Here is a 144,179-nt window from a genome sequence, read left to right as displayed (position 1 = left end):
CTGTCACAATTTGTTCTCTGGCAAATAAATTTCCCTTTCACTCTTCCTCCCATATATAGGGTAAATTCCTCCCACCCCACCCCTGAGAATGTTATCCCAAGTCACTGAATCCAGCTAAAAGCCTTGGATGATGCTCAAGCATCTCCATCTGGTATACATGTGGTTATTTTTGGTTGAGTACTTTAAAGCTAAGAAAAAGAGCTGTCTGTCCCCTGCTGCTTTCTCATCCTCAAATATACAATAGCAAGCAGAGAAAAATAACCTTAGTGCCCATATGGAGAGGGAAAAAATGAAAGACACAAAGTCAACACTGGTCCAAAGCTGTAGAGCAGACGTTCCTTTCTCTGACCAGGAAACATTGTGAAATTCTTTGAATATACTCTATGTCTCCTCTATGATATGAATTACTTCATCCATATTGGATGTTTGCTCTGCCATATAGATGGTGCATTCAAATAAAATTTGTCTCTGCTAATAACTTTTGTTCTAGATAGATTCTAATTTAGATTCTTCTACATGGTTAAAAGAGAGGCAAAAGTTTCTCTTGAGCCCACAAGGTCTTGACTGCCTTCAGCTCAAAACAGTCTGCATGCTAAAGTGGCATTTTAGGGAAGACTTGTCCTTAACCCTTTCATTACAATAATAATTATCATTATCATTATAATAATAGCTATATTTTACTGAGTATTTATTGTGTTCCAAACACTGTGCAAAGTGCTTTATGTTTATTATACTCATTATAAAAACTCTATAAGGTAGGCTCTATAATCTCTATTTTACTAATAAGGGAATTGATGCTCAGAGAAGTTAATTTGCATATAATCACACAGCTAATACCCAGTGGAGCCAATATTTGAGTTTGGGTCAGTCTGACTGCAAAACTCCTGCTCTTAGTCAGTAGGTTATACTCTCAGATTGCAAGATGTTTCTCACCTATTTCTGGAGAGTCTTTCCAAACTTAGTTCTAAAGCTCAAATCTTGACCTCACCATTTGGCCAATACCAAACTAATAATTGCTGTAGGTAAGAATCACCAGCAGGTGGTAAAATTGGTGGGACAAAGTTTGATAAAAAATAGGATATATGCATATTTTCAAATATCTCAAACCAGATATTTATTAATTATAAAGAGAGTAAGAGTAAAATTATAGTGGAGAAACCAGGCACACAGCACTATAATGAAAGTTAACATATTAACATGTGACTCCTGAAATGATGTAGTGAGAAAGGCACAACATCACTTCTGTGGTATTCTTGCCAAAATGTATAACTTGAATTTAATCATGAGGACATTTGGTATACCCAACTTGAAGGACATTCTACAAAACAACTGACCAGTACTCTCCAAAAGTGTCAATGTCATAAAAGACAAATACTGAGGAACCATCTTAGATTGAAGGAGACTAAGAAAATATACATTGTGTGATTCTGGATTGGATGCAGAATCATTAAAAAACAACAACAAAAAAACATTAGTGTGACAATAGTAACACTTAAATAGGATCTGTATATTAGTTAATAGTATGATATCAAAGTTAGTTTCCTGATTTTCATAATTGTACTATCTTTATGTAAGTTGTGAATCTCAGTGGAGGATACATGAGAACTGATTTTTATGTTTTGGTTATGAGTTATTGGTTGGATTTCTGTTTCTTTTTTTTTTTTCCTTTGGGAACTTTTTTGTAAGTCTGAAATTATTTTAAAATAAAAAGTTAAAAAAGCCTTATCTCCTCAGTTTACTTGTTAAAACTTGTTTACCTATCAAAATCATTTCTGAACTAAAAGTAAATGGACTGTAAGTACGTCTCCACCAGCTTTCTCATCTGTTCTGCATTCTGTGTTCTCTCTCTAATAGGCTGTCACGTTCCTTTGTCCAGATGGTGCCATGCTCAATGGTGCCAGATCTAAGAGAGAGCTATTTACACCCTAGATAGCATACACTTGTATATTCATTATGACAATTTTCTGGCAAATGAAAGAAAAATGTTTTGTGCTAACAAAATCACTGTCTTATGACAGTTTACCATCATATGGAAGTAGTATCTTGGGATGCGCATTTCCCCTCCTAATTCACATAATAGAACATTATGAGCCAGCAGTATACCTGCAGGTACTCCCTCCCTCCAAGGCTACCACCAAGTTACAATCTTTCCTCCTCTCCATTAGATCTTGTCACAGGCTATCTCCTGGCAGGAGGGATAACCCCTTTCCTCATGCAACTATCAGCAACAGATTGGAAACCTTCTGTCAGATTTTGAATGTCCTGAGGTGTGATGTCCCCAGGTTGGTTGTGAGACCAGACAATGTATAAAGAGGAATTGCAACAGGAGCAGTTATTAGACCTCAGAGTTGGGAGACAGATAGTTGATTCTCAAAGTTTTTTTCCCCCAAAGGTTGCATAGCAGCAGAGAGTGTTATATTGGGTAGGATGCTGTGGACTGCCAACTACAGAAAAATCCAGTTTGAACTAGCTTAAATATGAAAGAAGTTTATTAACAGGCAGCCTAGAGCTCAGAAGGGTTCCAAGCCAAACACCATGAGGGCTCTACTCCATTTATTTGATATTCTCTTAGCTTAGTCTTCCTTTGTGTATCAGTTTTGTCTCCAGATTAGGGCTCTCATTGTTAATAAATGCCTTACAAGAACCAATGAGGCCATATGTTTCTTTGTTCATATTCCACAGAAGGAAAAGAAAACCTTTCACACAGTCATACTACAGAAACTTTTCCCTTCAATCTGATCCAACTTAGTTCACCTGCCTGCTCCTCTAGCAATAATACTCTTCAAGGGGAAGCTGTACTGTGTATGACTTAAGTCCAAGTTCCTAAGCCATTCAATGGCAAGGTAGTAGGATTATCAAGAGGCGTTTAGAGTAAGCAAGATACACTTCCAAAGCTGAGGATAAGGTCAAGGCCCATTGAATCTTCTGAAGGAAGAGTGAACACCTGATCCATCATGGCTTTGTCAGGAAAAGGAATGGAGACAATGGAAGCTGAAAAAGTGAATTCCTGCCTCTTGTGAATCTAGGGTATTGGTCCAACGTGACCCTCTATAAACAGAATATGTTTTTGCCATTTCTTCTTTTTTTAAAAAAAATGGGTTATGTCCCTGTGGAAAATAGTGCAGAGGCATCTCAAAAAATTAAAATTAGAGCCATCATATGACTCCACAATCTCACTGCTGGGTACATATCCAAAGTAACTGAAAGCAGGATCTCAAAGAGATATTTGCACATCCATGTTCACTATTCACAATACTCAAGAGGTAAAAACAACCCAAATGTCTACCAATGAAGAAATGAATAAACAAAATTTGCTATATATAAGAAAAGGAATATTATTCAGCCTTAAAAAGGAAGGAAATCCTTGTCACAGGTTATAACGTGGATGGACCTTGAGGACATTATGCTAAGTGAAATTAGCTAGTCACAGACAAATGCTGTAGATTTCTATTTATATGAAGTATCTAAAGTCAAATTTATAGAAAAAGAAAGCAGAGGGACACCTGGGTAACTCAGTTGGTTGAGTGTCCGACTCCTGGTTTTGGTTCAGGTTGTCATCACCTTGGATGTGAGATTGAGCCTTGCAGGGGCTGCACACTTAGCAGGGTGTCTGCTTAGATTCTCTCCCTCTGCCCTTCCCCCCACTACATGTACACCTACGCATGCATGCTCAGTCTCTCTGAAATAAATGAACAAATCTTAAAAAAAAAAAAAAAAAAAAGAGGGCAGCCCGGGTGGCTCAGTGGTTTAGCGCCGCCTTCAGCCCAGGGTGTGATCCTGGAGACTCCAGATGGAGTCCCACGTCGGGCTCCCTGCATGGAGCCTGCTTCTGTCTCTGCCTGTGTCTCTGCCTCTCTCTCTGTGCCTCTCATGAATAAATAAATAAAACCTTTAAAAAAAGAAAAAAAAAAAAAGAAAAAAAGCAGAATAGGGATTCCGAGGGGCTGGGGGAGGGGACAGGAAGAGTTTTATGGGTTAAGAGTTTTAGATTTATAAGATAAAAGTGTTCTGGAGATCTATTTCTTTCTTTCTTTCTTTTTTTTTTTAAGATTTTATTTTTTATGAGAGACGCACAGAAAGAGGCAGAGACATAGGCAGAGGGAGAAGCAGGCCCCCTGTGGGGAGCCTGATATGGGACTCAATCCCAGAACTCTGAGATCATACCCTGAGCCAAAGGCAGACACTCAACCACTGAGCCACCCAGGTGTCCCTGGAAATCTATTTCATAACAATGTAAATATACTTAACACTAGTGAATGTACACTTAAAAACAGCTAAGAGAGCATATTTTATGTGTTTTAAAAAATAACAGTACAATCTCTCTCCTTTTTTTTTTTAATTTTGGAAAAGAACAGGTTGTAAAAGTCCTGTCATAAATCTATTTTAAGCATAAACTGTTTCTGATAAAGAAAGCAAAGATACAGAAAAGGAATAAAACTCATTTCAAATAATACAAAAAGAAGAAAATAATGCCAACATGCTTAATGATAAACTCTTTTCTTATTTTATTAAATAAAATACAAGCACAGGATTACACATACTTAAAATGCAGCATGGAAGCAGATACACAGTCCTATTATAATGCAGCCAAATGATAGACTATTAGACATCCATTAAGAAGGCTTGTGAAGCCTCTATTTTTTTAAAATAGGGGAAACACTTATTTTATAACAATAAGCAAAAAAGATGGGGTGACAGGGTAGCTCAGTCTGTTAAGTTTCTGCCTTTAGCTCAGGTCATGGTCACGGGGCCCTGGGATCAAATCCTGCATTGAGCTTCCTGCTCAGCAGGGAGTCTGCTTGTCCCTCTGCCCCTCCCCTCTACTTGCACTTGCCATCTCTCCTATATATAAATAAAATCTTTTTAAAAAATAAGCAAAAAAGAAAAGAGAGAATGCAACAGTTGCCCATGACTACAAAAGAAACAGGCAACAGTAATGATGGTGGAAATGTGAAACATATGTATACAACACTACTCCAAAAGAGAGATGAAAATACGAACAGTGTTATTCTTTGGGTGGTAGATCTTCAGGCGAGTTTTTCTTTGTATTATCACTTTTCTTGAATTTTGTCCATAATTTATATGAATTTATACGTTTAAGATGTTTAGTTTGAGATGTTTAGAAATAAGGTAAACACAAAGAGTGTGGTGGGTCCAACAGTCTCACTTATGAAAACCTGAATGTTACAAACCCTATTTTGGCTGTTCAGAGGACTCACTCCACCTTGCCCATCCCTGCTTTTTCATTTTTAATGTGTTTTTGACTGTTGAGGTCAATATAAAAATACTATATTTTAAATATTTAATTTATTTATTCATGAGAGACACAGACTGAGAGAGAGGCAGAGACACAGGCAGAGGGAGAAGCAGGCTCCATGCAGGGAGCCCGATGTGGGACTCGATCCCGGGACTCCAGGATCACACCCTGGACTGAAGGCAGGTGCTAAACTGCTGAGCCACACAAGGATCCCCTAAAAATACTATTGTAAACACAAAAATAAAGACGGGTCCAAAATTCAGTGGCTGTTTTCTCAGTGATTTAATTCCTTAGCAATTAAAAAATTGATTTCTGGGGCACCTGGGTGGCTCAGTCTGTTGAGCATCTGCCTTCAGCTCAGGTGGTAACCCTGGGGTCTTTGGGATCAAGCCCTGCAACAGGCTCCTAGCTCCATTGGGAGCCTACTTCTCCTTTCCTCTGCCCCCTTCTCTCTCTGTCTTTCACAATTAAATTAATAAAGTCTTTTAAAAAATTGATTTCTTTTTTTTTAAATTGATTTCTGAGTAATAACAAAAAATCACAAATAATTTAGAACAAAATAAAATTCTTGGTTGAAACAGGATTTAAATAAGTCTTCCATCTAGAAATATGAAATTATTGTTCAAAGGAATATAACTCAAAAATCTCCTGAAAGCACATCCATATGTAAAGTCATTTCATTTACTCCTCTTTTTACATAATGCATGTATTACAATTTGATAAGCTGCCTGGGTTTGTTCCATTTAAACGCTCTTTGATAGCGTTGTCACTGTGTTTCTGGCAAGCACAGCTTTACGTAAGCATAAACCATATGGAAATTCCAAGATTAGAATAATTTGGATTCTATCCTTGGGACACACTGTTTATCAGCGTAAGATGATGGAATGTCCCTCTGTAAGGTGAGATGGGTGTGGGTCTGGATTGCAAACCTCTCTCTGTGAAGACTCAACTTGCAGGATCTTGTCCACTGGCGATTTCTGTCACAGAGTAGCCAGGGCTGCTCCCAGCTGGAATCTGCAGCTGGGGCTCTCCTCTGCCCGGGGACCCCTGTATTGCAGCACCTGGAGCACACATGTGTTCTATTTAGGTGGGTTACAGACCTGGGAGAGTGTGGTGAGTCCTAGCTCTGCCTCTTACTGCCATGGGCATCAGATCGTTTGTTTACCCAATTTTTGTGGTAGAAAAGTGTATTGAGAATCAATTTTTCATGTTCTCCATATCCTGTGCTCACCACTCCCTTACTAAGCAGGCTCTTGGTATTTTCTTGCCTCAGAGATTTTTTGTTTGTTTGTTTGCTTGTTTTTTGTACAAGAAAAGCAGACATTTCCATGGAGCAGCTTTTCTTCTATAAAAGTTCAAACTTGCTAGATTCTGCTAGGTGTTTCTAGGAAGAAAGGAGAAACGGGGACTCTTTGAGGACAACAGGAAGGAAGAGGCAAATACTTACTCCCTGTCACTAAAAAAAGGATGTCAGGGGAAGAGAGGTCTCCCCCAGAGGAATCTGTGTGAGCTCGGCGCAGAGGCTGGAGGAGAAAGCCAGTGCTCAGGGGGGATGCTTGTGCAGTGAGGTGTATCTCGAGATACTGAATCCCAGGGAATGGCACTACTGCCCCTCAAAGATCCTCAACATCCTGTGTCACACAGAGCCAAGGTGTGTCCCAACCCAGAGAAAACTTTTCCGGTACAGTAAACAGGCACTAGCAGACTCTTGTGCACATTGAAAAGACGTCTCTATGCTGTTGCCCATGGGGCAAGATCCAGAATCCTTCGAGGAAAGCCCCTGGATGGCTTAGATGTCATTTCCTGCCATTGCAGTGGAATCATGCTAGGAGTTGGTTTGAATTCAATTGAAAAAATAAAATAAATGGACATTTCTTACACATTTGGTGTTGTGCATATCCCTGCTATGTGTGTCTGAGCTTCTATTTCTTCATCAAGTCCTGGAGATCAAAACACTTGCCTCACAGGTCATTGAGGGGATTGAGGTTAACAAGTGAGGCCCAGGAGAATGCTTAGGCATATTTACTAGGTGCTCACTTGCTGCTGATTCTCTAAAAAAAAAAAAAATATATATATATATATATATATTACTTTCTTCCAAGAAAGTAAAATGAGTACAAATGGTAGAAGTTAGTGCTAGGACTTGTGGAAGGTCTTGGGCTGGAGAAGGTTGCGAGGCAAGGTTTTTAATAGTAGCAATAATGATGGTTGCCATTTATTAAGAACCTATTATGGGTCGGACACCCCTGGACTACAAATCATGTCAGTGATTCTTAAACTGTTCTGCAGAGTTGTAAGATGGAACCCATGGAGGGTTCAGAAGCTACAGTGGAGGGCAAGAGGGAGACCAATGAGTTCGTATTCTCTACTTCAACTAGATTGGTTTTGCTTTTACCTGTCCATTATACTGATCCTCTACATATGATTTTATTTGAAATGTAGTGTGTCTGTTTGTCTCCCCACTGAGACTCTCTCTCCCTTCCATTTCATGCCTCTCCCACACAGCTTTAGCTCACTGGCATCCAACAGCAGTGCTCAGTGGAGAACGGGAACCAATCACCAATCAGGTTAGAAATGGGTTTCCATGAGGGTGAGGATTAACTATTTCTTCCAAGAGCATCTAGGAGAGAGCTATGCCATGAGCTAATGGGGAATAAGAGGGGCCGTTCTGATGGGAGAGCAGTGAGGACAAGAGGGAAAGGAAGGCTGATCAGGCAGAGAGGCTGCTGGATACTCACCTGGGACCCAGGTGGAGTCCCAGGTGGAGACTCCCAGCTGGTCTCACCTGGGACCCAGGTGGAGCAAGTCCTAGAAATAAAAAGGATCAACTGAATGCAGTGTAGGAAATCAGATTTGGTGAGATCAAATTGGAGAGGTATGGGAAAATGCTCCCAGTATAGTGTTAATTAAAAATAACATGGCCACAACCCCCCTGTGAATATAGGTTGGTCCTTGAATATGGGAGTGTGTGTTTGCTTTAAATCCATTCTATGCCTGCTGCTGTGAGGTGCAGAGCACACAGTGGAGCACAGGAATGGATGCACATGGTTTCTACCCTCACAAGGTTCACAGTATAGGACAATAGATATCTTTGAAGGGAAACAAACATTCAAAGTGATTATCACTGGTTGTAAGATTAGAAGTGAGTTTATTTTCTTTTTCATAAGTAATATTTTCTCTATATTCTACATAGTTATTTATGCCTTTTGTAATGAAAGAAAAGCACTAAATCTTATAGACACTACACATTTATAAGACAAACTTTAAAAAACAAAAGTAATTTTATTTATTTGGCTATGTTCAAGGTTTTACAATAGCAGCTGAGGGTACACACAGAGGACTTAAATCTGTGCACACAAGGAAGATTAAATCATTGATTATGATTATGGCAGAAGGAACTGAGGAAATGGTTAGCAGACAGATAAGCAATTATGTTTCTTTGTCAAATAAAATAAAGGCTGACTGGAGGTGTATGCATTTTATAAGCCACAGTATAGTTTGTTGTAGTGGAACATTTTTCTATCCTCCAGTTTGGGAAAGGCTTCCATCTCTTAGATGAAGATTTATGATATACTCTAGTCCATATTAGCAGCATATTGCCAAAGGATCTCTTAGGGTGAGAAAATCTGAAGAATGCTTATTATTACCTATTCAAGGTCAACTTATTAACTTCAAAAAGACTATGTCCTACATTTTCCTTTTAAGAATAGGGAAATGGAGCAGTAATAACAGCAATTACATTTTTAAAAAAGACTTTATTTATTTACAATGGAATATTACTCAGCCATTAGAAATGACAAATACCCACCATTTGCTTCAACGTGGATGGAACTGGAGGGTATTATGCTGAGTGAAGTAAGTCAATCGGAGAAGGACAAACATTATATGTTCTCATTCATTTGGGGAATATAAATAATAGTGGAAGGGAGAAGAAATGGGTAGGAAATATCAGAAAGGGAGACAGAACATGAAGACTCCTAACTCTGGGAAACGAACTAGGGGTGGTGGAAGGGGAGGAGGGCGAGAGGTGGGGGTGAATGGGTGACGGGCACTGAGGGGGGCACTTGACGGGATGAGCACTGGGTGTTATTCTGTATGTTGGCAAATTGAACATCAATAAAAATAAATTTATTATTAAAAGACTTTATTTATTCATGAGAGACACAGAGAGACAGGCAGAGACATAGGCAGAGGGAGACGCAGGCTCCCTGCAAGGAGCCTGTTGCAGGACTCCATCCTGGGACTCAGATCACGACCTGAGCCAAAGACAGATGCTCAACTACTGAGCCACCCAGATGTCCCCCAGCAATTACATTTAATGAGCATTTACTCTGTGCCAGGCATTTTACATTAATTATCTTATTGGGTCTTCACAAAAATCTCCAAGGTAGGTATTACAGGTCCACAATGTCTCATCTAAAACCCTGGGGACCAGATATGTTTTGGAAATATGAATTTTTTGGAACTTAAAAAGAAATTTGGAAGATGGTGCATATACTACTAACTTTGTAATATTCCAAATTGTTATGGAGCACAATATTTCTACAGAGAAATGTATGAAAATTTGCACTAAGTGGAAAAAAGACTATAAACAATGTTATAATTTATTTACATAAATAAATTTATTGGAAAATGACATTTGTTAGTAAATAAATTTATTGGTAAATGGAATAGCAAGATAATATAGACCATAAGTCGTTAAACTTCTTGTTTCTTTTGTTGCTTATGTAAATATTTTTTGTAAAATCTTTTTTTTAAAGAACCACTTATTTTTTATTATTTATTTATTTTTAAAGATTTTATTTGTTTATTCATGAGAGACACAGATTGAGAGAGAGAGGCAGAGACACAAGCAGAGGGAGAAGCAGGCTCGATGCAGGGAGCTGGATGTGGGACTCGATCAGGGACTCCAGGGCCATGCCCTGGGCTGAAGGCAGGTGCTAAACCACTGAGCCACCCAGGGATCCCACTTTTTTTTTTTTTTTTTAGGTTTTATTTAGTTATTCATGAGAGACAGAGAGAGAGAGGCAGAGACACAGGCAGAGGGAGAAGCAGGCTCCATGCAGGGAGCCTGATGTGGGACTCATCCCAGGACCCCAGTATCATGCTCTGAGCCAAAGGCAGACACTCAACCACTGAGCAACCCAGATGTCCTATTTTTTTGGTAAAATCTTAAATTTATATTGGTGAAAACTAATCCATAACACATACAATAAATATTCATCACTTCTGGCTGTTTGAGAATCTTGGAGAAGGAGTTAGCATTGTCTGTGAAACCAGGTTGGAGCTGGACATCTGACAATGAGCCATAGATGGGATTCTTAAGCGATGAAGAGGTGTTGTTACTACAAGGGGCCTTTCTAGACTTTCTCCAGTGTAACTGGCTTCCTTAACTTAGGTTTCAGTCTAAGCAGTTTCTCTTTAATTGAATAAACTGCCATTATCTCTTGGTCACTGACAAATGCACATTGTTCAAGGCTAGCCATTCATCGGTCACATGTTTCCACCATGTGCTCTATGGAGATTTTTTCGCACATGCTCATATCATCATCATTATTACCTCTATCTTCATAGTACTTAACACCATCCATACTTAACACCATCTCAGCAATTTTCCCATCACTGAAAGAACATATGATGGGCACATCATTATCAGCATTCAGCATTTCTTCAATGTTAGCTTCTTCCAACTTACTTTCGGCTGATAAAATTTTGGCATAAATAAAGAGTTTTGATAATGTCTTCTTCTCATTACAATCTCTGAATCTTTTAAAATCTTCATTGGCCAGGCCATTTTCAAACATCACTGGAGCCCAAAGCCTGTGCGAAGCAGTAGTTAATGTTGACTTATCAATGTCAATTCCACGCATTAGCAACTGCATCAATGGTGTCTTTTTTTTTTTTTTTAAGATTTTATTTATTTATTCATGAGGATACACAGAAAGGAGAGGGAGAGAGGCAGAGACACAGGCAGAGGGAGAAGCAGGCTCCATGCATGGAGCCTGACATGGGACTCCATTCCGGGGATCACGCCCTGGGCTGAAGGCGGCGCTAAACCGCTGAGCCACCCGGGCTGCTCCAATGGCATCTTTAAGACTAATTTTGAAAGGAGGTCTTGGATTTCCAGGCATCTGTTAGCTGAAGCAAGCATGGTGTTCAGAAAAAAAAGTACTTATACTTGCTCTTCTTAGAGTATAGAGTTCCTTGGTTACAGGCTGTATTTTGGATGTCATGTTGGGGAAAAAGTAAATGCTATTAAATTAATAAATAAATTAATTAATTAATATTTTTATATTACTTTCCATGAGAATTTCAGGAGGGGGATGTGAAGAACAGTTGTCTAGGAACAATAAAATTTTGCATCTGTCTTGCATCCAGCTTGCTTGTAGTACTTTGTGCCATTGACACAAAGTGCTTATTGAATCAATCAGAAAAGATTTCTCTTGTTACCAATGTTTTCTTGTTTGCATAACGATGCACAGGTAAATTGCACACACCTTTTAAACACCTTGGATATAGGTTTTTCCCAATCACTGCTGATCTTATCTTGTGTGTGCCTGTACCCTTAGCACACTTGATAGTAAAACCTTTCTTTGCTTGGCATTCTTGAAATCTGTTGGTGCTCTTTTGTCAGCCATTGTTAAGGTTTTCTAGGAAAATAGTACCAGGACAGAGCTGTTTCATCAGGATCGAAAATTTGCTCAGGACTAAGCTTTTAATCAGATATTATCTTAGCAAAATCATCAATGTAATTTTCAGTGGTTTCATGATCAGTAGGAGCTTTTCCACAAACTTGATACCAAGACACATTTTAAATTTCTGCAGCTAGCCTTCTGAATATTCACACTGACTTCCAATGCTCAGTTCTTCATGGTATATTCTAGTTTGTTTCATGACCAACAAACCAGTCAGTGGCATATCTTTACTTCTTTATTGTTGAATCCATTCAATCAACACATGGACAAGATTTTTGTCTTTGGCTTTATGTTTTTCTATTTTTCATCAGTTCTTGGTTATGACTGTCACTACACAATTTCAACAACTCATCTTTCTGCTTCTTGAAGTCACAGATGGTGGTGGTTTCCACAGCATATTCTTCAGTAAAACATCGCACAGACACACTGGCATCAATCTTCTGTAGTAACTTTCTGAGCTCTGGATAAGGACTGATGCTTCCTTTTCTCCTTTTCACTGTTAGCCATAGGCATGTCTTTAACTCCTTTGGGCATTTTCACAGGAAAATTAATCCCCAAGGCACAAAGTGTCAGCAAACAGCAGAGGATGTGTGTGAACAGGAGTGCTGAGACATAATTGAGGCTTCATGTTTGTCCACAGTGGGCCTTGTTGCCAAATAGTCCTGGTGCCAGACTTACAAAAATACTTGTGGGTTTCAGAGAGTTTTTGCTTTTTTATTTTTATCCTGTTTTGGAATTGTGGAGTAGAGAGTATGGACTTGTATTAAAAAATATCATTTTAGTGATCTTTTCGACTGAGGCTCAATTAGTAAGTTGCCGAAGGTAATGCAGCTATTGTCTTTTCTGCCTCTAGTCAGTCTCCTAAAATTTGGTCACTTCACTGAACTTTTTATTTTGGTATCATTGTCTGCCAAGATGATTTGAGTTGAAATACTTTTTTTAAAAAATAAGTATGATTATTTTTCTCATTTTTTTTCTTTTTTAAGATTTTATTTATTTGAGAGACACAGAGACAGAGACACAGGCAGAGGGAGAAGCAGGCTCCACGCAGGTAGCCTGACGTGGGACTCAATCCCAAGTCTCCAGGATCACACTCTGGGCAGAAGGTGACGCTAAACCGCTGAGCCACCTGGGCTGCCCCGAGTTGAAATACTTTTAACAAAGGAACCTAATACTCTTGGCTGTTTGGCACAGTCAGTAGCTGAGTCCCACTGTTAGATAATGTGAAGATGTCTTGGCAAGAAGTGGTTAGAGATGCTACATTTATAGTCATTGAATACAGAGGTTTCTTTTTGTACCAAATTATCTGTTTGGTACTTATCTGTCTAGTTACTATTGCCCTACAATGAGCAATCAGGAAAAACAAAAGGAAACCATTCATTTCCGATTACCTCCCAAACACTTCCACAAATTTCCTTTAAGTATTCACTCATTTGAAAGGTTTTTGGTTTGTTTTCTAAACTGTTCCACAAATTATATATCCCAAGTGAGACTCAGAATTATTGTTAATCAAGTTCAGAATTAAAACATATTTTAGACATTCTACTAATATATTTCCTTCAATTTAGAATTCATGAGAATTTTGAGTGACTTCTGTGGTTTGGGCCCTATTTCATGTGTTATTTTACAAGTTCTTTTTGGAGAGCCAATTTTTGTTACTCATTCTCATCACCTCCATATTTATCTAGATGTTCATCAAAAGTCTACTATGAACTACAGGTTTCCTCTGCTATCTGAAAGTAGAGCATTCCTATGAAACCTTTCATAAGCCAAATAGCATAAAGCACAGATACAATTATCATTCATTTGTATGGAAAATTTTTTGAGTATGTTCAGACCCCAAAAATAACCTTTCCTAGACTTTTCTGATACCTCAGGATACAGCTAACAAATGCACAAAATAAATCTAGATGAAGCACAAACGCTCACAGACAAGACCATTCAAAGCTATGGTGGCTGGAGCTTGAGATGCTAAGTGTAGTTTCTGGGGGAAGGAGCTTTGTGTTGCCACTCTCAGCACTGGGGCCACTGCTGTCTCTGTAATGACTAGCTCTGAAACAAATGCTGAATGCTATTTTTGCCTTTTCTCATGACAGCAAAAATCCTCTTTGGATTTCTTTTGGTTAGTGCTAGTAAAGATCTTTTGTAAAAGGGAAGCAGCAAAATGTAAACTTTCAGGGGCGCCTGGGTGGCTCAGTTGGTTAAGTGGTTGCCTTGGGCTCAGGTCATGATTTTGGGGTCCTGGGATGGAGTCCCTGCATTGGGCTCCCAGCTCAATGGGGAGTCTGCTTTTCCCTCTTCCTCTGCACCACAATCACTGCCCCCTACCCCACCCCACTCATGCTCTCTCTCTCAAATAAATAAATAAAATCTTTTTAAAAAATGTGAACTTATGAAAAGTGAGGGGTGCCTGTAGAAGATTGAAGACTGTTGATTCAGTCCCAAGTCCTTTTCCAAAATTTTCCCATTAGGTGCAAGAGCAGTCCTTAGGACTGAGGGATTTATGAATAAGTAAAGCACAGGTCTTGTAATCACAGAAAAATTTAAAATCTAGTAAATAAATATGAGAGGTGTATAAAGTCCAATGAGGATCCTCTCCCTTGGGAGAGGAAGAGATCATATTTGCTAGGTGGGGCAAGATCACTGTCATTATTTTTCAACACTAGTTTCTCCTGTAAAATTGTAATAATGACTACCATTTATTGGGTATGTCCTGTGTGCCAGGCTGGCACACAGAGAAGCTGGCATTTTAAGAAGCATCAAATTCAGTAAGGTCTGTTGACCTTACCTAGTATCACAGACTTCTAACTGACAGAGTCTGGAAACTGTCTCTTTGACTCTAACACCCTACCTAGTTTTTCCTTTCACTTCAACATACTCTTTCCTTTTTCTTGAGCCTCTCCCTTCACTATAGTCTAATCTCCTACTCTATGATGCATTGTTCCAAGGAGTGAAAATCTCCTGGTATTTGCCCAACAAAAGAATAATTCAAATGACTGGTTTGGGGGAAGTCTCCTTGAACAATTAATCAAAGCATATAGAAACCGTCCTGATGCTTATCTTTCTTATACACATTTCTATTAAGGGTTGCTTTAGAAGCAGAGTATTTTGGCCAGTGCTGGGATATTCTGAATTAGATTAGAATGGGCAGTAGTGGTGACTGTGTCTCTGGCTCTTTTTGGACTACTATCAAAGAATGAGATGCTCTTGAGAGAGAGTTCTATGATAGCAAAGGAAAGAGCTTTTTTTTTTTTTTTTTTTTTAAAGCCTTTTTAAATGTAAGCAATTCTTTTCAGCTATTTAAAAAATACTCCTCTTGGCACTTGTCTTTCGCTGGAAAGAAAAGCACCTCCAAACAACCTGAACAGTAGTGGTAGCAATGCTGATTATTTCTTAGTGTAACTGAAATGTTTTTTAGAAATACCAACTTTTATTATTACTACTTTTTTAAAAAAAGATTTTTCAAAATTTATTTATTTATTACAGACACAGAGGCAGAGACGGGCAGAGGGAGAAGCAGGCTCCATGCCGGGAGCCCGACGTGGGACTTGATCCAGGGACTCTAGGATCACGCCCTGGGCCAAAGGCAGGTGCCAAACCGCTGAGCCACCTAGGGATCCCCCACAGATAACATTTTTACAAGATTTCTCACAGATTAGTTATGTATCATCCAACAACGAAGTTAAACCTTTTTTTTTTTAATCAAATCAGATCATGGGATATTTATTCTGATTATAGTCAATTTCCATTTTATTTCATCTTCTCAATTATTTAATTTTTACTATCTCTTAATAACAACACGTGAATTTGCTAGCTGCTGGCCCAATTAGTTATTAGCTATATGACAGAATTTGGCTATATGCTCATCATCTGGGTTTCCTCTTCCTGAGCGTGTAGGAAAACCACAGTTCCCATTCTCCCCTGCTGTCAGATTGGGTTCCTTCCAAAGGAACACAAGCAGCAGTAATGTACATTACTTCCAGGCCTAGTTAGAAATCCTTCTGGCACCCTTACTTAAAGTTCTCTCTTTCCCTTCTGCTAGGTCCATGGAGGTCAATACTGCAGATCACCAACTGAAAGGAATGAAGCCAGAATTTTGAAGGCAGTTGCCCGGGACAGTCACCCTACTCACAATGGTGCTATGTATGAAAAAAATGAGAAATAAAACAGTGTGGAGTTTTTACAGTACCTGGTTTTATATACTCTAACAGTATGTACCTTTACCTTTACCTTTTATTAAACACGTAAGAAAAGTTTAGTTGTGATATCTAATGCAATTAATGACTTTATCTCTGATTTTTAAGCATGCTTTCTATGAATGCTAAAAAATTTAATATCAGAATTCAAATTATGCATATGTACATTTTATAAAGACCTACTCTCATAAGTCTTGCTTCATCAATAAGTTCTAGTTTTAGGTGGATACTACAGTGCATTACTGCAAATTAATAAAAATATATTACTTTAATTAATGTAAAATTAATTATATTAGATCTGTATCATTTTGATCTTTTAAAAAATGATTTATTTATTTATTTTTGAGAGAGATGGAGAGAGACAGAGAGAGAGAGAATGAGCATGAGCAGGGGGAGGAGCAGACAGAGAGGGAAAGAGAATCCTCAAGCAGACTCCCTACTGAGCATGGAGCCTGACTTGGGGCTTGATCTCACAACCTGTGATCATGAGCTGAGCCTAAATCAAGAGTCAGCCATTTAACTGATTAAGCCACTCAAGCACCCCAGTGTCCTTTTAAGCTTGACTGCTTTTGAAAATATATTGTATAGCACAGATTCTATAACTTCTCAGTGTTTTTGATATTATACTTTAAAAAGACAGTAACACATTTATTTAAACTGAAAAATAAAATCAGACATTTTCTGACAGAAAATAGGTCTTAGAATGTGTCTTACAAACAGCCTGACAGTAAAGACTCACTTTGTCAATTAGGTTATATGACTTTTTTCCATACATTCAATAAATCTTGGCATAAATATATTTCAAACGTGATGAAAGATATTTTATAAAAATATTGCTTTTGCATATATATTGAAAACAATATTTCCAATTTTTACTGAGTATGTTGGTGTTTTCTTTTTTAGATTTTATTTATTTATTCATGAGAGAGAGAGGCAGAGACATAGGCAGAGGGAGAAGCAGGCTTCCCACAGGGAACGACTTGATCCCAGGACCCCGACCTGAGTCAAAGGCAGATGCTCAACCATTGACCCACGCAGGCACCTTGAGTATTTTGGTTTAAATGCGTGCCACTGAGTAAGAATAAAAGATATAATTAGTAGTTATTTGTTAATTTTTGATAAAGGCTTTTTGGTGTAGTTTAAGAGATTGAGACTTTAATATCTGTGTAAACTCTTTCTAAATTAGAGCTTTCAATAAAATTAAAAAGAGGACCTAATCGAACTGTTACATGTTAAGTCTTTAAAGACAAATTTAGGTAATAAGTCACTATTGTTTTTGGCATCTAATTTGAAAGACATTTTAAAGAATTGGGTAATGTTGTCATAAAATCTTTCTATTCCTACATTATTTTTGTGTGTAAGGCAACATTATGGCTTACATATATAAAAATGAAAAACAGCAATAGAAGTGGTCCCATGTTAGATATAATATTCTTCCATAAACACATGGAACTAACAGAAAAATAAATCTCCATTAATCTCAATAAGAGGTACATTTCCTTTTTTTTTTTTTTTAAGAGGTACATTTCTGAAAATTTCTACTTAAATGTTAGTAATTATAAAAAATGTTTAATATATTTATACTGTTTTAATTACTTATATAGTAATTGTCATGATAACTAAGAACTACTTTTAACTTAGAAGAAATAAAAACATAAAATCTATATAAAGATTTTTGAGAGGCATGATAAGTTGATTAATAAAAGTCTTTTTAAACACAAACACTTCATTAGGGTAAAAAATTTATATTTTTAAAATTCTGGGGGAAATGGGATGAAAGGAGTTCTGGAAGTAAAAAGAAACAATGCTGATTTTCTGATTGTTAAAGAGGAGCTTGTTCATGTATTTTTAAAAACTGTGCCACTTTCAAAATTGCTAACATGAGATCATGCTATACTAATTGGTATTTTTTTCTTGTGTATCTATTTTTGAAAAAATTGGTTTTGTGCTGTGTATTCATATTGTGACTTTGTCATTCACTAATGATGAATATTTGGATATGTCACTTAATTTTTCAGAATGCTGTTTTATTGCCCGCTATAAAATGAAAAAGTTGAACCAGATCCTTTTTCCCTTACATGTCCCTAATATTCTATACCTCTGTGACCAAAGATTCAAAAGTATTCCCTTAGATAACTGAAAACAAAAAGTATGTAAATATGTATTTTTCTTTTTCTTTCTTTCTTATTTTCCTTCTTCTCTCCCTCTCCTTTCTTCCTCCCAATATCACTAAAGACCTGTTGGCATATAGTAAAGATTATATTTTTTGAGGAATTTACTGAAATTGGTCTATTTATCAATCAATCAATCACAGTAATTTAATGGCTTTCATTAACCAAAAATAGCCATACTATGCATGACATCATTATTTTCTCTAGTAATTGAAATCTGAAAAGTGTAATATTTTCTAAAATAAAAAGTTCATTTTGGCATGACCCTACTTCCTCCTTCTGATGAAGCTAGAATCTTAAAATAGGTCATCAGAAATAAAACTCTTTGGAGTAGATAAATGCACCAGAAAGTCTATAATTATTGTTGAATATGCATGTGAGGTCCACTAGCACTGCCTCCTCTGTGCTATTTTCAAAATAATGCAAGATATGATCTATAAATAGTACCACTTTGGTTTTAATTAGTTCCATTTTGGTAATGGAATGTTGTGGGTTTTCTAATTTGCTACATTGTGGGCAGTGACAAAAGGTTTTGAAATGTTAGTGCTGAGGTTTTCTTTCTTGCCCCACACTTCCATGTGGTTAGATCTGTCTCTGTTGACTTGTAGAGAACTAAGAGTGTTATATTAGGAATACAAAGAGAGAGAAACAGTTAATATCCAATTGACTGACTTCCTAAAAAGGGAAGAGTAGAAAAGAGAGCCCATGTGAAGAGATGGTTGCTGGTCAGTGCCTGCAGACTACCCCAACATTTGAATGAGTATGCCACTCTGTGTAGAGGAGCCATAATTGCTGTTGTAATCGCTGGGAGTACCTTATAGCACTTGTACTTGGCTTCTTGGATCATCCAGGTGAAGTCCCCTAAGACTTTGTTAGGCTCCCACTTGAATTGCTCTCTGTGGACTTCACCCTTGTCAACAGGACACACTTTCGAAACAGTATAAGTTCATTCACCACCAGAGGACACTGAAGATGGAGTGGAAGCAGAAGTCCCAGCTTTGGCGCTTGGAAGGGTCTAGACAGTCAGAAACCCATTTTTGGTTAAATGTGTATATATTTTTATTAGGAAATAATAGGGTCTTAAGGCTAATGAGATGGCATATAAGAAAGTACACACATACACACACAAAGAAAGTACACAGCATTAATTCATTTATACCTTCAAATAATAGACTTGCATTGAATATGTAATGAAAACTTATATAATAGCTCATATTTTGAAACAGGCCCTGTGCCTGGATACTAGAGATACAAAAAGAAAAAAAAAAAAGGCTAAACCATCATAGTCTTCAAGGACATTATAGAATGTTAGAGGTGGAGAGAATACCTGTAAGACTTCATTCACTGAACAAATATTTACTGAGCATCTACTATTTACCAGGCAGTGTTGTGGGTACTAGGGATATAGTGGTGAACAAGATGGATGAAGTCCCTGTATTATAAGCTTACATTATGGTGGGGAAGATATAGCATAAACAAATAAATAAGGTAATTTCAGTTACTATAAATGCTATGAAGAAAGTGAAATAGGCCAATGTGATAGAAAGTAACTGGTTGGGGAGTGAGGGGGGCAACTGTAGGTAGGGTGAGCAAGACAGCCTCATTGGGGAAGGTACGTTTGAAATGAACACTGAATAATAAGAAGGAGTGTCACCAAGACATTTGGCAAGAACAGACAGAGGGAACAGAAAGTGCAGGAGCTTCCAGACAAGTGTTAGTCTAGTGTGTTCTAGTAAGATGATCAATGGTATCACCTCTGCAGGCTCAGGAGTGGGGAGCTTCATTCACTTAGGAGATGACATACAGTAAGTACTTAATAAAAGAATGGTATCTTTCCTCTGACGGATTACCTTTAAAAATGTTTATTGCAAATTTAAGAAGAGTTCATAATACCCTTTCCTATTCCATACCTCTTGTCCTGCTTCCCAGAGGCAACCACTTTTACAATTTGTTTTTACTTTTGGCAATTACCATACATATCTTTGAATAGCATGCTCCTAATCTGATTTCTTCTTGTATCAATTAAAGATATCATCTATTCACTTCCTGAAATAAAAGCATTTAGCTCAAGAGTCTTATGGTTGCTTTTTCTTCCTCTACTGGTTATCTCTGCACCTATATGTAATAAACTTCTATGTCCTGACCCTTCATCTTTTGAGTACCTCATTGTAAGCCTGAGATGTTATACACCCAGTTCTCCCCATTGCTTCTCTGCCTCTACTTTTCCCTCCATGTGTCTATAACCTCCTATAGAATATAATTCTATAAAATATAGAATTCCCACTCTCTTTAGCATGTCATACAGGGCCCTTTAGGATCTAGGCATAGCCTACTTTTTTCATCTGTCGTCATTCATGTTATCAACACTGACAGTCATAGTGAACTATATACTCACAGTAGTACATAGTTTTAGAAACATCTGAGTGCTCTTGTCTTTGTTCTCATTGCCTCATATGTTTTCTTTTCTCTCTCTTTTTAAAGATTTTATTTATTTATTTATTTTCGAGAGAGTGTGCATGAGTTGGGGGAGGGGCAGAGGTAGACGCAGGCTCCCCACTGAGCACCAAGCCCTACATGGGGCCCCATCCCAGGACCCTGGGATCTTGACCTGATCTGAAGGCAGAAGCTTAACCGACTGAAACACCCAGGTGCCCACCTCTTGTGTTTTCATTGCCTGAAATGGTCTCCCTTTGCAGTTCCCTGCAAGTCCCATTCATTCATTTTGGCTTACATGGCACTTTAAGAAATCTTCCTTGGTAGATGAACTTTATTAAATTGAAAAATGTGTATTGAGCAGCTGTTTCATGCAAGGCACTGTTCTAGGTGTCAGGGTTTTAGTGGCCCAAGACACATACTCATGAGCTTACATTCTAGTGACTTAAGAGGTAGATTTAATAAAAATAACCATTATTATAAAATCTACTATGTCAAGATTGCACTGAAAACTCTCACATGCTATTTATATCTGTAGAACTTCATGAGACTTGAAGTAAAATATTCTTCCTGAGGAAGTCACTTCCTATTAGTAAGCTTCAGAGCTCTTACTCTTAAGCTACACTCACTCTGCCTCCAATTACTAATTGTGCACTTCTATCACAACATTTGTCATACTGTCTTTAAATTGTGCATGGGGTTCCCCACAGAAGTCACAGGGCATACAACATTATTCTTGTTGATTATTTTCTTAGAAGTGGTACCATTCTAGATGTGCAGGAGAGAAATTAATGCATTACACACATTGGATACCTTAGGAAATTAAAGGTTAATTCTTTCTTGAAATCTCAGACTGAGAAAGGCTTGCTTTAGACCAAAGGCCTCTTAAAGATAGAAATGTTTACTGCATATTGGGTGCTTGACAAATTTTTGTTGAATCTGTCACTCAAACCTTTGTAATCAATATACACTCCGTTTTGGAGCTGGAAAACTATGGTAGTCCTCCTTTTGGAAGTGGCTTTGCACAGAAGCTAGGCACTGGGACTTCTAGTAGAATTATAGGGGTGTTGGGTCTAAACTTTGAGAGGCCGTACACAGACCGTAGTGGTTAACTGTACACACTCTGGAGCCAGGCTATCCAGATTCCAATTCCAATTCCATTATTTGCTATTTATACACATTTAAGAGGTGACTATTTAACATGTGTCAGACACTTTTATAAGTACTTTACAAATACTACCTGACTTAAACTTCTTAATGCTTTCGTGTTAACCTCTGTGGTAACTTTATTATTCTTTAATAGCTCTGTGCCTCAGTTTCTCTCCCATTCAAAGGGGATAATAATAACAAAACACCTCACAGTGTTACTGTTAAGATTGAGTACAAAGTGCTTAGAACAGTATCTGGCACATGGAAAGTTAGTTGTGACTGGTAGCTACTACCCGTAGAGGCTGTGATGAGGAAAGGAAACCAGCTTGAGGTACCATAAAATTTCTTCATCTTGTGCTAATGCTCACTTCAAGGGGACAGATGGAATTATTTGGAATAGGGATGGAATTTGAAGCATCTCTCAGTCAAGTTGGCTCTGTTTCTCAGGGAAAACCCAGGGGCTGGTGCTGAAATGGAAAATACAGGGGAAAAAATACCTCTGAAATCTGTCTAGTTTGCTGTATCTGCTCTGCCATCTCCTGAGTCCATATTGTTATTTTGCTGGGATATGTGCAGTGCGACTCTTCCTTGGCTGCCCCCAGGAGATTAATCTCTTCTTTTTCTTTTTTTTTTTTAAGACTTTATTTATTCATGAGACACACACACACACACACACACACACACACACACACACACAGAGAGAGAGAGAGAGAGAGAGAGAGAGAAGCAGGCTGTATGCAGGGACGCCTGATATGGGACTTGATCCTGGGGCCACAGGACCACACCCTGAGCTGAAGGCAGATGCTTAACTGCTGAGCCACCCAGGCTTCCCAAGATTAATCTTTTCAAAACTTGAAGCAAATTAGATTGTATTGTGTTCATGCTTAAAACAGTCTCCTGGTTTCCTATTGTTCTTAGAATAAGGACCCAAATCGGTGCTTTGTTGACTCAGTCTTACACGATAAAGTCTTGGCTCCTGCCTCCAAACTTGCTTCTGGCCATCCCTCCCCATGGTCTTCCCTCACCAACTCCCATCAGCTTTCATTGTTGTGTGATAAATATCTATTTGATCACCATGGATTTACATTGTCATTGAGGACACATCAGTGAGCAGGAGAAACACAGTTCTTGTACTCAAAGAACTTATATTTGAGAAGGTGTGTGGGGGGTGGACAACAAAAGCCAGACGAAATATATTAACTGCTAGTTGTAGTAAATATGAAAATAGACGAGCTTGCATTGAGATAACGTGGACAGGAAGTCTTAGTACTATTCTAGAGAAATCTAAAGGAGGATAAGCAGGGTGCCATATCATGCATGCGGAGGAGAGAATTAGGTGGAAGGAACAATCTATACAAAGGTTCACATATGCTAGGGAGAACCTGGTGTGTCTGAGGTACCTGGAGCGGATCGCCTTATTGCACAAAGAGAAGAGGGGAAATGAAGTTGGTTGGTGGAGATCCAGGGCCTGGTGGGCCACAGTAAACAATTAGAAATTTTTTCCCTTTTATTTTTTTAGAAAACCTCAAAGTTATTTTTAAAAATTCAAAGTGTGGCACAATGTACACCGTTCTACCTTTCACTTAGATTATTAACCTCATTTCACCTAGATTATTTACCTTCCATCAATTATTAACTTTTTACCACATTTGCTTTTTTGGTCCTATTTTCCCCATTCTTTCTATTCCTATCTTTTGTTCCTCTTCACATCCTGTTTTCTTTTTGTTTCATTTTTTTGCCAAATCTTTTTTTTTTTAAGATTTTATTTATTCATGAGAGACACAGAGAGAGAGAGGCAGAGGGAGAAGCAGGCTCCTCATAGGGAGCCTGGTGTGGCACTCCATCCCTGGACCCGGGATCACACCCTGAGCCCAAGGCAGATGCTCAATCATTGAGACACCCAGGCATCCCTTGCCAATTTTTTTTGAAGGTACGTTGCTGAATATCGAAGCAAATATCTTCCCAAAACAATTTTCTACATAGTCACAAATTACCACATGCCAAAAAATTTAATACCGATTCAGTATCATTTTATAGTCCATATTTAAATTTCTCCAATTGTCTACAATATGTTTTTCTGTAGTTACTTCTTTAAAAAAAACCCAACTATGAAACTATGAAGCGATTAAGATTTATGAATTTCATTTTTAACATTTGTCTCCTGACTAATGCAATCCTCCACCTTGGTTTTTTTTTTTTTTCCCTGATACTGACACTTTTCCCCTGACACTTATTGAAGAACCTAGGTATGCTATCTTGTAAAGTGTTCTATATTCTTTTTGTTTTGTTTCCTCATAATTAGATTTAGGGTAAACATTTATGGCACAGATATTATCAGGTGATATATTGCTTTGTTATTGGTGATGCTAAGTTTCCTCATTTGGTTAAGGTATCTAATAAATAAATCTGTATGTTGTAAAATTACCCTTCCCCTTTATGATTATGAATTACTCTCTAGGACATTCTTAGAGATAATGTTAATGTCCTGTTCCCCAACAACGTTTCAGCCCATGATTTTGGCATCTTTTTTTGTGGTTGTTGTTTTGTTTTGTTTAGACACAGATATATTTCTCAACAAGAAAGGGGTTTAAAATCAATTTCCTGGGACAATTGGTTCCTGTGCACTTCTGACAGGAAGGTGGGAAGTGGAGTGGAGAGCTGGGTCACAGCATTAAGGAACAAGAAGCTCACCAATGAGTAGGAAGAAGAGAAAGAGAGGCCTTAAAGGAGGAAGAGAGAAAGGAAAGGGAAGGGTTCTTCAGGAAGTAAAGAGGAAGAGGAGTCTTTGGGGAAGGAGGAATAGGCAACTTAGGAGGGAGCTGGCCTCAAATTACATACAGGGTTGACGATGCCAGACATCCCTAGGCCTGGGTTGGTTCAGCTGGGCCTGCTCCAGAGGAAGAAGTTACAGTGGGAGGAAGGGTCAGTGGGAGGATCTTGGGGCCTAGCACACATATAGAAGTGGCAGCCCAGTTTGCGTCCCGGCTTCTTCACAGTTTGCATCACACATAGCTCCCTGTGGCCTCCACAGAGGGGCATGGGCAGGGGCATGGGCAGGGGCCCCCCCAAGCAAAGACTTCCAAAAAGAGGTCCATACCTCCTTCTCATCCTTGGCCTCTGAAGCACCGACTTGCCCCTCCACCACTTTGGCCATTACCTCCTCTTCTGGAGTCTTTGGGGTCATGAGGGCACCCACACTAGGAAGCTCCAAGTTAGGAGAAGCTTGGGGATGATTAGAGGATGGCTGGAAATAGCTTGTCACTAGATCCTCTGCTAGAGCCAGTTTGACTTGGTCGAAGCCTGGTTGAACACACATGGGCTTTGTTTTGGTGCATCTGTACCTGGGTTTGTTTGCTGAGTTGCAGCACTGATTGCTTAAACACAGGATCTTGTTTGTGATGAACTAGGAAGCGAAGGATCTTGAGCTGGGTGCCTGCAAACTCAGGGAGGTAGCGAGTGCACAGAGGTGGGCACTGTTTTGCTGGCACAGAGGACACACTCAAGACTGCACCCACAGGGCAATGGTCAGAGCCCATCACCTCAGGCAGCAGGAAGGAGTCCTGGAAGGTGTCAATTACTAGGGTCCTGTCCCCCAGCACATAATCAAGCCGGGAGCCATAATTCAGAGGGTGGGCACCACTGACTGCTGACCAGCAGGTCAATGCCCCCTCCTGCTTTGGCTGGAAGCAGCGGTAGCTATCAATGAAGGGCTGGACATGGGACCCAGCCTGGCATCCCAGGTTACTGAGCAAGCTGTCCATCCACTTGCGCCTTGGGTCCTCTTCAAAGCATTCCAGGTTGACTGCATCTCAATGGTAAATGGGGCAGTGGGCTGTATTCAGGTCACCCAGAATGATCACATGGCTGCCAGCTGCCAGGAGGGCTTCTGCTTGGATCTGCAGCAAGCGATAGAAGCACATTTTAAAGGTCAGCCGCTCAGGTTTCCCAGCATCTGCATGAGAGCAGTACACGTTGATTAGGGTCAAGGTCTTCTCCTTTCCATGTCTGGATTTTTTTTTTTAAAGATTTTATTTATTCATGAGAGACACAGAGAGAGGCAGAGACATAGGCAGAAGAAGGAGAAGCAGGTGCCATGCAGGGAGCCTGATGTGGGACTCAATCCTGGAACTCCGGGATCACATCCTGAGCCAAAGGCAGATGCTCAACCACTGAGCCACCCAGGCATTCCCCCCATGTCTGGATCTTTTGCTGTGTCAGGAGGGCCTGGCCCTCACTATCCAGAGCCCAAAGCTCCTCTTGGGTGAATTCATCCATGTTTCCATAGCAACCCACGTCCCCATTATGAGTGGCAAGTAGGCCACTCAGGCCTTCTTCAGCAGCCATGGGAGTAGTGCTGTCCTTACAGAAGGCAGCTATACCAGAATAGCCACTGCGGTGGCGGCTGAAGCTGAAATAGGAGTTATAGCCCTCAATGACAGCCAGGGGCTCTGTCAGCACTGACCAGTGCTGTCTGACCAGTCTCTGATCACTTTGGTCTCCTGAAGGCAGACGATGTCAGCATCTAGCTTGTCCAAAATGTGCCCCATGGCCATGGCAGCACAGTTGCTGGGCTCCTTATATAGCATCCCTTGCAGGGGGCTCCTGATCCCATTGATGTTCCAACCCACCACATGCAACATCTTGATGGCCAACTTCAAAGCCTCACAGTTTGTGCCCAGTGTAGGGGACACAGGACAGCTAGGTGCCCCCAACCTAACCAGATCACGCCTTCCGCGCGCATTCGGTATCTTTCATCCACTATTCAGCACATATTGATAAGGCTTACCCATATCAATTTTTATTTATTTACTTATTTTTAAAAGATTTTATTTATTTTTTCATGAGAGACACAGAAAGAGACACAGAGAGAGAGGCAGAGACCTAGGCAGAGGGAGAAGCAGGCTCCATGAAAGGAGCTCGATGTGGGACTCGACTCCGGATCCTGGGATCATGCCATGAACCAAAGGCAGACGCTCAACCGCTGAGCCACCCAGGCATCCCCATATCAATTTTTATATTGGGAATTGCAAAATGGGGATTTTCTATTTATTGTTTCATTTGTATTCATGAACTGGAATTCTCATGTAAAGAACTTTTCATTTTTATTTCAGTTCTCCCTCTTTTTTTCATGCAGAGAACTTAAAAAATCTCTCAGGACTTCTTTGTTTTCTGACAAGAACATTCTGGGCTCACTTTGTAATTTCCTGCTGCTCCAGATGTGAATCAGTCTTCTCTCTAAGGGGCACTGATTCCTTTTAGTGATGAATGGTGTTTAGAAACCATGTGGGTAGCTTGATGCTAGGTGTGCTTGTTCTTACTGAGGTGTCAGGCTTTCCATGCCTCAAGGCTCTGTCAATGGATTAATTAGGATTAAAGAAAAAAAATGTAACTTTATTCTATTACACCAGTTCAAATCCAACACTATGGGATTCTTCCTCAGCTTCTATCAGTCCATATTTGTTATCTTCCTTCTCCCACAGTGAGAACCTACGTTCCAAGCAACATGAATATACTTACTAGTTTGCTTCTCCATATAATGCATGCATGGTAGTCTCAAAATTACTACATCAATACCCCTTTCAATGTCAAATCCACTAAGTGAAGTTATTAATTTCTTTGTACTTTTTTTTTGCTCTTACGCTGTATCTCACAACTCCTAACTCCGGTTCAGTGGGTATTGTGCTCAATTAATTGACTGAACATTTTTTTCTCTGTCTGGTTATACTGGCAATTTGATACTCAAGTATGTTCATTTCTCTCTTTGTATTAAATTTTAGGACTTTCTTTCATTTCCATGGCTTTAGATTTAATGTTTTAAAAGGAAAAAATTATATTTAAAAAAAGATTACTCAGAGAAGCCGTTCTGTGATTACTAGTCCTTGCAAACTGTCCCACCTCCATAGGTAACCATTTTAAGCTAATTTTTCTTTCTTTCCTTCTTCCTTTTTTTTTTTTTTTTAAAGATTTTATTTACTTATTTGACATAGAGCACAAGCAGAGGGAGAGGCAGGCAGAGGCAGAGGGAGAAGCAGGCTTCCTGCAGGGAACCCAATGTGGGACTCGATCCCAGGACCCTGGGATCACAACCTGAGCCAAAGGCAGATGCTCAACCACCGAGCCACCCAGGCATCCCAATTATGTGTATTTTTAAACTTGATTGTCTCTCATTAGAATGTAAGCTCCTTGAGGGTTAGTGTCTATTTTGCTTGCTCTCCTTAACTGTTTGCCTAACTTACAGCCTAGTGTTTGGTACATAGCAGGTTTTCAAGAGCTGGAATCAATAACATCTAGTAAAAGCAATAAAGGTAGGGGCCCTTGGGTAGCTCAGTCGTTAAGCATCTGCTTTGGGCTCAGGTCCTGACATCAGGTCCTATTATTGAGCCCTGCCTTTGAACTCCCTGCTCAGTGTGAGGCCTGCTTCTCCCTCTCTCTGCCCCTCCCCACAGTTTGCGCATGTGGGTGCTCTCTCTCCCAAATAAGTAAATAAATACAATCTTAAAAAAAAAAAAAAAAAAAAAAAGTAGGGCAGCCTGGGTGGCTCAGTGATTTAGCACTGCCTTCAGCTCAGGGTGTGATCCTGGGGACCTGAGACCGAGTCCCGCATTGGGCTCCCTGCATCGAGCCTGCTCTCCCTCTGCCTGTGTCTCTGCCTCTTTGTCTCTCTGTCTGTGTCTCTCATGAATAAATAAATAAAATCTTAAAAAAAAAAAAGTAATAACGATATCATGAGGTAGGACAAGAAACACAGATTTAGGGGTAGACTTGCCTGAAAGAACAATGGAGACTTTGACACTGAGCCCGCTAACGACTTGAGTTCCAGCCCGGACAGGAAAATATAGTTTTTATTTTATTTTTCCTCCTTTCTTCCCTTTTACATTGACTTTCTCTGTTCATTTTAACTGCTGGCCCTGCATCCTGTCCTTTGCTCCAAACGGGTTCACTTCAAATGATTATTTTTGTGGGGGAAAGAAGGTGAACTGAATGAGGAGATAGTGGGAACTTGGCTAGGGGAGGGGGAAATTGAGGGCGATATATAAAATGATAAGCTCATTAGAGTAGGTATTTTAAAACTGCTCCTAACCAGGTAAATTAGTAAAAAATAAAACCACATGTAAGAGGCTGAGTCTCTGAAATCATTTTGCTGACTTCAAATCCAAGCTCCTCCATTAACAGCCATATGCTTTTTAATGAATTACTTAACCACATGAACTCAGTTTCCTTGGAATTTATAAAATGCAGACAAAGTACCTATCTCAAAGGGCTGTTCTCAGAATTAGTAAAATGATCCATTTTATATGCTTAATACCATGACTGGCACAAGGTAAACGTTCAATTAACCTTAGCAGTTATTTTTCTTTAAAATCAAGCATAGATGGCCTAAATAATAAATGCTTGTCATGGATATGACAGCACCGCCCTCGAAAGAAGAAGTTCACTTTAAAAGAAGCAGATAAGGCTGTAGTGGCCTTAGATTTTGGGCAAAGACCTTGCATATGCATGGAATTTAGCACTGCGCCTGGCATCGGTAGATGCTTTATATTTTCAGAATGGCAAAAAAGAAAAGGAAAAAAAGGAAAAAGAAAATGCTTGTAAAAGTCTATTCCGGAAGACACTTATGTCGTCTGTCCACGAGGGCCGCTGAGGATGACAGGCGGGGTCGGGCAGGGGGGGAAGCGGCCCTCCGGCCGCGGGCAGCCCTAGTTCTAAGCGGCTCTCGGGACGCGAAGCCTGCTGCTGCCCGCAGGGACCGGGCCGGGGCCGAGGCTGGCTCGCCATTCCTCCGCCGGTCCCCGGGGAAGTCCCGGGGCTAAGCGCAGCGGCAGCGGCAGCGGCCTCACTTCCAGGCTTTTGCTACGTCTCGTCTCCGGGACGGTGCTGAGATTGGCGTCCGTGCCGACCGAGGTGCACCCGCCGCAGCCGCCAGGCAGCGCCCCACTCCGCACTGCACACCTGACTCCGCGGGAGCTCGGCCCCTACTCACACCCGCCGCCACCAGCCTCTCGGCGCGTTCATTGCCGCGGTTCGGAGATCCGCCCCAGATTTGAAAGCTTCTTCCGGGAGCGGGCGGGAAGCCCACTGCGCGAGCTTCTGCGCTCCGGGGCGCCGTTCCGGAAGTCCCGCCCACTCCCAGCGTTCCGTGCGGTGGCTTCGCCGCCATTGTTTGAATTTGAAAACGAAAACATCGCGGCGCTACGCGCAGGGCAGGCAGGCCAGGCAACTTTGCAGGTGAAGGGGTCCGCCCAGTTGAGCGTGCGAGGAAGGAGGTGGGTGACTGTGCACATACGCCGCCTGAGGCTGGGAGACGGCGCTGACATGTGAGTACCTTCCCATGGGGATCGCGGTGCCCCTGAGATTACTCTCAGGACCTGGGTTGTAGAGCTATGGGCGCTTCTGGGGCACCGTGGGCGCCGCCTGCGCATCGTAGGATTGAGCCATACCGAGCCATCCTGCTTGGGTCGGGGCTTAAATCTTGTCTCCACCGCATGTTAGGTGAATGAGACAAAGCAACATATTTAATCTCTTGGGTCGTCTGTTAAAGGGGTAGTAAAGGCTCTTCTAAAGATAAAATAATACGTAGAGTTGCAGAAACCGTGCCAGTATGTAGTAGACACCAAGTGTTTGCAGTCATTAATGTTTCATTATTGCTTTGCTGCTGCTGTTGAGGCCTAGACCTCCCTTAACAAGCTTATTTAATTCTGAATCCCCGAGGTGGCTAGTTTGCTTGGCAGGTGATAAGACCTCATTTTGCGGGGAGCGCCGTTGTGGCGGTCCGTGCGTTTATTCCCAGGCTGCTGCCGCTGCCTGGGGCTTGCCCTTTGGGCTTTGCAGTGCCAAGTGGACGGGTGTGTATGTGGCGAATTTAATGACTGCTCTCATCCCCATGTTTAGAATGTTGCCCCCAACTCGTTCCACTTCCTGAAGCTTCGGTGATTCTTGCCCGACAAACTCTAATATTCTTGCTGAGGGATTAGTTGGCACAAGTTCATGCCTTAAGCAATTCTTGCTTAAAGTTTCAGGTTTGTTTTTGTTTTTAAAACAAGGTAGCATGTTTACTCAGAATCAGAGGTAACAGTATATATCTTTTATCATAAGTCCAAGACCCAAGACTTCCAAGTTATAAAATCATATAAAGGACACATCAGTTAGGTGATAGGCTTCTTTTGAGACCAAAAATTAATTGAAAGAAAAGAGGGAAATTTATCTTCTGATTTCCTGGGCATTTCCATAAAATCTGAGTTAATGTAATGTCAAGCCAGTGCTTAAATGTTTTTGCAAACTCTTTTGGGGGCAAACTTTCCCCCATGTTCTAGATGAGTGGTTACTTTTACTCTAACAGATACCCTTTTCTTAATTTTCACCTATACATGACATGTTTGAAATATTCTATCAAGCAGCATTGAAATAATTATCCCATTTTTATTATGTCATTGATTAATACAGTAAATACAAAAGCAACCAAGACACTTAACTTTGTTTAAGTGTATAGTTGGTTGATACCTGCAGTTTGCTGGACTTTGTTGAAGGTAAATAATTTCCTTTGCCTTTTTGAGATTTAGGAAAAACAGAAAAACAAAAACAACCTTGTTGTATTGAGTTTGTGGGCTTTAGGGCTGATCAAAGAGAAGAGATATCACCAGAGTGTGGCCCTATCACACAAGGAGCTTTATTGGAGTAGCACTTTGATAGGATTGCATGCAGGGGAAATCCCCCACAGCATGGGACCTTCCAGAAGCTAGAGTGAGGACCCACCATCTAGAAGGGGAAAAAGGCAAGGGAACTAGGGAGTTGGGAGAGGAGCGGGGAGGAAGAATTAAGTTTGCGGGTTATGGTCTTAAGTGATTTTGCACAGCTGCACAACGGGGGATCCTGGGGTCAGAAAACTGACATCAGTGGCTTGGTCTTTATAGTCCTGAGTTTGTGATTAGTACAAGTTGTGTGCAGTTTCATGGGATGTGCAAACCAAAAGTTTATTTGGGCTATAGTAAAGGCAAAATGATGTGTAAAAATTTGAGTCTGGCACCTAATAGGCTTTTGAATGAATGTTTCTGGTCTTCAGTGAAGAAGTAAACGACATAGGGAGGGCCAATATACAGGAGCCATCTTTGGCTTTTTTATATAACACATATGGATGCCCATTACTACCTTTCTGAGCCAGGAACTGTAGTTTGGTAGTCACCATTTTGGATATTTCTTAATATTGTCAAAGAACAGCAGGGAGCTCTCTTTCTCCCTGGCATAGACACTTAGTGGATTGTCAATAAGTATTAGAATGTTATTTTTTTTTTAGTTAATGTTACCCTAAGTATACCTTTATTAGTAACTTGATTTTTAATTTAGTTGTAACATTTTGATGCAGTATTCCATATTCACTTTAATTTTTAAGACTTACAGTGTGTTCGGTACTGTTTTGAATGTGTTTACATACACTGTTTCGCTTGCATTATTTGGAAGAATTCAGTTGAAAAAGTTCAATTGTCGAGATAATGGAGTTTAATTCCTAAATGCTAAAACATTACAAAATTTGGAAGTAACATTCTCAGAAGACATTGAATAACCAGAATAACACAAGATTATAATTTACTCTCATTTGATTTTTGAGAGTATTTCAGGCAGAGATTGAATGTTTTATACGGTCTTCATTAATAGACTGCCTTTACTTACGAAATCTCTTTGGATGGATCTACCTGTTTGGATTATGTGAATAGTCATGGGAAGGTGTGTCCGATATTTTTTGTTTCAGAATCTAAATAATTTGATTATTGTCTTTTCCATGGGTCAGCATCTTTTCCATGCTTCATAGATGAAGCAATGTAATGTTTTCCTTCTCTGGAAATCTGGCTGTATGGGGATTAGTAGTGATCTGGACTCAGATTTCTTAGACTATGGGTGGCTTATATGCTAATTTATTAAAGTTATCTAAAATTCTGTCATTCTTGCAGAATGGAATCTAATTTAAATCAAGATGGAGTGCTTAGACCATCTTACGTGTTTAGTGCTGACCCAATTGCAAGACCTTCAGAAATAAATTTTGATGGCATTAAGCTTAATCTCTCTCGTGAATTTTCCTTAGTTGCTTCAAGCACTGAGGTAAGTACTAGAAAAATATTATGTTGATTATCATGATTTAGTGAAAATGTGTGTGGCCCACACATACTTGCAGACATGTATGATCAGAGCTTTCCAGACTTTGTGGGTTTGAGGCAACCTTCTATGTCAGTAATTTTTTTCATGGCACCCTAAATAGGTAACAGTTCTTCCAAGTAGTAGATCCAAACAACTTAATATGTAACTATCTATACCTTAACCAAGAGCCATTTGACAACAATTAATGTAAATATAAAAAAATTATTCTTTAATTACTACAGTTATTTACTGTAATGATAATACCTTTAGGATACTTCATAGCTTTTCAAGCTTTGGAATCAGGTTAGATATTGCCAACCTTGTAACTATTCCTCTTTGTTTTGGGATAGTACTTGTGGTTTTTTTTTTTTTTTTTTTTTTTAATCACAGCACTGAAAAAACTTCACCACGATAAGACAGTAAAAGAAGTAGTGTGATCTAATGTTGAACTTTGAGCTAATAGTTCATGGTGTTCAGCATATGTTAAATACTGCTGTGATTTCCTCAGAAATGTAAAATATTCCACTATGCCTCTAGGAATTTCAGGCCTCGGTTAAAATAACTGAATTGTGTTTAAAAAGTAAAAGTTCTTCCTTCTACACCCTACCTACTTCTACTGTTTGTTGTGTGTCTTTCTAGACTTTATTTATTTATTTATTTAGATTTTATTTATTCATGAGGGACACAGAGAGAGAGGCAGAGACATAGGAAGAGGGAGAAGCAGGTTTCATGCAGGAAGCCTGATGTGGGACTTGATCTTGGGACTCTGGGATCACAACCTGAGCCAAAGGCAAATGCTCAACCGCTGAGCCACCCATGTGTCCCTTATTTATTAATTTTTTATTTAAGAGATGGAGAGAGAGAGAGAGAGCTTGAGCAGGGGGAGGGGCAGAGGAAGAAGAAGAAGAGGGAACTATAAGCAGACTCCCAAGCTGGACCTGGAGCCTGAGATCATGATCTGGGCGGAAATCAAGAATCAGCCACTTAATTGACTGAGCCACCCAGGTGCCTCTAGGCTCTATTTCTTATATATTTATTTTTCAATCCATTTATATTCTGTTCGTTACATTTTTATGTTAATTTTGATGCCTTAGGGAGATGGACTAACCCATTTTATAAAGAATAATGGAAGGGGAAAGAGAACATAAATAAAAAGAATAATTAATATCTATCATATGTGAGGGTTTTTTTTTTTAACGTGAGCTCATTAATCATAAATCAAGAAAGAGGGTTGCCTGGGTGTCTCAGTCAGTTGAGCATCCAAGTCTTGATTTCAGCTCAGGTCATGATCTCAGGGTCATAGGATCAAGCCCTACATGGAGGCTCTGCACTCAGTGGGAGTCTGCTTGGGATTCTCTCTCTCCTCCTCTTTATGCATGCCCCCTCAAATAAATAAATAAATCTTTTTTTTTTTTTTAAGATTTTATTTATTCATGAGAGACACAGAGAGAGAGAGAGAGAGAGAGAGAGAGGCAGAGACACAGGCAGAGGGAGAATTAGCCTCTATGCAGGGAGCCTGACGTGGGACTTGATCCCAGGTCTCCAGGATCATGCCCTGGGCTGAAGGTGGCGCTAAACCGCTGAGCCACCCAGGCTGCCCAAATAAATAAATCTTAAAAAAAAAAAAAAAATCAAGAAAGTAAAGAAGGGAGCAAAGGAGAAGTACCTCTTGGTATATACATGGAACCATGCATTATGTAGTCTTTTATGTCTGCCTTCTTTCACTTAACACGAGGATCCATAAGCAGTGGCCTGATTTTGTATTGCTTACCAGCTAGGAATGCCTTTGATGTTGAATCTAAAAAGTCATTGTCAAACCCAAGGTCATTTGGATTTTCTAGGATTTTAGTAGTTTGTGTTTTAGATTTAGAGTTGTATCCATTTTAAGTTAATTTTTGCAAGGGGTCAAAGATTAATTTTTCTAGGTTGATTATTTTACATGTGGATATTCAGTTGTTACAGCACCATTTGTTGAAAAGACTTGTTTTTGCTCCATTGTATTGGCTTTGCTTTTTCTTTTTAAGATTTTATTTATTTATTCATGAGAGACAGAGAGAAAGAGAGGGAGAGACACTTGAGACTCGATCCTGGAACTCCAGGATCATGCCCTAGGGCGAAGGCAGGCGCTAAACCACTGAGCCACTCAGGGATCCTCCTACTTTGCTTCTTTGTTAAAGATGAGTAGACTGTATTTATGTGAATCTATTTCTGGGCTCTATATTCTGTTTCATTGTTTCTGTTCTTTTGCAAATTCCATGCTCTCTTAATTACTGTAGCTTTATAGTATGTCTTGAAGTTGGATAGAGTCAGTCCTCCAGCTTTGTTTTTCTCCAATTTTATATTGGCTTTTCTGGGCAGTCTTTATTCTTAGTCGTTCTAATAGATGTGTTGGCATCATATTGGTATTTGCATTTACTTATTAATTAAAGATGTTAAATATGTTTTCATGTAATTATTTGTCACTAGTGTATTTTTGGTAAAGTGTCAATTTAAATCTTTGAGTATTTAAAAATATTTGGTTGTTTTTATATTATTATTTAAGTGTTCTTTATATTTTCAGCTGCATCTGTTTATCAGATACGTACTTTGTAAATATTTTTTCCTAGTCTGTGGCATGCCTGTTATCCCATAATAGTGTTTTTTGAAGAACAAAAGTTTTAACTTTATCATTTTTCTTTTATGGATTCTCCTTTTGGTTTCATATTTAAGAAATCTTTGCCTAACTCAAGGTCACAAAGATTTTCTTCTGTGTGTTCTTTTAGAAGTTTTATGGATTTATTTTATGTTTAGGATATGATCCATTTTGAATTAATTTTATATACAATGTGAGGTGTGTATCCAAATTCTTATTTTTTTACGTATAAGTATCCAGTTCTAGCATGATTTGTAGAAAAAGCTGTGCTATCTGTACTGCATTTCCTTTGTATATTTATCATAAATCAGATGTCCTGTGTGGGAGTTTATTTCTGAGTATTCTGTCTCATTGATTTGTCTGTCTTTCTGCCAGTACTCCACCGTTTTGATCACTGTAGTGTTGAAATCAGGTAGTGTTATGTTAGCCCACCAAATTTCTTTTTCATAGCTGTTTGACTATTCCAGATACTTTGCATTTCTATTGGAATTTTTTTTTTTTTAAGTAGGCTCCATTCCAGGCAGGGCTTGAACTCAGGACCCTGAGATCAGGACCTGAGCTGAGATCAGGACCTGAGCTGAAATCAAGAGTTGGATGCTTAACCAACTGAGCCACCCAGGTGCCCCACTATGTGAATTTTAATTAAAAAATTTTTTTGAGGGCAGCCTGGGTGGCTCAGCAGTTTAGTGCTGCTGTCAGCCCCAGGGCATGATCCTGGAGACCCAGGATTGAGTCCCACATCGGGCTCCGTGCATGGAGCCTCCTGTGCTTCTGCCTCTCCGTTTCTCTCTGTGTCTCTCATGAATAAGTAAATAAAAAAAAAAAATCTTAAAAAAATTTTTTTTTGAAACTTTAAAATGTGTATACTTTATTTGTAGTGAGTAGGTTTGCAAGATATGCTGAAAAGAGTGTTATATTTGTTTAATTTTCCTGAAATTAAAACCCATTCCTTTTCTTCCCCTTTCATTGAAAATCTCTCAGCAGAATTATTTTGACAGTTTAGGAGCTGGTATGGACAGAAGAGGCCAATAAGAAATATACTTCTGTGGTTACCAGGTTTCCATAAATGGGCTGGACATTCTGTCATTTTAGAAAAAAGAAAACAAGCTGGGTGTGAAAATATAGCTTTTATCATTAAGTTTTTTTCTGTATGTATTGCGGTTGCTTGGACCTCAGTATCATTTCCATGTTTGTTTTTTTGTTTATTTATTTATTTATAATTTTGTTTCTGTTTTAAAGATTTTATTTATTTAGATTTTTAAAAAATTTAAATTCAGTAAATTAACATATAGTGTATTATTAGTTTCAGAGGTAGAGGTCATCAATGAATGCTATGTGAATTTTTATTTGTTTTATTATTATTATTATTTTTTAAAGATTTTATTTATTCATGAGAGACACGGAGAGAGGCAGAGACACAGACAGAGGGAGAAGCAGGCTCCCTGCAGGGAGTCCTATGTGGGACTTGATCCCAAGGTCTCCAGGATCACGCCCTGGGCTGGAGGCAGTGCCAAACCGCTGAGCCACCCGGGCTGCCCACTATGTGAATTTTTAAATGAGATTGTCAGTTGCCACAACATATACCTCTTGGGATTTTGATTGCAGTTGCATTGAATCCGTAGTTCAGTTTTGGAAGAATTGACAACAATATTGAGTCTACCAAACAGTGAACAAGGTGTATCTCAATTTCTTTTAGTCTCCTTTAATTTCTTTGACCACTGTTTTGCAGTTTCCAGAGCATGGGTCTTTCACATCTTTTGTCAGATTTATCCCTTAGGTATTTCATGATTTTTGATGCTATTCCAAATAGTATTGGTTTTTAAAATCTGTTTCTGACTTTCTTCCCAATATATAAAAGAATAATTGATTTTGCATTTTGATCATGTATTTTGTTATATTGCTAAACTCATTTAATAGTTCTAGTAAAGTTTTTATAGATTCTGGTTGATTTTTAATATATAAATGTTAATGTCTGTGAATGAAGAGAATTTTATTTTTTTCCCAATCTGGATGCCCTTTCCTTTTCTTTCTCTTCTCTTCTCTTCTCTTCTCTTCTCTTCTCTTCTCTTCTCTTCTCTTCTCTCTTCTCTCTCTTCTCTTCTCTTCTCTTCTCTTCTCTTCTCTTCTCTTCTCTTCTCTTCTCTTCTCTTCTCCTCTCTCTCTCTCTCTCTCTCTCTCTCATTTTTCCTGATTACATTCACTAGAACCTCTAGTACAGAGTTGAGTAAAAATGGTGAGAGCAGGGCACCTGGGTGTGTTTCAGTGGTTGAGCATCTGCCTTCGGCTCAGGTCCTGATCTCAGGTCCTGGGATAGAGTCTGTCATCGGGCTCCCCGCGGGGATCCTGCTTCTCTTCTGCCTCTGTCTCTGCCTCTCTCTCTGTGTCTCTCATGAATAAATAAATTAAAAAAAAACAACAGTGAGAGCAGAAATCCTTGTCTTGCTATTCATCCTAGATTCAATCTTTCATCATTAAGGATGATATTAGCTGTAGATTTTTATAAATGCCCTTTGTCTGAAAGAAATTCCTGTCTATTCTACTTTGCTGTGAATTATTATGAATGGATGTTGAATACTTATGTCAATTTCATTTAATCATTCAAATCCCCCCCCCCTTTTTTTACATCTGGTAGGGATAAACATTTCTTTATTTTTTTAAAATACAGTTATTTACCCAAATTGATTTTTTAAAAGATTACTTATTTATTTATTCATGAGAGACAGAGAGAAAGAGTCAGAGACACAGGCAGAGGGAGAAGCAGGCTCCATGCAGGGAGTCCAATGTGGCACTTGATCCCAGGTCCCCAGGATCACGCCCTGGGCTGAAGGTGGTGCTAAACTGCTGAGCCACCCAGGCTGCCCCCAAATTGATTTTTGAATGCTAAACTGACCTTGCATTTCTGAGGTAAAACATTTTTGGTCAGGATATGTTATTCTATTTTATATATTGGTTAATACTTTTTTAGGGAATTTTTGCATGTGTCTTAATTAGGGATATTATTCTGGAATTTTTTCTGGGGAAATCTTTGTCAGATGGTGATGTGAAGTTTATTTCATACTCAAAATTAGTTGAAAAGTGTTCCCTTTATTTTCCTGAAGGCCTCTCTGTGATTTGTACGATTTATCCTAAAGTGTTTGAGAGAAGTTAGGCTAATGAATTACCAAGGCTGGGAGGTTTTTTGGGAATTATTTTGTTTATTTGAATATAAGCTGAATTTCTTTAATAGATATTCAACTATGTTAAGATTTTCTAGTTTTTGTGTGTTTTTTTAGCAAGTTGTATTTAGTAATTGTTTCCTTTTTACTTAGGAAAAAAACCACATTTCTTTAGAATCACTTTTAAAAAATGAGCTAAACTCATTTCTTCCCAAAGTCAGGAATAAAGAGAATGCTGTATAGCAAAAAAAAAAAAAAAAAAAAAAAAAATTTTTTTTTGGATAGAATTGAACATTTGGGATAATAAACTATTCTGGTTGCATGTTATTTATTCTAGAATACTGTGTTTTAGTGACTTAGAGCCCTGTTATTTGTGTTTAGTTTAAAGGTTAGGACCTTATGGAAAAGAGATATATTGTAAACTTCAAGTATAAATATAAAAGGTAGAGGAAACTGAGTCTTTTGTGGTATATTTTTTAAAGCAGATTTACTTCTCTTTAGACGTAGAAAACGGTTACAAACAGAAGAATCACTGTTTGCTTAGAGGTTCTGTATAGTCTCAGCTTGTTATGTAATAGCCACTTTAAAGAAAGGTGATTTCTGAAAAGCCATATTTTGCATTTTAAAAATACAGTTATTTTGTTCTTTTTAAGGCAAATAGTTTGGAATCCAAAGATTATCTCCAGGTTTATCTTCGGATAAGACCATTTACACAGTCAGAAAAAGAACACGAGTCTGAGGTTTGTGTTGACTTTAATTGGATTTTACTTTCATTAAATGGACAAAATACCATTGTTTTTATATATTTATTGTGGGACTTTATGTATGTATGCATGTATGTGTTCTAGGGCTGTGTGTATATGTTGGACTCACAGACTCTTTTGCTGAAAGATCCTCAGAGCATCCTTGGTCGGTTAAGTGAGAAAAGCTCTGGGCAGATGGCACAGAAATTTACTTTCTCCAAGGTAAGTACTTATGTGAAACTGAAGATTTTTCTTTTAAGTAGAAGAAATTTGGCTTAGGCTAAATAGCTACATAATTATATATAATGAACTATATATATATATCATGTGCTTGTGGAACTTAGGTGTTAGGCACTTGTATTTTTTTTCTTAAGAGTAGAACCCAAATTTCAGGTTTGTAAATATGTAATTGGAAGGGAATAAATTCCTGTATAGTGTTTTTTAAACCCTTTTTTTTTTAAGAGATGTTCTTTTAAATTTTCAATGAAAAGTTGATTTACTAGGTTGGATTTCTATCTTGAAAACTTTTTGACAGTAGTTAAACTATTATGTATATTTGTGAGAGTTGGGGCTATGGCACCTATCTTAAGTGTTATCTTATAAAAGAAATCTTTTAAATTTTTGAAACATGAGGGGTGCCTGGCTGGCTTAGTTGCGGGAACATACAACTCTTGATCTCAGGATCATGAGTTTGAGCCCCATGTTGGTTGGCTGTAGAGATACTTAAATAAATAAATAAACCTAAAAAAATAATTTTTGTTAAAACATGAGTTATAGGGTAGAACTGATTGTAAACATTTACTTGAATTTTCTAAAAAGACTTGTTTTAAAAAATGCTTATTAGGTTTTTGGCCCAGAAACTACACAGAAGGAATTCTTCCAGGGTTGCATTATGCAGCCAGTGAAGGACCTCTTGAAAGGACAAAGTCGGCTGATTTTTACTTATGGGCTAACCAATTCAGGAAAAACGTATACATTTCAAGGTAATATGTATTATTTTTGCCAGAAAAGAAAAAAGCACTAATGTTTACTCATTCTCATAATACTTCCATGTAATTATGTTTCCATTACCTCGTACATTTGCTCCATTTTTAATAGTAATAGCATATATATTTCTTTTAAATTTCTTTTTATTGGAGTTCAATTTGCCAACATATAGCATAACACCCAGCGCTCATCCTGTCAAGTGCCCCCCCCTCAGTGCCCGTCACCCAGTCACCCCTACCCCCCGCCCACCTCCTTTTCCACCACCCCTTGTTCGTTTCCCAGAGTTAGGTGTCTCTCATGTTCTGTCACCCTCTCTGATAGTAATAGCATATTGAATGTGTATTGCCAGTGGCTTTTGATTCAGGTTGATTTAATTCATTTGTGAAATTACTTTCCCAGTATGATAGAGAATTATTAGATGATAAAAGTTCAGGAAAAGGATTTATGTGATGCAGTGAATTAAGTATGGATACCCAGGGAAGCATTTTGGCATTTTGTTTACTTTTATACGTTGTGATTATGGGTAATGGCAAATCTTATGGCGTGATCTCAATGTAAAATTTCAGGTTTGCATCAGTATAATAGTTGATAAAATACCCATTATACAATGAATAGCAAAGTGATGGAAAACTGAATAATCCTTCAGCTTCTCTTGCTTTTGTCTTAGTTGTCCATTCTTGCCTGTTGGTGGTATAAAAGGAGCATTGGTAATCCAGGAACATTTGCACTTTCCTACTACTCTAAGAGAGTATAAAACAAAAGTTCTTTTCACAGGCACAGAAGAAAATATTGGTATTCTGCCGCGAACTTTGAATGTATTATTTGATAGTCTCCAGGAAAGACTGTATACAAAGATGAACCTTAAACCACATAGATCTAGAGAATATTTACGGTTATCACCATACCAAGAGAAAGAAGAGGTTGCTAGCAAAAGTGCATTGCTTCGGCAAATTAAAGAGGTATGGAAGTAGTCTAGTATGTGAAAAATATATACATCATGATCTTTTATAAGCTCTTTACTTTGTTTCAGCCTATATTAGAATATTTCCTGGTGGTGTTGGTGATGGTTGGTTGTCTTTTTTATTTTTAAAGAAAAATATAAATTTGTTTGAAGACTTCTCTTTTTGCCTTATATCGTACAAATAGCAGAAATGTTTAAACAATACAAATGTAAATGGTTCTAAAATCTTTTTTGGTTGTTGTAGAAATAGTTCTGTAATGATTCAAAATTTTTTTTAAAAAGTAAATTTTAAAAATTAAAACTAAAATTTAAAATTATAGAAGTAAAAGTAATTTGTACACACAAAATCTAATAAACAAGGGATATGAGAAGTAAAAAGTGAAACTTTCTTATAACATTTATCTGTTAGGTTATGTATTGGTCTCTTTTCTCTATTAGTTTTTCACAAAATGTTTTTTGTAAAGGTATATTTGTCTATTCTTCCTGTTTCTTTTGGATTTTATGTTTTGTTTTCAGACATTTATCCTATTCAAGATTGTTAAAACTATTAACAGTTTTTATAGATAGTTGCAAAATATTGGTGGGGTTTTTCTTTTTTAAGATTTAGAAATCAGGGTTTCAAAGTAAGAAAAGATTTTTGCTCAGTGGAGTTCAAAGCCCAGAGTCCATGATTATGATTTCTGAAATAAAATAGTTTGAAAATTATAGAGATTAGTAGGTAATTAGAGGATTTTTTTTTAAAGATCTTATTTATTTATTCATGAGAGAGAGACAGAGGCAGAGACATAGGCAGAAGAAAAAGCAGGGTCCCTGCAGGGAACCTGATGTGGGACTTGATCCCAGGACTCTGGGATCATGACCTGAGCCGAAGGCATACACTGAACCGCTGAGCCACCCAGGTGCCCCTTAGAGGAAATTGAAGTCATTAATAATGAAAAAAATTTGTCTTACAAGTTATCCAGTTAAAACATTGTATTACCTACGAAGTTATTAGAATATTTAAAAAATGAAATCATGCTTTCATATATTGTAAAATGTGTTTTTAGAAAGCAGTTTGGCAGTACTGTAGGACTTTAAACATTTTTCATGTTTTTTTATCCACTAATTCACACTTAGGGATACATCCTAAGGAAATAATTAGAATGCAGAAGAAAAAAATTATAAATGAAGATTTTTATTTTAGTATTATTTTTACTGACAAAACTTTGTAAATAATCTAAATATTCTTGATAGAATAATTAAGTCATTTCACATCTATTCAGTTACATAACCACCATTATTTGTTTACAAATAATTTTTAATTACAGCGAGTAAAAGCTTTCAATGTAATAAATGTGGGGAAAATGATAGGAAGGAACATATTGAAATATTACTAATAATTGTGAGTGACAGGGATGTGATGATATTCTTTTTAATACTTTTCTGTAGTTTCCCAGATTTCTTATTATGAGACTGTGTTATTTAACTAGGGGAAAGGATTAATAAGTCTTTGAATTGAGTAGATGAAAGGTTGTGGTTTGGTTAGTGACTTTTTCAGATAGATATGATATACTGGCTATTTAATCTTAACTAAAAATGGTTTTTAACTTAAAAAAATATTGTTCCTTTTAGGTTGTGATGCAGAATGATAGTTATGAAAGTCTTTATGGTAAGGTTTCCTTTCTCCACTTACTTTTCAAATGTTGATTATATGAAATACACTTGTAGCTTTTAATTTTTGAATCACTCCTAATGATTTAATTTTTTTAATCACAGTAATTCTTAGAAAATGGTACATACAATATGAAATAACACTGTAAAGTTTTATTTGGATTTAATATCACAGAGAATTCCTTTCACTTGTAACTTTCATTTAGAATTCAAGAGATAATATTTTTTCTTTGTCTTTTACATGTAACTTCAGTTTGGTTCATTGGCATTCTTTCATTTTTTAACTTTTTTTTTTTCTTTGTAAGATTTTATTTATTCATGAGAGAGAGAGAGAGAGAAAGGCAGAGACACAGGCAGAGGGACAAGCAGGCTCCATGCAGGGAGCCTGACGCGGGTCTCCGGATCATGCTCTGGGCTGAAGGTGGCGCCAAACCGCTGAGCCACCTGGGCTGACCCATTGGCATTCTTTCAAAAAAGAAAAGAAAGATAAAAAGAAGCCAAGCTTTGGTTAATACACATTTTTTTTTTTTAAACATCTGCTTTGGTCCAAAAAGTGTTTTACATTGCTGGTTAAAAAGATTAAGGATAATTAGTTTTTCAAGTCTAGAAGTCTTGATCTGTCTCATCTCATTTTTAGTCAATTTCTTAATTTTGTGATTATTCTTTTGTATTTTTTGTAGGAAGTTTAACAAACTCTTTGAATATCCCAGAGTCTGAAGAATCAATGAAAGACTGTGAACAAGCTAGCTTGAATATGAATAATAATATAAAATTTTCTGTGTGGGTTTCTTTCTTTGAGATTTACAATGAATGTGTTTATGACTTGTTTGTTCCCGTATTATCTAAGTTCCAAAAGAGAAAGATACTACGCCTTTCGCAAGATGTAAAGGGCTATTCTTTTATAAAAGGTATAGTAATGAGTGCTTTTTATCTTATTGCTCTGAAGTTTCTTTCTAGTCTTTGTTACATCAAACTAGAGATTGAAAACTTTTATATTATTAACATCAACATTATAAAAAAAGTTTGTGCTTTGGAAGTGTGTTTTGATATGTTAATTAAACCTGAATGTATAGGGGTCAATGTAAATACTGTTTTGCTTGAATATCATTGATGGGATTCTGGGAAGAGCTGTGTGTGTTGGTGTTCACATTATTCTGTTACTTTATAGCTGCCGTGGATCTATGGAAATGTTTCTGTTCTTCCACAGTGGTTTTTTTTCAACTTTTTAAAACCACTGCTCAAAGTAGGAAGTACATACATGTATTAACATCATGACCTGTACTCACATGTGTGTATATTTATGTATACATATTTACAACTCAGAATAATTATGCTTACTCTTAGTACAAAGAATGCACTTTGATGTTTTTCTGTATTCTACTTCTCTTTTATAAAGTGCCGGGTATGACTTTAAATTTGGCTTCATGATTCACTTAGGAATTGTAGTCTGCAGTGTCTCACATCTAGGTAATTTTGTAGGTGTAATTCACAGTATGCTTTGTCTTTTTTTTTTTTCCCTGGATGTTTAATTCTAAGTAATCTTTTTTATTTTTAATTTTCTCTTTAGCCTACTGTTGAAAAACATTTATCTGTGTTTTTATAACTTAAATATTGGAAAATAATTATAATGTCCTTCTCTTGTATATCATTTTTCTAGTGGAATGTGAAATAGCTGAGTGGATTCCAGCTAAGGGGTGTTATTAAAATATTTCATTATGTCTTTGGGAAAAGAGGTTACAAATCTCCAAAGAGATTACATTGTACAACAATGCTGTTTTTCTAAAGTGATATGTGTCCTCTTTTATTTTTTAAAGATCTACAGTGGATTCAAGTGTCTGATTCCAAAGAAGCATATAGACTTTTAAAACTAGGAATAAAGCACCAGAGTGTTGCCTTCACAAAAATAAACAATGCTTCTAGTAGGAGGTAAAGAGGAAATCCTGCCATGTGAACTTGAAGTACCCAGGGTATTCTGTGCTATTGTAAATACAACTAATTTAAGATTAAATTAGTAGGTTCTCTGATATGTTAAATGAATTCATAGGCATAAAAAAATACTCTTTTAACTGAAGAGCACTAAACACATAAGCTTATTAGGACTATTTCTTGTTCTAACAAAATTTACTAATTTGCACGGAATCTCTTAGTTGTTTTATATGTGAATATCTAAGCTCAATATTGTAAGAGTTGCCTGCAATATGCATCTCAAGGGGTTAAAGAATGATGTTTTTGAAGGAAGGGATTGAGGCATGAGAGACAAAAGGAAATAAGTTTAATCAGTGAGATGTTTATTATTATTTTTTAAAGATTTTATTTATTTATTCATGAGAGACACAGGCAGAGGGAGAAGCAGGCTCCATGCAGGGAGCCTGATGTGGGACTCGATCCTGGGTCTCCAGAATCATGCCCCAGGCTGAAGGTGGCACTAAACCGCTGAGCCACCTGGGCTGCCCAACAGCTGTGAGATGTTTAAAACAAGTTGTCTCTTAAGGGGGGAAAGAGCCATCCCCCATGCTCAGGATGGCATGCAGATGGTATAGGATCCAGATAAGCCTGTATTTGGGCCTAATGTATGCTTTGCTTTAGGTGTCTACTCAAAGAAAATTAGCTATATATATATATATATATATACACACACACACACACACACAGACACACACACGTATATATATATACACACACATATATACACATATTATATATATACACACACATACACACACCATTTTAACCAATAGTATGATTTTTTGCAAGTAAATTGAGATTTTATTCTGTTATTTCACTAATTGAAGTTTGAATGTTAAGAGAAGAAGAGGTCTCAAGGAATTTGGGGCTAAATGAGAGATAGGTGTTTGGTTTTAGGGAGTTAGTATGTAGGTGACAATGGAACATTGGATTGAAATATCTGGCAACTAGTTGGAAAATGCAATGCCGGAGGTATGGCTGTTATTAGGAAATAAATGTTGATTTTTTTTTTTTTTTTTGCTTGCTTTGCCTATTTAGAATACAGAAATTAAAAGATACCATTTGATTTTTGTATTTTCTTTTAGTCACAGCATATTCACTATTAGAATATTACAGATTGAAGATTCTGAAATGCCTCATGTAATGCGCGTCAGTGAGTAAGTTTAGCATTCTTTAAATTGTAATTATTTTGGGGGCGCTTGGGTGGCTCAGTTGGTTAAACGTCAGACTCTTGGTTTCAGCTCAGGTCAAGATCTGAGGATTGTGAGATTGAGCCCTGTGCAGGGTTCTGTGCTGAGCATGGAGCCTGCTCACAGTTCTCTCTTTCCCTCTGCCCTCATCCCCACTCATGTGTTCTATCTCTCTTAAAAAATATATTGTAATTATTTTGAATTATTCTGTTTTGAAGAACTTTTTATAGTTTTTTTTTTTTTTTGGTTAATTTAGATTGTGTTTATGTGATCTTGCTGGTTCAGAAAGAACCATGAAGACACAGAATGAAGGGGAAAGGCTAAGAGAGACTGGGAACATCAACACTTCTTTATTGACTCTGGGGAAGTGTATCAATGTTTTGAAAAACAGTGAAAAGTCAAAGTAAGTGTTACTTGAAGTGCTACTGGCATATTAATTATTAATAACATTTAAACTTTCAACTTTAGTTTTAGAAAATTTTTTGTTTTTAACCTTTTACATAATGACAATATATGGATTATAATAGAAATACTTAGAGTTCTTGGATGAAAAAAATTGAAATAAAAAACAGTGTCAGTTGATGCTAGTGACTCATCAAGTAAACACAATATTTTCCGTAGCAAATATATGTCAACAGACACTTTAGATAATAAGCTTCTCATGATTCTGGCTTAGCATCTATGACCACTTTATTTTTAACAAATCATTGTTTTCTTCTAGATGTGATAGATTTCTGAATTAATTAGTATTTTAGACTGAGCAAATTATAATTAGCCTTCATCATTTTTAGTAAAGGTGTTTCATGGTGTATATTGTAAAATTGCTTTATGCTAGAAAATGCAACCCAATTCAATGTGATTTTTTTAAACATTTTGTCTAGTGAGTTATTATTAGTAGTAGTATTGTTATCAGTATTTAAAGAAAATAACAAACAGAAAATGACTTTCATAGGCAGAACTAATCAGTAACCTAGAAGTCCATGATAGCTAGATTAATTATTTCTTTGTAAAATTTATCAGCATTCTTACTTTATGAGATTTGTTTTAATTTAGAGTTTTTTGAAATCTTTTCCATAGGTTTCAACAGCATGTGCCGTTTCGGGAAAGTAAACTGACCCACTATTTTCAAAGTTTTTTTAATGGTAAAGGGAAAATATGCATGATTGTCAACATCAGCCAATGTTATTTTGCCTATGATGAAACGCTCAATGTGTTGAAATTCTCAGCCATTGCACAAAAAGTAAATATATTCAAATTTCTGCATATTTTGTTAAGTCTTTTATTAGAATATGAACCATTTTTTTGTCAGCATAGCTAATATATTTTGCACTTACAACTGTAAACCTAGGAAATAATGGAAAATTAAAAATGTAAACATTTGACAAGAGGCGTCTGACAAGATTGAAAGTTTCCCTTGCTATTATTATTATTTTTAAAAAAGATTTATATATTTATTTGAGTGAGAGAGAGAGCAAGTATGGTAGAGTGGGGCAGAAGGAGAGGGAGAGAGAAACCCAAGCAGACTCTGAACTAAGTGTGGAGCCCAACGTGGGGTTCTATCCTACAACCCTGAGATCTGACCTGAGCCGAAACCAGGAGTCAGACGCCCAACCAACTGAGCCAGCCAGAATGCCCCCAATTTAGGAGCATTCTTATAAAGAATTGTCTGCTCTGCCATCAGTCTAGTTCACATAGTGGCTAATCAGGAAGCCCTTTTGCTTGAAGTCCTTATATATTTGTTTACATAGGCCTTTTTTATTTTTTATTTTATTTATTTTTTTGATTTTTGGTATGTATGTATTTATTTATTTTTTATTGGAGTTCAATTTGCCAACATTATAGCATAACACCCAGTGCTCATCCCATCAAGTGCGCCCCTCAGTGCCCATCACCCAGTCACCCCGTCCCCCCACCCACCTCCCTTTCCACCATCCCTTGTTCGTTTCCCCTAGTTAGGAGTCTCTCATGTTCTGTCTCTGCATAGGTCTTTTTTAAACACTAGAGTTGTCATTTGACTTAAATGTGTGAAATTATTTTTTAGTTGACAATTTTTCCTTTTCTGTTGTAAAAGTCACATTGAATATTTTAACAGGTTTATGTTCCAGACACTTTAAATTCTTCTCAGGAAAAATCATTTGGACCTGCCAAGTCTTCTCAAGATGCATCACTAGATATTAATAATTCAGTTAATAAAATAAAATCCACAATTTTATGGGAAAGTGGTTTAGAAGACTTGGTGGAAGATGAAGATCTAACTGAGAATCCAGAAAACGGTGAAGAAAACCAAAGTGTGGAAACTGAACTTACCGATGAAGATCTAGATAAAACGTTGGAGGAGGATAAGGCTTTCATTAGCTACAAGGAGAAGAGAGTATGTATTAAGAACTCGTACTTCTAAGCTTGGCTTACTATTATTGTGAAGTTAGGGATAAGAATATTAAGGCTTCCTCTCTTCTAACTTTTTTCAACAATATACTAAATTTTTTATATATCTCAACTTTATATTTTTTTTGAAAAAAAAATTTTTTTTGAAGGATTTTATTTATTCATTCATGAGAGACAGAGAGAGGCAGAGACATAGCAAGGGAGAAAGAGCCTCCGTGCAGGAAGCCCTATGCAGGACTCAATCCTGGGACCCCAGAATCACGTCTTGAGCTAAAGGCAGACGCTTAACCACTGACCCACCCAGGCATCCTGAAAAAAAATTTTTTTTAAAGATTTTAGTTTTAAGCAAACTTTATATTCAGTGTGGGGCTTGACCTCGCAACTCTGAGCTCAAGAGTTGGACACTGCACCAACTGAGCCAGTTAGGCTCCCTTGTGCTTTGAAAAATTTTAAACCTAGAGAAAGATTAGTACAATGAAAACCCATTAGATTTGCTTGGATTTGCCAGGTAACACTTTACCATGTTTCATTCTCCATGTATATGTGAATACACATTTTTTTTTGCCTCTATCATTTGAAAACAAGGTGTAGACATAGTGATACCTTACAATTAATTTTTTTTACCTTACAACTAATTACTTCAGCATGTATTTCTTAATAATGTAGACATATTCCTTATAATCACAAGACCATTTCACACCTAAGCAATTTAACACTGATACAATAATATAATTAGTTATGCTGACCATATTGAAATTTCTTCATTGGTCCCAGTATGTATGTCCTTTATAACCACTTTGATTTTGATCTACAACCAAAGTTAACACACTGCTTTTGAACGTCAGGTTTTTTGTGTTTCTTTAGTTATTTATAATCTTGTAAAGATTTTTGAGAAATTGAGGTTGATTTTCTTGTAGCATACCCCCACTCTGGATTTCTCTGATTTTTCTTCGTGATTTAGGTTTTATACTATTATGTAGGTCAAGTTGTGAATTTCCCATTGCATCCTATCAGGAGACACATGCTGTCTGATTTCTCCATTCTTGGTTATGCTAAATTTTGCTCATTTGGTTAAGGTATTGTGTTTCAGATCTCTTTTCATTGTAAAAGTATATTACCTATGGGATGATACTTTGAGGTCATGTGAATACCTTGTTCCTCACTATCCTTTGACCAATGATTATCGCATACTCCACCAAACCTACTTTGCAGTCTTTTTTTTTTTTTTAATATTTTATTTATTTATTCATGAGACACATACAGAGAGAGAGAGGCAGAGGGAGAAGCGGGCTCCACACAGGGAGCCTGACGTGGGACTCGATCCCAGGTCTCCAGGATCACACCCTGGGCCAAAGGCAGGCGCTAAACTGCTGAGTCACCCAGGGATCCCCCCTACTTTGCAGTCTTAAGTACAAGCACCAATCAAAATGTCTACCCAGTACCAATTATTCTTTCTTCAAAAACAGGAATTAGTTCGTCATCTTATATTTACAATAAATAAGTAAGATTAAACAATGGTATTTTTAGCCTCGGTCCAAATACAGTCCACACGTTTATTTACGTTGTATTAATCTTGAGATTTAGATCATGTTCACATTACATTACATTAATACATTCACATTAATAAGGTTCCCCTTATTAACTTGCCATAACTGTCTGTATATATGGAGTCTTATTGTCCTAGGATAACTGGTAACCTTGTGCTCATGGGTGTGCTTTAATGGTGTTGACAAATCTCATATCATAGTACTCTTGGACTTTAGAAGTCCAAGTAGATGGAAGAGGTATTGGGTTTAATATTCTCATTTTAATAATTTACTTCATTGTCCCTGAAAGTCATCGTTGCACTTGTATTGTTTGGAAATGAGAATAAAAGCTTCAGATGTGAGTCCCAATTTATCTGGTCACAATGTAATGGTATCTTGTTTACCATGGACCTCTGTAATGTAATACTTAACCTCAGTGAGAAAAGGAGCGATCAGTAGTCCTATTTTAGTTTGTATTAATCTTCTCAAAGCTAAAGTTTATGTAAAATGTTGATTAAAGTTGAAATGTTAGTAACATTTCTGAATTTACCAGAGAAAAATAATGCTATAGTTCATAATTGAACTATATAAGTGCGTATCTTCCTGTAACATTGATAAGGTACTTAAACATTTCATCAAAGTATATTCTAATATTTAACTTTTAAAAATGAACCTGAATACTGAGGAGGGCACTTGATGGGATGAACACTGGGTGTTATACTATATGTTGGCAAATTGAATTTAAATTTTAAAAAATGTAAAAAAAAAAAAATGAACCTGAGTAGACTACTTGCTTTATGTTATTAGCATTTTAGTTGGCATTAAAAATCATTATGAGATACATTGATATTAGCATATTAATACTTATGGTTCAATTAGGTAGAATGATCAGATTTTTTTTAGCAAAAACTTTATCATGTGCTAGCAATGATAAAAAATGAATTGTTGAGAATTAATAAATGAATTTCCCAAGCTATTCCTACATTCATGCAGATTTCTCTAGGTCTCCTACATTTCTTCTTTGATCATTACAGTTTATTGGTTTATTTTATTTATTTATTTTTTTAAATTTTTATATATTTATGATAGTCACACACACACACAGAGAGAGGGGCAGAGACACAGAGGGAGAAGCAGGCTCCATGCACCGGGAGCCTGACATGGGATTCGATCCCGGGTCTCCAGGATCGCGCCCTGGGCCAAAGGCAGGCGCTAAAACGCTGCGCCACCCAGGGATCCCAGTTTATTGGTTTAAACTGGGAAAATGTGGTTGTTTAGAATTATAAAAGATCATGGTGGAATCTGGAAAAAGAAAAAGAGGGAAACAAATCAAATATAAAGATGTCTTTACATATCACTCATGTTAATGGATTTTTTAGTATATATTCTACTCTTTTGTATCCTCATTTTCTTCATTTAAAAGTAAATTGTGCAAATTGTGAATTATTAATATGTCATCATTATTCATTACAGTAGGTTACTGTGTGATTGTACCATAATTGAACCAATCTTTTACGTTTGACTTTTGAATTAGGTTTCACTTTTCCTTAATTAAATATAAGTGCTACCATAAAACAATAGCACTGTGATAACTATTCTCATAGCCAAAACACTGGTGGATACTGTTATTTAAGTGTTTCCTCAGTATAAGTTCTTAAGAGAATTTCAAAGTTACGATATCTATAGAAAAAAATTTCAAATATAAAATTGAGACATGGAAAGATCTGCAGTTTGAGTTTATTGATTAACTTATTATTGAGAAACTTTAAGTAGAAACCTTAAGGAATATCAGGCTTTATCTTAAAATATAACCTATTTTATTACAGATCTATATTGGCTATGTCAGGTGTTAATTGCTTTATTTATTCATTGTCTGTATTATATGATTATATATGCTTTTTCCAAGGTCTTAGAGTTGTTGCTCATATTGGGTAGGTAAAGCCACATAAGATAAGTTTATGTAACATCTCTTTTTTCCATTTTGGAAAGTGTTTGGGGTTCTTAGTAACTATTATATGTAACACTTGGTCTTTAGATCTTGACTAATTTAAAATCTGACGTCCAGCACTTTCCACACACCTGGTCTTTACTTTCTCCACCTATGAAATATAGATGCAGCTGCGAAGCTGATGGAAGGTTGTGTGGATTGGAAGGCATCAAATAGGAACTCTCCAGAGTAGTTCCTGGTAGATAAAGATCTTCAAATTTTTTTCTTTCCTTTCTTTCTTAGTGTAGTCATACAGTGAGACATTTGAGTTACTGTAAGTCTATTTTTAAAATATGGAGAGGTCCACCTGAGTTTTCAGATTAATGAATTTCTGGAAATACATAATTTTCAGTGAGAATATTACTATTAGAAGGATGCATAATTATAGTCAACTATATTGTTATTTTGAATACTTGGACTGTACTTCTGTTGGAATATATTCTTAAGATTTTAATATTTATGTTTTAGAAACTGTTGGATTTAATAGAAGACTTGAAGAAAAAACTGATAAATGAAAGAAAAGAAAAGTTAACATTGGAATTTAAAATTCGTGATGAAGTTACGCAGGAGTTTACTCAATATTTAGCTCAACGGGAAGCTGACTTTAAGTAAGTTACTTCTTTGGTGTCCTAGTAAGAATTGAGGATTTGATTTGTTCAGAATTTTTAAAAGTTATTTATACTTATATTAAGTGGCTTCTGAATTTGGACATTTTTCTATGGGCTTAAAAGTACCTTGCTAATAATCCTCACAGTGATTCTGAGTTATACGTGAATGATTTAAAACCTCCTTTTAATTTATAAGTATTTGATCTTTGTTTATTTTTATTATTTTATTTCTTTTTTTCATCATTACAAGTGTATTCTTTAATCCCCATCACCTATCTGACCCATCCCCCTCATACATCCCACTGGTAACCATCAGTTTGTTCTCTGGTTTCTTGGTTTGTCTTTTTTTTCCCCCCTTTGCTCATTTGTTTTGCTTCTTAAATTCCGCATATTAGTGAGATCATATGGTATATATCTTTATTTGACTTATTTTGCTTAGCATTATAATCTCTAGCTCCATCTATGTTGTTGTAAATGGCAAGATTTTATTCCTTTTTATGGCTGAGTAATATTCCATCACACCCACCCACCCACCCCACACATCCCACACATCCCACACATCCCACATACCCCACATACCCACACACACACACCATATCCTTATCCATTTATCAATTGACACGAGCTACTTCCATAGTTTGGCAATTATAAATAATGCTGCAGTAAACATAGGGGTGCATATATCCTTAATCTTAGAAATTAAAAAAAAAAAACACAAAGTAGTGCTTTTTCTTAATGTGATTAATTTGTGTTATGAAGGGAAACTCTTCTTCAGGAACGAGAGATACTTGAGGAAAATGCTGAATGTCGTTTGGCTATCTTCAAGGATTTGGTTGGTAAATGTGACACTCAAGAAGAACCAGTGAATGAAGATTGTGCCGTGAAAGTTGAAACCAAAGTATGTTTACTGAAATGTTAAGTCCAGTGAGGTTTTTGGTGGGGCCATGTAGTGTATTTCATCAGTAATGAAAAAACATTAATATACTTTAGAGTTAGAAAATTTACTATGTAGCTTCATTATAATTAAGCATGCTTTGTTAAGGAATGTAAGCACAATTTGTTTATAACTATTAGAATAGAAAAAAATTATGTGTTATGTTTATATCATTTTGGTGTTGCTTTTGAGTCCTTGTATTGATTATAGGTTAGTAGGTTCCTTTTAGTCTGAATATGAGATATCTCTCTTAGATTTGTGTTAATCTTAAATAGTTTTAAAAGGGCCTAAGAGTCCTTTATGCTGGTCTGATTAGAGCAAAAACAATATATGTAAAAGGATTTCTCTTATTGGCTGACTTACCATTCATTCCCTGCTGTTGAAATATTCTTTTCTGCTGCTTCCATTTTAATTGATGTCTTTTGAGGGTTGTTCCTTTTTTTTTTTTTTTTTTTTTTTTTGTTAGTTTAGGGGCCTGGGATGGTGATGTCCTGGCTCTTGCTGTCAGATTATCTCTACATGTCCCAGACATGATTTGGCTCTTGGTTTGAGTTGTGATATTGGAGGTTTGTTTCCTCAGCTGTCCCAACAGAGACTTAGGAGACATATAAGTGAAAATATACCTGAACTGTTTGTCATAATTGTTCTATGATGACTTATCATAGCTTATGACATTTTTTTTAATGAAGTTATGTTTTGTGTTCTGTAAAACAGAAAATGAGTACTGAAACACAGCTTTTTCATAATTAGAGATGCTTTAATATACTTTATTGGAAAACATTTTAAGTTGTGAATTTTTTGCTATGTATTCTTAAAACTGTCTAAATCAGATAGTGCCGCATTATAAGAGTGAAAGCCACTGTTAACATTAGGCATGTGGTTTTTGCTATTTTTAGGAAGCACATAATTATATAGGAATTGAAGATATTATTGATTCTCTTCAAGATGATGTCACTGATATTAAGAAACAGGCTGAAATTGCTCACTTATATATTACATCTCTTGCTGACCCCCAGGAAGCAATTGCTTGTTTAGAAATAAAGTTTAATCAAGTTAAAGCTGAATTAGCTAAAACCAAGGAAGAATTAGTCAAAACCCAGGAAGAGTTAAAAAAGAGACAAAATGGTAAGTCGATGTATTTTAATCCATATATAGATCTTATTTACTATTAAAATTTTTTTGCCTTCGTTTACTTTTAGATTAATATTAGTAGAAAATGGACTTCTCAAAAAAAACAAAACAAAACAAAACCAAAACACCACCACCAAACTAAGCATCAGTTTTATCAGCAAATTAAGAAATCTTCTATGAAATTGTAAAACCGTGGATTTTGTTCTGTATTTTTTATGAATTGTCCTAGTAGAGTAGATTCTGCTCTGGGCCTGTAAGTTTGGGATAGAGGGACTCCTATGGAGTGATCCTGTTAAATTGGTGCTCCATTCCAGCTTAGAGCTGTATCTGTCTGTCTGTTTACCTATCTACTTATCTATCTAACTCAATTATATGTATATATATATACACATATATATATATAAAATTTATAATGTTATATAATGTCTATATAATGTATATATGTATACATATATATATAATTTATAATGTCATATATTGTCTTCAAAAGTGTTAGATGAAATATTCTGCCCTTTTTTGTGTGAAACAAGATGTGTAGAAAATAGCAGGTAAGTTGTTCCTCTACATCAAGTGGACTAGAAAGGTACTGTTTTCCTCTCTTCTCTGAAGTTTTACCAGACATTTTTTTTTTTTTTTACAAGTTAGCATATGTCAGTAATTTTTTATCCTGGATGGGATGTTGAATGAGGCTTTTTCAGAAACATTGCCCTCTGGTGGTAGAATTAGTAGGTGAGTGCTGTGTTCTTTTAGTGCTGTCAACATCTTTTTTCCAAATGTAGCACAAGTTTCAGTGTCTGCTGTAGAAGCTTATGTTTCATGATTATTCAGTGATAATATTTTTAGATGCTTAGATATTTATTTTCAATATTCTTATTTTTTTCAGAATCAGAAATTAATTTAAATTCATTGATTCAAGAGCTTGAAAAATCTAATAAGGTAATAGTTCAAATTTCATTTTGTCTTGATAAGGAAATTAATAATTAAGCAATTGAAGGAGCATGACTTATGACAATGTATATTTATTTTAAAACTAACTAAAGAAAAAGTAATAAATTAATGATAAAAAGTTCAAAATTATAAGTACTTTCAAACCTTGTGCCTTTTTTTCAATGATAGCCACTGGAAAGTTTCTTCATTCTTTCCAGAAGATATTTATTTACATATAGTAGAGAACACACACAGATCTTTTAAAAAGTTTACACAAATTAGGGATGCTTGGGTAATTTAGTTGGTTAAGCGGCTGACTCTTGATCTTAGCTCAGGTCTTGATCTCAGGGTTGTGAGTTCAATCCTCAAGCCTACTTAAAAAAAAATTATACAAATGGGATTAATTAGTTTCGTGTCTTTGTTTTCTTCCTCTAAAGACGTCTTGGAGATAATTCTACATCAGCACATAGAGATCTGTGTCATTTTTTCACTAGGTGCATAGTGTTGATTGATGCGTTTAGATGGTGTTTATTTCCTCTAAAATTACCGACTTTTAAAGTATGGGATATGGCTTGAGTAGTGTGCAGCATTGAATTCTGAACATCTTTGGCACTTAGATGGTGTTTATTTCCTCTAAAATTACTGACTTTTATAAATAAAATCTTAAAAAAATAAAAAAAAAATAAAAAATGTGGGCAGCCCCAGTGGCTCAGAGGTTTAGCGCCACCTTCAGCCAGGGGCGTGATCCTGGAGACGTGGGATCGAGTCCCACATCGGGCTCCCTGCATGGAGCCTGCTTCTCCCTCTGCCTGTGTCTCTGCCTCTTTCTCTCTGTCTGTGTCTCTCATCAATCAATAAATAAAATCTTAAAAAAAAATAAAAAAATAAAATTACTGACTTTTAAAGTATGGGGTATGGCTTGAGTAGTGTGCAGCATTGAATTCTGAAGATCTTTGGTACTTTGTACCTTTAGATCAGATAATCATTCCAAATGGTTGTAGATGGATTTGACATTGATAGGTCTAAATATGAAATTATAAGTATACATGGAAATGAAGTAAATTCAAAGCTCTAAACATGCTGCTTTTCCTGACCTTCTCTGGTGTGGGTCTTCTTACACCAGTTTACACTTACACTTCTAAAGAGCTAAATATTTTAAGATATAATCAGACATAAATCAAGATCTTTGGTATCTAATATGCAGCATTTAAAGAAATAAAATAATGTACTTATCAGAAGACATGACAGCTACTGTTTAAGGTGATTTCTAATCTTTTCCTTATTTTTTCTGGTTAGAAAAATAGATGCTAGTTGTAAAAATTCAGTTACATAAAACTATGTAAAATAGAAAATAAGAAGCCTACCATAATCTTCCTCCTAAATAAAAATAAGAGAAAACCAAGTTGGTTGGGAGCATTTTTAGACATTTACTTTTTATTTATTTAAAATATTTAATTAATTTATCTGAGAGAGGGAGAGAGAGTGTGCACATGCATTAGCAGGGGAGGGGAGACACAAAGGGAGAGGGAGAAAGAGAATCTGAAGCAGACTTCCTGCTGAGCACAGAATCTATTATGGGGCTTAATCCCAGGACCCTGAGATTGTGACCTGAGCTGAAACCAAGAGTCAGATGCTTAACCAACTGAGCTACCCAGGCACCTCAATATGTATTTATTTTTACAGAATACTTACTAAGTACTCTTTATGCTTTACTAACATATAAAGTATAACATATATGCCTTATACTAATATTAAAATTTGAAGGATTTCAAAAATTGCATCATAACTTGCATTTTATCTATTCTAAAATATATTTACTAAACATTGCTGTTTCTCTTCTTTTAAAAAAATACTAGAATCAAAGAATTCAAGAGTTGATAGATACAAATGTTCAAAAAGAGGATATAATCAAATTTCAGAACCTAAAATTTCATACAGAAAACACATTTGCAAGCACTGTAAGAATTTAACTTTGTCTGCCTTATAATTTACATTAAAAAGTCTGTGTTTTAGTTCAAAATAAAATAATTTAAAATAGCTTATATAGCTTAGATTAATTTACTAAGAATGTTTAATTGCTTATTTTTGTGTTGGTTTTAGTTTAGCATCATGCAAATCTGTTTTTTGAGAACTTGCAAGAGGGCATTTGTCTTCTTTGAACATAACATCCACAAACTATCCTGGCAGTGCTTCACATACATGAGAGAGAAGAATATTTTGTTCTTGGAAGCATAAGCCTTAGCTAGTTGGAGGGCAAAAGGAATTTAATGTGCTTAGATATCTGCAGGTCATAGAGATTTCTGTCTCTATCTCTATCACTGTACCTGTCTGTATTTCTGTGTCTGAATATAGAACTATAAGTGAAATTCAGTGGAGTTAGGGTTTTTTTTGCTAGAGATTTATTTTTATTAAATGAATTTTTTGCTAATGTTCATATGCTTAATAGCGAAGATATTTTTTTAAAAAAATTTAAAAAGTAAATTTTTAAATTATTTTAAAAAATTGCATTTACTATGCCATGTAAAAGCCTTTAAGGGTTTTAGAAGTACAAATTGGGGTAATTTCATATTTAGTTAGGATAATTAGCCTGTCTTCTAATCCTCTTTTTTAAAACAATGGTTTTAGTTTTCTTTTATGTTTTTTATTGTAAACTCCTTTAGATTATTGTTTGAATTTGAAAAGGCAGAATATATAGACATAGTAGGCTGAGTAAACTAATAGCCAAACCTCTCTGCTTAGTTTGGAGGTGCTTTTGTGTGTCTTTTCTCTGACCAGATGAGGCATGATTGGTATCTTTTTTTTTTTTAAGATTTTATTTATTTATTTATTCATGAGAGACACACAGAGAGAGGCAGAGACACAGGCAGAGGGAGAAGCAGGATCCATGCAGGGAGCCTGATATGGGACTTGACCCTAAATGATCTTTAGTAAGAGAGAAACCGCATAAACAGAATTAGAATGCAATGTGCGGTGGTAGTCAGTATATGCAAGAAGCTGAGAATAGGTGTATGTTTAGGGACTACTTTCTGGAGATGAAAATGATTAAGTTGATCCGTAAAGGATGAATAAAATTTAGCCAGTTCAAATTAGGGGGAAGGGGTAGTTCATAGCTATGCTGGCTTTCCAGGATTGTTGGAAAATCAAGCTGGAATTCTATTTATTTCTATAGTATGTTTATATACCACAGTGTGTTAGGTCGTGTTTAAGTATTAGTGAAAAAGGACTTTAAATTAGCAGTATTCCTAACTTAATAGTCCTTGCCTGTAAATAAACTTTTTGGGTAGGTTCTAGATTCTGTTACCAGCTTGGTTAAAACAATGTGCGAAATTGTTCACATAAATATGTAAACAAATGCAGAGTAATTTGGAACTTAATCTGAATGTGATGATTAACTGTTGATCTGGGATCACTGTTCCAAAGCTTGTCTTGAAAACACACTCTTCCTAATGATAAAAAGTTTATTTTGAATGGTGGTTCTTGGTCATCCTCCCAACCAAGCATACTCTAGGGGCAGAAAAGATTCCTTTCAAAAACAGTTGTGGAGGATAGATTTTTTTTTTATGAAGTTGTATAATTTGAAGGAGGGAAAAAAATGGTCAGATCATTTTGAGAGGTCTAAGAGTGAGGAAAGAGGCAACTTGAACCTGTCATGGACTATTTGAAAACTCTTAGGCTTTGTCAGAGGTATGATCTGTCTATTCCAGGATTTTGTTATTTCTCAGTGACACCAGGGGACTAATTGTGAGAAAGAGTAGAGGTTTTTCTTTATGACATTCTCTGTTTAGGGATATCTAACAAAACTTAAAAAGAAAAAAAAAATCCTCATTACTTTATGATTTAAAAAAGGCATCTATCTCATCAGGATGCCTGGGTGGGACCCCTGGGTGGCTCAGCCTTTGAGCGTCTCCCTTTGGCTTGGGGCATCATCCCGGAGTCCTAGGTTTGAGTCCCACATTGGGCACCCTGCATGGAGCCTGCTTCTCCCTCTGCATATGTCTCCATGTCTGTCATGAATAAATAAAATCTTAAAAAAAAAATCATTTCTGACACCATCAAACAATAAAAAATAAAAACTTTAAAAAATTAAAAAAAAATAAAAAAGGCATCTATCTCATATATATCTCCTGCATAAAATGTTTGATTTTTGATGTAAAATGGCATTTTGCTTTCTTCTTTTTAAAAAGATTTTATTTATTCATTCTTGAGAAAGAAAGAGAGAGAAAATGGGCACCAGCTGTAGGGGTGGGGGGGGCAGCAGAGGGAGAAGCAGACTCCTTGCTGAGCAAGGAGGACCTACTTGGAACTCCATCCCAGGAGCCTGTGATCATGACCTGAGCCGAAGGCAGACTCTTAACTCACTGAGCCACCCAAGCACCCAGCATTTTGTTTTTTACATACGCTATTCCCTGGCCCCCAATGGATTGCTACCAGCATGAAGGGTTTTAAGTCATCTTTGCATTTAAAAACAAATCCCTGCCTTTACCATACCTTTACTTTATAGACTTGTGCTTAACTGATGAGTTTCACTCTTCCTTTTTCTGAATAATAGTAAATTGTATCTTTTTTTCCTGCTAGCCTTTTAGGGAGGCATAGTATTTGCCTTAAAAAATAAAAATCTAAGTGATTTTTATTGTTTAGATAAGCTAGGGACTCAGTTTTCAGGCTGTATGCAGACTGTATATCTTTAAATATACATAGGCTAGAAGCTAAGGCCAAAACTACTTTTCTAGGAGTTGTTAGAGTGTTAAAAAGTGCTGCTTATCTTTGAGAGGCTTTGGTAACAAACAATTGTTGAGTTTCTAGAATGGGACCTCAAGATTTTAAGTTCAAGTATCTATAAGAAACAATTTTGTTATAGTGTATTTTTCTTTTCAAAGCACATTTTGAATAGTGACTTAGGGGTGTTTTAGGATTCTCCAGTTATCATCCCCAAGCAAGTTTCTAGCCCATAAGGATGAATTTGTTTTTAGGTATCAGGGTAAAACTACGTGCTTAACTGACTTTAAAGACATGTGTTTTAGTTTTCCTTACTGAATATACAAGTTAATATTACTCACTTGCCAAAGCCATCAGTTATTTTAGGGTGAGACTTAAGAAATCTTAGAAAATGTTTCAACAAATTTGAAAATAAATTTTTATGATACACTACAGAAACATGATTTATATGTGAACTAATCTTTATTTTAATTTTATTTTAGGATGAGGCTGGTACATCTTCTTTAGTAAAAAACAATAAGTTGACTTCTAATGAAACAGTTGAAGTGCCTAAGGATGACAAAACCAAAACTGATTTGGGAAGAAAAAGAATAAATAAAAATGAACTTCAATTAGAAGAGCCACCAGCAAAAAAAGGTACTACTTCACTTGTCAGTAGAACTGCTGTAATGGGAAAAGTTGCAAATAGGAGGAAATTTACTTATTTAAGGAAAAAACCTGAGGAAATGTACCTGTCACTGATTTTTTTTTAAAGATTTTATTTATTTATTTATTTGAGAGAGAGAGAGAGAGAGATGCAGAGATGCAGAGATGCAGGCAGAGGGAGAAGCAGGCTCCACGCAGGAAGCCTGATGTGGACCTTGATCCCAGGACTCCAGGATCAGGCCCTGGGCTAAAGGCAGACACTCAACCGCTGAGCCATCCCGGCATCCCCATGTCACTGATTTTTATCCTAACATGTTAATAGACAGCCTAGAAGATGTCTGTATGTATTTACAGCTGTCTTTTATTTTAATAAAATATTTTTAGATACTGTGTTTTTATCATGTCTTGCATGCCTATGATTCTTTTTATTTCTGTGCTTATGGTAGTTAAAACATCACTTCTATTTTTGTAATTATAGTATCTTTTTTATGCCAGAATCTCCTCATACTCTTATTCCTTCTATAAAAGGACATTTGACAGTAAGACTTTGAGCTGAACATTATAAAAGATATATATGCTCAAGTTATTGTATTTACTATGAAATTACCAAAAAAGTAGGTGAATGCTTACTGTATGGTACATGTCCTTATCTATGTGGAAGAATAGATCAGCTTTTATGTTCTAAGCTATTATTTCTTTTAGAAAACTGTTGTATAATGATACAGGGAGTAAGAACTTTCTAAGAGTAGGTTTAGGAACATTAGCTTTAGAAACTTAACTAGCTGCTTCACCCTGAGAAAAATGGGTAAGTTAAGTCTTAACTTTTGTCATTAGTAAAGTAGAATAAGTACTACCTGCCTCCTGAGGTCAAGTATGAAAACACCTGGGTAGTACACCAACATAATAAACCATCATAGAACTTCAGTAAAATGAATGTTTTCAAAAATACATACCTTAGACGATAGTATAACATTAGATGGGATCTAGAGTGCTTGTGTGAACTAATAAATCGAGATTAATACGCATATGCCTTCTGTTATCTGTTGAAGGAGGGGTCCGTTTGCTGCTGGGAGGACAACCTTATGATTTTTTCGTAACACTGTTCCTCTCTACCTTTCACTTTGGTCAGTACCAAAGAGTGGCTGACAATGTAGGATCACTAGGTCACTAGGAAATAGAAGTGGCCAGTAACAAGTGAAACATGCAATGGGACTAATTCTAAATGTAGCCTATTCTTAAAGAACCATGTTTAAGAACTATAGTTGTTAGCTATAAATAATTTTGATGTGGGTAGATTTAAGTAAGTTTAGGTAACACAAAATATTTTTTTCTCCCTAAATTCACAACCACTATTTCTCAATTATTTGTGTTATTAGAGACTACCAGGATTACATAAGGTATCGTATGAATATCATAGCTATAACCACTCTCCTCCCTTTTGCCTCCTACTAAGAAATCCCTAGAATAAAATAAGTGACTCCAGTAACCAGTAGGATAAGATCAGGGGGTTGATAGTTTTGTAGGATGCTTGTTCTCTTCTTAAAAGGGAATGCAAAGCCATTTCCCTATGAATTTGCTTGTTTGAGGTCATTGAATCTGTACTTTGGGAAAGCTAGTCATGTAAACAGTTTGAGAAATAAAGTTTTCAATAGCAATAAAAAAGACAAACCAGAGACATAGTATAGTCCACTTGTGACTTTTCAGCTAAAGCTGTAATTATTGTAACAAGATATAAGCAGTGTAAATATAGGTTGAATGTAGTATAAATATTGAATTAGTGTTAATTGCATTCTTTTTTTGTTATGTTTAGTTTTTATCAGTTAACAGTAGATCCTTAAGAGTTTGCCCATCTCAATTGCTGGACTAATACTTTAATCTCCCTGACAAGGCTGTCCTGAATATGTTCTATAAATCTTTTGATATAGAACATTTAAAACTTTCTGAAAGAATAGTATGAATATCTGAAAAAAATCAGGTACAAAACTAAATTTTTTTAAAAATTTAAATTCAATTTGCCAATTTGTTTATAACACCCAGTGCTCATCCCATCAAGTGCCCTTCTCAGTGCCCGTCACCCAGTTGCTCCAACCCCCCGCCCATCTCCCCTTCTGTAACCCTTTGTTTCCCAGAGTTAGGAGTCTCTCATGGTTTGTCTCCTTTTCTGATTTTTCCCACTCAGTTCCCCTCCTTTCCCTTATAATCCCTTTTCCCTTGTAATTCGTCCTTCCCTATATAATCCCTTTCACTATTTCTTATATTCCACATATAAGTGAAACCATATGATGATTGCCCTTCTCCGATTGACTTATTTCACTCAGCATAATACCCTCTAGTCCCATCCATGTTGAAGGGTACAAAACTAATTAGTTTGGTTTGCCTTATTATGTAATCATCCTAGTTCTTTTTTTTTTTTTTTTTTTAATTTTTTTTTTTTTTTTTTTTTTTTTATTTATGATAGTCACAGAGAGATAGAGAGAGAGGCAGAGACACAGGCAGAGGGAGAAGCAGGCTCCATGCACCAGGAGCCCGACGTGGGATTCGATCCCGGGTCTCCAGGATCGCGCCCTGGGCCAAAGGCAGGCGCCAAACCGCTGCGCCACCCAGGGATCCCTCATCCTAGTTCTTAAACTGTATAGTAAAATTAAAAGAAGAACATTTCTTGATCACAAAAGTTTTATTGAGCTTTCTGTACTCACTTCAGGGTTTAGGGACTATATCCATATGGTATGACTCAAATCTCTTGACTTAGGATAGATAGGATCTATCTTTGTGAGTTCTGAATTTCTGATTGTTGTCATTTTAAATTTGCTTAGATCCTATCTCTTTCCTGACGAAGGTTTCAGACAATTTTATAATTTGTTTTTTTAAAGAGCAAGAAGATTCTTTTTTAAAGAAACATTTCTAAGTTATGAAAAAAAATCCATCCTCATTTAGTTTTCTTAATTAGTCATTTCCACTGATGAAGTCATATGTATAAAAATAACATCATAAGTAGAGAATTCTATTAAATGGAAAGTAGGACAGACATCTGAACCAGTAGAAAAGATGGGGTCATTCCACTGTGGAATGACTTGCTGCAACTTTGTAAGATGTTAGGAGATGGGGCGCCTGGATGGAGTTGATTGGGTGTCTGTCTGCAGCTGGGGTTGTAATCTCAGAGTTCTGGGATCAAGCCCTGCATCTAGCTCCCTGCTCAGTGGGGAGTCTGCTTCTTCTTCTCCCTCTGTTCTCCACCCTCACTCCCCCACTCATGTTCTCTTTCTCTCAAATAAATAAATGGAATCTTAAAAAAAGAAGATGTTAGGAGACAATCTGATGGAAGAATAATGGTTGAAGATTATTAAAAAACTCCTTAAGAGTAAGTGGACAAGTGTTATAAAAATAGGGTAAATCTTTAAGATTCAAGAGCAGCTGGAATCCTTAGACTAAATTACAAATCCTGAGGCAGTAAATTAGGAAAATGTAACTACAAACATAAAAGCTTTAAAAATACACTCATCAGCTTTGAAGAAAGTGGGGCTCTACAACAAAGGGAAAGGCATGTTTTTCCCCATACCCTTTGAGGCAGAGGAGACAATATAAGTTATACATAATAAAACCTTACTGAGCTTTTAAAATAGTCTGTATTAAAGAAAAGAGATCTTAGAATTGCATAAGGGGATTGTAAAATTATAGCTGTATAGGAGCATTTAGACAGTTGTGTGAAGGAAATGATTATGGATTGTATTTGAAAAAGTAAGATTTACTAATAAAGTTTGTTTTTGCATATATACTATGGAAATTGAGATAGGTCATGTTTCTGTTTTATATTTGAGGAAGTGGTCATAAGGTTAAGGAGTTTGACAGTTATACAGCTAGTGAAGGGTAAGGCTGCATGAGAGTTCCCAGAATTTCAGCCATTTACCCCCTAATTTTAGCTGTGAAAATATAATGTACTCAGTTTTCAAATCATTCATTTAGTAGATCTGTACTATAATTGTGCTTTAAAATTACCTTTAGGATTTGGAATATCTCTGCCTTGGGGTGTCTCATCTAATTTCCTTCCCTCTGTCCCATTTTTTTTTTTTTTAAAGATTTTATTTAATCATGAAAGACAGAGAGGCAGAGACATACATAGGCAGAGGGAGAAGCAGGCTCCCTGTGGGGAGCCCGATCTGGGACTCAATCCCAGCACCCTGGGATCAGGCCTAAGCCAAAGGCAGATGCTCAACTACTGAGCCACCCAGGTGTCCCACCCCTCTGTCTCATAATGATAAAGATTTGTAGTAAAAAAATTGAAAGAATATTGGAAGTTATTAAAAGAAAATAGAAACAACTGGTAATGCTTTTTCTGCATTAATTGAAGGAACTGTGTAGTTTTTACATAAATGGGCTTATATGGGTTTATATAGGTGTGTATTTTGTAACCTGTTTTTTCATTTTTTTAAAAAGATTTTATTTATTTAATCATGAGAAACAAAGAGAGGCTGAGACATAGGCAGAGGGAGAAGCAGGCTCCGCATGAGGAGCCTGATGTGAGACTTGATCCCCTGACCTTGGATTGTGCCCTGAGCCAGAGGCAGATGCTCAACCACTGAGCCACCCAGGTGTCCCTGTTTTTTGTTTTTTTTTCTCATTCTGTGGCTTATTTTTGTTCTACATTAAAAGTTTGCTTTCATATTTTTGGTATGTTTTAATATTGGCTTAAAATGGTAACTTTTGGTTTTAGATGTTTGACAGATTAATAATAATTTTGTTTTTATAAACAATTTTCTTATTTTTAAAGGATCTCTACATGTTAGTCCAGCTATCACTGAAGATGAAAAGAAAAGTGAAGAAATGCCAAAGAACATTTCAGAAGATGAAGACATTAGAATTTTACAAGAAAATAATAAAGAGCTGAAAACATGTTTACTTACTGCTAAAAATGAACTTAAAAATGAAAAGGAAGAAAAAGCAGAATTAAATAAAAAGATTATTAGCTTACAGCAGGAACTTTCTTTTTCTGAAAAAAAAAGTTTTACTTTAAGTATAGAAGTCCAGCAAATTCAGTTGAATTATGATAATGCAATTTCTGAATTACATGTGCAGAGAGGTATAAATCAAGAACAGGAGGAAAAGATTGTGAAATTGTCAGAGGAGATAGAAACTGCGAGGAGAAACATCACAAACAATGTTTCACAAATACAATTAATGCAAGCAAAAATAGATGAACTACGAAGGCTTGATTCAGTTTCTCAGATCTCAAACATAGATTTACTTAATTTCAGGGATCTGTCAAGTGGTTCCCAAGAGGATAAACACCTTTTAGATAATGATAATTTGGTAAGTAAGCAGGTTAAAGAATATGGTACTCAAGAACTCTGTAGGAAAAGTTCTTTTCACTCTAGTATTGAAGCCATTTGGGAAGAATGTAAGGAAATTGTAAAGGGCTCTTCCAAAAAAAGTCACCAGATCCAGGAACTGGAACAACAAATTGAAAAATTACAGGCAGAATTAAAAGGTTGTATGGATGAAAACAATAGACTAAAAATAGAGGAGAGGGAGAATAAAAATCAAGGTGACCTACTAAAGGAAAAAGAAAATCTTATACAGCAGTTGAAACAAGAATTGCAAGAAAAAAACACTTCTCTTGATGTTCAAGTACAACACGTAGTTGAAGGGAAGAGAGCACTTTCAGAACTTACACAAGATATTACTTGCTATAAGGTGAAAATAAAGGAACTTGAAGCAATCTTAGAAACTCACAAAGATGAATGTAGTCATTCAGCCAAGTTAGAACAAGAAATTTTGGAAAAGGAATCTATCATCTTAAAGCTAGAAAGAAATCTGGAGGATTTTCAAGCAAATCTTCAGGATTCTATCAAAAACACCAAAGATTTAAGTGAAAGGGAAGTCAAATTGAAAGAAGAAATCTCACAATTAACAAGTAATTTGCAAGATGCAAAGCATTCACTTAAGTTAAAAGAAGAAGAAAAGGAAACCAGCTGGCATACAGCAGAGAAGTAAGATAAATGTTATTAAAATGTTTAAAAATGTGCAAAGTGTGCATTTTATTGATTTTCCTCTAGCTTTTAAATAATTTAGGTGGATATAAATTAATTTAGTAAAATATAGCATGTTTGAAGAGTAAAGATCTTAGTTCAACTAAACCCTTGGAACCAAAAGTTATATGCAAAAATCTGTTTATAAAATCACATGAAATCCTCTCCAAAGGACTCATTCATTAATAAGATATTCCAAGTTTGTGAAAATATAGAATTTTGTAGATTGTTACTAGCTCACATGTATGATCCTATGTGATTTGTAGTGTGTCATTATAGAAAAATGATTTGTTCTTTAGGTTGAAAGAGGAGCTATCTGCAAGCTCTGCTCTTACACAGAATCTAAAAGCAGATCTTCAGAGGAAGGAAGAAGATTATGCTGAGCTGAAAGAGAAACTCGCTGATGCCAAAAAACAGATTGAGCAAGTACAGAAAGAGGTAGGTTTATTTAAAAGTTACATGGCCAGTTTAAATAACAAATATTGTTTTCATTATATAGCACATTTTTTATTTTATTTTTTTTAAAGATTTATTTATTTATTCATGAGACACACACACACACACACACACACAGAGAGGCAGAGACACAGGCAGAGGGAGAAGCAGGCTCCATGCAGGGAGCCCGATGCAGGACTCAATCCCGGGTCTCCAGGATCACGCCCTGGGCCGAAGGCGGTGCTAAACCTCTGAGCCACCCAGGCGTCCTGTCCCTATATAGCACAATTTTTAGACACTGATTTTAGAATTAAACAACATTTATCAACTCCATAAATTTTTTTTAAATGATGAGAATGCCGTATTTCACAAAAGAAAATTTAGCCAGCTTAAACAAAGTGAGGAATGTCCAACATTAAGAAAAATATGTGGGGAAGGTTGGTGCGGGTATGAGTAAAATAGGTGATGGATTAAGAGTACACTTATCATGATGGGCACTGAGTAATGTATAGAAATGTTGAATCACTGAAACTATTGTAACACTTTATGTTAACTACTGGAATTAAAATAAAAAACTTTATAAATTTCAAAAAAAGAAATGTACCTCATGTAGGATTAGAATCCTTTTTTTTTCCTTTTAAGGACTTCTAAGTTGAATTCCCCCCGAAAAGTAAAAAGCAAACTTTGTTTGCAGATAATATTCATGAGAGTATGCAGTATAGTTGTAACAGTTTTTATCATACTTTAATTTTAAAATAGATTTGAAATACAATCACTGATTCCAAATGCAAAATATACAAAAGTATATACAATGAGAAAAAAACTCCGTCCTAACCCTCCCAGCCATCAAGTTTCTCTTCAAGTCATCAAATGACACAGGTTACTTTCTTTTTACTTCTTCCTCTTTGTGTTCTTTTTTCTCTTCTTGTGAAAAAATGAAAACATCCTGTAAACACTGCTGTGAATCTTAGTTTTTTTTTTTACTTAATAGTGTGTCTTAGCTGTCATATCAGGGTAACAATAGTTAAATGAGCTATTTTATGACTACAAAATTATATTTACCATTAGTTAATTGGTCCTGTATTGTTGGACAATTCAGATAATTTCATCATCTGATTGAGCTTATGTAGCAAAATCATTTGAACATTTATAAGTCATTCCATGAGTAGAATTTATGGGTCACTGGTTTGTACATTGTAATTTTGATATTTATTATGCTCTTTATGCCAGTTTATAAGCTGGAAGTAACATATGAGAATAAGAGAGTATTTTTTCCACTCTATCCACAAAATAGCATTTTGTCATACTTTCTGATATTTCTTTTTTTTTAAAGATGTTATTTATTTATTTATTCATTCATTCATTCATTCATTCATTCATTCATGAGAGACACAGAGAGAGAGGCAGAGACATAGGCAGTGGGAGAAGCAGGCTCTGTGCAGGGAGCTGGATGTGGGACTCGATCCCGGTACTCCAGGATCCCGCCCTGAGCCAAAAGGCAGATGCTTAACCACTGAGCTACCCAGGTGTCCCACTTTTTGATATTTCTAATTTGACAGGTAAAGAGTACATATCTCAGTATAATTCTGATTTGCATTTTTCTAATTATGAGTAAGGATCTTTTTGTTTAAAAGCCATTTGTATTTTTCTGTGAGCTGTGTATTCATATCTTTGGCTTTTTAAATTTGGGTTATTGATTTTTGTTTTGTTTTTAAATTAGTTTGGCTTATTACGTATTCAAGAAATTCGCCTTTTTAAGGATTTGAATTGCAGACCTCTTCGTTCAATAAGGTTCTTTTTTGTTTAGAGCAAATTTTTATTTTCATGAGTTTAAATTTATTAATTTTTTACTATGATTTCTTGATTTTGTCTTGTACTTAGACTTTTTCTAAAAGCTGGAACAGTTTTAAAGAATTATTTTTTATTATTGCCCTGAGTTAATTAAAAAGGAATACTTAGGGCAGCTCAGGTGGCTCAGCAGTTTAGCGCTGCCTTCAGCCCAGGGTGTGATCCTGGAGCCTCGGGATTGAGTTCTATGTCAGGCTCCCTGCATGGAGCCTGCTTCTCCCTCTGCCTGTTTCTCTGCCTCTCTCTCTCTCTCTCTCTCTCTCTCTGTGTCTCTCATGAATAAATAAATAAAATCTTAAAAAAAATAGTAAAAAGAATACTTAAATGTGTAAGGTCTGAAGAAATTGATACAGCAAATGCTTGTGGACCCCATCCCTGCTAGGGTTTCCTACCTCCATAGAAGTTATTACATTGAATATTTTGTGTTTATCTTTCTCTAACCTAAAAATATAAAGTCATATCTACTTTTTATTTCTAAACAGTAAATTGTATTTTTCTGAGACTATTTGTCACATACTCCTGAGATTGATTTATGTATAGTTGTAAAATCACTTTCACTTCTGTATAATACACCCCTGTGTGACATTCTGTGATTTATTTATCTATTTGCCTGTTGATCATTTGGGTTTTTTTCCTTTCTTTGCTCTTAGAAACAGCATTCCTTTCTTATACATGCTTGTGGGTATACTTGTGCAAGAGTTTATATCCCAGGAGGTGGAATTGCTTCATCAGAGGATGTGAAGGGGTATCTCCTTGTCATTTGAAATTGAATTCCTCTGATTACTAATGAAATACAGCACCTATTCATATTTTTATTGGCTATTTATCTATTCTGGTTTCCACCCCTCGAAATAGTTTGTTCATATTTTAATTGTGCTGTCCCTTTTTAAAAAATTTTTATTAGTGTGTAGGGCATCTTTATTCTTGATTTGTTTCTTTGTCAGTTAAATGTGTTACAAATATCTTCTGGTTTCTGTATTGTCTTTGGATGATTGAAGCTTTTTATTTTCATGGGTTTATTTTTTACTGTTCTTTTGAAAACCAGACCAATTCATTCTTTAAATGTACTCAAAGGCCAGCATCTGTCAGTGCTCTACTTACTTCTGTGATTCTTATTTTCAGTTTTTGCCTCTATAATTTTTACTGTTTTTGCTAGTTCTTCAGTGCATTTAAAAGGATTAAATATTTTTTTCATCCAGCATTTTGTTTTTAAGATTTAAGAGAGCTCGATAGAGCACCAATGCAATAGGGCACACGTGTGAGGGGCAGGGGAGAGAGACTGAGAAACAGACTCCCTGCTGAGCAGGGAGCCCAACTCTGCCTGAGATCATGACCTGAGTTGAAGGCAGATGCTTAACCCTTGACCCACCAGGCGCCCCAGCAGCAATCTGTTTTTCAATAGAAGGTTCATTAGTTTATTCTAACCTACTTGAAATTGAAGTTCTGGAACAATTTCTCATTTAACATAAAATGTCCACAATAGATAGCATTAATATAAATTAAAAATGAATGAAAAAATTAGAATGGGTAAGAACTTTTCTGATTAAATAAGGAGTATTTTGTGACTATTAGGCCTATATACTATAGAAAAGGAAAAAAAAAAAAGAAAAAAAAAGAAAAGGAAGAGGAAAGAAGCTCTTGTTGTAGGTCTAGTACCCCTCTGCATTTTTTTGTGAGTAGAAGTTCTTTTTTTTTGCCTGTCAGCACTGTGGTGGAAGCTTTGGCCTGAGTTTTGTTGCTTCATTTATAGTGATTTGTAGAGATGTACAAATTGTATTTGTAATTTTTTTTTATCATTGCAATTTATAAAGTTCTTAATCATCAGTATGTTTATCAGGATTCTGATTTAAGTATAGGTTAAGAACTAAGCTTTTATGATGATATGGGAAAGTGCTTGTGTTATAATGTTAATAGAAGGTGGACCCAATGTTATATACCATTGATCCGTGAACAAGATGGTTTGAACTGTGCAGGTCCACTTCTTTTCTATAGCTCACTTTATTGTAATAGTATATAACACATTTTGCATACAAAATATGTTAAATCGACTTCAATTATATTATTGATAAAGCATCTGGTCAACAGTAGGCAATTAGTTAGGTTTTGGGGGAGTCAAAGGTAATTAATGGATTTTTGACTGCACAGGGGATCTACACCCCTAACCTCCACATTGTTCAAGAGTAAAGTGTATGTAGTAAGATTAAAACTTTGTGAAATGTTTGTATTAAAATATAGACGGCAAGGAGATATATAAAATATTGTTATATATTTTGATTTACCTAAGTAAATCAAAATATATAACACAGGTAACTTTTTAAAAGCTGTACTTGTTGCATTTATTGATTTCTTACAATGAATCTGTATTCATTATAATAAGGGAAATGTAACAAAGTTTTCAGTCAATGGAGGGAAAATACAAACAATACCATCATAAGTAAAATGCAAAAACCTATGTTGTTTCTTATAATTATATACAGAAAGTTTCCAAGTCATGTGACAAATAGACTAGATTAGATTAGAAATGTAAGACAGTAAAGATGCCCTAAACTCTAATTAGTTCTAGGAAAATTCTTAGTCAAATTAGTAAATTCAAAGCAATGTGGCATAATTTGGAAAAGCACTTGTCACTTAGAAGATTCAGATTATTTACTTTCTATGCATGTGATTTCCTGGTTTAAGTACTATTTCTGAGCACCTTGATTTCTGAGCACCTGCTGAGAAGGGAGCCTGATGCTGGGCTAGACCCCAGGACCCTGGGATCATGACCGGAGCTAAAGGCAGTTGCTTAACTAACTGAGCCTCCCAGGCGCCCTAAAACACACTTTTAGATCAAGAAAACGTACAAGTATGTATAGTAATTATTTAGATACATGTGTTACATTGTATTTAACATTGTATATTAGGTACATATGTATCTAATTAGATACATATATTATGTTGTATTTAACAATATATGTATCTAAGTTTTTATAAACGGGATCATCTGTGTATAACTAATTGCTTTTTAATTCTGTTTGAGATTTCTTTTGTGCCACTTTTTATAGGGGCATCTCTTTTTAAGTTATGTTTTAATGTATAGATCACCACTGTTACTCTAATGATGGCTATAAAGAGTGTTTTCTCTTTTTCAAAATAATGTGTAATGTCAGTGCTAGGACTGCTAACAACAACAGTAATAATAGCAGCTTATTCTGGGTCATTAATGCTGAGCTATATAAAACATCTCATTGAATTCTCAAATATTAGGGATAGTCATTGTTTTTAACTTAAAATTTCTGGATAAGGAAACACGTATTGAGAGATATAACCTGTCCAAGTTCACTTAGCTAGTAAATGGTAGAGCCAGGATGGAAACTTAAGGTGGTCTTTATTTATTATAGGCTAACAGTTTATAGCTGTAAAATTGGTAAGATTGGTGTTTATTACTACAAGTCCCACATTTTTTATTTATTTTAAAAAAGATTTTATTTATTTATTCATGAAAGACATAGAGACAGAGACATAGGTAGAGGGAGAAGCAGGCGCCATACAGGGAGCCTGATGTGAGACTTGAACCCAGGACCCCAGGATCACGCCCTGGGCCAAAGGTAGATGCTAAACCACTGAGCCACCCAGGTGTCTCAAGTTCCACATTTTTAAACAAAATAAGATAAAAATAAATATTCTTATTGTATGATTATAAAGGAAATGTATATTTATTATAGTAAATTTGGAACATTTAGAAAACCTAAAAAGGAATGTAAAAATTCCCTGAAACCAAATCACTCAGAGCTACTATTAGTATGTTTTTTTCCATGGTTTTTATAAAGGAGAAATTTTTCAATTTTATGAAATCTCTGGGATTGGTATAATAGAGATTGGCTTTTAATAAATTATCTTTTTTTTTTTTTCTTTGGGTGAAGATTTACATGCTAGTTCATAGTGGTTTTGATTTCTTTAGCAAGTTTGTAGAACTAGGTTACCAGTAATGTCAAAAAATCAATTGACCTTCACATGCGTGGATAACTTTTGATCTTTTAACTGTTCCATTTTCATCCTCTGTGGGCCATTATTAGCTCTTAAAGTATTTCTTGTATTACTGGATCACATTACTCAATAACCCTTGGAAATCTGAGCCAGTATTTTCCTCTTAGACTATCTCTATTGATTTTTCTGTGAAATTGATTTTGCTATTGCAAAGTGCTGTGTTGATTCTTTTTTGAGAGCACTTACAGAGTTTTAGAGTCTTAAAATATTATGAGAAGAAAGTAATCTTTTCATATGCATTCTTCTTTAGTATATTAAATTTTTTTCTGATACTTTGAAGCCATGTCATATAGTATGTTAGAATCTATAACTTTTCCAATGGGTTTTAAAGGCTGTGAATCACTGAACCACTGACCATGAATTTTAAACAACAAAAAACAGTATTTTAAAAAATATTTTGTTTGGGATCCCTGGGTGGCGCAACGGTTTGGCGCCTGCCTTTGGCCCAGGGCGCGGTCCTGGAGACCCGGGATCGAATCCCACGTCGGGCTCTCGGTGCATGGAGCCTGCTTCTCCCTCTGCCTGTGTCTCTGGCTCTGTCTCTGCCTGTGTCTCTGGCTCTGTCTCTCCTTCTATCTCTCAAGAATAAATAAATAAAATCTTAAAAAAAAATAAAAAAAAATATTTTGTTTTATGAACATTACTTTTAGGTATCTGTAATGCGTGATGAGGAGAAATTACTGAGGATTAAAGTTAATGAACTGGAGAAAAAGAAAAACCAGTGTTCTCAGGAAATAGATATCAAACAGCGAACCATTCAGCAACTCAAGGTAACAGTTTTGTTTTTGAAAATACTTTAAGTAGATTCTGTTGGTTTATTTTAGTGTATAAATGTTATCAGGTTTTTTTTTTAAGATTTTATTTATTTGTTTTAGAGAGAGTGTGCAAACGGGAGAGGGGGTAAAGGGAGAGGGAGAGAGAGAATCTCAGATAGATTCCCCACTGAGCATGGAGCCCTATGCTGGGCTCCATTTCATGGTCCTGAGGTCATGACCTAAGTCATAATCGAGAGTCAGACACTTAACCAGCTGAGCCACCCAGGCACCCCAGTGTATCAGTTCATTATAACAAATTCTCTTTTGACAGTTTCTGGAATTTAAATACTAATTATTAGTGTGCCTGGGTGGGTCAGTCAGTTAAGTGTCTGCCTTTGGCTTTGATCATGATCCCTGGGATCGAGCCCTACATTGGGGTCCCTGCTCAGTGGCGAGTCTGCTTCTCCCACTGCCCCTCCCCCTGTTTGTGCTTCCTCTTTCTTTCTCTCTCTCTCTCAAATAAATAAATATTTTAAAAAATTAAAGTTGTAGTGATTTGCTTTTAATGAATAGAGTATAGAAAGAAAAAATTAGTGTCTCTACAGTAGAGAAACCTGGCAGACCCTACCGTAACCAGGTGTTCAAGAATACCATCACCAGTAGTAAGTCATGTTGATACCATGTACTTTACTGATTTGATGTTACTAGAAGGGCACATCTCTTATCTCTTTCCCGAAATGTATAACCTCAGTCTAATTATGAGACAACATCAGACAAATCCAGACTTGAAGATATTGTACAAAATATCCAACCAGTAAAAAGTGTCAAGGTCATAAAAGAAAAGGACTACCAAGGACTTCTCATAGATTGGAGGAGACTAAGGGGACAAGATTAATAAATGCAGTCCTGTATCCTCTATGGGATCCTAGAAGAGTGAAAAGGGAGATCACTGGAAACTGGTGAAATCAAAATACAGTCTGTAGTGTTGTTAATATTATTATACCAGTGCTAGTTTCCTTTTTTCATACAAAGATGATTTTTTCCATATTTTAAATAATAGAACATGGAGATTTAACTCATTTTTCAGTCCAGTGTTTCTTGATTTTTAAATAAATGTACCGTGGTAATAGTTAACATTAGGGGAAGCTAAGTAGAGCTTATTCAGGAAATGTCTGCTGTCTTTGCAATTCTAATGTAAATTTCAAATTATTTCAAAATAAAAAGTAAAAAAGTGAAGTTAACGTCTTATAAATTATTTTTCAAAAGGACACCTAAAAACAAAATCTCTTTGTAAGTGGTTATATTTTGCTTGACATTAATTAAATGGATTGGGCTACAATTAATGGATTTATTGTATTTGCATGTTGGATTTTAAATGAAGCAAACTAATGAGTATTCAGGTGCAAACACATTTTAATTTTTAACTGAATCTAAATAAGGCAGTCTGTACTTAATACGTTTCAGAGATTTCCAGGTTCTGTAATGATTCATTCCAATTCAATCAGCACATATAGAGATAGTGCTGATATTGAGATAGGCAGTAAAGGTTGGATTACCTGATAGGTTAAAACTGGAATTGGAGGATTTCCAGTGCCCGTAATATACTCTTGCCTCTTGTGGCTCCTGTTATTTTTTCAAATTTCCCAGCTACTTTCTACATAGAGGAGATGGAGGACCCTATTTTTCCTGTCCTTTAAGTTTATTGATAGAGAGCTTTGTTTTATGGCTTTCCTGTTTCCCCTATGTTAAATTCATAATGAGCCTCCATTTCCTCATTTTTGCTTTTTTGTGTTGTGTAAGAGAACATGGTAGCTTAAAATATTGGGTAAATAAAATGGGCAGTAACTTTGAGGTAGATTAAAAGTATCAAGTTTTGTTTTTCACCCTGTCCTTTTGTCTAAGGCAAAGGAAACTTGGAAGCATGAGACGAGTAGTCAGCTTTGTAGGAGACAAGAGTTCAGACCCAACATTGGATCCAGTTTTCAAGTCCCACTATTAAATATTGCTGTGCATTTTAGTTACATTTGCATTTAACTCATGTTCTTCCATTTTGCAGGAGCAGTTAAGTAATCAGAATGTGGAAGAAGCTATACAGCAGTATGAGAGAGTGTGTAAAGGTCAGGAACAAACCTCTATTTCCAGTACTAAAATAACTGCAAAATAGGTAGTTGCAGTAATAACTGAGTTAACATTTTCCTTTGAAAATTGTAAGGTCAACATAAGATGTAACTTTATCGAAAGAGAAAAGCAAAAAAAAAAAAAAAAAATTGATTCTAATGAGTGACTCGTCAACATAAGGTTTATTCTTAGAAAAATAAAACATTCAGTTAAAGGAATACTGATTTTAAGTAATGCCCAATATTTTGTGAAAAATAAAAATGGTTATATTGGTCACAATGAATGGACTAGATTTCTAGACAAAATTGTGTAAGAATGTATATGTCCGGTAAAACATCTTTAAAATTAAAGTATTTTAAAAAAGTGTTTAAGAACCATTAAATACTTTAGATTCAAATCTTATGTGTTGAATTATACCTTTCTTACTCAAATTTTGATTTTTAAATTCAAAATATAAAATTACCTTTGTAGATGATACATACATCTTTCTTTTCATAGTACATTTGTCTCCTCTTCCTCGCTCACCCCTTAATCTCTTGGTTGTGTGAGTAAGTAGAGCTGGAATTTGAATCTAGGTCTATTTCACTCTTAAGTTTCAGATTCTCGTCACTAATTTGTACTGTTTGTACTTGGTCAACTAAAAAGAAAGAGGTAGGACAACCAGGTTATTGCTTGTTTAGATGACTTGGACATTTGTGGGATTTACTTGGATCAATAACTTGAGTGTGTATGTGTGTGTGTGTGTCTCTGCACACTGTCCTATTTTCTCTTGCTTTTCTTTTAGGCTTTTGTCCCTTAACATTTTCTATTTCCATAATCTTTTTAGGGGTTTTCTTTACTTTTGGTTCCTTTGTCATTGTTGGCAAATGTGAACAGATCTTAGTGGTTCTGAAAATGCATGCCCTTGGACCAAGATAAAGTTTCTATCGTATTTTAATTTTTCCTCTCTGGGCCAGATATCGAGAACTTTGACTACTTTAATTTGGCTTCTATCTTCTCCATGCTCTTGAAACTTGCTCTCAAGTCACTTGTAACCTGCATATTTTCAAATCTATTAACTTTTTGCAATCCCTCTTTTCCTTTGTTATATTATTTTAACATAGTTGTCCACCCTCTTCCTTTTTCTCATTTTCATTTTTTACGCAGCGTTTATTGCGTGTGAATATATTTTTTTCCTAAATAGAATGGTAATGTATAGCTTCCCCCTCTTTGAAACTTGTCTCAACTCTTGTGATCTGTTCTGTACCAGTTATTGCCTATCTCTTTCAGCTACTTTGGCAACTTTCCTGATTAAGACATTATTTTCTTTTTTTTTTTTCTTTATTTTTCTTGCTGGAAAGTCCATTTGCTTCTGTGATTTCAGTTATGCATGAGACACAACAAACAAATGCATTTTCAGTTCTGCCTCTATATTTCTGTTTAAACACTGAATACCATTTACTTAGATGTCTTAGTTTAAAATCTTTTTTAATGGAGATATAATACATAATTATCTTTTAAAAGTGTACAGTTTAGTGCATTTTAGTATATTCACAAGGTTGTACAATCACTATCACTGTCTAATTCCAGAACATTTTCATCACCCCAGAAAGAAACCTTGTACCCATTTAGCTATCACTCCTCAGTCCCTGTCAACTACTGATCTGCTTTCTGTCTCTGGATTTGCCTTTTGCAGGCATTTCGTCTAAGTTGGTACATATAATATATGGCTTTTTGTGCCTAACTTCTTTCATTTAGCATTATGTTTTCAAGTTTCATCCATACTGTAGCATGTATTAATACTTAATTCCTTTTCATGGCTGAAGAATACTTCATTATAATGAATGTAGCACATTTTATTTATGTTATCAGTTGATGAACATTTGGATTACTTGTCCTTGTTGACTTTTATGACTATTTGTGTACAAATTTGGGGGTGAACATATGTTTTCAGTTCTCTTGGGGATCCAGGAGTGGAACTACTAGGTTCTATGATAGCTCTGTGTTTAACTTTTTTTTTTTTTTTTTAAATATTTTACTTATTTATTCATGAGGGACACAGAGAGAGAGAGAGGCAGAGACATAGGCAGAGGGAGAAGCAGGCTCCATGCGGGAGACTGACGTGGGACTTGATCAGGCTCCATGCAGGGAGCCCGATGTGGGACTCGATCCTGGGACTCCAGGATCACTCCCTGGGCTGAAGGCAGGCACTAAACCGCTGAGCCACCCAGGCGTCCCTGTGTTTAACTTTTTGAAGAACATTTTCCCCCAGTGGCTATACTGAAGGCTCTGGTGTCTCTGCACATTGCCAACCCTTGTTATTTTTCATTTAAGAAAATTATAGCTATCTTATATTAGCTTCCTAGGGTTGCTGTAGCAAAGTACCATGAACTCGGTGCTTAAAACAATGGAAGTTCTCGCACAGTCCTAAAAGCTAGAAATCCAAAATAAAGGTATTGACAGGGCAGGCTATGCTTTCTTTGAAGATTCTGGGGAAGAATCTTTCCTTGTCTCTTCAAATTTCTAGTGGTTGATGGCAGTCCTTTGTATTCCTTGGCTTATGGCAGCGTGACTCCAGTCTGTCTTTGTTTTAACATGGCCATCTTTCTTTTGGATGTGTGTATATTGCTGTCTTCCCCTTGTGTCTCTGTCCAAATTTCCCTCTTCTTGCAAGGAGACCAGTCGTATTAGATTTAGGGCCCACTGTAAGTGACCTTATTCTTAATTTGATTGTATCTGCAAGTACCCTATTTCCAAATAAGATCATATTCATAGTGGATGGGCATGAATTTTGGGAGGCTACTTTTTAGCCTAACATACTTCTGGGTATAAAGCAATATGTCATTGTGGCTTTGATTTGCATTTCTCTAATGACTAATGATATTGAGCATATTGTGCTATAGTCCATTTATGTATCTTCTTTGAGAAATTGAAGTCCTTTGCCCATGTTTCAGCTGGGTTATTTCTCTTGTTATTACGGAGTTGTAAGAGTTTTTTATATATTCTGGATATGTGACTTAGCAGACAGATTTGCAAATGTTTTATCCCATTTTGTGGGTGGTTTTTCACTTCCTTGATTTGTCCTTTGATGCATAAAAGTTTTTAATTTTCACGAAGTCCAATTTATCTGTTTCAGTTGATTGTATTTTAGGTGTCATGTCTAAAAACCATTGCTGAAGCCAAAGTCATTTAGGTTTTCTTCTAAGAGTTTTATAATTTTAGCTCTTATATTTAGATCTTTGATTCCTTTTGAATTAATCTACTTGCATATAATTTTGTATATTTTGTGAGGTAGGTGTCTAAATTATTTTGCATATGGAGAAGCAGTTGTCTAGTACCATTTTTTGAAAAAATTGTGCTTTCTCCTATTACGTTGATTGTTTTTGCACTTTTGTTGAAAATCAGTTGACCATAAATGTAAAGGTTTATTTCTGAACTTTCAATGCCAGTAACACACTATATTGATACTGTAATTTTATAGTAAGTTCTGAAATTGGAAAGTTTGGTTTTTCCCACTTTTGTTTTTTTGCAAGACTGTTTTGGCTACTTTGGGTTCATTGCATTTCCACAGAAATTTTAGGATCAGCTTATCATTCTCTGCAAAAAAGCCAGCTGGAATTTTAATGGAGATTGTCTTAAATCTGAGAATCTGTTTGGGGAAATTGCTAGCCAAACAATATTAACCACGGAATATCTTCATTTAGCTAAACCTTCTATAATTCCTTTCACTGTATAAATTTTGTACCTCTTTTGTTTATTTCTGAGTATTTAAGTCTTTATGACACTGTTAAAAATGGAATTGTTTCCTTAATACCATTTTTTTGGATTGTTAAGTTGCTATTATATAGAAATACATAGATTTAATTATATTTATCTTGTATCTTGTAAACTTGCTGAACTAATTTATGAACTCTAATAAGATTTTCTTATATATAAAGTATCCTGTTATTTGCAAATATAGTTTTACTTCTTCCTTTCTATTCTGTTTGTCTTTTTTAATTTTTTAAAGATTTTATTTATTTATTTGTTTGTTTGTTTGTTTATTTATTTATTTATGACACACAGAGAGAGAGGCAGAGACATAGGCAGAGGGAGAAGTAGGCTCCCCACAAGGAGCCTGATGTGGGACTCAATCCTGGATCCTGGGATCAGGACCTGAGCCTAAGACAGATGCTCAACTGTTGAGCCATCCAGGCGTCCCTCTGTTTGCGTTTTATTTCTTGTTCTTATCTAAATGCTCTGGCTAAAACCTCCAGAATACTGTTAAGTAGAAGTGGTGAGACTGGACATTTTTAATGTCTTATTTCTGATCTTAGGGGGAAAGTTTTCATTCTTTCACCATTATGTGTATTAAGTGTGGGGTTTTTATAGATGCTTCTTATCAGGTTGAGGAAAGTCCTTCCTTTCTGTTCCTAGTCTGTTGAATGTTTTTATCATTAAAATGTGTTGAATTTTGTCCAGTGTGTTATACTCTATCCATTGAGACAGTCATGTGGTTTTGTTCTTTATTAATAAGGTGCATACGATCAATTTTCGTATGTTGAACTAAACTTGCATGTCAAGGACAAATCCCACTTAGTCATCGTGTATGATGCTTTTTATAAGTTGCTGGGTTTAGTTTGTTAGTATTCTTTTGAGGTTTTTTGACTATTTTCATACAGGTAATTGGTCTACAATTTTTTTATGCTGAGTGGTTTTGAAGTCTTGTTAAATTTTGCACCTGAGTGTCTCTTTCTGCTAAAATTGCCTTATTTTTTTTTTTAAATTGCCTTATTTTTCTGGATCTTTCTACTACTGATGTCTGTTATTTCCATTGTTTAGACCAGGGTTTAGCAAATGACAGCCTTCTGACCAAATCCAGTTTACTGCCTAATTTTGCGAGTAAAGTTTTATTGGAACATAGCAACACATTCTCTTTTGTATTGTCTGGCTGCTTTCACATTACAGTGGCAGAGGTAAATAGTTCTGATAGGTCTTAAAATAATAATTATCTGACTTTGCAGAAAATATTTGCCTACCCTTGGTTTTAGACTGTAAATAATACTATTTCCCCTTACCCTCAGTTCTATTATGCAAATTCTGTTACCTTTTCCTAGTGACTCACCTTACTTGTCCTATCTGATTGCCAGGCTAGATGTTAAATTCACTCTCTTGTATAGCAACATGAGTAGATTAAAATTTTTTTAAAAGATTTTATTTATTTATTCATGAGAGACACACAGAGAGAGGCAGAGACACAGAGGGAGAAGCAGGTTCCTCACAGGGAGCCTGATGTGGGCCTTGATTCCGGGACTGGGATCATGCCCTGAGCCGAAGACAGATGCTCAACTGCTGAGCCACCCAGACATCCCTAGATTAAATTTTTAAAAAACTCTTCTTTCATTGTGTCATTTTCCTATTAAAAGTTTTTAATTCTTTTATACTGCCTACATAATAAACTTCCATCATCTACCTTATGGTTTTCTAGCCTAATATAACTTTTCTGCTCTATCCAGACTAATTTGTTCCCTGTTGTGATCTGCTTTATTTTGCCTCTATTTCTGTGATAAAGAAGACAAATAAGACCCCAGAGGAAATCCCTAACTGAAACAAGTTTCAGGGTGTCTGGGTGGCTCTGTCAGTTAAGTGAATGCCTTTGGCTTAGGTCATAATCCCAGGATCCTGGATTTGAGCTCCATGTCAGGCTCTCTGCTCAGCAGGGAGTCTGCTTCTCCTTTTCCCGCTGCTCCTCCTTCTCTGCTTATGCTCTCCTTCTCTCTCTCAAGTAAATGAAGTTTTTAAAAAAAGATCAAAGAAGTTTCTACATATTTGGGAAATTTTGAGAAATTTTTCCATATATTCACACACAGAACTACTTTATCTTTTTCCCCTTTTAACCCTTCTTTTAAAAGCCTGAATAATATTTCATTTAATGATATCAATACATCATAATTTATTTAATATCTTTTTTATAAATGGGAAAAGAAAATATTATTCCCTTAAAAGAAATCCTTAAGAAAATGTAACAAAATTGATTCGGATAGAGGAAATAAAACTGAGTCTAATATACATTGTTGCCAGAAATGGAGTCCTTCCTTTGACTAAAGACATGGTGTTGATCACAAGTGAAACATAATTTCAAAGTCCAGTAGAGACAAAATTATATGCTAATTTAAGGTACTACGTTAGTTGCTTTTAAAGTTGGAATGATGATTCCAACTTTCCTATTTTTCTCAAATTTTAATTAAGAAAGAAGTATTTGTGAACAAATAAAGTCAATATAAAGATCATCTGAATACTTTTTAATAGATTCAGTATTTTCAAGTATTTTCCCATATTTTCATCTCTGTCTCTTTCTAATATGTTTGTATAAAACTGAGCGGCTTAAAAGATACTTGCAGACAGTGATACTTTATACTTTATCATGAAGTTTGTAAACTAAGTACTTACCTTGCATAATAAAATACAATATCATTATATCTAAGAAAATCAGCACATTTTATCATCTACTCTCCAGTTAATAGGACCTCTTTTGATGAAAAAAAAATATTTCTGGTTATTTTAGATATGGTTTTTTTGTTATTCTAGACATTAGCATGAACTACTGTGAATAATTTTGTGTAAGAGTCTTTGTGCACACTTGTAAATATATTTGTGGGGGGGGAAATCTAGCAGTGTATTAATACACCCGAATGGTGTATTAAAATTTTGATAAGTATTGCTAAATTACTCCCTAAAGTTTTTTTTTTTTTTTAAGATTTTATTTATTTATTCATAAGAGACACACACACACACAGAGAGAGAGGCAGAGACACAGAGGAGAAGCAGGCTCCATGCAGGAAGCCCGATGTGGGACTCCAGGATCACGCCCTGAGCCAAAGGCAGGCACCAAAACGCTGAGCCACCTAGGGATCCCCCCAAAGTTGTTATATTAGTTTATGTTCACATTAAAATAGTGTGTAAAATGCCCATTCGCCCCTATTTTTTGCCAGTATTAGGTGTTGCCAAACTTTAAATTTATTGCCAATGCGATATGTGAAAATGGTATCATGTGGTTTCAGGCTTCTGTAGTTGTTTTATATACATCCAGTACAGTAATAATTCTGAAATAAATCTCAACTTAAGTATTTCTTATCTGGGGTTTTACATGACCTATTTATTTCTGTCCTTAGCTTATGTGTTGTCTCTTTTTTCCACTTCTTTCCTGTTCTCAAAAAAATTTTTTTTTTAAGATTTTATTTGTTTATTCATGAGAGACACAGAAAAAGAGAGGCAGAGACACAGGCAGAGGGAGAAGCAGGCTCCCCACAAGGAGCCTGATGTGGGACTCAATCCTGGGACTCCAGGATTACGTGCTGAGACTAAGGCAGATGCTTAATCGCTGAGCCACCCAGGCATCCCCTGTTCTCAAATGCTATGTTGAAGCCTTTCCTCCTTGATCTCTTCCTGGGACTCTATAGCTCTCAGTGATCTTCTACCCTGAATGTTATGCACTTGATTGCTGGTTCATATGACAGTCCTTTATTTAGCTGTAGTAGCTCATAGCTATTTTTATTTTATTTTACTATCTTTAGATAGTAGTGAAGAGGTATCTGTCTCATTGTCTTTATGTTGTTGCCTTATTTTTTTTTAAGATTTTATTTTTATTACTTTATTTTTTAAAATATTTATTTATTTTTGGAGAAAAAGAAATCACATGCAAGTATGAAGAGGGGCAAGTTGGTGGGGTGAGCAGAGGGAATGGGACAAGCAGACCCCGTGCTAAGCACAGACCCCAAGGCAGGGCTTGTTTCCACAGCCGTCATGAGCTGAAATCAAGAGTTGGATGCTTAACTCACTGAGCCACCGAAGTGCCTCCAAAGATATTATTTTTAAGTAATCTCTGTACCTAATGTGAGCTCTAATCCACAAACCTAAGGTCAAGAGTCACACCCTGCACTGACTGAGCCAGCCAGGCATCCCATTTTATTTTGTTTCATTTGTTGCATATTTCTGATTCATTCCTGAAATGAAATGTAAATTTTGGAGGCAGGGACTGATAAATAATTTTTTTTCTCTCTCTCTGTTTTTTTTTTTTTTTTTTTTTTTTAAAAACTACACCTACTTTTCAAGTAATAGGTGGATAGTTATAGTCAGTGAAATTATCATTAGTGTTCTGAGACTTTCCTAATTGATAACAAGATATTAATTAAACCTTTTTCTTTCTAGCCTTCTAGAGTAGAGCAAAATACAAGGTAGAAAAGGATTCTTTGAAAAAATTTTTATTAATTGTATAATTTGAATATATTTGGAAATCATGCTTTTTGAAAGAAGGAGTTTAGATAATAATACCAGGACTCCTTTAATCATAGGAAGAATTCTGTTTTATTAGCATTCCTGGTAGCTTATGTAAATGGACAAAATACTGAAATTACTTGTACGATTTTTTATTTATTAAATTTGTCTTTATTATTTTTTTTAAGTTTGCTATTTATATGCACCTTGAGGAGCCATTTTTTGAGATTTTTGTAATTTTTAATGTTTAGTGACCTGAGGTTGAACTATATGCATTTATAGGTTTATTACCTCTGACATCGTTTTGGTGAGGTGTTTGAAATGTGCCCTGCTTCAAATGTAGCCATCACCGAGGCAACAAAGTAATCTTTCCCTTTTTTTACTTCTTTCCAGCAGGTAGCATTAAAATGGAATTGTTTATAAGTCATTATTGTAATGTCATCATTTTTTAAGGTCCAGAGACAATTTTGGTAAGGCTAGTAGCACAGTCATTCCTGAAGAGCTGGTTTTAAAAATACTAGAAGTAAATTTTTGGCTTTGGAAATTTTTATAGAAAAAAATCAGTGATTAAAAAAAAAAAGTCAAATTGAGATTGACCCTTTTTGCTTTTAGGAAGTGAAAGTTTTGCTTTTGGCTTGAAAATACTAACACTGAAAATACATGTTTGCCAAATAACATTTTTTATAAATCCCAAGATTTATGTTAGTATTAATAGTTTAAGATTATAAAAAATTGTTAATTTTATCTGAAGAGATTTTCTTTTCCATCCATCCATCCATTTCTGCAGTCATCCAGATATCTATCTGAACGTCAGATACTTATTTGGTGCCTGTTATCTGCTAGGACCATTCTAGACATAGAGGTACAGCAGTGAACAAGACAAAGCTTCTGTCTACAGGGTTCTCACATTCTAATTCTATGTGGGTTAATAAAAGTGTATTTTCATTTTAGAAGAACTCAAGAAAAATTGGATATCTAGATGTAGATGTTAGTAGTTTCTAAAATGTTCTCTCTGCATTTTTAGATCTGAATGTTAAAGAGAAAATAATTGAAGACATGCGAATGACGCTGGAAGAACAGGAAGAAACCCAGGCAGAACAAGATCGCGTGCTCGAGGCTAAACTAGAGGAAGCTGAAGGACTGGCCACAGGTAGAACAGATGCTTAAATGTCAAGATCTACTTTTCATTTTCTGTATTGTCCTAGATTTCTTTCCTTTTTTCAAGTAGTTGAATATACTATTTTGTAGTGAAAAAGTATTGATGTGTTTTTGGAATGTCTTATCACTTGCCGTTTCCAAAGTGATTAAAATTGTTTTATCCAATAAAATTGTATGTAGTAAAGAAGGAATAAGGACACTTTGATAATAACTGGATAATTTACAATGTTTCCCAGACATTAAAAACAAACTTTTCAACTGACTTTTAGTTCTGCCCAGCTTCTTAGAATCATCTTATATCTTGGTAAATACTCTGATTTCATCCTTCAGAATACCATCAGATTAAAATTTTTTTTTTTAATTTTTGAGAACTACATGAGGTTTCCTATATAATTAAGATTGAGATGTGTTTATACTGTACACTCTGCACACTATTCAGTGGGTTCTTGTGACGTCCTTGTACTTGCTCTTCTCTAAGAATTTGGTAAGAACTCTTAAAAGTTCATTCCTTTGAATTGTCTCAGTTCTATTTGTGTTTATGTTTTTCTTCTGGGCTCTGCTGATTATCTGTATCTCATGCCACATGTATCTCTATATGGTAGAACTTTTGCATGTGCTTTAAAAAATAATTTTATGAAAAAAAAAAATAAAATAAAAAATAATTTTATGTTTTCAAATTAGAATTGGAAAAATGGAAGGAAAAATGTAAAGATCTGGAAGCCAAAAGTAATCAAAGGTCAAATAAAGAACTTGAAGATAATACAGATGTACTTAGTGAAAAGCTCAGTAAGCTTCAGGATGAGTTACAGGTATGATTTTATGTGTATATGTATCCATGTATTTCTCATGAGAGGAGAATTCAGCAAATATTTTATAATTAATTTAGATGTGGGTGAAATACGACCTGGGAAATGTTAACATTATAGGTATAATTTTTCAGCATACATTGAAATGACATGGGGTGGAAATTCCCAAGATACAAACCACCAGTAGTGCCAATGAAAATACAGGGCTTGGGTCTTCTCTTTTATATTCTATGTATTTATTTCGTAAATCACTACTTCTTATGTGTTTGTACCTATTTTTCTACTCCTTAAACTTCTTAGTCCTTAAATACTGCTGTGGAAAGAGGACAGTTAGGAAGATTATTTTGTATATAATCATTTTAATTTTTAGTTATGAAGTTGGAAAAGAATATATTTGTGTATCTGGACACTGGAATGTATTTGAAACTGTATTATATAAAGGATATTCTGTTTTGCATTTGTATTTTTTCCATGTTCAATTCTGAATACTATTATATAGAATGGAACATATGGAGGAAATATTTTTGTAATGGGGTTTACTAAATACCACTTAAAATTTTGTACATTTTATTAGAGGAAACAAGTTTTGAGATTAAAGAAAGCATAATAATGATTTTAAAAAGTTGGCTGCATCTAAGTTATTTTCTTAAATTCATGCTATATATAATCAGATACTGAACAAATAAAAAATAATTTCTTTTGTTAACTATTAATTTGTATTCTAGAATTTACCGTTTCTATTGGGAAAGTCCCAAAGCAGCTATAACAAAATAAATACTCCATTATTTATGAAAAAAATTAACTATATTGGGAATGTTCATGTTAAAGAATATTGGCTTATTTTATGTTCTTCTCAAATAATGTAATCACATAGATTATACACTTTGTAACTCTGGAGTGGAAATTACTGATTAGCTATATTCTCGGTCTAGCCATTGCCAGTGTCCCCCAGATTCATGAATGTCTTGTTGAACAAGTTTGTTTTTATTTGGCATTCTGTATACCCAGAAACATTTTATTTTTGAAACCATACAGTTAGAAATGACTATCACATATCCTTTTTTTACCTGGCATTTAGAAGAACCTGAGTATCTGAAGCTCTTTCAGAAATAGAAATTGTTTATTTCTTCTTAAGGTCACGGATGAAGGAGAGTCCTTAAATGGACTTCATGGCAAAATAAGATTTATAAAGGGAAGTCCGTTTAGAAAAGGAAACCAGCAGTGTTCATTATATAATCTGAAATAAACTCTGATCTTAACCTTGTTTAAGGAAAAACATTTAATTTTCAAAAAAGGTAAAAAAGTCATGGGTTATATGAATATGCTGTAAAAATAAATTTGTCAGCTATCGTTTAACTGTTACTGAAGCATGTGATAGTTATGAGTATTATTTTTATATACATAGGAATCTGAACATAAATATAAAGCTGAGAGAAAGAAATGGCTAGAAGAAAAAATGATGCTTATCATTCAAGCAAAAGAAGCTGAGAATCTCCGAAACAAAGAGATGAAAAAATATGCTGAAGACAGAGAGCGTCGTTTAAAACAACAAAATGAAATGGTTGGTAACAATTATACTTTATCTTTGATGTATTTCACCACCTTCTTTGGTTTGTTAAGTTTGTCCCTGGGATTCTTACCAGTCTTTACATGGTTGCCTGATTTTCATGCTTTTTTTTTTTTTTTTTCCTTTTTTTTTTTTCATGCTTTTTTTAAGAGGCAATCTGTCTATTTGTAAGATGACTTTTCTGTCCCAATTTTGAAGTTCACTTACGTTCTATTTTAACTTTCTTCAGTCCATTTAGCAAGCTGGGAGAATGCCTAATTACATCTCAGTATCTAGATAGAGAATTTAAACATCTCTTCCTTTTGATTGCTACAGGGTTATTCCTACTATATTATAAAATTTTGCATTTTGAGCTATAGATTCTGCTAACATGGTGTATGTATTTTACCTCATAAGCTGATTTTATCAGGACTTTTAAAAGTCACCTGGGGTGCCTGGGTGGCTCAGTTGAGCATCTCACTCTTGGTTTCAGCTTAGGTCATGATCCTTGAGGTTGTGAGATCATGCCCCACATTGGGCTCCACACTCAGCAACGAGTCTGCTTGAGATTCTCTCTCTCCCTCCCCTCTGCCCCTCCCCCTGCCTGTGTTGCCTCTCTCCCTTTCTAAAATAAATAAAATCTTCAAACAAAAAAAAGTCAATTAAGTAGTTTCCAAAAGATGACAAGTAGAAATAACCTTCAGTTTAACATTCACTAGCTGTAGCTTTTTTTTTTTTTTTTTTTTAGCTGTAGCTTTTATAGCAATTCTATCTTAGCTTGTTTTTCCCCTCCTATTTTAATTGATTGCTTAGTTTGACACCTCTTGTTGCCAACTTAGAAAAAAATGAAGTTAAAAGGTATTGGTCTTTAAGTGAAAAACTGATTTTCTCTTTATAATAGTAGTAACTTGGCAGTATCATGTTGTTATTGCTGGTATTTTATTTTATTGACAGAATTTTACAGATAATAGCTAAGCTTCCCTGAAAAACCAAGTTGTTAATTTTCAATAAGTTAAGGGTGATTTTCCCACTGATTTTTAAAAAGAATTTTACCTCTTTATTTTGAAATAATTTTATTTACCGAAAAGTTGCAAAACTAATACTACATAACAATAGTACAAGGATCAAAACCAACAAATAAACATTATTGTATTGTATTTCTGTTAGCTAAATTCTAAAAAGGTCTAGACCCTATTAATTTTCCCACTAATGTCTTTTTTTGGGTCCAGGGTCTCATCTAGAAAACTACATTACACTGGTTATCATTTCCTTAGAGTCTTGACTCTATTTGTCATATGCTAATCATGTAAGATTAATAACTAGTCATTACTGCTCTGCAGTGGCAATATATTTCATGTGCCAACTCTATGTGATCGAAGGTACCTTCAGAAAGTGGTGGGTTGAGTGGGATTCTGATGCTGCATTTGTCTTAACAGGAAAGATTGCTACTAGTTCTCTGCTCCTGTCCCACAGCCCATCCTACCTTCCTAGGCAATAGTAAGAGGCAAGAAGTGGGATCAAAACTGTTGGCTTTCAGTTATTTTTTTTCCCGGTGATCCCTCTGGTAGCAATGCTAGCAAGTAAACTTAATCTAATTGTTTTGTTTTTCTTTTAAAGGTACAGAGAGCATGTCAGAGAGGCAGGGAGGGAGACAGGGACAAAGGGAGACAGAATCCTAAGCAGGCGCCACACCCAGTGAGGAGCCCCACGCGGGGCTCCATCTCATGACCTGCGCCAAAATCTATAGTTGGAAGCTTAACTGACTGAGCCACCCACGTGTCCCCAAGCTTAAGTTTTTAATCCTAGTGAAAGCTAGCTTCCTTCTTTCTCTCCCATATATTTCTTTGCAGTCATACCTAGGATGTGTGCGTTTGCCATAATAAGCTATAAATTGTTAATTTTTAAAATTGCGACATGTAATACAGTAAATAAACAAAACAAACAATAAATTGTTCGATGAACTGTGGTAAAGTCAGCATCCAGTAAAGTACCACCCATTTCAAGAGATAGAACATTACGAGCCTCCCAGGGGGCTCCTCTTGTTTCTTTCCCAGTGGTAATAATTATTCTTTTAATGTTGTGCTTTAGTTTTAGCCAGTTTTGAATTTCAAGTAAATGAAATTGTAAAGGGTGCATTTGTTTGTACCTGGTTTCTTTCAGCATTATGTTAAAATTATTTATGTTACATGTAGCTGCAATTAGTCCATTTTCATTGCTGACTATTGCAGTGTATGAATATATTGTGGCCTGTTCATTTTAATGCTGAAGATTCGTGAATTATTTTGTTTTGAGCTATTATGAATAAATTATCTTATAAACATTTTTACTCATTTCTCTTAGTCACATGTACATGCATTTCTGTTGTGTATTTGACCAGGAATAGAATGTGGGATGATAGGGTATTCGTGTGTGGAATTCTGATAGAATGTCACATTAGTTTTCAGAGTAGTTGTACCCATTTATACTATAGTATTGAAGTTGCTGTACATTCTCACAAACATAGGGTGTTGTCATTTTTTTGTGGTTTCAATGTGCTTGTCCCTGAGTACTAATGAGGTTGAAGATTCTAGGGCCCCTTGCCTTTTTCCTGTTGGCCTGTACAAATGCATACTGTACAATTGCATTTTCTAGTTGATATGTAGGAGTTTCTTATACTTTCTGGGGAGGAGCCCTGTGTCATGTGTTTTAAGTACCTTTTTTCGGTCTCTAGTTTACTTTTTATTCTCTTAATGTCTTTTTATGAATTTAAGTTCTTAAATTTATCTTAGTTCATTTTTCTAAAAGTCTTTTCCTTTATTAAACCCCAAAGACATGAAGATGTTCTCTTACACTGTTTTCTGTTTAGGTTTTACCTTTCATATTTTGATTTTAGTATTGAGTTTTGTATTGGAGTGAATTAGGCATAGTCTTACTATTTTTATTAAAGTTATTATTTTATTAAAATAGTCTTACTATTTTTCTCTTAATGTGGAATACCAATTTTCCTGATAGTATTTAATGGAAAAAAAAAACACCTTTCTTTCCCACTGTTCTACTACTTTTGTTCAAGGATTAATTTTTTTATGTGATACGAGATTAGGGTTGGAGTTCATTTTTTTTTTTCTTTTTCCCATTTGGCTATTGTTCCAGCATCTTTTATTGAAAGACTGCCCTTTTCCCCATTGAATTGCTTTGGTGTTACTGTAGAATGTCAGTTGATCACACACTTGTGGACACTTTTCTGTTCTGATCTCTGTTCATACCAGTATCATACTGTCTTTATTATAGTAGGATTGGCACAAGAGTGTGTTTGTTCCTACTTTGTTCTTTGTTTTCAAAATGATTTTGACTATCTAAATCATTTGCATTTTCATGTAAGTTTTACAGTGAACCTTACCCATTTCCACACACACCCACACCCATTCTTGCTTGCCTGGATTTTGATTGAAATTGTTTTGACTCTATAGATCTATTTAGGGAAAACTGACACCGTAACAATACCGAGTCTTTTGATCATTGAGCACAAATTATTTCTCCATTTATTGAAGTATTTTTCTTTTCTTTTAGCAGTGTTTTGCTGCTTTGCGTGTTTAGATCTTAACTCATGTTTTCTTTAATTCACTACAATTTCACTGTTTTTGAACTTATTGAAAATGATATTTTAAATTTTTGTTACTCTATTTGTTGCTATTAGTTTTGTCACTTGCTTTACTGTAATTTTACCCTCTCATTTCCAAAATATTGGGAGGAATGCTAGTATTAGTTTATTTATTTATGCTAGTATTAGTTTAAAAGCCATAATTATTTATGAAAGGAGTAACCAATAAGCTGATTTTTGGAATGAGGTGGGATAGGGTTAAATACATCATGTGGACATTACATTTATAAGGACATAAACACATTTATTATGTGTTTTGATTTACAAGTAAATATTTTATCTAGCCTTAACTATGTAATTTGTTACATGCCTTATTCACCTTTATATACCTTATAACATTTTCTTTATTTTCTGGCTAGGAAATACTTACAGCACAACTGGCAGAGAAAGATGATAATCTTCAGAAGTGGCGAGAAGAACGGGATCAACTGGTTGCAGCTTTAGAAATACAGTTGAAGGAACTGATCTCCAGTAATAGACAGAAAGATAATGAAATTGAAGAATTAAAAAAGATCACATTGGAGCCTTCTGAAACCGTGAGTAGAATCTTGTTCTTTCAGTGCCTTTTTTTTAATTGAACATAGGAATTTAAAAAAATTATTTAATTGATGAACTCTAAGAGGATAAAAAAGTAAGTTTCAAAAGATCATAGAGGAATCAGAGTTTGAAGAATTATTTGGATAGTTATTGTGTATTTCAAGTTTTCACAGTTTATAATTATGATCAATTTGCCAGTGACCAACTGAGAAGTAGTACTTTCTGAAATATTTTGGTCAGATCTTCTAGATAGAGTAATTGGAAAATAAACAATTTGTGATTTAGTCCCTTATCTACCTTTAAAATGTGTAAATGTGATTCAACCTGAACTCTTGGTAATATTTCAATACTTGGACCCACCCTAAGTTTAATACAAAAGTATAAATTGTTTTGAAAATAAACACCTGTTGAGACCCTCAGGAATTATTTTTGTAATATTTCATTGGAGCTGGGAACTCTGCATAGAGAGGGGATTGCAGTTCACAGATAGCTACATCACAGTGAAATTGGATCAGGATACATTTGAGAGTGGTCTTTCTAGAATAAATGATCTGTGCTTAAAAATCTACTGCCTTCAGACAATAGGAAAATAAATGTATGTGCTTGTCACAACAAATCTTCTCAGAGGAAGATTACCTTTTTTTTTTTTTTTTTTTTTAAAAAAAGAGGTAGTAAGTAGCATGCAGTATAAATAGCACAGACTAGAAACCTAGGAAAAAATGAGGTGTCTGTTGCTGTCATTGTGGTTTTGGGATCTTTGGAAAATTACTTATTATATCTGAACTTCTCTAAAACAGAGAGATAGTATGTCTTCCTAAAAGAGTTGTGAAAATAAACAGATCATTTGTAAAACAATTAGCACAGTTTTTACCACAGTGGAAGTCAATATATGCTAGTTGCTTTCCATGATGGATTCAGTGGAACCTTTTGTATTTGGGTAGGTGACACGAGAAGTATATTTGACTTCTGCTTTTGATGGCAGTGGTGAGAAGACTCATGGTGGAATTTATCGAGTTTAAAAATGTAATCTGATACTTCTTTATTAGATCTCTTAAATAGGGTATGGGAGTTGGCTCCTGGGTGGTTCGTTCATTTGGTTAAGCATCTGCCTTTGGCTCAGGTCATGACTCCAGGGTCCTGGGATCAAGCCCAACATTAGGCTTCCTGCTCAGCAGGGAGTCTGCTTCTCCCTCTCCCTCTGCCTGCCTCTCCTCCTGCTTGTGCTGTCTCTCTGTCAATAAATATAATTTTTTTTAAAAAAGGGAGGATATAGGAATAGAGCATACCCTATAACTGACAAAAAGGGATGAGGCATGCAGTAAGAAGAGGTTTAGTTATCAATATGGTCTTTTCTACTCTCATATTATAGTTGCATTCTTAAGACTCCTTTAATTTTTCAAAATGGTGTTATCAAAGCTGTTGTTGGGGTCCAACACTTCCAACTTAATACAGACCTTGGCCATGTCATTAACATCTCTAGGTTTGTTTCCTCATCTAGAAAGAAGGAATAATGATTCTTGCCAAATCTAGCTGGGAGAGTTGCAATGAAAGTAAAATGAGAAAATATATATAAAACCTTGAAAATTGAAAATAATCTTTCAGATTTCTCTTTTGATCAGTCCTAGAGGCGGTGAGTTTCCCAGCCTTTCCTAAATTTCGAAGGATGAAAGAGAAGAGAAAGTGTTTCATTATTTTTATGATATAATCCACCCAAATCTTGATTTTTTTTAAAAAAGATTTTATTTATTTATTAATGAGAGACACAGAGAGAAAGAGAGAGCGGCAGAGACACAGGCAGAGGGAGAAGCAGGCTCCATGCAGGGAGCCCAATGTGGGACTCGATCCCAGGTCTCCAGGATCAGGCTCTGGGCTGAAGGCAGCGCTAAACCGCTGAGCCACCTGGGCTGCCCCAGATCTTGAGTTTCTATTCTTTAGGTGAAGTGTTTTAATATATTTCTGGTAATAATGGCTTATTGTTTTAATATTTTTTTTTTACTTAGGAAGAACAAAATGTGGATATCAAGCCTACACATACGAGTTCAGTGGATCCTGGCAGGGTTGAAACTGAACCTCAGCCAACAAACTTTGAAATTTCTAGGAATGAAGTAGAGGTGGGCACAGTCTACTTTTTTACCCTCTTTACCAGTGACCATTAATTAATAAATAATACTTGAAAGTTTAATCAATTGTTAAAGTACCTTGCTGTGCAGTTAGCTATATGGGTTCTTGGCTGTGGGAAGGAAAATCTAAAGGCTTTTGAGAAGTGAAATTCTTTTAGAAGATTAGATTCCCAAATGATACTGATTTCTCAAAATGATACTTATTGCAAACAACAGATCTGTTAATATAAATAAACTTGGTGGTCAGAAATAGGAAATCCTACAAAAGATAAAACATGGATGATAAAAAATGGATCTTATGAGAGGTCCTTTTAGTAAGCATTCTATTCAGTGGTGGGTTATTTGCTTTTTTTTTTTTTAATTGTACCCATTTAATAACTTGAGCACCAAATCTCAGTAACTCACAGTGAGTTTCCTTAATTTGCAGTGGGCATGGGCTTCTGTGAATCACTTTGGTTAATAGACATATTCTTAAATTACATATGAAATAGATAAACATTCTATGGCACTTAATGTTTTGAAGACAAAATTTTTTTGCATTTATTTTTTAAACACATTTATTGGGGAGCTTTCAGAGTTTGTTGGAAACCTTGCTAAATACTGGGAATACAACCATAAGACATGATTGCCATCCTTGAGGAGTAAAGAATCTAGTAAGACAGGTACTTGTTTCACTTTATCTTATGGGCTAAGAATCATGAAGAGAGTGCTAAGAAGGAACATTTCCTGTGGGAGGATATGATGAATTTTGCCTGAGTAGTTGTGGATGTGGATTAGAGAAGGTAACATCATACTGGGTCTTGAAGGTGAATAGAATTTTGCAAAGCTATGGTTGGAAAGAGAAGGGCATTTTATTTTATTTTATTATTTTCTTCTTCTTCTTCTTCTTTCTTCTTTCTTCTTTCTTCTTCTTTCTTCTTGCTTCTTCTTTCTTCTTTCTTCTTCTTTCTTCTTTCTTCTTTTTTCTTCTTTCTTCTTCTTCTTTCTTCTTCTTTCTTCTTCTTCTTTCTTCTTCTTCTTTCTTCTTCTTCTTTCTTCTTCTTCTTCTTCTTCTTCTTCTTCTTCTCCTCCTCCTCCTCCTCCTCCCCCCCTCCCCCTCCTCCTCCCCCCTCCCCCTCCCCCTCCCCCTCCTCCTCCTCCTCCTCCTCCTTCTTCTTCTTCTTCTTCTTCTTCTTCTTCTTCTTCTTCTTCTTCTTCTTCCTCTTCCTCTTCTTCTTCTTCTTTTTTTAAGATTTTATTTATTTATCCATGAGAGACAGAGAGAGGCAGAAACACAGGCAGAGGGAGAAGCAGGCTCCATGCGGGAAGCCTGATGTGGGACTCGATCCTGGGACTCTGGGATCATGTCCTAAGTCAAAGGCAGATTCTCAACCACTGAGCCACCCGGGTGTTCCAAGAAGGGCATTTTAATTTGGGGAAATAGCATGAGCCATTTCTTTTCTCTTGCCCTTTCTTTGATAGTTTTTGGTGGAATTTCAGGTAATTAGCATTGACCTTAAGAGATCGAGACAGATCATATAATTTGAAGAAAAGTTTGGAGTTGATTCATAAACAAGATTAATCTTGATTGCAAAGGCAGTTATATATGGAACATTTCTTTCTCTATAAATTTATATATGCTGGGCAGCCCTGATGGCTCAGCGGTTTAGCACCGCCTTCAGCCCAGAGCCTGATCCTGGAGACCTGGGATGGAGTCCCACGTCAGGCTCCCTGCATGGAGCCTGCTTCTCCCTCTGCCGGTGTCTCTGCTTCTCTCTCTTTCTCTCATGAATAAATAAATAAAAATCTTAAAAAAAATTTATATATGCTGTCCTAAAATTGATTCCAATTCTTATTAGGAATTCCAGCAGTTATTGTATACTATGCAGTTTTGGGGAATGGTTTTATTATCCTATTTTGTATATTTTTCTTGCCTTTGTGAAGTTGATATGCTCTATTGGGCTTAAAGTCTAAAATGATTCATCTGTGTAGCTGATAGTTGAATCTGAGAGCTCAGCTGGAGCTATATGTGGCCTTTCCCTGTGGCCTGGGCTTCTCACAGCACAGTGGCTAGATTCTGAGATGAAGCATTTTGAAGGGGGAGTGTCCTGAAAGTAACGTTTTAAAGAGGACAGGGTGGAAGTTACAAGGCTTCTTAAAATGAAGCCTCACAATGATGTTATTTCCACTATGTCCTGTTGGCCATGGGAGTCGTTAAGGATAGCCCAGATTCAAGGAAGGGGAATGAGACTCCATTAAAAATCCTAGACTCTTTCCTAGGAGATTTCTGATTTAATAGGTTTGTGGTAGGGCCCAAGAATCTTTAAACAAATTGTCTGAATTCTTATGATCATACAAGTTTGGGAAATACTAATCTCTGTTTCCTTGGATTTTAACATACCATGTATAAATTGGAGAGGGTAGATGGTAACTCCATCTCTCTGTCCTTGCTGTGGTAAATTTGACCCAGCACATTTTTAATCTTCTTCCATTCATTATCTCTGATAGGTGATTACAAGAGTTAATTCTTTGTGATCATGAATTCATATTCTGCAAATGAGATTTTTTTTCTTTTTAATTCTGTTATAGGATGGCTCTGTAGTCCTGGACTCTTGTGAAGTGTCAACAGAAAATAATCAAACTACTCGATTTCCAAAACCTGAGTTAGAGATTCAATTTACACCTTTACGGCCAAACAAAATGGCAGTGAAACACCCTGGTTGCACCTTACCTGTGACAGTTAAGATTTCCAAGGCCCGGAAGAGGAAGAGTAATGAAATGGAGGGGGTAAGACTTCACTAATGAATGAATTTAACAAGCAAACCTTAAGCTCAGTTATTATATACAGTTAAATTTTTATACTGCCCTTCTCTTCATAAGCACTGCCTTTGGAGACCAAAATCATAACTTGTGACATATTTTATGTTTCTTATGAATATTATTGTAGTCTAATAGTCCTCAAACAAAAAGCTTATGGTTATTAAAATACATGGCTTATCCCTTTTTTTCATTGAAGCTGCAATAGATCAAGTGATGGTGGATTTCACTGGAGAGCTATTTGAATATACCAGCCCTGTTCAAACTTAGTGACTTTCCCTCCAGTGGAAGAGAAAAGGGTTGACAAAGAAATTAGAGAAACCGAATGTCTAACTTGCTTGAATATAATCTTTGTTATTTAACTAATCTTAGGTCCTGAGGTCATAGTAGGGTTTATAAGAGAGACTTTATCAGCTGGTATATTAAAATTTGGGCCTCTATCTAGTGGTAGGATAAAAGCTCTTTACTACTTCCTACTGTAGTTCTCTGATTATAGGGTTGCCAGACCTTCTGCTATATCCTAGCCAAGTATGTTTGGCTGGGCACATAAACTTTCTCTTCCTTAGTTTTCTCCTTTTGGAAATAAAAGATTAGCGATAATATGTTTAAAATGCTTATTAGCTTTTGTTCCACATGTGGTGGATACATAGTAAATGGTAATATATATTTTAAAAATGTAACTTGTTTCAAATTTAAAACTATAAACTCTCTAGCACAATAACTTTTTCTTCAACTTTTTTTTTTTTTTTAAACTTCTCTAAAGAGTAGTATATTTTCAAGCTGGTGGAAGAGTAGAAATACTCCTGAGGCTCTCTGTCAGGTAATAAATTTGCTGAATGAATATTATTTAGCATCTTCCCCGCTACCTAGAATACCTTTAGTCATTGTTTTGTAGAGCCTTAGTTAAATTTTATTCAATATTTATTTAATTTATATTTAATACATTTTAGATAACATTAAAATAGTAGGTATTTTAAATTTCATTATGATCTATGTTGAGTTTTCCTTGATTCGTTTGTTCGAGGGAAAAGGAAAAATTGGTTGTGTACTCAGAGGGTTAAAACAATTATTTTTTTCATTTTACTGTTGTTATATACTCCCCATGTGTTTTTCCAGAATAGATACACAGATTGGTATAGGTAAATCATGCAGGAACTTAAGGTTTTTTTCTGATTTAGCTCTTTACTGCTCTTATAAATGGGGTGTTGTAAGGTCCTCACGAAAACCATTTATGTAGTGCTATATATTCTAATCCAGTGAAGACTCTAGAGAACTCTATCTTGCACACCTCACGTATGATGGGGTTACTATTCTTCATTTGTTTCCCATTGATTACCATCTGTCTTTCCCCTTTCAGGAAGTCTGCTGCTTATTACCTGTATGACTTCTACTTTGTAACTTGAATTCCAAGGTTCAGTCATGATCTTTTCTTTGCTTCTCTTCTTGCCTTTTTTTTTTTTTTCCTTTTATGCTTATAATCTTTGGTACAACTAGGATTTGTACGAGTTTGATTCAGCTAGAATACTACAAGAGACTTTGTCCTAAGAGAGGTTATGTGGGCGAAAGAAAAGTACTGTCATGCCTATTTAGGGAAGATAGATTATATTTCTTGGTATTAGCATTTTGCCTGTGGTTATACTGAAGATTTTTACTTGTTCTTATTCTGTTTAATTTTTGATGCTGCCAGATTTCAGTTAGAGTTCTTAAACATAAATACTCTGCATGATTTGGGAGTAGGGAAAGTGTAGGTATATTGCTATATTTTAGAAACGGAGTTCAAATAAAAGATGTTATCCCTTCTACAATATTTTATTTAGCTTATGTAATTTCATCATTTATGATGTATGTGAAAAATTCATACCTTCAGTCATGTTGCAATATATGTGTGTATTAAATCCTCATCCTGGCCTCTACCACTGGTTTGCCAGTAAATACCATCCCTCCAGCAATGACAACACAAAATATCTTCAGACATTGTCAGTGTCTTCTGGGGAGACACTTAACTCACCCTTGGTTGAGTTGATGATGGTTAAGAACCATCATCTTTTTTTTTTTTTTGAGCCTAGAGAAGAAAATATTGTCAAGAAATTAACCAGTGCTGAAATGCATTAATTTTAGGACTTGGTGAAATGTGAAAATAAGAAGAATGCTACACCCAGTTCTAACTTGAAGTCTCCTGATTCTGAGCATAGAAATTCTTCTGTCAAAAAGGAAAAAAAGGTTTGTCTTTTAATGTGTTCAGAATTGACCATTTTCTTAACTTGCATTTATAAAGTAGAATATAAAAATAAAGGTGTTAAAGTTGATCATTAATTACTCAGAAATCCAGTTTTGTCCAGTTATATAAACTCATTTATCTTCCATTTCTTATTCATCTAATTAGGCTTAGAATATAACCTTTAGCATTTGGCCAGCAGCAGGCCCTTTGATACTTGAGTCAGCACTCTGCCTGTCACACCCACTTTGCCATTCTTTGGTTCATTCATCCACTCTTCATATACTTAATCTTAAGTTCCCTGCTTGCAAATGTGATCTGTGTCTTGCCTCTTTAATTCAGCTGTAGTTATAGCTATTTCTTTCTAACATTTCTGATCAACAGCAGCAAAAAATGTTTATTTTTTTTAGGTTTCCACACGTCCATCATCTAAGAAAACATACTCTTTACGGAGTCAGGCATCCACAATTAGTACAAACATGGCCACTAAGAAAAAGGAAGGAACGCTACAGAAATTTGGAGACTTCTTACAACATTCTCCAACAATTCTTCAATCCAAAGGTTTGCAGAAAACTGAATGACCTTTTATGTTAAACATAGGTTGTTTTCTAATATCTGATTAGTGTGTAAGCTCAACAACAGTGATTACCATAGTTTGAATAGACATTGTCCTCTATTGAGTACTGTGGGAGGATGTATGAGAGGATGGCATGCTTAAATGTTTTCTGGAGTGGAGGAGGGAGAACAATATGTTGGTACAGTTGACCTTTGAACAACACAGGTTTTCACTGCACAGGTCCACTTATATGTGGATGTTTTTTGTTTTGGCTTTGTTTTGTTTTCTTTTTAAAGGTGGGGGCAGAGGGAGAGGGAGAGAGAGAATCCTAAGCAGGCTCCATGTCCAGTGCAGAGCCCGACGGGGGAGCTCAGTCTCACAACCATGAGATCATGACCTGACCCAAAATCAAGATTCAAACCACCTAACTGACTGAGCTATCCAGGCACCCCGTGGATATTTTTTGATAAGTATATTATTGTAAATGTACTTTTTCTTACTTATGATTTTCTTAATAACATTTTGTTTTCTTTAGTTTATTGTTAGAATATAATATATAATACAACCAAATGTGTGTTAATCAGTAAGAGTTCTGATCAACAGTAGGCTATTAGTAGTCAAGTTTTTGGAGAGTCAAAAGTTGTACTTGGATTTTTGACATTATGGGAGGTCAGCATCCCAAAGCTCTGTGTTGTTCAAGGGTCAGCTTAATTCATCCAGAGCAGCCTGATTAATGTAATTACAGGGATCCAAGCAAAGTGCTATGGTAGTATTGGAGGGAAGAGAGTTATTTTGATTCAGAGGCTAAGAGAAAATTTGATAATTTTTGAATAGATGGGATTAACTCTTGGGTATTGAAATGCTGGCAGGATTACACCCTCTAGAGGTAATCACTGTATTATGGTATACATTCTTATAGTATTTTATTTCTGTGCATTGACAAACATTATCCATTCATATATGTCAAAGATATATATTCTATAAATATTTATTGAGTTTAATTGCTTAATGCTTTTTTCTTTATAACATTAGCCATGTTAATTATGTATAAATGCATATACACATACTAAGATATATACTTTTTCTGTACACATTTACATAAACACAGATGATCCTCCTCCTGATAAATTGTCAGGTCAGTAATAGCTTAACACCAGTGGCCTTAATGTCTCAGTGATATTTTTTCATTGTTCCCCTACACCCATAGAAACACCTAATATTTTATCCATTAGTGCTAAGACCACATGACCACTGAAAATTCAGCTTCTGAAAATCCTGGTTGCAAAGATATGTCATCATCAAAAGGAATGTAATGTGTTATCACTTAAAATTATGAACTACCTATTTTTTAGTTTTTTTTTTTAATTAATTTATTTATGATAGAGAGAGAGAGAGAGAGGCAGAGACACAGGAGGAATGAGAAGCAGGCTCCATGCCAGGAGTCCGATGCGGGACTCAATCCCGGGACTCCAGGATCACTCCCTGGGCCAAAGGCAGGCGCCAAACCGCTGCGCCACCCAGGGATCCCCAAAATTATGAACTACCTATTGTGTGTCATTGTTTTCTTTGAAAACTTAAAATATTTCAAGGTGCTCCTGTGAGTTGGCTGTAGTATGTCTTAGTGCACAGCTTGGGAACTTTGGATTTAATCACACCACATTTTTAAAAAAAAAATGTACATTTTTAAAAGTTATGATGAAGCTAAGCAGAAAAGATATCTGGAGGGACAAACAGCGAACTGTTAAATGTCTAAATGTGGAGAGGCAGGAGTTATTATTTTAGATTCTTACGTATTTTATTTAAATTACATTGATGAGCACTTACATAGCAAAAGAAAATTGGTTTTCAAGGAAAGGGAAGTACCCATATGGTAATTAACTCTCGTGCTTGGTTGACTCAGCTCTTTAACAGTTTCCCTACCTATACACCTGGGGTGTGTGTGTGTGTGTGTGTGTGTGTGTGTGTGTGTGTGTGTTTTAAGTTTATTTAATCTCTATACTCAACATGGGGCTTGAGATCGAGTCACATGCTATTATCATGGGGCCAGCCAGGTGCCCTTAAGTGTGGATTTTTAAAAATTTATTTCTAGGAGTAGAAGAACTTTGGATTATAACTATACTGTATCTATTGTTGATCACTTGGAAATGTAAGGAAAAAATAGAAATTAATTTTTAAAATTCTGTACTTGATAACTATTATTATTTCCCTCCTTTGTTCACTGGCTTCCCACCTTTTCCCACTTGTCTGTCTCCTGTCCATCCAGTTAATGGACGCCAGAGTGATCTTTTCAAAGTACAAATTGAATTATTTAAGCTATAATTTTTGTTTTCTTTTCTTTTCCACTACAGTATGAGCCTCACAAGTGCAACATGTCTGTGTAATTCACATCCTCAGCTCTTGGTTTAGTGGCTGACACATTGTAGTAAAGAGTTTGGTAGCAACAGGCCAAAATCCTATGTGTGATTGCTTTTTTTTCTTTTTAGCCTGACCATAGACAGTTACAAAGACTTTACCTGTTAGGCCTCATGGTGAAAGCTGCCCTCCCCACATCCGAGTGTAGCCTCTGAAGGGAGTTACAGTTGAGGACTCAGGACCCTGGCCAGCAATGCCCTTATACATATCTGCAGTCCTAGCCAAGGTCCCATCATTCAGAGCCTCTTTACTGGGGGCCTTCAGCAGAGAAATTCCTCAGGCACTGCTGCCTAGGACCTTCCTATGACAGGCAAGGGGAGGAAACCTTGACTTTCTCCACTCTGACTTGACTTTTACTTATGAGATCTTAAAAAGATCTCAAGTCTTTTTACACACTTAGCTCTTCCTTCTGGCCTCCAGCCTCAAGGCCCATTAAACTGCAAGTGCAAGAGCTTTTTGTACAGTACTGCCTTGGCAGTGAGGTGACCCTCCTTTTCTGTGCTGATCTTCCTGACCTAGACCACACCTAGGGAAAGATGAAAAGTGGGGTGGGAGTTGACACATTCTCAGGTTGTGCCTCTTGCTTATTCTATTGCAGTAAGTGGTTAAAAGCTTAAGTGTTACTTTTATTTTGGCTTATTGACTTAACTGGCTACTCTGACGTCTGGCAGCCCAACTTAATCTTGGACAAGTAGATTTTCAATTTAGCATATTTCCTTCAATTTTGTTTCTATTTTAAAATATATATATAGTTGATTTTATATGTATAAGGATTTTCTACCCAGGAGGTTTTCCAGATGGAAATATGTTTTCTATTAAAAAATCAGCATGTACCTGTTGAAGGACAACTGTACAAAAAGAAAGAATTTAAAATTTTTGTTCCACTTCCCAGAGGCAATCCACTATTAACAATTTGATTTACTGTGTGTGGGGGGTTGTTAATGATAAGCAAAGGGCTCGCAAACTACTTTCACTTAATATTGTCTGCAGATATCTTGGCATAAGAGTACTGCTGCGTGGTCCAGTAAATACATATTATCCTGCTTTTTTGCATAACAGCATAAGCCTCTTCAAGTCATTAAAGACCCCTGAATTTTATTGGTTGTTCTATAATTTACTAAACTTTCACCATGTTGGACATTAGTCAAATGATATTTTATTTATTCGCCTTTTCGTTTTTGCTATTTATTACTTCATGCATGTATGAGACATTTAATTTTTTCTTTGTTAATTGACTAGTCATGTTCTTTCACCATTTATAAGTTGCAGTACTTTTTCTCGTTAATATGGTATGTTTTCTCTTTATTAAGGATTTCAAACCTTTCCAGTTAGAAAGTTATTTTTTTCAAGATTTAAATGATATATATTTTTTTCACAGCAAAGAAGATAATTGAAACGATGAGCTCCTCAAAGCTCTCAAATGTAGAAGTGAGTAAAGAAAATCTGTCTCGACCAAAACAGGCCAAACGGAAATTATACACAAATGTGATTTCATCTCCTATTGATATATCTGGCCAAGTGGTAAGCTCCTCTTTTTGGTTTTCTTAAAAGCAAAACTGTTCCTGTTCTTTTTAATTCTGAAGTATTCATAACAATCTGAATTTTATAATAGTTTGAATTTTTATTTTTTTAAGTCACACCTCTTAAAATGTGCTTCAGTGTTACACTTTTGCTATTTGATGTTAAATATTAAATTTATAATAATTAAATATAAGTGCTGCATAAATGTATACAAGTGTCACACATTCACATTTGGAAATTTTAATTCCTTCAATAGAATTATCACTGTTTAGTAATTTATTTGTTTCTAATACCAGTTTTTGTTTTGTTTTGTTTTGTTTTTTTGTTAACTTTATCACAAGAGTTGTACAAATCTGGCCTAAGTGGGCCTGGTAAAAATACAGAATTGACATTCAGTCATTTCCTCCCACCTTTCCGCTAAGCCTTCCAGGTTTTTTTAAGAAAAGACTGTAGTTTGTCATCCTGACTCAATGACTCATCCTCTTCACTCAGAACAGTCTGTGCTGTTACAAGGAAACTTCTAATTTTCCATCATGCTTGCATTTGCCTAGTAGATGAAAGGGATGGTAGAAAAGTAATTTAAGGAGAAGCCTTCAACAGGAAGTGGCTCAGAGAAATCAGGAGAGAGACCTTCTGCAACAGTTTCTAACAGATAAAAGGCACTGGAAGGCAGGTGAAGAATTAGGGTCAATTAGGCCAAGCCCTTGATTGGAAATACTATTCTCTTGGTTACTTTTCACCATCACCATTCTCTGATTAGTACACAGTTTCTTCCCTTGGCTGAACTTCTTTCTTTTCTTAGTTGCAGTATAATGCTCTTTCTACTTTTCTAAGTTATATACGGTAGTCCCTTCTTTTCCTTGGTTTCACTTTCCATGTTTTCAGTGTCCGATGATCACTGGTCTAGAAGCAGATGATCCTTCTCCTGATAAATTGTCAGAAGGTCAGTAATAGCTTAATACCATGTCACAGTGCCTGTGTCATTCACCTCACTTCATCTCATCACATAGGCATTTTATCATTTCTCATCATCACAAAAAGAAGGGAGAGTTCAGTACAATATGATACTTAGAAGAGACACACATTCACATAACTTACTATAATGTATTATATTGTTTTATTAATTGTGGTTTTTGATAGTGTAATAATGTGCCTAACTCATAAATTATACTATATCATAGGTGTGTATAGGAAAACAGTATACATAGGGTTTGGTACTATCCTTGGTTTCAGGCATCCACTGGGGGGTGTTAGAACATAGGTTCCACAGATAAGGGGGGATTCTTGTACTTGTTGCTGTGAAAGGTCATTTCTTAAAAATTCTTTGAGGCACTTGCCTCCAAATATTTCAGTGATTACTTCAAGCTACCTATGTCCTGAATTCAACATAGAGTGTAGATTATTTTAATATTATGTCGGGTAGTGTTGAAAGAATCTTTATAAAATCTATTACTTTGGACAGTGCTTTTTAATAGAAGATAAGTATATCTGCAGTCTAAAAGGACAAAGAAATATTACTATGTAGCTGTTATTCCAATTATTAAGCACATGAGTAGATACTACTAAATTATAAATAAGCTTTTATTTATAAAACACTGAAATTGTTCATTTCAGATTTTGATGGACCATAAAGTAAAGGAGAGTGATCATCAGATTCTCAAACGACGACTTCGAACTAAAACAGCTAAATAAATCACTGATTGAGAATGTTTTAATATAAGTTTTATGTTCATAATCATTGTAACTTGCATTCTGAATTTTCAAAGATAATTGTATATATTATGATGCATTAAATCCTATGTATACATCACTATTTTATAAACAGTGTAATTTTAATTCAATAAAGACAATAAGTCAACAGCATAATTTGCTTTTCTAAGACTTCTTTTTTTTTTTTTTTTTTTTTTTTTTTTATGTGAAAAGATAGGTTTTTATTCATCAAAAGTTAACAGCAACAGGCACATATTAAAATGAGTATGGCAAAGCCTTTTACAAATGGCTTTACACTCAAGCTTTCTCCCAAGAAAATGGCTGTTGCAACAAACTGTAAACATAATCGATAAACAGTCTTTTACAGTAACAAGGGATTTTCTAAGACTTCTATAATAGCTTTTCTCTTTTTTAAAATTTGAGTATAGTTGACAGTATTAAGTTAGCTTCAGGTACAACTTAGTGATTTGACAAGTTTATACATTATGCTCTATAATGGTTTTTCAATCTGTATTCATTTTCCTTTTATTCTAGGCATAGGATCGATGAGGATCTTAGGAAAGATGCTGTTATTTTTTGTTTTTACACATAAGGTCACAGGTTTGGTTTACTTATATTTAACAGTGTCTTATGAATTGTTTTTACTTCATTTGTTAGGAAATACAACTGATTTTACATGACTGTTTGGATTATAACTAAGCCCAGGAGTGTGTATAGGTCTCCTAGTAGCCAGAATTTATATGCACATAATTTAGAAAAGATCTCAAGTCTTTAATTAGAAAGTCTTTTTTTTTTTTGTTAGTGATCAAATAGAGTTGGCGTTCCTATTCTTTTGGAACAGAAGATCAGAAACAGAAAGAAAGGAAGCATCTAGAGGTTGAAAAGTACAGATAGCTAGAAAAGGTATAATTTTAGACCTGGGAGGGGCCTTAGGAATGCCTTTTCGTAATTTTATAGATAAGAAAACAGACCCATAAAATTTACTTTTCTCAAGATCATAGAGCTAGTAACATACAGTATATTGAGGTTTTTAAAAAAACACCAATAGGAGTGAAAAAACAGAGCAGAGGCCTCAAGAATTGTTGCCAACTGGGGCTTTTAAATCTAAGAGCATAAATTTATATATGTAAAACCTTAAAGATTTCATTGGATTGTATCATTGTTTAGTTTATTATAATGACCTTGAGTCAGGGAAGAAAGTTCTCTTCAGTGTCTTGCTTAAGAGACACCATGTTTAGGAAAATTTCCATTAAAATAGCTCATTAAAACTTTTCAAGCACTAGTAAGTTTTTATTATGTTACTTGCTTTCATTATGCTAAAAATAGATACACAGTTGATCTTCATTCATTGATTATGCTTGCAAATTTGCTTACTTGTGAAAATGTAACTATAGAATCAGTACTGTAGACACTTTTGTAGTCATTCTCAGACATGTGCAGAATGGCAAAAAATTTGAGTTGCTCAGCATGCATGTTCCCCACTAAGGTTGAACAAGGTGACACTGCTTTCTTGTTTCAGCTCTAACAAAGCATAAAACCAAACCTACATAAAGTTGAAAGTAGTAATCTCCTGGAACAGAAATCAACACCCTTAAGAATATACAATATAGATTCTCTATAACATATCTTTTTTAATGTGTGATTCAGAGTCAAAACAAAGCTTGACAGGCCATGTTGAATTTTGCAGAAAAACTTTAAAGCAACTCTTAAGGGTATATGTTCAGGGATTTAAAGGAAATGTCATCTTAATGACTGTGGACATAAGGAATCTCAGCAGAGAAATGGAAAGTATGAAGAAAAATAAAATGGAATTGTTAGAACAGAAAAGTAAAATAACATGAAAAATATACTGGATAGATTTAGTAGAAATGTCAGAAGAAAGTGTCAGTAAACTTGAAACCACATCAATTTAAATTGCCCGAGCTGGAGAAAAGAGACTGAAGAAAAAACAGAGCCTCAGGGTCCGTAGAACAATATCAAATAGATTGACACACATTTAATTGAAGATTCGTAAGGATTAAAAAAAGTGAAAATAGGGCAGAAAAAATGTTTGAAGAAAATGGCCATTTTATGTTTTATGAAGAAACACTGAATCTCTGTAAACCCCAATTAACTATAAATCCAAAAAAGACTACACCTAGGAAGATCATAGTCAAATTACTGAAAGCCAGCCATAAAGACAAATTTGAAGGAAAAATCAGCATAGTCGTAAAAATCATGAGAAAAATAATACATTGCGTAGGAGCCACTAACTGGGAGAAACTTTAAGAATATATCAAATTGTAACAACACAACCAGCCCAATACAAATCTAATAAAAGACTTGAAAGATCCTTCACTAAAGAAGATACAGGCAGTGGTCGATATACATATGAAAAGATACTCAAAGTCCTTGGTTATCATGGGAAAACAAAGCCAGAAGTAGAGGTAAAACTATAATGATTGCTCCAAGGCTGGGGTCAGGAAATGGGATCATAGGACATGAGGAATAAGTGGCAGTCAGTTTGAGAAGCTTCTAAAAAGGATGACTAGTTTGAATCTATCTTCATTTGAATGTCTTCTGGGATATGTAAAAAACGATGTATTTCCATGCTACGTGTATAAGAACTATAAGTGTATATATGCCTTTGATGTATTTTCCTTTCAAGGTTATCAAGTGCACATTAAGTAAATCTGTAATCAGTTGGAAAAAAAAAGATAGCAAACTGAGAAAGAAACATCTTTACAGTTTTAAAAAATATTTTCAAAAAACCTTTCATTTGTAAATAAGATTATAGAAAACGTGCATGGATAAAAATACTACATGGAATACCTAATCCTTACCCAGGTATTTCTATTTTTTCAGCTTTACTGAGATATAATTGACAAAATTGTAAGATTTAAAGAGTACAAAGTGATGATTTAATGTATACATTGTGTATACACAATGTATGCATTGTGAAGAGTTCCCCTCCACTGAGTTAATTAACACATGCATCACCTCACATACTTGCTGGTACCTAACCATTTTTTGGTTAGCAAATTTAAGCTCTAGTAGGAAATTTCAATTATACAATACAGTGTTGTTCAGCAAACTTAAGTTTTAATGAGAGAAGATGGGAAAAGCAGGGTTTGAGTGGACACCTAAGATTCTCTGGGGTTCTGTTCTTAGATGAGTGCTGACACTCATGGCAAGAAGGGATACCCACCTTCATGGGTCCTTGAGAAAATTAAATGAGAAAATATGTAAAAAAAAATTTATAAATATATAAGTTATTAAAATCAGATTGAGACTGCTTGTCAGTTTTGCCCAGGGTGAGGCCCAATTGTGTATTTGCTCAGCACAGTGTCTCATCATAGGGAGAATCACACAGGAAGTAATTTAAGTTTATTTTTTTTTTTAAAAGATCATTTATTTATTTATTCATAGAGACAGAGAGAGAGAGAGAGGCAGAGACACAGGCAGAGGGAGAAGCAGGGTCCATGCAGGGAGCCCGAGGCGGGACTCAATCCAGGGTCTCACCCTAGGCTGCAGGAGGCTAAACTGCTGCGTCCCCGGGTCTGCCCAGTAATTTAAGTTTAGATTTCTTATATTCTTGGCATCAACTTGCTGAGTTCCCCTCTGGAAGGTGGAAAAGGGCCTCTGGAAGACTATAGAATATACCTGAAAGATTGTTCTTTTTCCTTTATGGCAGTCTAACGGGGGGGAGGGGGATGCTTGTCCACTACCCATCACCAGTTTAGAGCTTCTTCTAACTCAGTGGATCTTAACCATAATTGCACATTAAAATGATATATCTTTTAAAAAACAAAAAGTACTGCGGCCTGGATCCTTTCCCAGACCTGACTGAATTGGTCTGGGAGGGGCCTGGGTGTCCAGATTGTTCACCAGCACCACTGTTGACCCAAAGCGCAGCCAGCCTTGAGAACCGTCACTGACACTGCAAAGATGAGGTTGTCCACCAGATGGCGACAAAGCACTGCTCCGTGGAAAAGCCTCCACACAAACAAAACCCATTCTCTGACTTTACATCTGTACAAATTCCAATTTATGTAATGTAGCTAGCAGGGCAAACATGTGGGAAGATAGGAAAAATTATCCACGGTCCTGCTGCTTGCCAACCAAAGATATTCTTACTGCCCTTGGGAAAAATTCCAGGAACCAATTAAAAAAATAACAGGTGGCTAAAAATATATCTTATTCCTCCAATTACCTGCGTTAGCATCTGGAAATATTTTTAATCCTTTTCCTAGCTCACTTTGACAAAGTAGACCATATAAAAAAAAGGAGGGGAATACTGTTCATTTGGAGTGGAAAATGTTGACATAAGATCACTCTAAGAATTATGCAAATAGAAACCAACATTAGCCCATATAAACTAGATCAAAATATGCTCACAAGATTTTAGGAAATATGCAGATATAATAATGTCACTTAGATTTATTCTTGTCTGAAATTATTGACAGTTCCCAGTTTTCATTTCTCCCATCTCTTGCCAGGTTCTGTCACAGCAGTTGTAAAAGCTACAGTGTTGATCTCTGTCCTCTTGTAGCTGGAGATGGTCAGTGAGAGGTAGATGAAAATCACTGGGAAGGACTTCTCTTCCTGATTAAAACAAGTTCCTTTTCCTCCTTGTCTCTACTCACTTTCTCCTGTCTCCTGAGGGATATGAAACCTGGAAGTGGAGCAACCAGTAATCACTGTCCATGAGATGACAAGGGTGAGGACAAGTCAGTATAGCTAGCGATGGCAGAGAGACTGGCAGGAGGAGCCTGAGTCCCAGGGGGTCCCTCCCAGCAGCTACTAGGCTAACAAGGACTGCCTATCTCTAAACTTGTTTTGAGGGAAAAGGAGGCTTGTGATTTGCAGATAAATTTATTCCCAACCAATCCATCACTGAAAATCACATTGGCACATAGACATAAATATATATTTATCATATGGAATGAGACATTTTCCTTTCTAGTTATTGTCTTTTTAATCTTTCTAGTTAAAGGAACCCTGTTGGCTTTTGACAAAGCTAGGGATTTAGAAGCTCAATTTCCTTTTTTGGTTATTTCTAAAAATCTTATGTCAAATGCCTAATTCTAAAGACCACACAGTCTACAAAGCATTCCTGCCCTAACCACATTTTCTGAGCCAAAAATGCATAGTTTGACGTATCACCTGGTTATAGGGTCACTTCAACAGACTAATGCTAAAAAATGCAGGATGTCCTGTCACCCTGCTTGGCATAGCCTACGGTTTCTTCGGGGTATGCAAGAGGTCAAAGCATGCAGACCCCTGCAGTAGCCTCCCAATAAACCAATGAGTATTAAACACAGGTGTTTATATCAACACAGGCCTAATTTGATGTTTTTTTTTTTTCTTAAAAATTCTATTTATTCATGAGAGACACAGAGAGAGGCAGAGACACAGGCAGAGGGAGAAGCAGGATCCCTGCACGGAGCCAGATGTGGGACTTGATCCTGGGACTCAATCCCTGGACCCCAGGATCACGCCCAGAGCCGAAAGCAGATGCTCAACCACTGAGCCACCCAGGCATCCCAAGCCTAATGTGATCTTAAAGATAGATGATAAAGATATCTATTTGGAAAAAGAACTGGCAAAGCATAAGAGTTCTACATTTTGATTAAGCAGAATGGCAATTTGTGGTTTGAAGGCTAGAATATTCAGGATGGTTGCTAACCTGTGGTCTACAGGAGGATTTCAGGGAGGAAGATTTCTTGGAGGAGAATTTCATAGAATTCAGGGTGTATTTACAGAACCCAGAAAACTGAGTGGGCAAAATGGGAGGAAGATATTACAGGCATATGGTGTTGCGTTGGAAAGGTCATAAAGGCACAGGTGGGCGCTTCCTGGGGCACAACCTAGAAGTGTGTCCCTGAGTTGTGTCTTAGGTCAGCTCTGTGAGCAGCCCAGGGGGTGGGGACGGTGTACTTCTAGAAGGCAGAGGTAACTGACCACAAAGTGGGAGGAAGTAAATCCCTTTAAATGTTGAATTTCATTGGGGTTTGCTCTTGATGCTCTTCTCACACTGTTTTATCACTTGCTGGTACCTCTCACACCTTTATCTCAAAACCTATTCTGCCCCCAAAATTCAGTCAGATTCATTTCCTGCTGCCTCCCGATTATCCTCACCTGGCTTTTTCCACAGCGGTTTCGGATTCACTGGAAGGCAATTGGTTACATGAGTGTCCTTTTTTCTCGTATATTCCTTTCCTCAGGATGTAATTCTTGGCCCTTATTTATTTATTCAGCTTTGTTAACATATAATTGACAAAGTTGCAAGATTTATTTAAGGTGTACAAAGTTACCATTTGGCCTATGCATACACTGTGATACCTTAACACATCTATCACCTCACATATTTACCGTTCTTGTTCCTCGCTCCTAGCAGCTTTCAGTTACACACCGTAGTGTTATCAACTGTAGTTGCTCGCGGGACCCCTGTTTATCTTAGACCCGAAGGTCTATACCCTTTCCCAATGACTCCCCATCTCCCTATCCCTGCCTTCCTCCGCCCCAGTTCCTGGCAACCTCTTTTCTATCCTCTCCAGAAGTTCAAGTTCCCCCCCTCCCCACATTCTACATATATGTGGCTACCATGCAGTGTTTGGTATTTATCTTTCTCCTTGACAACTAGTTATCATGTGCCAGCTCTGGCTCCCCCCGGGCTGGCGCCGGTGATACAGGGGTCTGCACACCAGACATGGTTCTGCCCCCTGCGTTTTCAGTCCGGGTGGGGGGGGGGGCAGGCTGCCAGTGAACGAATAAGCGCACAGTAACGACATATTTCAATCTGTGATGACAAAGGGATGGGCTCGGAGTGCCCCCCTGAGATTAGGAGAACTTTATGTCTCCTTTGGCAGAATATTTACCCACCTGGTTACCCAAGTTAGAACACTGGGCTTTGTTCTTTTCTTTCCCTCTTACCATTCATACACAACCAACCACATCTCACCTATTTGGCCTTGTATATATTTCTCAAACCCAGATCCTCTCCCTTCCTCATTAGCCTAGATAAGCCTGTCTCCATCTTCTATATGGACCATGGTTTACTCTTGGATGGAGACTGTGTACACTGTCCCCCTTGCCCTGCACCCCACCCCCCACTCCCTGTCCAGACTGCCTCCATTTGGCTTTATCCAAAACCTATATCTGACCGTGCTGCTTTACTGCCTAGAGCTTTCCTAGTCATTTTCTATTTTATGTTATAGACCCTAACCTCATCATTTCTTTCTTCATCTTAGATTTTGCATTCAAGCAACACTAACCTATTCATGGTTTTTGGAACACACTATCACGGCATTTAGTGCCTTGAGCCTTTGATCCTGCTGTCCCATCTCCGTGGCCCTCCCTTTTCACCTTCTCCAGGCGTCCTGGACTTGTCTCCCATGGCCCTCCTGCTTATTTACCCTCACTGTAGTGCTTGGCATACTACACATTATATTTCACATTGGCCTGACTTTCTAAAATGTGGGCATCTCAAGGATGGGGGCTTTCTTTACTCCTCTCTATTGCAGCAGTATGCTCGGCAAATGCAATTTGTAATGGAGCTCCCTGTGGAGAGGAACCAGAAGTGAAGAACTATTAGTGTACCTAGGAAGAGATGTGATTTGATGCCTAAGACAAGGAAGCAATTGATGATTTATGGCTTGATTGCTTAACTGACCTCAAAAGTCAACAGCGCAGATGTTACAACTCCCTTCACACAGACGCATCCTTTTGTCAATCCCAGATGGGCACGAGCACTTGATCTACTAAATTGTGAATGTGTGCAGGTCATGGTCTTCAAGGGAACCCTGACAGGTCACACTTTCCACTTAAAATAGGAAAGTCCTCATTTTACCCTAATGAATGATCAGGATTGTTGTGGTAATGGCTATTTCATCTTGATACCATCCATAATAGCATGTGAAGAGTATGATTTATGGGCTGAATTTTTGTGATTCAAACTGAGAGTTAAATAATAGTCTCCTGAGAGCAACACTCTGAGGGCCCAGGTGCTGCAGCAGTTTCCAAGAGGAAGCATTTAGGGACTCTGGTGTTTGGACAGCTGGACAAATGCAGCTGTATTTGATATATACTCAAAAATTTTGTTGTTGTTTATCTGATGTTTAAATTTAATGGACATCAGGTGTCCCATCTGGCAACTCTATGTGGGGGTGACTTAAAAAAACCCCAAATTAGGGGCTGTTTGATGTGTGAGGAAGAATTTTGGAAAAAGTGTCTGAAGAATTGGTTTCTAGCCACAGCTCTACGTCGCTCAGCTGCTGTCTGTCTCCTTATGAAATGAGAGGGTTTGCAAGTCCATGGTTTTCAGATTTTGCTTAGTTTCAGAAACTACACAAATGAAATTGTATTAGAAAGCCCACTAAATAATATAAAACAGATAAAAGCTGTGTTGCTGATTGAAGCGGAGTTTGGGTCACTCCCCACCACAAGGTGGTAGGAGTGACCACAGCCTAAAAACCCCAGGACTGGGTTCCTAAAATTTCTTCCACCTGTGACAGCAGGAGAGGGCAAGTGGATCATTTCACAGGGAGTAAGGATCCACTTGGAGGTCGCTCACACATGTCCTTCCCTAGTTGTAGCGGCAAAGGCACAGAGATAAGGAAAAACAAGTATGATTATCAATAGAGGCAGTGTTTAGGAAGGACAATATAGAATTATTAACTACTTTCATTTCTTTCTTCAGCAGACGGACGTTGTTGAACTCTTACTACCCAGAAGGCAATGTATTTGTAGGCACTTTGGAGGGAGAGTCAGAAGAAACTTTATAGGATCTCCTAACTGAGCAGGGGAGCTAAACCTTGCGTGCAAGTAATCCCGTTTGCATTTATTGGGATCTGCTACGTGATAGGCATGTTATTGTTTCCAAATTTAAAAATACCTCAGTGAGGGATCCCTGGGTGGCGCAGCGGTTTGGCGCCTGCCTTTGGCCCAGGGCGCGATCCTGGGGGCCCGGGATCAAATCCCACGTCGGGCTCCCGGTGCATGGAGCCTGCTTCTCCCTCTGCCTGTGTCTCTGCCTCTCTCTCTCTCTCTCTGTGTGACTGTCATGAATAAATAATAATAATAAAAAAATTAAAATATTAAAAATAAATAAATAAATAAAATAAAATAAAAAACCCAGGCTCACTGATTCTGGAACCTCAACGCACTGGAACAGCAAACCTCTTTAAAAAAAAAAAATAAAATAAATAAATAAATAAATAAAAATAAAAATACCTCAGTGAGCATTGGTCCAGCTCATAGTTCTTGTTTCTTTCCACCTGCTCTCATCACAACTTATTTCCTTTCAAATGTTTTTCTAAAACATAACAATTCCTCTACTTGTTGTGATCTCTGAATTTGTCCAGCTGATTTGGGAGATTACTACTTATAAGAAACTCTGCCTTTGGGACTCCTGGGTGGCTCAGTGACTGAGCATCTGCCTTTGGCTCCCCCCAGGAAGGCTGCTTCTCCCTCTGCCTGTATCTCTGCCTCTCTATGTCTCTCATGAATAAATAAATAAAATCTTACAAAAAAGAAACTCTGCCTTTGCTAAGCATAGGATGATAAAGTCATAACATGTGCTTCTCCCAGAAGGGTGTTCTGAGATGCATCTTCTTCACACAGCCCGATGTGTCCCAAGGTCTGTTGTAGAAGAGGGTCATTTTATTTTATTTTATTAAATTAATTTTTATTGGTGTTCAATTTACCAACATACAGAAAAACACCCAGTGCTCATCCCATCAAGTGTCCGCCTCAGTGCCCGACACCCATTCCCCTCCAACACCCGCCCTCCTCCCCTTCCACCACCCCTAGTTCGTTTCCCAGAGTTAGGAGTCTTTATGTTCTGTCTCCCTTCCTGATATTTCCCAACATTTCTTTTCAAGAGGGTCATTTTAAACATTATTTTCATTTTCACCAATGCACGTGCTGAGGCTATTAGCAAATTTTGCCATTTCTTGTTCTGTAGGATTCCCTGACTTTTCTCCTCCCTTTGTTCCCTGCCATGCCTACTTGCTCATCTAGCCTTTGCTCATCCCTCATCTACCTCACTGCCCTGGTCCGTTCCCAAGGCTCTCCCTCCCTTTTCTTTAATATTTTGCATGGCTTAACAAAAGTTCTGCTTAGTTACCCTAAGGCTTGCAGTGAGGGCTTCATTTTTTTTTTTTTTTAAGATTTTATTTATTTACTCGTGAGAGACAGAGACACAGGCATCACAGAGAGAGCCTGACTTGGGACTCGATCCAGGGTCTCCAGGATCACGCCCTGGGCTGCAGGCAGCACTAAACCACTGTGCCACCAGGGCTGCCCACAGTGAGGGCTTCAAATCCACTACCCTATCCCTGTCTCTCTGCTCTTAAAAATTCTCAGGTGTGTGTTTGAACAAAGGCCAACATTTTGACCTAGCTCTAACAGGACCAAGCAGTGCCCTTTCTGGAAGTCTCAGGGCTCATTTTGTAATTTTAACAGAGGAGGGAAAACTTGGTTTTTCAAGCTAGGTTCTGTAACCCTAAGGTTCTACCTCAGATTCTTGGGGGTCATCTTAGGTGGGGAGCAGGAGGCAAAGATGATTGCGGGGACCCCAACTGGTTTGTCTTTCTGTTCTGCCAGAGAAGATATGAAGGTGCTGGAAAGAAATGAGGGGCTTTGTGAAGTAAGCACAGAGTGTGTCTTCACCCAAGGCTCTTTGTCTCTTTTGCTTTCTTCTTTTTCTGAGAGGAGGCAGCTGCTGGGCCTGGGAGGGGGTTCCAAGAGAATCTCCCAGAGGTTGGGAGCTGACATAGAGATACCAGGTGGTGCTTGTTCCATGTTGGGAACCCCATGAGTGCTGACTGAGTGTGGGGGATCGTGTAGGGGCACAGTTGAGGGAGCTAGGGAAGGGGACATCCATGTCCCATTGCATGGCATGGCAGTTGTACTTGATGCTTGCTGTGGGTCCCAAAAAAGCTGGGGGTGAGTGGGGAGCAGGGATGGTTTAATTACCTTGTTATCACTGCTCAGGCCTGTGCGGTCAGTAGGTCAGGCTGGAGCCACTCACAGGGTTTGATGGTGGAGGAAAAAGGACTGCCTCTGTAGAATCACCCAGGACACCTCACCAGGTAGGAAGAAATAAGTAGAAGACTTACAAGACTCTGATGAGAGACTTCTTTATCACCTCTATGCATCTGGATGATCGGATTTTCCCCCACAAGACTCAGACTGTGGGACAGGAGTCAGGTGTGAGGCTCCCTGGAAGTGACAGACTGTGAGGGGTTGGCTGCAGTAGGCCACAAATTAGCACTGCCTGGTGACTGATGATAATGATGACATTACTTAAGAGGTGACATTTTAAAGCCAAAATGATAAAAAGAAAATTACTATATTGGGCCAAGTTTTACAGATTGGCTTAAATCTAGTTTTGTCATTTCTGAGAATGAATGAGTACTCATGAAAGAAAAATTTATAAAAATAAAGTGAATTTTATGCTTGCATATAGATTATTTATGACTGCCTAAGTCACATCTGCTGTTCAATTTTTCAGGTGAGAAAGGAGGTCCAGAAAAAAGGGAGTGATTTATTCAAGGATTTAATTATTGAGCCACAGAGTTGGTCTTGGACCCCATTTGCTCACTGTCTGTCAATGCCCTCCAGGGGAAAGCCACCAGCAACACACCTGCTGCCAAACAGAATTGGACTCAGTGAGTTAATGAGGGCCAATGAAGGCCACAGAGAAACACTGCAGGGGCAGTAGAGAAGAGGTCTTTGAAAAGACTTATAGGATTTGGGCTTGTGGTAGGTGATTTGGGGGCAAGTTTAAGGAAGTGCTCTGAATTGGATGCTGTCTGAAATGACATTGCTGCTCCAGAGACAGGGGATGGATCTGAGGAAGCAATCTCTAGGTCAAATATTCTTTGAGGCATCTTCTGCCAATACAATCAGCTTGAATAAAAATGCACTCAAGTTAAAAAGAACATCAGATAATTTATAGTGAACATGTAATTTGATGCAATTTCCCTGCTCAGTGTTGGAGGGGAGGCCAGGTTGCCCTTTAGAAAGTTGAACAATGTGAATTATGAGTTATATTGGTATGATATGTCATCACAGAGTAAACTGTCCATAAACAAAGAGATCCAAAGTACTAGTTTCTCCTCTATTTTACTGGTAGAAATTTTTCCTGCTTTTCTTCTCCATGGCCCTCAAAATATTACAATCTGAAAAATCTCTGCTATTTATCTGATTATAAAGTCTAAGACCTAACCTAGACACAAAAGAGACAGTTGAAATAAAGAGCTTGTATATACATTTTAATTTTATTATAACCACAATGACAATTAAATTTTCCTACTTACCTGGGGGCAATAACCAGATACTTGGAGCGCCTCCTGAAAAATGCCATTTGCATTATGCCTCAGCTTTTTGAAGAAGAGAAAGATGGAATATCTGAGGTAGAAATAGAAACTTCCCAAGTTCCCTAGTTGGTATCAGAGTTTGGCCTCTGGCAGGAAGAGAATGAACTCCTTAGAGGGAGTGAACTCTACATGTCAGAGTTGGACCAAAACTTCACCTTATGGTAATTCCAGGGAAAGCTTATGGAGGTGGTATTTTGTGGGGTTGCATAGATTAATTCCTGACTAAACTCTAGGGCCCGATGAACAATGTATGGCTTGTGAACTATAGATAGACCAACCAGCTTTTCCATATATCAGTCAATCTAGACAGAAACACCGTTTTTTCTTAAGCCTTATAAAAAAGCAGGGGCCTAATGGCTGGGGACCCTTTATGTGAATAACCTCAGGTGCAGAGGAACATTTTAGAACTCTCTAGAAACATACAGCAGCTGAAACTGCTAGGAGAGCAGCGGGAGGGTTAGGAGGAGAATGGGGTGGGGCAAAAAAAGATCACTGGCGAGGAAGGCAGTGTCCCTACCAGAGTCAGGAAACATGACGAAAATGGGCTGCTCCTTGGAGACAAAGCTAAGAGAGTGGCTGCAGTTTTCCAGCTAAGAACCCAAGTGCTGCTCAGAGGAAGTGAGAGATCCTGGGAGCTTCCATTCCTGAGATCTGGGTTTTAAAAAGTTCCCTCCTTTCTTGCTCTGTGTTAATTAACCTGGACATGGGAAAGGAGCAGGGACCCTGTGGAAGAAGCAGAGAAGGCAAGGTATAGGAGAAGCTGTTGCTCAGAGAGTAGAGTCCTTTTCTGAAGAATGGAGCTGTTCTTTGCGGGAGGCCTGTTTTTTGGATCCTTTAGCATCCTTCAAGTCACAGGACTGAAGACACATTACTCCCAGTTACCTGGAACCAGAGAGAGATGGTTCTGATGGGCTGGACTGGCAATATTTGTGACATGGACATTGGTATATCCGTTATTCTCCCTTCTAAGCAGCATGAGGGTCATGTAAAACTTGGCATTTCCAAGTCTCTGTAGGCATCCAGCAGCTAAAATTGACAAGGGGTTTTTAAATTCTAGTTAATAGCCTTGCTCTTGTTCCTGTTTCCATAGATCTAGGTGGAAATTAGGTGGATGAAAACAAAGAAGCCTTAGTAATGTTCAGGCTGAAAAGACCAGCCCTGCTAGGTAGCACAAATGAGGCCCACCATTCTAGCCCTTCACATACTCTGTTGATTGAAAGCCAAGCTTCCTGCTAGGATGACAAGCTCATTCTGGTATACTTGGACTTTCCCCAAATATATCAGTGGAAGTCCGAGTTCCTATAAATCTCCCTCTCTTGGATCAACTGGGACAGTTGGTCACCCTACTGGAAAGGACCAAGACAAATCATTGAAAAAGAGGCAGCTTCAGCAGACTCTGGAGCCATAGGCTGGCGTCAGAGGTAAGGGAAGCCCGGGTAAGGGGTTAGCTGCTTGAGGTAAGCCCCCAGAGTCACAAAGTAGAGCTAGTTAACTACTGGGGAAACCCAGAAGTTGGAGCAGTTACTGAGGCCACTTTGTATAATCATAAGCAAAATAATCAAATGCCACCAACACACAGAAACAACAACAAAAAATTCACTCTCTACCTGAATTAGAATGTGGGCTACCTGGGACAAAGACCTCCTCTGGGACTTGGGGCAGAGGAAATTAATCAGCTTTCTAGGGAACTGACCTGCAGAGCAGGACTCACCAAAATCACCTGGAGTGTTCACTAAACGGTTTCCTGGACCTCACCCCAAGTCTACCAAACATCATTATTATGGGTGAGGACTGGGAATCTATCCTTTAAACAAGCACCTAATGGGATTCTAATGCACAGTGAGGTTTGGGGATCATTTTCTCCGGGCCAATGTTCTTCAAACAGTTTTGACCACTCACACCTTGCAATGAAAGAAAAATTAAAAATATTTATCTTCTCTCTATATATATATGCATTTATTTATAGAGTTCTTTCTATTACTCCTACTCATCTTTTGAGTTCCATATTACGGACCTCAAGGAATGGCCCACTAACCTCAGTTTATGCTCTGATTGTACCTTGGATTTTTCAGAACACACTCCAGTCTACTAGACTGGAGTTTCATGAGGGCAAAGGACTATGTCTATTTTGTTCACTTCTGTACTTGCAGCAGCTTAGTGCTTGGCCCCTAGTAGGTGTTCAATGAAATACTGGTTTAAATTGAATTTGGGACTCCTTAAAAGAGAGAGAGATTGTCTGTGGAGCAGTGCTGGTTAATGCTAACATTGCATGTCCAAACTGCTTTATGTTTCCATGGAAACACAACCACTAGTTCATGCGGATACCTCCACCTGTTGGTACCCAAAGAGAATTTAAAATCCCATTTCCTGGTCTCCAGCTGGTTTTCTCTGGCAGGGGCAGAACTCCTGCTGCCAGAGAAAGGACCCTCCATTGAAAGAGCAGGAAGAGGCATCAGCAAGAGGTTTTCAATCCAGATAAGTAAGGAGGAAGGTGGTGGACCAACTGCATTCTTCAAACAATACTCAGGTGGCAGGACTGGGGGGGCGGGGGCGAGAGAACAAATTCACTTCACTCTCCTGAGGGCCAGCTGTTGAATTTCAGTGACTGCTAACATCAATTATGCCATCACTACTTAGTAGAGCCTTAGTAGAGCCAGCAATAGGGATTGCTGGGTTTGGAAAAACCTAGTCAATTTCTTCATCTGCTATTGATGGAAAAGATCAATATCAAAATGAAGATTGAAAGATACAGAGCACTTTCATGATTATATAACTGCTTTCAAGCATGGGAGTCAGATGCTGCCCACATTTTAGGTAAACTGCAAAGTTGTGGAAAGCTGTAGCTGGAGAGATCTTCGAGATTTTGACCCTCTGTCTGCATCACCACTAGGGTGGATGTTGTAAAGTGACCCAAACTAATTAGCTCATGTACAACCATTTGGTTCTTTTTGGCAAATGTCAGTAGTTTTTCATGTTCGAAGCTGGTGAGAATTCTATACTCCTGCTTCCAACTTCTTACCAGATTATGATGGGAGCGAGTTTCAGACCAAATATCCTGGCACATACTCACATTTAATAACAAGCAGGCCTCAAAATGACCAGATCTGATCTTTGTGATCCTCTGACCATTGTTAAGGAAAAATGATCTGTGACTCTTGTTAAAACAGTAAGGCAGACCTTATTCAGGACTACTGAGATAGGTACAGGGACTAATGCACTAGGGTTTCAAACTTTTATTTTATTTTATTTTTTATTTTTTTATTTATGATAGTCACACACACAGGCAGAGGGAGAAGCAGGCTCCATGCACCGGGAGCACGACGTGGGATTCGATTCCGGGTCTCCAGGATCGCACCCTGGGCCAAAGGCAGGTGCTAAACTGCTGCGCCACCCAGGGATCCCCTGCAGTAGGGTTTCACCGTACAAGAGAGAGATTGGGCTCAACTCCTAATACAACAAGGAAAGGTGGGAATTTATAGGCAAGGAACTGTGTGTGTGGTGGGGGTGGGAGGGGGGTGCTGATGGATGGAAAATTCCTAAGAGGAACCATCAAGGGTCGGGGGGATTCTGGCTAAATCAGCCTAGTGCACTTCTTACTGAAGGCAGGCCTGGATTATCAGACATCACCTAGGGGATGATGGAGGATGAAGAATCTAATTCGACATTGAGAATGATCAAATGCAGAGGATGGAAGGTTCTGGCTAACCTGACTTAGCAGGATTCTTGCTAAACCTGGGCTCTTGAGGACATGCTCAAGGATGGGGCTGGTTGAAAAAGAGCTCAGAGATGCCTGACTAGTGTGGCCAAGGAGAGAATCTTTGACTCCATACCTGGTTGAAACGTCCATGAAGGTCCATCTAGGCTCAGGTCTTGATCTCAAGGTTGTGGGTTCAAGCCCCACATTGGGTTGCATGCTGGACATGGAGGCTACTTAATATTTAATTTAATTTAATAATCTAATTTATTCATGAGAGACACAGAGAGAGGCAGAGACATAGGCAGAGGGAGAAGCAGGCTCCATGCAGGAAGCCTGATGCGGAATGCGATCCTGGGTCTCCAGGATCACGCTCTGAGCTGAAGGCAGACGCTTAACCACTGAGCCACCCGGGCATCCCTGGAGGCTACTTAAAAAAAAAAAAAATATATATATATATATATATATATATATATGTATATATATACATATATATATATTCCTCATGGACAGAAGTTGCTTCCAGAAGCTCTCGCTTTCTCTCAGCTCTCAACTTTAAATATTCTTGCAAGCCCAGTTTCATTTCTCTCCACCTCTTCTGACTATTCTTTTCTCTCCTTCTTAACTTTCCCCTTTCTTGTGGAAATCTAAGCTTTCCTGTTGATTTCTCACCATTCTGACCATTTGCATGGTAAAGCACAGAAGTGGGTGGTGGGTGGGGAGAAATGCAGGAACAGTGTTGGAACTGTTGGAGGAAGGGAAGAGAATGTGAATATTCATTCCTCCCCCCCACCCCAGACAGCTTACTCAAATCCCAGGTTCATGGATAAATATGAGATCTCTGGAACTGGATTCAGTTTCCATCTCTTATTTCTTTTAATCACTCCTCTCCTATTACTACATATAATGCTACTACAATTTAAAAATATGCTTTTGTTTTAGATTTACTGTAGCAATAACATATATGCCAATGAAATTATTACAGATTGCAACCACTAATAGAATTACTATTTTTCTTGTGCTTAGAAATGATAGCAATAAAATTCATTCTTGGCTCTACCACTGGAACGTGTAAACACAAAGAAGATGATAAATACAGCAACAGGGGGCCCTGTGACTATATAAATACCCTCAGAGAGCATTGGCTTTGCTCCCTCTCATGGGGGAGGGGGAGTCAGGTTATTTGGCCTGGAATTAGTGGGGCATAAATAACTAAAGATGGAGAATCCTTGGTCTCATTGTACCTCACTACTGTGATAAAGAAAAGAATATCCAGAGAAGGGCAATGGTTTTCCTGCTAGCAGCAGACTCAGGACCAGAACCAGGTACTCCTTCGTCTCTTTCATGCTGTCTCTTTGCCAGATCTTGGCTGTCGGCATACAAGAACAAGGGAAAGGAAATTTATTTCTACACAAACACAGAATTTAGCTTTGAGTCACTGGAACATTGTGGATGGACAGACATAAAGGAAGAGTGCCTTGTCACATGGCATAGTGCAATTTGGCATCTGTTCTGCAGTTTGCTCCTGAAGAAGGAACTCCAGTCCATCACCTGGGCTATTCCTGTTAGTTAAGTTGTGAAGGGGTAGCAGGGAAACTTCACTGTAAGACTTCTGTTGGCCTTCTGAGAACAGGCTAGGCAGTATCCAGAGCCTCAAGAAGTGGAAGTCAAAGAAGGACAAAGAAGGACTCCACTGCACTGGATGGAGTTAGGCAAGGGAGGAGCACTGGGGGTCTCAGTCTGTTAATGTCTGCCTTCAGCTCAGGTCACAATCCTGGGGGCCCACAATGGAGCCCTGCATTGCATTGGGCTCCCTGCTCAGCGAGGAGCGTGCTTCTCCCTCTCCCTTTGTCACTCCCTTTGCTTGTGCTCTCTCTCAAATAAATAGAATCTTTAAAAAAAAAAAAAAAAAAAAAAAGGATTCCCTTTAAAAATAAGACAGGCAAGGGAGGCTTTATTCAAGACTATTGTCTAGGGGTCCACAGTATGCAACAGGGGAGAGACTAAACTCAACTCCCCTGAAACAAAAGCCGAAGGACTTTAACCATTGAGGTGAGCTAGGGGGAGAGTACTGGAGGATGTTGGGGAGGTCGATCAATGTGATTAGGCCATCTGTATTTGCTAATTGATGCTTATCGAAGTTAGGCTCCCACCCACTCACAGAGCCTGGAAGATAGGGACCCTATCTTTCTTGGTGATTACATTTCAAAGGGCTGGCTGCAGGTTATAGAGTAAGATTCCTGGGTTGTAGGAGATTTTTATCTCAAAGAGGCAGAGAAAGAATTTACAATTGCAAATTTTCTAAAGTTTATGCTTTAAGAAAAGGGAGTCCTGTCAGGGGCTGTAGTCAGAATGTCTGAGGGTTAGTCAAGCTGACTGGTAGGTTAAGGTCTTCTTTGTCAGGTGTCTGAGCCCTGGAAGCAGGTAGATGCAGCAGATAGTCTGGGTTATACTGGGAATAGTTCCTGTTCAAAATTTCCCATCTTAGGCAAGCCACCAATACCTGAAGTTGCATGGAAAAGTGTTTTATTCTTCTGGTGTTCACCCTTTGAGTTTGGTTGACTTTTAAAATGAAGCAGTGAAAGGACCTAAGGGAAGGTGCAGAAAAAACCCCACCAAAGTGGTCACCTCAGGGGAGTTGGAAGGGGAAGTGTGTGAAGGAGTAAAGGAAGATGGTTTTGAAATGTTTTTGAGGGTTAATCTTACTAAAAGTTTACCTTCAACTTAGAGAAATCTAGAGCATTCCATTTTTGCATACCTGCATGCATATCCAGTGTACCTCTTTCCTCTCCTACATGTAACTTTCCTGTACTTACCCTTTATACACAGGCACAATGCTTGGTACCTGGCGGTGCAGAGTCAGTGGCTGCTGTGAAGCTATCCTGGTTTCCTGGGTCTGTTGTTCAGGAGCTTCAGGATTTTGGATCGCAGCACTTCAGGGATGAAGGGAGCCCTTGGCTTGGCTTTTCTGAGACCTGGTGCTGTGAGTGCTCCTCTGCAGTGCTGCTCTACTGCCCATCCCTAGGGGCCATTCCTTGTACTGCCATAAGGGGATGTTGTGCATTATGTAAATTTAAGGCACACAATGAGATGATTTGATACACATATGTGTTATGAAATGATAACCACAATAAACTAGTTCACATCTCCATTACCTTCCATAATTACCATTTTTTTGGTAGTGAGAAAATTTGAGATTTACTCTCTTAGTGACTTTCAAGTATATAACACAGTATTGTTAACTATAGTCACCGTGCTGCACATTAGATCACTTGGAATTTATTCGTCTTATAACTGGAAATTTGTACTCATTGGCTAATATCTCCCCATTTCCCCCGAACTGAGCCCCTGCCAACTATCATTCTACCTTCTGTTTTTATGAGTTCAGGTTTTTTTTTTTTTAGATTTCACACAGAAGTGAAAATATCCAGTATTTGTCTTTCTCTGGCTTATTTCATGTAGCATAATGCCCTCAAAGCCCATCCATATCATTGCAAATGGCAGGATTTTCTTCTTTTTATGGTTGGATAATATTCCATTAAGCATATAGTCCACATTTTTTATCCATCCATCTCATCCATCAATGGAGATTGGTTGCTTCTGTGTCTTGGCCATTATGAATAATGTTGCAATAAACCTAGGGGTGCAGCTATCTCTGTGAAATAGTGATCTCATTTCTCTCAGATACATACCCAGAAGTGGGAGTGCCAGATTGTCGGATAGTTCTATTTTTAATTTTTTAAGGAACCCTAATACTGTTTTCATAGTGGCTGCAGCAGCTTGCATTCCCACCAATAGTGCTCAGGAGTCCCTTTTCTCCCCAACCTCACCAACACTCATTTCTTATCTTTTTCAGAACTGCCATTCTAATAGCTATGAGGTGATATCTCACTGCTGTTTTGATTTGCATTTCCCTGATGATGAGTGAGGTTGAGCATCTCTTCATGTGTTTTTTGGTTGTCTGTATGTCTTCTATGGAAAAATATCTGCTGAAATCCTCTGCCCATTTTTAGGTGTGAAAACCTTCATTCCGGATAGGATTCGGTCCAGGACTGCTTCCTTCATGTAGTGTGGGGAACTCAGTATTTCTTAAGGTTCTGGTGTCCAAATCTTTTCCAAATTTTTAAGAGTTACCTAAGGCCTTGAAAGGGGCCATGGCAGTTGGACCATCAGGTCCTGGTTGCTAAGAAAAATTTATAATAAAAAATGTGACTATTATTATAACCATAAAAGTGACTACTAAAAAGTGATCAATTGTAAAAATTCAGAGAAAATAACAAGAATGAAATAGTATTTATTACTATGCCCTCCCCAAGAAGGTAGTTATTATCACCCTTATTTTACATATGAATAAGATAAGGCTTAAGGTTGAATACTTAGGTCTGTCTGGCAGCAAAACTGACACTCAGAAGCAGTCTGCTACAGTGCTTCCAATTCCTAACATTATCATGTGGAATCCCATGGTTATTACATTTAATTATTCTACTGTTAAAGAGAACTTGCCCTAGACTTGATGTGGGAAGAAACCTTTTAACATAAAGTCATGTTCTGGGAATTAACTAACATTCCTGATAAAATGCTTAAATAATTTTCTGGTAAACATTAATGGAACAGTCTTATTCTGGGAAACCAGTCACCTGTCTACCCTGCGACTGACACTCCACAATCTAGTAATTTTTTTTTAACAATCTAGTAATTTTTAATAAGCATTCTTTTCTTTTTTGTACTTCCCTATAACAGTTTCCTATAATGAGTGCATTTTTGATTGCCTCAGTAGAGGCTTTTGCCCTTGTGGTTATAATAGACTAAACAGTCTGAAGGGTTTTCATAAGACTCTAGACTCACATCTATGCTATGGAGTCTAGCTTTATTATAAATCCAGTGGATGAGAATCCCCTCAACTGCCTACTTTTACCAATCTCTTCCCTGCTTCTTCATTGTCTCCTCCACCCCTCAATGATTTCTGTTCCTAACTAATCAGGACTGGAGACAATGAGATGGCCTAGTCTCCACCTCTACTGCGGTTCTGTCTTGAAGCATCTTCTCCTTTAAATGATTATGAGCCACATTCAAACACCGAGTGCAGTTTTTCAGGAAAGACATCTTGGGAGGGATGACTCATGAGGCAAGTGCGACTATCCAAGATCTAGTTTAGGAAAGTGGAGACACCCAGGGGAAGGTACACCTCCCGCAAATCTTTAAGGTCAATAGTCTGGTCTAGATATCATCAAAGACTGTTTCACCAAGTCCTGAACACAGCAGAGAACAGTTTTATTTGCAGTTTAAGTGAAGCATGTTTAGGATAAATAAAAGGAAATACTACTCCCTGTGGTGGAGAGTAAGTCAAGAGAAATATTATGAGATTAAAAATGGATAGAAGAGTTACGATTAGAAGGACACTGAAATGTTTGGGAAATGATGTTTCTGGTAAGATTATAATCAGGGGAAAATTACGTTCCAAATGTATTCTTGAAGATGCTCTTGGGCGGAGTGGACCATTGATCCAACCCAGAAAATTTGTCATTTCTTGTTTTCATTTTGGTTGGAGGTTTTTAAAAAATCATTTTGATATAAATTACAGAGAAAGAAGTATGTTACTTACTTAACATCCTGTTAAATTTCCCTATGATAAAGGGAAGTGAGGCAGATTGGTCATGAAGAAGGTTGAAATAGCATTATAAATCATGTCCTAAGGTCTTCATTATCAAAAAGGTCAAATAGTGCAGTGGTCCCAGGGTTCAGGTTTGAAAGTCTGAAGCCCATTCATGTACAGACATGAGTCTTTCAGCATGTCAGTTGACTTTGCTTAAGGTGTTTTCCCTTACAGAAATAAAATACAGGGCCCCGGTTTGCTCAGCCGGTTAAGCGTCTGACTCTTGATATCTGCTCAGATTGTGGGATGGACCCCAGGTGAGGCTCTGTGCTCATTGGGGAGTCTATTGTTCTTCTCCCTCTACTCCTTCCCCTGCTCATGCTATCTCTCTCAAATAAAGAAAGAGAATCTTAAAAGAGAGAGAAGAGAAATAGAGATAAGCAGTAACTTCCCCATAGTGTTTGGAAGTTACCTGCTCCCGTTTTGTTTTTGTTTTTCTCTGCAACACTTTCTCCCCCTTTGGTAATAATTCTCCTTTAGGAATAACCACTCTTTAACTTTTCCAAATAGTTCAAGTAAGACTTATCTCACATACCAGCTGGAAGGCTCAGCAGGTGACCCAGGCCAGGTAATGAAAACCCTCTCTACAGTGATTGGTTCTGGTGGACATGTGACCTGCACAAGTCCAATTAGAATCAATTCTAGGACTTTGTTGAGGTTGTTGGGAAAACCCTTCTATAATTTATTTCTCCTACTTCTGAAGGCTGGAAGTGCAAGATCAAGGTATCAGTATGGTTAGTTTTTGGTGAGGCCTCTCTTCCTGGTTTGTAGGCAGCTGCCTTCTCTCTGCATGCTTACATAACAGAACTGCCATTCTAATAGCTATGAGGTGATATCTCCCGAGAACCTTCCCGAGAACCTCTCGGGGATCTCTTCTTTTAAGGACACCAATCTCATCGGATTAGAGCTCCACCCTCATGGCCTCGTTTTTAATCTTAATTACCTTCAAAAGTCTTACTTCCAGACATAGTCACACTATAGACTAGGGCTTCAGCATATGAATTTGCGGGAGAGAGGGTACATGTGGCCACAAGCCAGTCCATAGCAAGTTGCTCTGTTGATAGGATGTAAGCATGGAGCTAACGACATTCATCTCAAAACAACATAGGGATAGCTTGAGAATAAAGCGATTTAGAGGGAAGCAGAGCTGAGAGAAAAACAGTGTCTTGATGATGTGGATCCAGCCACATCTCTAGCCAACTACACTCCAAGACTTCTACGTACATGAGCTTATTCTTCTTTTAGTTATGCATAAATATTATTGAGTTGGATTTTTGCTGCTTGCAACCAAAAAAATCTTGACAGATAGTGGGTTATTGGGGAGATAAAATGAGATTATACACGTAAACTGCTTAACACTGCACCTAGGGGAGAATAAGTGCTCAACGCATACAGGCAGTTATTATTATTATTATCAGTGACTGAGCCAATGACAGTCAAATGATTTGGTGTTCTGAGACATCTAATGGAATCATAGATAAACTTACCATCTGAAACTGTTCTGAGGGTAATTTAGAGAACTTTGAGTTTTGTGGAAACTCATTTTTTGAAGGGCACAGGGTTGTTGGACAGATTGCTCTCAGCAGAAAAGAAACAGCCACAGCAGCATACAATTCATAACTTTTAGACAATGTGATTTGTCTTTCCAATGAATTGAAAGGAAAAGGCCAGCAGAAATATTTTAAAATGGCGAGCTGAAGTTAGAGAAGATGATTGCTTTTGGTCTTCAAATCAATTCAACTAAGAATAAGTAGAAGGCCGAGGCAGAAAAGTAGGAAAATATATAATGTTGCATCAAACCATTTAGCTATTTGAACAAGCATAAAACAAAATTAGTGGTCTGATATTTTGGTTTTATTCTTGGTGAGATATTATACTAATAAAAAAACAGCAACCCTCAAGATATCAGTTTTGTCAGTGTATGATTGACTTTCATTAACATTAGTTTGTTTTAATAACCCAAAATAAATATTCTGTTTTGCTTATGGAAACATTTTCCACCCAGACCTTTGTTAAAGGAACTGTATCCTATTTAAAATTTTGATTTTGGAGATCCCTGGGTGGCTCAGCAGTTTAGCGCCTGCCTTTGGCCCAGGGCATGATCCTGGAGTCCTGGGATCGAGTCCCACATCAGGCTCCTTGCATGGAGTGTGCTTCTCCCTCTGCTTCTATCTCTCTCTCTCTCTGTGTCTCTCAGAAAATAAATAATTTTTAAAAAAATTTTAAACATTATATTTTAAGATTAGCTGATTCCCCCTCCCCTTCTCTGTCTTTTTTGCTCTCATTTGGTACAGGTGAAAATTTCAAAAAAGATTCTAGTATTTGTCTAGAGTTTAGATAACTCTGAAATTCTTAGAGATATTAAGAAGATTGTAGTCCTCATCAAGTGAAACAAAATGTGTGTGTATGAAGGTGTAAGAAGTAATTTTCAAAGCAATGAAATGTATAATGAATGATGTGTAGGGGTAGGGAACTTGGAACTTAATTATTAGAAGTGACTCAGTCCCCTTGTTCTCTGTCAAAATGTAAGAGGCCCAGGGCTTTAGAAGAGTCTCTGGCTTTCATAACCTCATGAATAAGAAAATAAAGCCTGAAACTTCTGCCATTTGAAGGGATAAGAAAATATAAGACATAAAAATGAAGCCTCTGGACAGAACAGAAATGGTTGTTTTGTATCTTTATTTTTAATTATTGACAGAAATTAGAAATTCCTGAGTTATACTAATATACTATGTTTGATATAATAAGAATTTTTAGCAATGTGATCTGGATTTATTTTTGGTGTTGCTGTTGGTAAGGACAGACTATAGAAACATACATCTTGAGTTTAAAAAGCCAACAAGAAATCAGGGTTGCTGACAGTGAAATGCCTTACTTTTTGAGAGCAGAACTAGAATGGTCCAGATGAAATGTTTTTGTATTAAAACTTTGTCTTAAAAAGTTCAAAAATATATGATTTTACTATTTAGTTCATTAGTGGGAAAAAAGGGTGATATTTACTTTACAGTTCAGAATCTTGTGCTAAATTGTTCAAAATTTGGTGTGTAATAATTACCAAATGGATGCTTCTCCATATTTGCCTCCCTATAGTATCTGATATTAAAAAAAAAAAACCTAAACTAAGAAAAAGATCCCTAATAATGGTGGCAAGGGCATTTCATTCATTGCTTTCATTTATTGGAAAAAGATTTCTACAGCACCTGAGTATGTCCTAAACATATTAAAATGGCTGGCATAGGATTATGTGGAAGACAGGCATTATCCTTACCTTAATGGAGTTTCTAGTTTAATGGGGGAAACAGGCTAAAGTATGAAAGCCTAGAATACACAGAAAATAGTTGGTGAAATGACATGAATTGGTGGAACCTGTGGCAAAGCCAAAAGAAAATATACTGATGAAGATTCTTTAAATTTAATGAAAAAAAAAAAACCCAACAACTGTGTAGGCCATGTAATGCATTGTAGGCACATTAGATCTATACACTGTTTGAAATCTCTACATTATTATTATTTTTTAATTGGAGTTCTATTTGCTAACATATAGCATAACACTCAGTGCTTATCCCATCGAAATCTCTACATTAAATGAATAATTGCATAAATACTCATATAGGAGGAAGTGAGATAGGGACTATGAAGAAAAGTGTAAGATGTCATGAGGAAGTTAAACTTTATTGATGATCTGAAAGATTACTAGAAATTAGGCATTAGGGGTTGGGGAGAAAAGATTTAAGCTGAACACAACAGCAGAGAGTACAGGATATGTGAAACTTTAATGGGATTAGAAGCTGAAATTCTATGGGCCAGACAATGTAAGATTGAATAGGCAATCTTGGAAATTGTCCTAAAACCAATGGAGATTCATTAAAGAATTGTAAACAAAGGAGCAATTTAACTGGGTATATATTTTTGGGAGACTGCTTTGGTTGGAGTGTCTAGAATTGATTGGAGAGAGAGGTCAAGATTGGGTGTGGTGGGAATGGTCAGGGTACTGTTGCAGTTCAGGTGAGATGTAATGGGCTTGGACCAACAGGTTTATGACTGCAATGGAGAAACATTTTATCATTTGGGATTAGGAGTAGCTGTGACTGAAAATCCCATATTAGGATGCCTTGGGCAGATATACGTTTCTTTCTCACATAATTGAAGTCTTCACATAATCTGCCTCGAATTAGATTGGTGGCTTCACCAATAGTAGGCACCAGATCTCTCCATCTTGTTTGTCAACCTATGACTTCTACCTTCTGATCCAAGATGGCTACTCTATCTCTTGTGATGTTGTTTTCATTCCAGCCAACATGAATGAGGAATGGAGGAAATGAGTATGTCTCCTCTCTTTGAGGGCGTTTCTAGAAATTACACATGATACTTTTAGTTATAATTCATTCAATGGAACTTAGTCACATGGACCCATGTGTTTGCAAGAGGAGTTGAGAAATAAGATGGGCAACTCCAGGCCAGTTGAAAAGCCAGGATTCTGTGACTAAGGACAAAGGGAACAACAGACATTTAGGGACAACCAGTGTTTTCTGCTACAGAAGTAGACAAAACTGAAACATGTTTTGGAGGTAAAATTAGTAGGATTTGATGAGTGATTTAATGGAGGTAGATTGGTGATGAAAAGAGCAGCAAACCTGATTCCCACTTTTTTGGATATGATCAGTGTGATAAATGGTAGTACCTTTTTGGAAATGAAGAAATGAAAGGAGGGGCCAGTTGGGAGGCAATTAACAAGAATTAATTAGCTACTGGGAACTTGTTTACCCTGCCCTCAGCATTATAGGAAAGCAATTTATGTTATTCCAGAGAGGGTATATGCCTACAGAAGCATGTGGGAGTTTACACAGTTTATACACACATATGCATATATATCTTTTATTTTATTTTTACAGAATAGTAGTGTTTGACCATACCATTATATACCTTGAATTTTTTGTGTAATGTATCTTGGCGATTTTTCCATACAGACATGTGAAAGAGGTATTTTACTATTTTTAACCATCACAGAATATCCCATTGTATGGCTGTACCATAGTTTAACCAGTCCCTAAATTGTTTATAGTTTTTACCTATTATGAAAAATGGCACAGTGCATGGTCTTCCAAGTATATCACTACCACACAGTTGAATATAACTGTGGGATAAATTCCTTTAAGTATACTTGTTGGATTCAATGACACGTGCATTCAAAATTTTGAGTTGCCTATTTTCCTTCATGGAGGTTTTTAGCAATTTTTACCCCACCAGCAATATATCAGAGTGTCTTTTTTCCTATACTCTTGACAACTAATGTGTTAAACTTTCTGATCTTTGCCAAGGCTATAGATTGAAAAATAGTACTTGGATTCAGTTTTAATTTGTTTTCTTACTCTGAGTAAGATCGAACACTTCATATGCTTAAAAATCAGTTTTGTTTTCTTTTCTAAATGTCATTTTTCTATTGGATGGCTAAGATTTATTGATTCAAAAACTTGGTCATGTATTAAAAAATTATCTGTTATGTTTTGCAAATATTTTCTTCAGTTTGCTTATTCTATTTTTTCCTCACAGTGAATTCCTTTCTGTAAATTATTAGTGACTTCTTGTGATTGTGCCAGTTCAATATAGATACTTGTCAGTACTTTCAACCTTATTTTCCTTTGCATTCATAATTTTACAAAAATGTGCTCATACCATGCATATAATTTAGGTGTCTGTTTTTATTCCCACTTACTAATGAAAATATTTGTCATTCGATATTTAAAAACCATTATTTTTAATAGTTGCATTATGATTTTATCACTTGGAAGTACAATAATTTACTTAACCAACCCCCTTACCATTGGGTGTTTAGGTTATTTCCATTTTTTTAAAACTACTATAAGCTACTCATTCATGGTAATTTCATTACCCTGAAGTTCTTGAAAGGGAACTGGTGGGTTGTAGTGTAGAAGCCTTTCCTGGCACTTCAACACCTCCCACAGCTCCTGCAAGAGTCCCTGGAGCTGGGACTCTGATCTGGGCTCACGGACTTGGCGGGGAGGCCGCAGAGCGATGGGAAGGTGGAGACTTGGTCCTTCCGCAGCGGTCCTGCTCACTCTCCAAGCGGCTGTTAAGGACACTGGTGTGGTACCAAACCGCCGTCTAGAAAGCCAGTCACGCTGTGGACATCCATCAGAAATCATTCAGTAATTGCAGGAGAAGGGTTGGTTCTTATTTTGGGTACCGACCTTGCAAATTATATAATACCAACTTTTTTTCACCTTCCCATTCTCCTACCAGTGAACGTGAGATGTGTTAGCAGTAGTTTAGTCTCTCTCAGGCTATTAAAAGGGGAGTGTCATGTAGCAAAAAAAAGAAATGAGCATTCGCCAAAGAGAAAGTGACATATGGACTTCATCTCTTTTTTGGGAGAAGGTTAGAGTGTTTTCAGTTGTACCTGGAATAGTTGCATCATGTTCAGTGGAAGCAAGACTTTGCTATTCAAAGTTAAATATGATTAAAAGAGGTGAGTAGGATTCCAATTTGAGAAGGGGTAGGACAGTGCTGGGTTTGTATTATGTCAACTGGCCTAAGCTGGAGCTACACAGTCTTTATGGTTTCATGTAGGAGTTGGCAGAAAGCGATGCCTGTGCACCACCTGGAGGTGGGAGTGAAACACAGCCAGGTAGTGAAACTACCGTCCAGGTAGTGCCCAGAGGCAGTGAGAGGCAGGGCATGTGCCAATCTACGGTTCTAGCCTGTCCTTGCCCTCCTTTGTTTTACCACCAGCTCTTTTTCCTCTCTGCCTGCCCTGCTGACCAACAGCAACCCCAGGCTCACCGTCTGACGTAGAGGCAATAGCCTTCTTTCCACGGGCTTCTTCCCAGGTCCCATCTCTGTCCATTCTTAACAGCTGGAGATGCCATTCTTGTGATTTCTTGGCAAGTTCTGTTTCCCTTCACATGACTACTTCCAGAGGCCTGAACAGTGGTTTTTCTCTGCTTCTCTCCCTCCTCAGTCTGGACTTTCCCATTTTCTCCCATCCTGTGTAAGGTCTCATTCTATAAGTTAACAGACCAGAAACTCTGGGAAGGTAGGCATAGCGTCTGTTTTGTTCATAACTACAGCTTCAGAAGACAGCCGATCAATATTTGTTGAGTTAGTAAAGAATGTAATACATACATGCACTTGGCCCCTAAGAAGCACACAGTAAATGATAGCTCTACTTATTATTTATCCAACACTCAGACTCTCAAATAAGAGAGTGTAGCCTGAGAAGGTACAGAAACAACTTGTTTTCACTATCTAGCTTAAAAATTTATTAGGGAAAATGATTTTTTAATATTTTGTGCAGCATTTGAGGGTGTCTGGGCCTCTACACTCATGCCAGTCCCTTTTAAAGTGCCACATTACCTCTTGAGCTGTAGGGAGGGTGGTCAAACATTTTGGCTTGTGCTTCACTGCTCACTGGTACCTTTATCATGACTCTCTTCTGCTTTTCCTGGATTTGTATTGTCTTTAGTATGACATGGTCAGCAGAATGTTTTCCCCCTACTTCTATAGAGTGGCTTTTTAAAGCACTGTTTTGTGCATATCTAGGTTTTTGATTCATGTCTGGGAGAATTATTATCTTTGATTTTGTGTTGGCTAAGAGTATCTTTGCCATTTTCTTTTTTTTTTTTTTCCTTTTTAAAATACACAGCTCAACCATCCAAGGATGAGTAGACAGCCTTGCATTGTGCTATGGATGTGCAGTTGGGAAGTTGTTAGGAATTTAAAAGAATCCATGGAAAATGCATTCTGAGTGGGGAGGGAGGGAGTAATTTCTGGGAATAGATATTCAAACATCTTCAAGGCTTTTTATATACGAATATCCTACCTAACATGCTATTTTAGCAGATCCTAATAGCTGTTAGTAAAACACTATGATACTCCTTCTCTTGTGCAGCACTTGCCTCAGTGCCTTGTCATGGAAAGCTCATACTGATGACCTACTTTATATTCCGCCTTACTGACTAACACATTGACTTTTTGGCATTTCTTTTTGATTAGTTTTAGCATTTTTTCACTTTCTGCAGAATCAGTCATTCTTGTCTATTTGAAGTATTTGTGTTCATCTCAATCATATTAGAATTTCACCTCACAGACCCCTGAATAAGTGATGTCCCGTAAGCATATCTTTCATGGTTTCTAAGTGTTCAAACATGCAATTCACATTGCACTTCTTAAGCTTTTTACAAATGTAATACACAAAATACTTAGACAAGTATAAAATATTATAGATATATTGTATATATATATAATATAAATATATATAATTCGCCTCCTACATTGTATGTGTGTAGGAATTAAATGTCTAAAAACATAAATATAATCAGAAAGAAGGAAGGAAAGGTGGTCTGAGATAGTCTGAAAGCTGCACCCTAAATTACCCAGCAGGATTCAAGGGGGCCGGGGGTCCCACTGCCTGGTGTGCGGATGCTCACTTGTTCCCCTGTTTTTCAGCACAGCTTACTGCCTGCATGGAGAGCCTGGGTCCCTGAAGTCCAGAGTTTTGCTCAATGAACAGCTCCAGAGAGTAAGCCTCCAGCCTTCTGCCAATGGGGAGCGGGTATGGGCTTCTAACCACTTGGTAGTCACACTTCCAGGGACTCCTGACTTTTCACCCATGTGCTCCCCCACCCCCAGGGTCCCTGACCTCCAGTTCAGAGCTTGAGAGACGCTCCAGGCAGGAAGGAGCCTGCTCACAGGAGCTCTGTTGCTGGGGGCTTGGGCTCAGGCTCGCTCACTTTTGCAAAAAAGTCACCCCGCCTCCATCTGTAGACCTGCTTCCCACATGTTAATGCTCTTATCTCTGTGCCACTTCTCTGTGGCTTGACCTTTTCATCCAATCCCTTTACTATTCTCTCAGTGGAGCTAGAGGAGGGGGTGGAGGTAGATGTCCATGATTAGTGGGAAGTGTCTTAAATTCTCACACACATTTTACTGCATTATTTAAGTTTAATCTAGTGTCCTAGAACCCTTAGAGAGTAACTATTTTGCTGTGTGTGTATTAAGGATCAGAGGGCATCAGTGCTAGACTCAGATGCTTAGTTGAGTCTTAATTTTATGCCATTACTATATTTATTTAAATCACCAATTTAATCTTCCTCATTTTTATGTTATAAATAGCTTAAGTTTTAAAATCTATTCTTTTGTTCACACACTAACATCAAATCTATGTCAAAACAAGTTCATTTCTAGGAATAATGGAATCTGTCTTGCTTAAAAATATTAAACTTAAAAATACTTTTTTTCAAAATACATCAGGACCTCTTCTTTTTGTTAAACATGCTTGTGGTCTACCTACACACATTTGGAAAAATGAAACTTTAAAAACAATGGGAAAATTTAAAAAATAAAATTTGTCATAGCTTTAGATATGAAGGTTATAAAAATAAATCTGTAATCACTTTAGTTTTTATTATCCCATTTACTCATATTAAAGTTCTCTCGCATAAGTCCTTTGATGTCTGTAGTCCAAATAGAATCAACAAATGTTAAGTATCAGTAATATTTACTTACAATAACAATGTATTTTTTATTCTAGAATCTCTTGGGTACAAGTGGCAGCAACTCATCTCAAACTAAGACCCCCAATTTTTTTGGATACATGGGAATTCTACGAGTTTATTCAGGTCTAGTTCTAGAAGGATCAAGGTGGGTGTTAAAAGATAGTCAGAGTTCTGATGTTCTCTTTCTCTCTTTCTATGTATGTATCTGTATGTATATATAGATACATCTATATCAGGCAAACTTTAATTTTTTAATTAATTGAGAGACAGCATGAGTGGAAGGGGGGAGGGGCAGAGGGAGACAGAGAACCTCAGGCAGACTCTTCCTCACTGAGCACAGAGCCTGACCAGGGTTCGATGTCATGACCCTGAGATCATGACCTGAGTTGAGACCAAGAGCTGGCTGCTCAACTGACACCACCCAGGTGCCCCCCATGCAAACATTTTTAAAATAAAAATTTTATCATGTTGTCAAGAATATTCAAACAAATATCAGATGAATGTTAATCAGTTAAGGTAATTTCCTCAGGAGACTAAATCACTTACTAAAAGAATGGGACATTTCAATGATTTTTCTCTTGAATTTTCCCTCTGGTATGTGGATTAGAGCCACAGAAGGAAATCAGTCTGGTAATTTTATAACCTGACTGATTTGCTGGTCCCCATCTGATAAACTTTTTCTTATGGACAGTTGTGTGTGTGTTCTTCTAAGTCTGCTTAGCACCTGCACTCCCTTGTATGCTTGGTATTTCCCCGACCTTATAAGTTATAGTGGGGTGCAGAGGTGGCCTCCCTCAATGGGAGATGACAATGATAAACGCTGGCTTCCCCGGAGCCCCTTGCAGCTATAGCATGGTCAGGTGACTAGCATTGACTTGGAGGCAGGAGCCAGTGACTCACAGAGTAGGCACCAGGGAGCCTCTACTTGCATTGAGTTTCTAGAGCAGTCGTGGCAACAGGGCTGGGGTGGGACGGATGAGGGTGCAGTGCTAGAGAGGTGGGTGGTGCAAGCTGTAGAGACTGTAGCTTGCTGGTGGTGGTAGGGGTGTCCACCCTTGATGAGCTGTGCCATGTGGTAGTGGGCATTGACCCTGTGTCTCATAGAACCTGGCTCTCCGAGCCCATTGGCAATTTGGTGATCTACCCAATATCCTTATCATAAATTCCTTTCCTGTTGAGGTCAATTGAGTTGGTTTCTGTTTACAAGTGAGACCTTGAGCTGAGGAGGGCCTTCTCTTCCTCTGTGTTATCTCTCCTTTAGCTCTATACTTACTAATTTGCATCTTAGACTACTTCTTTTGGGCTCTGCTACTTGGATCTTCTTCTCTTTTTTTGATATTCTGATATTAGCTGGAAGAGGGAGTCCAGGAGAAGAGATAGAAGAGGACGGAAGGCCATACTGGGGCTGGGAGGCAGAGAGAGCCCTGCCTGAGGCCCCTTGGAAATCAAGCCCTGATGGCTAATTCAGCAGGTACAAGCTGCCAGACACAGGGACACACTCCTCTTCACCTTTGCTCCCATGACCCTGGTCCAGTCCACCATCACCACTCACCTGGCTTATGGCAATATTCCCTGGTATTCCCCTACTTCTGCCCTGGTCCCCTAAACACTTTACCGAACACAGGGATCCTGTTAAAATATTAGTCAGTTTATGTCAGTTCTCTGAAAACTCCAATGTCTCCCATTCCTTCGAGATTAAAAATCTCATAGAGGCCTACAGGTTCACTCCCCCCACCCAAACATTCATTTTACTCTGTGTTTGATCCTGAGGAGAAACTAAGTGCTGGGGCCCTGGCTGGGGCGCCCCCCCCCCCCCAGCCCATTAGGAGCCAAGCCCTGCCCTCTGGAGCCCTTGGAGCATCTGGACAGTTCCACAGGGCAAGAATAGGCACTGGAGGGAAGAGGAGCCCTAGAGCTGAGTCTTATTTGTCAAGAACAGAGCAGAGAACTAAGTTGAGGGATGCAGGGGCCACCACCAGCCAGCGCCCACAGCCCTCCCCCGGACACCAGCAGCGAGGCTAGCAGACAGGAAGCCACTTGCCCTGCTTGTCCCTCAGCCCAAGGAGGGGCCACATTGCCCGAAGGGGCAGTGAGGGGGGCAGACTGACGAGGTAGCAGGGTGGGCTGAGACAAGGTCACTGTGTTGGAACAGAGGGTGTCCAGATCAGCGCAAACCAAGGGGAAGAGGGTGATGGGCAGTGGGTGCTCTCAAAAGTCTCCGAGGGCGGAGAATGCTCAGTGCCCCTGTCACTAGGGAGACAAATAGCCCAGTGGACCCCAGGGGAGCCCTGCGGTCCCCTCCACATTCCAAGCCCTGGAGGGTGGTGGGGCAGGTGAAGGCACAGCCTGACGGAGGGGACAGGTGTCCCTTTGGCAGCACCCTGGGGAGAAGTGCCCCGCTCTGGGGAGGGAGGGAGGGCAGGGGTTGGGGTGGCAGGTGCCCAGAGCCCCCCCCCCACCCCCGCGGCCCCAGCGCAGTGCCAGCCCACCTGCGGGGGTGGGGGGCTGAGGCCGGGCTGCTGGGAGGGAAGGAGGGAGGTCGGGGAGGGTGGAGGGCCCGGGGAGGCCCTGGGAGGCTTGGGGCCCGCCGCCGGCTCGCGGTGGAGCAGGGGGGGCTGCGGCGCGGCAGCCCCCGGCCCCCGGGCCCGCGTCAGCCCCGCGCCTCCGCCCTCCCCCCCGCAGCGCGGCCGCCCGGGCTCGGGCTCCTGCCTCCGCCTTTGCTTTCCGGTCCGTCCCGGCTCCTCCCGGTGGCGGCGCTCGAAGAGCCGAAGACCCGGCCTGGAGATCTGAGCTGGAATTTCCCGAAGACGCTCGCAGGGGCCCCTGGAAAGGCCGGTCCCCCCAGGGCGGTCTCCCCGGGTGTGGCACCTCCCGGGGGCGGGGCCGGGGGCGGCGGGGGGGCACGGGGACCTGCTGGGTGGGGGTGGCCGTGCTAGGCGGTGGCTCCTCACGAGGACTCTGCTAGGGCGAAGCCTGGAGGGCCCGCCCGCCTTGGGTTCCCCGTCAGGGGAGGGGAGGGGGACGCTGGGGGACAGCGGCAGAAGCAAAGGCCCTGGGGCCGGGGCCCTGGCTGGCTTAGGTTGTCTCTGCCGTTCTGCGTGGAGGCCTGGCCCGGGGTGGGGGGGGGGGGGTTGGAATTCCGGCTCTGACTTGTGCTGGGGTTAGGGGGTTCGGTTGGTGACGGCAGCGGGGCCAGGGTGGTCTTCTCAGGCCGGGAGAGGGCAGGCAGGCACTGCCTGGATTAGCAGTTAGGGCGGGCAGGGCAGGCTGCTGAAACTGCTCCCGGCAGGTGGCAGAGACCCGGTGCTGGCCGTGGGCCGAGAGGGAGGGGAGCTGCTGCTGGTTAGACCCGCCGGAGGCTCAGGCTTCAGGGCCTGCGGACCCTCGGGTCTCTTATAACCCAGTCCTAGATCTCTCCTGTGTGTAACCTCGGGGCGCCCCGAATCCAGTCTGCTGAGGGTCCTTATAGTCACAGAGTGGCTCCAGCAGGCCTTCAGGCCCTCAGATCCGTGACCCACAGCAGTCCGTGGAGCCTTCCCAGTGTCCTCCACCTGCCTCTTCTGGGATGGGAATGGACAATTTCTCAAGCACGTTTCCACCTTCCACGGACTAGAAGGGAATGTGATGTATTCTGCTCGGTCCCGGCACCCCCAGCTCCTTGAAGTTCTGCCCCTCAAAAGGCAGGAGAGGGGATCCCTGGGTGGCGCAGCGGTTTGGCGCCTGCCTTTGGCCCAGGGCGCGATCCTGGAGACCCAGGATCGAATCCCACGTCAGGCTCCCGGTGTATGGAGCCTGCTTCTTCCTCTGCCTGTGTCTCTGCCCCTCTCTCTCTCTCTGTGTGTGACTATCATAAATAAATAAAAATTAAAAAAAAAAAAAGGCAGGAGAGTGTTGAGCAGCGTGTGTAGGATGACTCCGTCCGGTTCTCCCCTGGGAGAGCTGAGGGCAGCATGGGGGCCCTGCCACAGAAGGTGTCCAGCTTGTCGGAAAAGGTGAATTTGTTGCTGAAGCCAGAGTTTGCAATCGTGATGTTCCTGTCAGCTTCCGAGAACCTTCCTGTTCTTTGCTAGTCTTTGCTAGTCTTTGCCTTCAAGTCTCCGCACACAGCGCGCCTCCGGTGACAGTTTGCACAGCGGTCACCACCCGGTGGAACCTGCCTCTTCCCTTTCCTGCTGCCACGAGCCACGAGGAGCCACGAGGTGCTCGAACCGCCTCCGCCAGCACCTGCTGAACAAGGCCAGGAGTCTCCTCAGCCTCGGGCACTCCTGGTGTTTCACTGTGTTGGGGCGAGCCTGTCCTCCACCATTCCTGCTTGGCGGGGTAGTCTCTGGAAGGTGGAGATCTGCTGCATCTCATCAGTGATCTTCACCGCCCGCTGTCGCTTTCCCAGGCAGGCGCTGGGCCAAGCTCCCACAGCTGAGTTCTGCTTGCCAGTGGCCTGCAGGGGACGTTGGCACCACGAGCCTCTCCTCAGCAGAAGGCGGCTGGGAGGCCCGGCAGCGTGTGGGCCTTACTGCTGTGCGTGGGGTCAAGGTGTCCTGAGGTCGGCTCACATTTGGGAAAAGCTGGTGAGAGCCTTGGTCCAAATCGCCTCAAAAGAAAATCAGCTCAAATTTCACCTGAGGAACTGACCTTTGTAATGGAATCAAAATGCAATGCTAGACAAGAATAAGGAAAGCAAATATCAACAAACTAACATATAATTTAGTAAACAATAAAAGTGATCAAAGTAAAAATAAATTAGGGAAAAAAGGATAGAAAGGGGGGAAAAAACCCAACCAAAACAGCCCAAAATGCCAGGGAGGAAACAAGCTAACTTTGGTCAAAGTCCTTCAGGTCAATGAAAAGCAGCTTCCAGAGCTAGAAGAATGATAACCTAGGTGCAGTTAGGGGTTTATTTGGTTGTTGAAATTCCAAAAACAATAGCTCCATATGAGGTCATAGGAAGAAACAGACCTATCGACAAGGTTGATTGAGTGGGGATTATCCACAGTGGTCTCATCACTTTCTGGTCCCAAGTGAGACACTTTACTCTTTTAAAATTATTGGGGACCCCAAAGAGCTTTTTGTTTATATGGGTTATGGCTATCGATATTTATCTTACTAGAAATCAAAACCTGCAGGGTGCTTCAGTGCCTTTTTACTTCTAGATGGAAAAACTGTACTAATTTTGGCTTTTAAAGAATGTGTAATGTCTATATTTAAAATATTCAATCCTTTTTTTCTTTAAATGATCTCAAAATAATGCCACATAAACTGGCATCGCGATCCTGTGTGAGAACGTTCTGTTGGATAAGATACAATAAGGCCCCTTATCAACACCCTTAAGGCTGAGGGGAAGGGAGGTGTCATGTTTTCGTTTCTTGTTTACAGTTTTGCCCTGTTTCTTTGGCGTAGATCTCAGCCAGGAGCCAGAGAGCCTCCGCGCCAGCCGCAGCGCCCTGCACCCTGCGGTTGCCGCTGTGAGCCGGGGAGGCCCGTCCTCCTCCTCCCTCAGGCACCGACCCCGCTCGGTGGGCGCGGGATGTGGGAGCGGGGGTCTGGCGGGTGAACCTGTCGGTGCTTACCTGGCAGGAGGGAACCAAGACGCCCCCGCAGGATTTCTAAAACACGCTCTGCTGAAGCACAAGCTGCGGGAAAGCCCGTGCGCCCCGCGTGCGCCCCGCTGGCCTCCCCCCCCCCCTCCCAGCGCGCGAGCTCCCGAGCATCCCGAGCATCCCGTGGGGAGCAGGACCCGGCTCGCGCCCCGCCCCCCCCCCCCGGAGGTGCCCACCGGCCTGTCTGCGGACCGCTGGGGGTGCTTTGCCTGTTCTCGAACGTTCCGTGAACGGCGTCGCAGGACCGCCGCCTGCTCCCTTTGCTCCTGTGTCTGTGCGCGTCCGCCCCGGGCTGGCCTCGCTATTGCAGACGCCGGCGAGCAGCCGTCGCTCACCCACGTGGCTGTCAGGGGCCTTGGGGCGTCCGGCTCGCGGGTGTCAAGACTGCGCTGCTCTGCGCTGCTCTGCACGGCTCGTGGCAGTCTGGGCGAACGTTTGCGTGGTCTTCTGTTGGCTGTACCCCGGAGGGGGAACCGGCTGCTCACGCGGCCCGCGGGTTTGGTCGCGGTACACACGGCGACCTGTAGCAACCCCCACAGCCCTCGACACTAATTCCCGGGGGTGCCAGCCTTTTCCTTCTCACCTTTCTCACCTAATGAGGCAGAGCACCGTTTCATATGCTCGTTGGCCTTTTCGTTTTCTGTGAAGTGCTCATTCAAGTCTTCTCCCTATTTTTCTATCAGGTTTTCTGCATTTTTCTAATGGGTTTATAGGTATTCTTTATATCTTTTGGGTATGGGTCCTTTGTTGGATATGGTTCCGCATCTGCTTGCTCTCCTCTCCACCCATCCCATCTCTGTTAACTTTGTGGTGCCACCTTCTATTTTTACCAGTTGCTTATGCCTTTCCAGCAATTGGACTTCTTCCTTGAATATGCCCCACCAGGCACACTGACACCTACCTCAGTGCTCTACAGTAGCTCCTACGTTGCCTGGAATTCTTTCCCTAGAGATCCATGTAGCCCCTTCCTCTGCCTCCTTCAGTCATTTGTTTCAGAGACATCTTTTTAATGAGGCCTGCTCCAATATATCTATTTGGTCTTGCAAGGTGTGTAGCAAGACCTATTTGCCACCCCCACCCATTGTTTTCTTTCTTTTTTAAAAACCTTCATGTTATGTAAATTTTTCAACATACTCCAAATCAGAAATATTAATATAAAGGCCCTTCACATATTTATCATCCAGTATCAATAATTATCAACACTTTTGCAATCTTACTTTATCCATCAATACATCAGTGTATATTTTTAATAGAAAAATACCTGTTTTCTGGAACATAGACATCATGCTATCATCAAATCTAATAAAATTAATGGTGTCACATAACATCAGACCATATTCAAATTTCCCATTTGTCTCAGAGATGTCTTGCTACGGTTGATGTGTTTAAATAAAGGTCTAAGCAAAGTGTATATGTTGCTTTATTTTTTCCATAGTAATATCACCATTCAAAATACTATGTATTTTGCTGATTTTCTGTTTCTCTCCCATTAGAATATCTACTCCATTTGAACAAATTTTTGTCTGTTTTGTTCTTGGCTGCATCTCCAGCACCTACAACAGTTCCTGGTACATAGTAGACATAAAATACATGTTTGTAGAATGAAATGAGTGAATATAATTGGCACCATGGATGTAGTAGCTCAAAGGGTATGCTGTATCGCCACAGTCACATCTGTTACTTTCCTTCTCTCAAACTTTGGGCAACTTGTTTTTGTGTGTGTGTGTGTGGGGGGGG

At 37.7% G+C, this 144,179-nt stretch overlaps 1 protein-coding gene and 1 pseudogene across 3 annotated transcripts; one reads left to right on the top strand and one right to left on the bottom strand.

The window, feature by feature from the left end:
- Window positions 1-24,778: 24,778 nt before the first annotated feature.
- LOC121485701 lies at window positions 24,779-26,541 on the bottom strand (annotated as a pseudogene).
- Window positions 26,542-30,057: 3,516 nt separating this feature from the next.
- Window positions 30,058-105,768, top strand: KIF20B (kinesin family member 20B). Of its 3 annotated transcripts, none has more exons than XM_041746244.1 (32): window positions 30,058-30,216; window positions 32,842-32,989; window positions 39,466-39,552; window positions 39,661-39,777; window positions 40,400-40,538; window positions 41,317-41,501; window positions 43,115-43,151; window positions 43,834-44,061; window positions 44,968-45,079; window positions 46,204-46,275; window positions 46,565-46,711; window positions 47,386-47,548; window positions 48,401-48,679; window positions 52,675-52,814; window positions 53,574-53,712; window positions 54,765-54,873; window positions 55,763-55,815; window positions 61,005-61,158; window positions 65,933-67,151; window positions 67,490-67,628; window positions 74,150-74,269; window positions 76,311-76,371; window positions 85,629-85,754; window positions 86,444-86,571; window positions 87,974-88,129; window positions 92,111-92,287; window positions 94,289-94,399; window positions 96,977-97,174; window positions 99,323-99,424; window positions 99,830-99,980; window positions 103,766-103,908; window positions 105,523-105,768. In XM_041746244.1, exons 2-32 carry the CDS (start codon window positions 32,843-32,845, stop codon window positions 105,598-105,600), a joined length of 5,217 nt encoding a protein of 1,738 aa, XP_041602178.1. In that variant the 5' UTR covers window positions 30,058-30,216; window position 32,842; the 3' UTR covers window positions 105,601-105,768. The 3 variants fall into 3 exon arrangements, with proteins under 3 accessions (XP_041602178.1, XP_041602177.1, XP_041602179.1); XM_041746243.1 differs by having other exon boundaries at window positions 54,645-54,873; XM_041746245.1 differs by lacking the exons at window positions 103,766-103,908; window positions 105,523-105,768 and having other exon boundaries at window positions 54,645-54,873; window positions 99,323-99,423; window positions 99,828-99,976.
- Window positions 105,769-144,179: the final 38,411 nt, after the last annotated feature.

Source organism: Vulpes lagopus, chromosome 2 (assembly GCF_018345385.1).
Source record: "Vulpes lagopus strain Blue_001 chromosome 2, ASM1834538v1, whole genome shotgun sequence".
Classification (NCBI taxonomy): Eukaryota; Metazoa; Chordata; class Mammalia; order Carnivora; family Canidae; genus Vulpes; species Vulpes lagopus.
The sequence above is the reverse complement of the archived record's forward strand: the minus strand, read 5'-3'. Positions and strand labels throughout refer to the sequence as shown.

Excerpts from the sequence above, each read along its gene's own strand:
- KIF20B (XM_041746243.1), top strand. The coding sequence starts at position 32,843 with ATGGAATCTAATTTAAATCAAGATGGAGTGCTTAGACCATCTTACGTG. Across the intron at positions 53,713-54,644 it reads CCGTGAAAGTTGAAACCAAA|GAAGCACATAATTATATAGG; the intron begins GTATGTTTACTG and ends TGCTATTTTTAG. Across the intron at positions 88,130-92,110 it reads TAAAACAACAAAATGAAATG|GAAATACTTACAGCACAACT; the intron begins GTTGGTAACAAT and ends TTTTCTGGCTAG.